A 133,458-nucleotide genomic window follows, 5' to 3' on the forward strand; every position below is an offset into this window, starting at 1 on the left:
GTCTCGAACTCTCTACCTCAGGTGATCCGCTGGTCTTGGCCTCCCAAAGTGCTGGGATTACAGGCGTGAGCCACCATGCTTGGCCAAGGCTGTGTTACCTCTGAAAGCTTTAGGCGAGAATCAGTTTCCTTGCCTTTTCCAGATTATAGAGGCTGCCTACATTCTTTGTCTTGTGGCCACTTCTGTCTTCTGAGTGAGCAGATCAGCTCATTCAAACTTCTTTCTCATTCTGACTCCATTCTGCCTCCCTCTTCCATTTGTGACTGCACTGGGTGATTGCCCTGGGTCCATCAAGATAATCCAAGATAATCTTATTTTAAGGTCAGTTGATAAACAACTTTAATTCCATTTGCAATTTTAATTCCTCTTTGCTGTTTCCCAGCTTATCTTTGGGAGGTGCACAAAATTATCTCATATTAAGATGCTTCTCCATTCTTAAAATATTTTAGTGTAAAAGGAACATTTTGAGGGGGCAGGGGAAGCATAGAGCCTGTCCTGTAGATAAGACACTTATTTCATTTCTTCCATGCATATGCGATGCTAATCCATATCTGCTATGCTAAGGATTTGAATTAAAGAAAAGTATATTAATTAATTAATTAATTAATTAATTCTACTTTTAAAATACCTACTATGTATGAGAAAATATGCTAAACACTAGGATTATGGGGTAAATATATTAAACACAGCCTTGGTGATTGCAATGAGTGAGAAAATAAAATGTACAACTGTAAGTTTAAAGATGTTATCTTTTTTTAAATTTTTATTTTAAGTTCAGGGGTACAAGTGCAGGTTTGTTACATAGGTGAACTTGTAAAAGTAGTTTTTATGTTACTCTAAAAATGTCTTTGCTATCCAAGAGAAAACAACTTTTTTAAGGCCAATACTTTAAAAGAAGATATAAAATTTATCAAAAAATTCTGATGAAAATAATTTTTATTACTCTTATAATTCTAAATACAAAATGATATTTTCAAGCCTTCTGTATACAAGTGTATTATTTTCTATATATAGAAAGTATATTATATACATAATAGATATCAAAATAATGAAATATTATTACAAAGAAATCAATAAATAACACAGAAGCCAACCAATCTGTGATTATTTATTTTATATATCTACTTCCAAAACACCTCAATGAAAGTTAATATATCAATCACTTCTATAAAAATTTTGCCAAAAATTATCCTAATGTTGCTAAGTAACTGTCTGAATGTTTCTAACATACATAAAGTTGTTTTGAATTAGTTTTTGCAGTAATTCCACCAGGCAGTCTATATTTACGGAGTACCTATCTGTGCAGGCACTGTCTAAAAAACAATTGTTCCAAATGAAGAAAGCTGAAGAATGATAAATACAGAAAAACAGAGAAAGAGAACACAACCATATGAGAGAAACACAAATCATACTTTTTTAAAAAAGAGGATTAAGATTGGCATTTGGAAAGAATTAGAAAATAAGAAGTTATGAGATTTAAAAGTGTAAAAGGTGAAAATAATAAAATGTAAATAAATGAAATCCAAATCAGAACCAGCTTTGCAAAAATAAAATGAAATGCCATATAAAGGTTGGAAAGAACATACACAGAACATGTTTATAACAAACTAGAGGCCCAATCACTGGACACCTAAATGTGAAGTCCAGTTGATGTAGCACGTAGTAAACATAATTGTAGTTAAAATTGGAAAAAATAATTAATATTAAATAGGTTAGAATATGAGTTTGAAAAATATCCATCAAATAAAGTAAATAAAAGGTAAGTGGTCTATAACAAGTTGAAATAAACAGTGCTTGAAATATACCACCTTCGAAAGGTCCAATTTGAGATTTGATTATGCTTTCCTTCTAGAGATGAGAGAATAACAATTGACATTTGTTGCTTTCTATCTTAATTATTACATATTTATTTTCTCGGTCTCATGTATAAAGCTTGTGGTTCAGATCTATTTGGAATGGAGTTATGGTACACTATATTTTTTCAGGCTGTGACCTTAAAGAAGTCTTCATTTCCAATTCTAAGGGAATTGAATGGATTTTTTTCTCTCTTGAACTTATAAAAATGAGTAAATCTTCTAGTCAAACAATAAAAACAAGAAAACAAAAAGTGTTCCATTTTGAAAAACCTTTAGTGATATTTGGTTCCCACACACACATACATAAAAATCTCAGCACTTATACGTGCTCTTAAAATTTCCAAGTTATACTGTCTACTTTTGATTTATGAACCTGCTTTAGATTCCATTACCTAAAGTACACAAAATATGTAATAAATGATTTAACTATATTCTTCAACATAATTCTTAGATAAGAAAAATGTTGCAAAGAAAGATGCTAGGGTAAAATCTATTTTTAGTACATCTCATTTACTGAAAGTCCATATCCATTCTGCACTGATGAATAATGCGAATAAAACTTTGTCAAAATTATCATATTTCAAATATTATGATATGCACTCTTTTATAGTTTAACATCTTTTCGATTGGATATATCTTAGAACTGATAACATCTTACAGTCACTTTCTGCCAGAGGGCAGTTGTGACAGGAAATATGCTATGTTATTCTTTATGCTTTGACTTAGTTGTAATTCCTTGTACCATGACAGGATAATCACAAGTTCTCAAACTTTCAGTCATTACATTATCTAAGAATCATTTAAGAAAAGAATATCGGTTCCAGTAGTTACCTGAAAATGTTCAATTGACATCTTCTGGTAAACTCAACAAAGTGCTAGCATTAAAAATTAGAGTGTTTATCAGTGCCTTGTGTGAAAATCCTAGAAATAATGGTGAAGCTCTCTTAAGGAAAAGAGAATCAACAACCCTCTTGAGGACACAGAAGATGATATTGTAAGGAAAACCATGGAAATTGATGACTAATGCAAAAGTGATTAAAAAGATTCAGACTCTAAGTGGGAAAACATTTTAGTGATACCTTAACCAATGTATTTCACTTATATTTTTATTTATATGAACACACAAGATGTGTGTGTGTGTGTGCGTGTGTGTGTGTGTGTGGTAAAATCTTTCAAAGACAAAAACAAAACTTACATTTATTCTAAATGTTTCTCTTCTTCTGTTAGAATATCTGAAATAAATCATCATTATTATTGAAAATTAGAAATCGACTTTGCTTTTAAATTAGTAACTAGAATAACAGTCATTGTTTCATATGCAGTATACATATACTACCCTATGATGTTAAAAAAGGGGGAGTTCTGGGGCCAGACTTTTGAGTTCAAATCCCGTCTTTGAATATTTAGTTACTTAACATTTTTATGCTTCAGTTTTATTATTTGTAATATAGGTATAATATGTTATATCATAGATTTATTATAAAGTTTGCATGTGTAAAGTGCTTACAATAGTGCCTCCTATATCATTACTCTTAGAGTTATATGTATTTACTATGCAATGAAGAGGAACTCAAAATTTAAAACTATGAATGTTACAAACCATTAAGTTTTTACTTATCAGTCTTTTCTTATCTTGTTATCAACAAGTGATCTTTGAAACCAAGAGTGAGGGATGATAAATGTGGAAGAATATCAATCAAAAGAGCATTATTTTTTTCAAAATTCAGCCTTGAATCCACATAAAGCCTACTGATTCAGTTTTCAGGACAGGAGTGAGGTAGAGAATAGAGGTAATATGTGTGGGTCACCTTTTTTTGTTTGTTTGTTTGTTTTGTTTTTTGAGACGGAGTCTGGCTCTGTCACCAGGCTGGAGTGCAGTAGCATGATCTCAGCTCGCTGCAACCTCCACCTCCTGGGTTCAAGCAATTCTCCTGCCTCAGCCTCCCGAGTAGCTGGGACTACAGGTGCGCACCACCGTGGCCTGCTAATTTTTGTATTTTCAGTAGAGACGGGGTTTCTCCATGTTGGCCAGGATGCTCTCGATCTCTTGATCTCGTGATCTGCCCACCTGGGCCTCCCAAAGTTCTGGGATTACAGACATGATCCACTGCACCCGGCCTGAGTCACCTTTTTATCCCAACTATTGAGAGTCATTTTTTTTATATATGATCTAGATTCCAGAATGACTCACAAAAATGAGACTACCCGATGTTTCAACATTGCAGCCTTCTTTTCTGTTTCTTAACAGCCAATTCAGAAGACCAAAATGTGGCAAATTTTTAGTTATTTATTTTTAGTTTATGCTCCTCTAGAGAGTCAAGGAAAAGGGAAAATTAACAGCTTATGCTTTTCTTTGTTTCCTTTGCCTCATGGAAATCTCCCTTTTCTCCTGAACTGTAATGTTACAGAATGCTATGACTCTTCCTCTTTGATAATAACAGCAAACAAATTTTCCTTACAAGATCAAAGAAATGGCAAAGCAAGGCATTTGAGTTGCTTTTAGATTTTAAAAAAATTTTAAAAATTAGCTAATTTTTAATGATTTTCAGTGTGATGTTTTGTGCTTGCTCTAAGAAAGGGTAAACAAAAGTTCTTTAACAACAAAAAGTTGAAAACTCGAACCAAAATCATGATTTAAAGTAAGAAATGTGTTTACCTTTCTGTCCCTGGCTTATTTCACTTAACATAATGTCCTCCAGTTCTATCCATGTTGCCATGAACGAAAGGATTTTGTTTGTTTTTTACTGCTGAATAGTATTCTGTTTGTGTATACACCTCATGTTCTCACTCATGTGTGGAGGCTTTAAAAAATTTCATCTCATAGAAGTAAAAGGTAGAACAGAGGATACTAGAGGCTAAGAAGGGTTGAGGAAGAAGGAATAGGAAGATATTTGTTGAAATTGAAAGGCACAAAATTACAGCCTGATAGGAGGAATAAATTCCAATGTTCTAGATCACTCTAGGATGACTGTAGTTAACAATAATATATGAAATAATTTCAAATAGCTAGGCAGAGGATATTGACTGTTCCCAACATAAAGAAATTATAAATTTTGAGATGATGGATATCCTAATTACACTGATCTGATACCTCTACATTATATGAATCACGAAGTCACGATGTACCCCATAAATATGTTCAATTATTATGTGTCAATGTAAAATTTAAGTAAAAAGAGTAGGTACATATGATTGCCTCTTAAAATGTTACTAATAATAGTCAAATACCACTTTCTGTTTTAAAAATAACTGATGACAAACTTGGATCATCAAATTTTGCCCCAATGAATATGCCTTCTTGTAGATAACTTGTGTAACTAACTATAACCGTGTAACTAACTGTAACTGTACATTGAATTTTATAGCAGACTAGTTTTCTATGAATCTAAAAGTCTTGCTACATATAATCTTTAACCTTAACCAGGGATCCAGAAATTCCATTTAAAGTCCAATCTATGCATGGATAAACATCAATAATAAAATTCCTTGAAATTTAGGTACAATTTATTATTTTTCCAGTCTATAGAAAACACACTGTAACCTGGAACTCACTCTAACTAAGATTGCATTAGGCTCCTCTCTACATATATATATGATTATTTCTGAAATGTTAGCTTTGTTTGGCTCTTTGTTAATTTGGAGGCTGCTCTTCAGTTCCCTCTATTTGTGTGGATCTTTCCACACAAGTGAAGGATTCATGGATCCTTCATTTATTTATTCAACATAATTATTTGTGAGCCTATTATGAACCTGACAAAGCAAGGAACAAAAAAGTGCTGTTCCTGTCTTCTGAGTCACTGGAGGAAAAGTCTACACTTTTGAAAAAATAATGGAAGGGAACTCTCAAGCTAGGTTTACTTGAAGATGGAGTTTTATTAGGAATTGAGAATTTCGGATTAAGATCTGAGATGAAGAGAGGATACTGAGAAGGAAACCCCAGCATTTCAAGGGAATGTTTTCCCCTGGTTTCTAGGTGACTTTAGAAGCAACAGTCATGGGAATCTTAACAGAGTAGAGAGAAGTAATTTCTTTGAAATACACCAAAAAGGTACTCAGAAAGAATCTTGGTGTTAATAAAGGACATTGAGTAAAATCCATACATTTTATTTATCCAGTCATTTAACAAACAATTTTGAGTGTCTGTAATGTAGAACTATGATAAACCTTAGGAAACAGATCCAGTATCTGCCCTCTTGGAATTTGTACTTTAGAAGAGCCAAAGTTCATTTATAAATATACTTATTGTGATATATTGTGTGATAGAGAAAATAAAGCAAAAATATTTATTCAGTATCTATCATGTGTGTTCAGATGTAACGGTAAATAAAGCAGATTGGCTCCCTATAGGTGAGGAAATCATACCAGTCAAATACATACACAGATATGCAAACTGGCACATGTAACAAAGTGAAAGTATGGTGTATCACATGAGAGTACATAAGGGTTGACTGAGAAGATTGGGGACTCAAGGAAGACGTTCCTTAAGTAATGATGACTGAGCTTATAACCAAAGGACTGTCAAGAGTTAACTAATAAAGCGAGATGGAGGATACGAGTGGAAGGATCAGGCCTAGGCCAAGGGACCACCTTTAGCAGTGAAGATAAATTCCAATGGCCTGATTAATACCTTTCATAGCCCGAGTTCTAATCTACCATGGTGGACCCAAAAGTTACAGTCATTCTCCTACACTTTGCAAAATGAGATACTGAAAAAGTCTAGAGAAAACAAATAGTGATTTTTCTGGGAAGAAACCTTCCTTAGCAGAATTCTATAGGAAATTATTTTTCCCCTTTCAAAACGATCAAATTGAGGCAAAAGGCCTTCAGTGGGTTGACATAGAAAATGCAAGTAAGACAGATTATGGAAGTCTTGGAAACCAAAATGGACATTCCATTGTGTGGAAGGACAGCTCTGCCTAAGCCAGAAGGTTAACATGTGAACACTAAGACTTGTGGACCTGATGACAAAAACAAAAGGAAAAGCATGAAGCCAGAGACATTTTAGGAGACCAGATGGCAAAATAAATAAATAAAATACCTCTTTAACAGCAGACCCAGAATACAGTGTGAGGCAACTGCATTCAAGCAAAACCAATGCAATGTTAAAAAGGAGAAGACCAAGAAAGCACATAGCAGTGGCATTAACAAAAGAAGCAATGATGAAGAGCATTTTGTGGTGCAGTTTAGCAAGCCCTTGCACTGTGACGATATGATGCTATATCTGAAAATCACTGAAGGCAACCTAAGAGCTCCAGCATTAACTGAGATGGATTAATGTATTTATTCATCAGTTCACCAAATATTGGTTGAACTCCCACTCTGTTCTAAGCACTGTGCTCGACATTAGGGATACAGCAGTTAACAACAACAAGAAAATCCTAGCCTTTATTCATTTAAAGAAGATCTATAAAAACATATAAACTAATCTTTAGTACAGTAAATATTTTTAAGTACTGCAGGGGGAAATGTCAGATAAGAAACCTAGAAAATTCTGGGAGTGGAAAGTCAACCGTAGCTCAGTGGCAATGCAGCATTAAATAGAGTCCCACAAGAAGAGAAGGAGCAAACAATAGGGATTCCTGGAAAATATTCCAGGCAGAGAAGAGGAAATAGCCAAGACCCTTCCTCCAGAATTTTCCTCCTGAGTTCAGAGATTACATGTCTGTACAACACTAGAGAGTATCTTTAATAGTGGCTTAGACAGCATTCACTAAGTGCTAGGCACTGTTTCTAGTGATTAACAGAAGTACACTCAGGTAACTCATTTCATCCTTACAACAACCCTAGAAGTCATATACTATTATTATCATCATCCCTATTTTACAGATGAGAAATGGAGGAAAAGAGAAGTTGAACAACTAATCCAGAATCGCACAGTTACTATGCGGCATTGCTGGGATTTGAACCCAGATGGTCTGGCTCTGTATTGGTCTTGAGTCCTTCTCACATCACATCACATATCATCTGACCTCTTCCATAGCCACACCTTTCTTTGACTCTGTCTTTTCTGCCTCTCTTTTTTCAATTTGAAAAACTCTTGTGATTATGTTGCATCTATCTGTATAATCTGGAATACACTATTTTACAGTCAGCTGATTAGCAAACTTCATTCTATTGCAAACTTCATTCTATTGCAAACTTCTTTCTCCTTCGCCAGATAACATAACATATTCACAAGCTCTGGGGCAGAATGTTGACACTTTTGTGGTGAGGACAGAGGGTGGGCAGGCATTAATCTGCCTACCATAAGCTCTAAAAATGTACTCTCAACCACTAAATTACTCTACCCTTACAAACATAGCCAGAACACAGGTGGTTTCTGTTTGGGTCAGCCAGACTAAGTCTCATATCCTCTGCATATTCTAGGGCACCAACATGATTAAAGCTAGACAAATTTGGGTTCTGAAATATGTTTTGAGTCTAGTCATAAACTCAACAGGCATTGAGTTGAAATGTAAAGGACAGGCGTGCTACGCATTCAACTGGCATGGGATTTGAGTCATATATGATTACTTGAAACACAATTTTATTATTTCTATGTTATAAAAACATGAAAATATTTTTAATATAAAACATTTTAGTACTCTTGCTTCCCACTTAGTTCAGTTCTATTGTCATTTGTATAACTTGTTTCTAGTAGCTTTTTCTCTTCTTTTTTACTCTGCATTCATTCTTTTGTATTCCACATGAGAAGCTCCAAATGTTATTCCTGTCTGTGATTTGTGTTTTTCAATGAATTTAAAAGCAAAAATAAAGAGTGCTTGCCTACAATATAATTTCTCCCAAGGAGTGAGACAATTTTGCTTTTCCTAAACCCATCCTATACTTAGTCTTATCTCTACAGTCTTCATTCATTATTCCTTCATCCTCTCTCCAGCCTTGCTGGTAAATTCTACTCATCTTTCAAAGCCTGGTTATTTTTCCTGTGTGTTCTTAATGGCATTTGTTTCTTTTTTGAGATGACACATATTGTATATTGTCATAAGTTATTTGTTGTATTCATTTTTATGTATTACTTACTGAATTTATTTTGTGTAGCAGGATATACATGCAAATGATTTTGATAGATAAATGTAACTCTTTAAAATGTTTTTTTTTTTTTTGGCAAATTAATGCTGGTCACATTTTTCAGTTATATAAAAATGTGTTTATAATTTTCTAACATTTATTTACTTTCATGAAATTAAATTCATATATTAAATAATTACCTGCCTATGACTAATTAAAAAATAATCTCTCTAATATGTCTAATGCCAATTTGGGAATTTGGCATTTAATAAATAAAAATAAAATAATTTATAATAAAACTCTGCTTTCTTTTCCTGTCAATGCCCCAGCAGGTCTGCACTACACTATATGAAGTGGCAAAAAGGTTGTGCCTGTATATAAAATTACAATGGATTCACTGCCATGTATGTTTATTCATTCTGTGTATTTTACTGTGGATGTAAATATTATTAATTGGCATTACTATTATTTATTTTATTTCCCACAACGTGAAATACTCTTGGTAAGTTCCCAAACAGAAGAGTATGCAATTTTCTCTTGATATATACAGTACCGGCATTTCTACACAATTCAGTGAAAATCAAAATAGTGCAAAAATCCTTTATGATTACATGTAGAAGAGAAAGAAGAATAGATTACAAATAGAGTACATTTAAAAAATTGTAATAAGAACATGCAACATGAGATATGCCTTTTTAACAAATTTTAAGTGTACAATATAGTATTGCTAGCTATAGCCATGATGTTGTACGGCAAATCTCTAACACTTACTCATCTTCTGTAACTGAAACTTTACATCTGCTGAATAGCTTTTCATTTCCTCTTCCCTCATCCCTGGGCCACCACCATTCTACTTTCTGCTTCCATGAGTTTGGCTATTTCACATACTTTATATAAGTGGAAAAATACAGTATGCGTTCTTTGATGGCTAGCTTATTTTACTTAGCATGATATCCTCCAAATTCATCCATATTGTTGCATATTTCAGGATTTCCTTCCTTTTTAAGGTTAAATAATATTTCATTATATATGTATACCACATTTTCTCTATCTATTAATCCACTGATGGACATTTAGGTTGTTTCCACATCTTGACTATTGTGAATTATGCTTCAATGAACATGGGAGTGCAAATACTAATTCTTTCCTTTCTCTTTTTTTCATTATTTACTCTCCCTTTGCAAAGAAATAGTGCTAGAGAGTGTGATTTTACAGCATTTCCTTTTCATAATGTTCTAAGATTTTTCTAAATCCAAACATCAAATTCATCTTTACACAATATGCAGCTAGTAATTGGTCAGACCAACTAATAATGATATATGTATATCTATGTATATTTGAAGGTGATATATTTTGAGCATAAAATAGGTATCTTAATAAACATTTGTTTAATTGGATTTAAAATCATTATAATCAGTACAACCATGGTCCTTTCTTCTACTTTTTTTTTCACATTTTGATAATTAAGATTGTTGAAGCTTTCTTCTCTAAGTATCCTCCACAACATTGCGTATGTTATAGGTTTCAGTAACTATTTTGAATGAATTTTAAAATGAATGTGTGAATAAAGTGACTACTAATTGTTAGGCAAGAGGCTTAGCAAAATACCTAATATGATTTGCATTCAGCACCTGCCTTGTCAACTCTGAAATGATTACTTTGATTTTCACCATTATCTTAGTTTTAGAAAATAATGCTATTGGATTTTGAAGTTGAAATTGAGGATTATTTTTCTTGCCTATACATACTTGTGTTTGTAGCTAGATCAAGAGGAACAAAAAATGCACAGCTATTTTTGGAACTTCAAGTATGGTCTCCTGTGCTACAAACTATGCAAATAAATCAACACACCTGGGTAACCTAGGTCAGAAAAAAACACATAAACAACAACTTCAAGTCTGTTTAGCAAATCTGGGTATTATTGCCTCATGCAGGCTATGCCACTGTGGACAGCTTCTACAGCTACAGCATGGCTGAAGTGCTGTACCCTGGAAAATGTAGGCCTTGCTGGATCAAAAGTAAACAACTATGCAACAGTGAAGTTTCGATAGACCACAAGTATATCTAAGTAGAAAAACAGCATCCCACCAAGTGATTACTTTAGCCAGCTGTGTGAATTTGCCTTGGGCTGAGGCAGAACCTTCACAGTGCCAATCCGTCATTAGTAGAATTCTGAGTATGTGTCTTTTGGAGCCAAGAAAATGGGATGGAGAGGGAGGGAATATCCAAATACCTAGGTGCATTTTGGCAAGCAAATCAACTGGACACAATTATATTCTAAACTTTTCACAGTGAAAGAATCATAGCATACGTGAGAAAAAATGTCTGATTTCTTTACCCTTGATCACTTGAATAAAAGTGCATTAAGTCAGCCATCAACACAAGACAATGTTTTTCTATACAGAGAAATGTAAGACAGAAATTACTTATCGTGTTATAGAAATGCAGAAAAGATAAAATATCTTAATAACCCCACTTTAACAAAAAGAGTCAACAAATATTTCTTTCTTATATACTCTGTATTAGGAGCTGTTATAATTGCTTACTAGATATCTCTGAGAAAATGCCGTTCTCCTTAAAGATTATATGTTCTAATAATAAACTAAAAAAATTAAGATTATATATGTGTATGTGTATATGGAAAGAGAGTACATAAGGAATATATAATAATATATTATAATATAATAATATAACAAAGAGTGATCAGGACAGGAAAGAAGTTTGAAAGTGGGCTCTTATTTTTACTGAAACTGTCAAAGAAGACCTGTCTGAAATAACAATTGTGTTTGTATGCATTATTTTATTTATGAAACATATACTATAGGAGATGAGGATTTCTAAGAAATTTGCCAATAGTTGTGAATAGACAAATATCCCTACCATCACTACCTTCCAATGATGATGGAGAAGAGCAGTGAAAACCAAAAATATGATCAGTAAACATAATAAATAACTAATATAAGAGAGTGTGATATGTGCCATTTAGAGGTGATAACAGATATTTGGGATCCTAAGAGCTGGTGGAAAGCTGCCATTTAAATAGGGATCAGGTAGTTTTAGGGGAGAGATAATGTTTGAGCAAAGATTTTAAGGAGGTAAGAGATCTAGCCATAGGATATTTGGAATAAGCATATTCCAGGCAGAGGCAACATCTAGTGTAGAATCTTGAGGTAGTTTGCTTGGAGATTATCAGAAACAGCAAAGAGGCCAGTATGTCTGCAGTAGGGTTAGGAAGGGGATATATTGCACAGAGGCAATGGGAATCCAGGTCATGTGGAACCCTATTAGACATTGTAAGGTCTCCAGGTTTGACTCTAAATGATGTGTCTGTAGCTATATGTCAAACTATTTTGCCTCAAAATTCAGCGCTGCTTCACTTGATAGAAAAGAAGCTTTGAAGGGAGGAGGGGCACCTGCTCAGAATGAAAACCCCTTCCTTTTCTCTCTTGATCTTACAAAACACTTCTACCCCAAATCTTCATGCACATATGTCTCCAACATGCACCTATACCTATGTGCACTCTCAGCAGAGAAAATAATTTGTCTAAGTCAGTGGTTCACCACCCTGGCTGGGACTCACGCTCACTGATGGAGCTTATTAACCACACATGTCAGAGGCCCACTTGAGTGAACCTAATTCAGAACTAGGTTTAGACACAGGCTTCTCTTTTGGTGTGAAACCTCCCTCAGGTGACTCTGATGGGCTGGCACATATAGGACTCACTGCTCTAGATGCTAGCTACTCAGTGTGCGGTCTGTGGTCCAGCAATATCAGCATCATCTGGGAGCTTGTTAGAAATGAGAAACTCAGGCTTCATCAGAAAACTATGAAATCAGAACCTATATTTTAACAAACTCCTCAGTTGATTCGTATGCATACTCAAGTTCGAGATGCATTTCTCTAGCTCTTTTTCTCAACTCTCTATTACTTTACACTCAGTCTTTGTACATATGCCCAGGTATTTCAAATCTATTTCTTAGATGAAAGTAATTGCAGATCAAGGAAATAAAATAATCTCCTTCCCAACAGAAACACTTCATCGAACTTCTTATGTAAAGCTGTTTTCTTTCTTACCCATATTTTATAGCCTGGAAACAATTTGTAAAACAGTTTATGTGACCAGAAATCCTTCATGATAATTCTGTGTAATTTGATACCATAATAATACAATTATTTGTTAATTCTTTGTTGAAACTTTTTTTTTAAGTTTCTATGGAGAAGTCTTGAAATTAAACATTTCTCCTGATATAGTTTGGCTATGTCCCTACCCAAAATCTCATCTTGAATTGTAATCCCCATAAACTCCATAATCCCCACATGTTGTGAGCAGGACCAGGTGGAGGTAACTGGATTATGGAGACAGTTTGCCCCATGCTGTTCTCATGAAAATGAATGATTCTCACAATATCTGATGGTTTTATAAGTGTCTGGCATTTCCCCTTCTTGCACTCACTCTGTCCTGCCACCCTGTGAAGAAGGTGCCTGCTTCTCTTTTGCCTTCCACCATGATTTTAAGTTTCCTGAGGCCTCCCCAACAATGTGGAACTGTGAGTCAATTAAACCTCTTTCCTTTATAAATTACCCAGTCTCAGGTATTTCTTCATAGTAGTATACGAATGGACTAATACAGTAAATTGGTACCGAGATAGTGGGGCATTGCTATAAGATACCTGAGAATGTGGAAACAACTTTGGGACTGGGTAATAGGTAGAGATTGAAACCACTGTAGGGGTCAGAAGACAGAAAGATTTGGGAAAATTTGGAACTTCCTAGAGACTTGTTGAATGGCTTTGACCAAAATGCTAATACTGATATGGGCAATGAAGTCCAGGCTGACGTGGTCTCAAATGGAGTTGAGTAACTTGTTGGGAACTCTTGCTATACTTTAGCAAACAGACTGGCGGCATTTAGCACCTGCCCTAGGGATCTGTGTAACTTTGAACTTGAGAGAGATGATTTGGGGTATCTGGTAGAAGAAATTCTAAGCAGAAAAGTGTTCAAAAGGAAGCAGAGCATACAAATTAGGAAAATTTGCAGCATGATGATGTGATAGAAAAAAAATTCTGGGGAGAAATTCAAGCCCACTGCAGAAATGTTAATCACCAAGACAATGAGGAAAACATCTCCAGGGCATGTTAGATGCCTTCATGGCAGTGCCTCCCATCCAGGCCCAGAGGCCTAGGAGGGAAAAATGGTTTTGTGTGCTGGGCCCAGGGCATCCTGCTCTATGCAACCTTGGGACATGGTCCCCTGTGTCCCAGCTGCTTCACCTACAAGCATGGCTAAAAGGGGTCAAGGTACAGCCTGGGCTATTGCTTCAGAAGGTGCAAGTCCCAAGCCTTGGCAATTTCCATGTAGTGTTGAGCCTGCAGATATACAGAAGTCAGGAATTGAGGTTAGGAACCTCCATCTAGATTTAAGGGGATGTATGGAAATGCCTGCATGTCCAGGCAGAAGTTTGCTGCAGGGGCAGAGCTCTCATGAAGAGCCTCTACTAGTGTAGTGCAGAAGGGATATATCAGGTTGTAGCCCCCACACAGAATGCCCACTGGGACACTGCATAGTGGAACTGTGAGAAGAGGGCACTATTCTCCCATCCCCAGAACAGTAGATCCACCAACAGCTTGCACCATGTGGCTGGAAAAGCTGCAGACACTTGGTGCCAGCTTGTGAAAGCATCTAGGAGAGGGGCTGTACCCTGCAAAGCCACAGGACTGGAGTTGTCCAAGGCCATGGGAGCCCACCTCTTGCATCAGCATGACCTGGATGTGAGACCTAGTGTCAAAGGAGATCATTTTGGAACTTTAAGGTTTAATATCTGCCCTATTGGATTTGGGACTTGCATGGCGCCTGTAGCCCATTTGTTTTGGCCAGTTTCTTCTATTTGGAACAGGTTTATTTACCCAATGCCTGTACTCCCATTGTATCTTGAAAGTAACTAACTTGCTTTTGATTTTACAGGGTCAAAGGCAGACAGGACTTGCCTTGTCTCAGGTGAGACTTTGGAATTAGACTTTTGGGTTAATGCTGGAATGAGTTAAGACTCTGGAGGACTGTTGGAAAGCCATGACTGTGTTTTAAAATGTGAGGACACAAGATTTGGGAGAGGCCAGGGATGGAATGACATGGTTTGACTATGTTCCTACCCAAAATCTCATCCTGAATTGTAATCCCCATAATCCCCACGTGTCAAGGGTGGGACCAGGTGGAGGTAATTGGATCCTGGGGTCAGTTTGCCCCATGCTGTTCTCCTGATAATGAGTAAGTCTCATGAGATCTGATGGTTTTGTATGCATTTGGCATTTCCCCTGCTTGCACTCACTCTGTTCTGCCACCCTGTGAAGAAGGTGCCTGCTTCTCTTTGCCTTCCACCATAAGTATATGTTTCCTGAGGCCTTCCCAACAATGTAGAACTGTGAGGCAATTAAAGCTCTTTTCTTTACAAATTACACAGTCTTGGGAATTTCTTCATTGCAGTGTGAGAGCGGACTAATATATCCCCTCTCCTAGCTTGTAAATACACGTGGGATCTTCTACATGTTCAAAATTAGAAAATGTTCAAATTAATATAGGGAAAATTTGGGAGAGGAGCGTATTTTTTAGGGTCTGGCAAACTGTGTAATTTTTTTCTCATTTTGTTTTCTTTCTCTCTCCGCTTCTAATGAGTAGACATGAGGAATACACTTATGGCTCAAAATTTCTTTCTCCACATATGCATTTTAAATAATAAATAACAGTCTATAATTGAAACAAAATATTTTAATTAAAAAAATCGAAAGGAAATTATTTAGGGTTTCACATATATAAATAAACTCTAAAAGCCTGATTTAACATGGTACACTAGAGATTATCACTTTTTGGTAAGGTCAACTTTAATGATAAAAGATTATTAGCTGAATAAAAAATAGCAAAATGAGTAATTAGTTCAGGAGATAAAAATAAGTAAAATAATTTGGGGGAAGCATCACAATGCTGTCACGAACTTTAAAGAAAAAAAAAAAAAAAAGGCTGGCCTGCACCTTTTAAATCCAAAAGCTTAAAGCTGTCAGATAAAATATATTGCATGTAAAAAGTGTTATTTAAAGACAATTCATATATTTTTCTACTTTTTAAGATAACTTTTATTTGAAATATATTTCAACCTCACTATAATTTTGTTAGTTCAGAAGGTCAAAATCTTTAGGACAGCTCCTCAGAAATCCAAACCCTTTAGGATTACTCATCAAAAGGTCAAAATCTTTAGGATTGTTCTTCATATTCTTTAAACATTAACTAAGCTATCTTCCATCTAGGTATGTGCTTTCCAGAAATAATTATCTTCTCTAGCCCTTTGTACATTTTCTAAAGATCCAGTGGTTTGAGGAGCATAGAAGAATGGATGAAGAGAATACACAATATCAGTAATTGGATTTATTGACATACCAAGTATCCAAGACGGAATGTCTTTGTGCCTCCATTTTTAAGACCAAAGAAATTGTTCTTTATAGTTAAATTAAATTGCCCTAATTTTAACTAGAACCATCAGATTCTAATACACAGTCATTATAGCAGAAGTTAAAATAAACTCAAGGTTTTTAATAGTGTATGAAATTAGTTTGAATAATATATGCCAAAAAACTTTCACTGAATTATCTCAGAAAAAGAGAAATCCGGATTATGCCTATTTTCTTGAGTACTGTGGGAGTTGTAGAGATAAGAAATTCACTGATTTATTTTTAGCAACTCTCGATGATATCAAATGTTTCTTCAGAATGGAGCTATTGCAAGACCAAAATATATACATTTGAATCACTGACAATTTAGAGACTATTGTCTGGGGAAAAATTGTGAAAGAAGTTCAAATATTGTGAAAACTGTTTCTAAAGGAAAACAACTTTTTGATAACACTCACATCTTTTCATCCTATTTCACTAGTTCCCAAAATTGACCACACACTAGAATTTCTCATACTATTTAATGAAAACTACAGAATTCAAATGTTAATCCCTGAAGATTCTGAGTTGATAGAGCTCTAGAAGTGGAGTTTTTTTTTTAAAGATCCCAACAGACTTGGATGACCCCCTAATCTAGATATGAGGATTTATAATCTATGTCAAAAGATGCAAATATATAAGATTATGTTAAAGAGATAATAAAATAAAACATAAAAATAAAAAATAACTGGTTATATGTAACAATTCCATAAAAATCTATAAATATTATATTTGAGTGTGGAACTACTTGTATATTCAAATAAATTAGATTTTTTTTCTATAAATGAATCAGTCTAACTTGCTTAAGGCTATGTATTATCTCAGAGATCAACCATATTGACTACAAAGTGTAACTGGGCACTCATGCCAGTGTCAGCAGTAAACAGAATTTTTTTTAGACAAGAATAAAATCCCAAGTAAATATTTCTGCAATTACTATTTTCCACACTCCATTATGTCATGTTTATTCTTACCAATCTTTCCTGTGACATTGCTTTATCTATGACTATTTTGGGAATCTACTTGAGAAATACAGGAATAAAGTGTTTGGTGAAGAGATTTTAGGCCCATTTAGAGTAAGCCTCTTTAAAAGTGTTCCCAATTAAATTCTGATTGGTGGATTTCTGTGTTACTTTATTTACTTTTGTAACTTTTCAGTATTTTGTAAATTTACATAATGTTTCTGAATTACTTTCACAATTAGAAAGAAATTTCAAAAATAGACCAAATGCAAATCGTAAATGGTATGAATATTGTCATAATAATCAAGGATATTTACACCAATTGCCTTATTCATGTGGTAAGATAATTCATTAAGTTAATAATTTATGTGCTTTCATTCTTGTTAATATTTTTCCTTCCCTTTTTATCAAACCATGTCCTTGGGCACCCCTTCCTCAGAAGCAAAGCAAAATACTTTCCTTTTCTCTCACATAAAAATTTGAGTTCATTGAATGTAAACGGACTGTGAGTAGGTGAAAGGAAGTATCCATGATGATATGATAAATGTTAATTATTGAAAGGTCATTAATAAACATGAATTTATGTTTTACAGTAGCTTTCAAACTATTGGGGTAAAAGGAAGCAAGGAAAGTGCCCATACAGGGGAAAGAATTAGCCAAAGACTCTGTGTTGGGTCTAAGGAAGTCGGATTATTTAGATCCAGGTGTTTCACAGTAGGACAGAGTTAAGGGCATCTGGTAGAGTAAAATAGTTTGTGCACCTAAGTTAGTACAGTATGGAATATACTCACTACTTTTTTTTTTCTTCTTCTCAATTACTAAAGTTTATTTAATATACTCTATGAAATAATATTTCTTATAGTAAGTGACAAAAATCATTTGCATCAAGATCCCCAAAGTTATTTGTTTAAAAAAAAATGCTGGTCGCTGAACCCCTTCCAGATATATTAAATTAGAATTTCTGAGAGCTCAGAAGCTATTATTCAAATGAGCAATGTAAGTTGTTTGAATCACAGTAAAGTTTGAAAACTATTGTTGTAAATGAATAAATTCATGTTTATTGAATAACTTTATATTCCATAATTAACATTTATCATATCATCATTTTAAATATTGGGGCAAATCTTGTATCCTTTCCTCAGACTGAGAGGAAGTCTTCTCTGATCCACAATAACATGAGAAAATAAGGATAATGCAGTGAGTGTATAACTAGTTCTCAGCCTCCTGGAGAACTGATTGCTGTGGACAGGAGGATAATGAATCTTTATCACCCTTTTCACTTCCATCTATTTGCTTCTGTCTAATCTAAGGTAAGTAAATATGGTATTTAGTTTTATGAAAGAACTTTTACTAGAAGAAGGTATCTGCAAGGGACAGATGCTTGGAAAATGCACAGCAATTACCACAGTTTCTCACTGGCTCATAACCCTTTGGGTATGGTTTTGGAATTAGGGAGAGGAACACAAGGGTGAGTTGTAACACTTTGGTGTTACATGGAAGGCAAGGTACCCTATAGATACATAGTGTATTTAATATGAATATGGGCCATATTGACAAATTATTATTTGAAACTTGGAGTACCAAAATCTGATTCCAGACCTGTGAGCTACACCTGAAGTCCCAGGTCTCATACAGACAGTTCTGTTTAAGCCTCCTCTACCTTTCTTAGGCAGTTTATTATAAACAGAATGACTTAGACCTATGATATTTACTCAGGTCCATTTATTATGTCCCCAGATTGTATTAATGGAAGGAAAGAACTGATTATAAAATAAGGCTGGACTCTTCAGTTTTCAGTGGAGTTTTCCAAGAGGGAAAAATGAAACTGTGATAGCTTACGGGAAAGTATTGTCAGGAGATAGAGAACAGAGAAGGCCTTCATAGGGTAGCAGGGCTAGGTTCTGGGGAGTCTTCTCATGGGGGCCTGGATTAGTCTGAAAATCCTTTGGTTTAATGGTTTTTAATAGCATGGGAATTTCCCTAACACGCATCATAAAAGGAAAGACATTTTTTCCCTTATTCTCTAGGGGTATAGGTGGGATTAGGAACTTTTGATTGTCAACAACGGACCTTAAAATCTGCATGAACTTTTCCTCAAAGAAGATAAAATTAACCATAATGGAAGTAACATGTAAGATTCATTGCTATTTTAGTGTTGTTTTTAGAAAATAGGAAGGGACCGCCTGTTCATTGAACCCATCTCAAATGAGGTGATAGAATTGTAATTGCCTGTTCCCATGACCCATTGTTTCTGCCCAAGTGGAAGTCATAAAAGTGGCCAAATTCCTCTTTACTTTGCAACAGTCACCTGGTTGTAAGCAATATCAGAACTTCCCCCTCTGGGAAGCCCAGAACTTCTCAGAGATTTAGAAAAGGAGGAAGAAGAAAAGGAGTCATTCTAATTAGAACTAAGCGATGAAACCTGTGGGGATAGAAACTGAATGTGTTTAATGCTGGTTTGGGGTAAATAATTAAAACGCATAGTAGATTGGTCTCTGCCTCTGTGTCATTTTTGTTTCTTACAGAAGAATCAAACTAAAATTACATGATGTCTGATATTTGCTTTAAAATATTCTAGAAAAAAGTTACAGAATATACTAAACAAGATTGGTAAATCGTTTATAATTATTCCAGTTGGATGAATAAGGGTGCAGGGGGGTTTGTTTATTGTTACCTTCTCTCTTCCTTATGTATTTCTGAAAATTACAGAAAAAACATTGAGTTTTAGCCCAGAAAATAGTGTCATCTCTGATTTTAGCTAGATCTAAAACAGTGACCCTTTTAAATGCCCCCCGCCCCTGCCTCGAGTCCCCAAGTGAAGTCTGGCCTTTTGTATAGCAACACCTCAGTTGAAAACATTGTCACATATACTGGGGAGGGCAATGGTCCTGAAGCTTTAGACCATAATCAGCAAAGAAGTTGCCGTGAGTTCCATTTTAGAAGTGAGAGAATTGGGAAAGAACACTTTAAATATCTGCTTCCAAACAATCTAGTTGAAGATATAACTACCTTCTCTCCCAAATATAGTAGCAGAGAATGATCCTCGAGGAATATCTGTGTATATCCACATGTGTCTGTGTCCGCTAATACGTTGCCAACTGCCTCTTCTTTGAAAGAGTTGGCTTCAATTCTGACAGTATATTCTTCCTCCATTTTGTATTCCAATGTCTTTTCTTTATGAAGTGGTGAGGCTAACATATGGTAGTATGGCAAATATTTTTTAAATCTCATTTTATGTTGTTCTACAAAACTGTTTTGAAATTATTTTAAAAATCCAGGGATATTGTCTTTGTTTAATCTCCTTTTTTGTCTATTCCATCCCTTCATCTCCTTCCCTTAATTATCTGTTTCTCCAATTTGTTTACTTCTATAATTTTTCTCCTCTATTCCATCAAGTCTCATTATGTTGAGATTTGTACAATCACAGATTTTTTTAATTTTTAAAAAATCACTATTCACTCTGGTCACCATCCAAGATTCCTGTGAACACACAACAAACATAAAACAGAAAGATGCATATTATGTAGAAGTAATACCTTGATTTTCCATTTTGCAACAGTGAAGGAATGATGAAGTAAAAATTAACAAAGAGACTTTCACCTTTGTATGTCCGACATTTTTTCAGAGCTGTGTTGGTTGATGATGATTACATTAATAAAGTCTATTTTAAAGAACAGAAACCATACTAGTTATTTTAATAGATATAATTTAATATAGGTAATTTGTTAAAGAGGTATTGGTGGGCCTAGAATATTTAAAAATAAAAGGTATCACAGGCCGGGCACAGTGGCTCACGCCTGTAATCTCAGCACTTTGGGATCACGAAGTCAGGAGTTCGAGACCAGCCTGACCAACATGGTGAAACCTCGTCTCTACTAGAAATACAAAAGTTAGCTGGGCGTGGTGGCACGTGCCTGTAATCTCAGCTACTCAGAAGGCTGAGGCAGGAGAATCACTTGAACCCGGGAGGCAGAGGTTGCAGTGAGCCAAAATTGTGCCACCCACGCCAGCCTGGGCAACAGAGCAAGACTCCGTCTCTGAATAAATAAATAGGTATCACAAAGAGAGTAAAGGAAAGAAGCAGCCACCACCCTTTCAGATGGAGGAAAAGGGAAGAAGTTGAAGGTATTAGAACTTAGAAGTTTGAAAGAGGAACCCTGTAGAGTTAAGGCTTAGTCTCCTTAGAAAGGAGGAAGACCAAGTAGTGCTAGTATTTTAGGAGCCAGGGAAAGGAACTCAGCTGAGCTAGGACCTAGGCGTTGGAATGAAGATGCTGCTTGGCTGGTGCTGGTACCTCAGGAGCTCAGATCCATGCTTTGCAAAGATGCAACTCAGATCTCTAAAGAGAGGGCTCTACCCTTCAGGAACTAGTCCCTCTAAGGAGACGTAATAAGTCTGTTTGGTGAAGAAAGTTATTACTGGGACAGCACTGTCAGGAATAACACTAGCATCACAGAGCAGATAACAAGTGTAGGTTTGGAGATAAGAGAAAAATGACCAACATGATAAATCCCTTCTGCTACTAATCACTTGTACACACCTTTCTGCATGTATTAAACTGTCCATATAACAATAAAAGGAATTTTATGCTTATGCCTCAAAGTATTCAAATATCTTTTATACACATGAAGATGTTCTCATCTACTCCCTAAAAAAGTCAGATAAAATCTAAACAGTCATAGAATCCATCTCTGGATATTATCCATTAATCCCCACCTGAAAATACTGTAATTTAAAGACTAAATTATAAAATTGACCACCCATGACAATCCTTAATATGGTAAGGATAAGAGTGGGATACAAAGTAACTGGTACACACACACACACACACACACACACACACACACTACATCACAACATGCTAGGAGAAACAGGCTTAGCTGCTCTAGTACTTGTTTTTGTAACCAGCCATAAAGTCATAGTTGATATTATGTTCTGATTTGTAGCATTGGCTGAATTCTGTGGGGGTAAATATTCCCACAAATGCCAATTTCAAGATGCCAAGGTGATGTCACTAAAAACAGAGTTGGGAAATGATGCACATCAGTGATTCTGAGGAGTCCATATGAACCTGTTGCAGTGTGCCAGCTCTTTCACAGCATTGGAAGTTAAACTGCACCTACCCATCTTGCACTTGGCCATTTTGCACTCCTCACGCTGTTGAAACAAGATGCAAAGAAGATAGTATACTGGCCAGGGTGATAGATCCTAACTAATATAAGATGAGGTTGCTATTCCACAGGGGAGCAAGAAAGGCTCTAAAACCTACGGAATTCTCTAGGGGCTATTCTCATTCTTCCATTCCAATTGGTAAAGGTTAATCTGAAAAAAACAAAAAACAAAAAAAAAAACAAAAAAAAAAAACCCAAAAACACCTTCAATGAAAAGTTGGAGCAAAGTGCAAAACAAATGAAAAAACCAACAAGCAACCATACAACAGATGAGGCAGGTCCACTCATGATTCAGACCTTTCAGAAATGAAGGTTGAGATCACTACCAGGTAAAGAACTTCAACCAGCTGAGACTTTTGACACAAAACTAGAGGCATATAGAATATGTAATCAAAAAAGAATACTGACTAGTCATATTTTTGTTCCCAAAATCTAAGAGTGTTTTGGCACATTTAAATGCTCAAAAAAGTATTTGCCAACTGAATAAAAGTTGTCTACCAGACTAATTAAATTGTCATTAAACCAAGTGATGTTTTCTGAACTAAATGATCAAATACACTGATGTCTTTGGGTTTGAAATTCCCATTTCCTGATACATGTGTGCCAAAATATAACCAAAAAGTGACTCAATTAATTTTGCCAACCTGATAAAAATCTTCTGAGTAATCCTGTACAGAGGTACCCAAATTTCTCACTTTGCTTTTTATTATATTGATATGAGGATTTTTGAAGAACTAAAGATAAAACATTTATCTTCACCTGACTAGAATGACAGTTGCTGAATAATAGCCATTAATTTGGATACTGAGCTTAAAGAAGAAATAACACCAATCCACCTGTATTAGACATTGTTTGCTAATTCTCAGTATCATCCCTATCCTTCAAATCTCTCCCCAAAACTGCAGGGGAAGAAAGCTAAAGGCCCCATTTCCCTAATCCCCTGTCAGTAGGGCCGTGAGAAACACTCGCATAAGTTTGGGAGGTAGGAGATGAGAAGGAGTATCCTGCGACAGCTGTGGGCAAGTGTGAGGGCATCTGCAGGCAAGCAGCAGATGAAGGGTATTTTGGACAGGAATTCCACCTGAGGATTCCCACATTAGTATTCTACGACTTGAGATCATTAGTAGAGGCTCCCTGAGGCTTTCTGGGATCCTTCAGAAAATGACCCACCCTCGTACTGCAGGCAGCTGAGGTCACTGGCAACTACTTTTCTGCTCTATTTCCATTTCTCAATTTCCTAAAAGTGCTTTTCTCAGCCCTTATAATGGTTTTGGGAAGCTACTTGTTATTCATTTAAATCTTTTCCCTGTATTACATTAATCTGTGGTCACCTATGCACGATACACCATTCAATCCCATACTTTTCCTTCATAAATGGCATAATGAAGATAGATGAAGCAGAAGGAATAAGCAGAAAAGGCAAATAGATCAATATTTGTTTATTTTTCTTCAAAATTAATACAAAGATTTCCTAGTCCCAGGGATAGTTAGAGATGGATCAGATGAACATTTGTCAGAAAATGCTGAAAATCAGTATCGTTTAAGGAATCTAATAATTATGTCTAAAATTAGCTTTAATGCTACAATGTTGTATTTATATGAACCATCATTGAATGGTAGGCATTTAGAACCATTGTGGAACTGTTATTAAGTTATCTAAAATGTGATAGAATAATAGCAGTAATAGGATTGATAGCTTATATTAGCACTTAAAACTGTTTTTCGGTACAGGATTGCATGATTTCATCCTAAAACTTTCCCTATGGAAGCATTATTCTATAATTCTTTTCACTCTTCTAATTATTTTTTAAATGATATAAAAATCTCCAGTTAATTAATATATAACACACACAAAATATTTCATACAGGCAAGACCCTATGCTATGCATGTACTTTGGGACATAGCAAAGAGTATAATTTACATGCTCCCTGATTTTACAGAGAACCTCAGAGTCATCCATAATCGCCATGGGCCTGCCTCCTCACCCTTGCTTCTATACATTTTTCTCCCCATCCCACCACCACCACCAAGCCAATTTAAACTCAGCATGGACAGGACAGTTTTTTTAAAAATCAGGATCATACCGATCACCTGATTTTAAACTTTCAGGGCTTCCACTTTTTTAAATGACAACATCCATATGCCTTTGGCCACTCAAGTCCTGCAAGACAGGGCTCCTGCATATCTCTCAAGCCTTATCTCATAATACTGCACCCTTTCCCTTCCTATGCTGCAACCACTCTGCCCTTCTGTATCAACCTCCTTCCTTTGTGTTAGCATCTTGGCATTTTCAATTCTCTCCCTGGTAAAATCACTGGTGTTTCCTTTGTTTTGTTTTGTTTTGTTTTGTTTTTTGAGACAGAGTTTCGCTCTTGTTGCCCAGGCTGGAGTGCAATGGTGCAATCTCGGCTCACTGCAATCTCCGCCTCCAGGGTTCAAGTGATTCTCCTGCCTCAGCCTCCTGAGTAGCTAGGACTATAGGCACCCACCACCACGCCAGTCGTGGGGTAGGGGAAGGGTGAGGGATAGCATTAAGAGAAATACCTAATGTAAATGATGAGTTAATGGGTGTAGCACACCAACATGGCACATGTATACATATGTAACAAACCTGCAAGTTATGCACATGTACCCTAGAACTTAAGGTATAATAAAATAAATAAATAAATAAAAATAATTTACATATTTTTAGTAGAGACGGGGTTTCACCATGTTGGCCAGGCTGGTTTGAACTCCTGACCTCAGGTGATCCACCCGCCTTGGCCTCCCAATGTGCTGGGATTACAGGCGTGAGCCACCACGACTGGCCCACTGGTGTTTTTTTTTAATAAAAATAAATGTATTTTGAAATAATTTTTGAATTCACATAAATGTTGTCAGCTAGTATTAAGAACTCCCAGAAACACTTTTTCTAGATTAGGACACTTGCATCAATAACCACAGCAAAATAATCACAATCATGAAATTATCATTGATCAAATATTGATTAAATATCATTATCGTATCCACAAACCGTATTCAAATCTCCTTGATTGTCCTTGTAATATGCTTCTAAGGACAAGAATCCAATCCAATATTGTATAATACATTTAACTATCATGTTTCATTAGCCTTTTAAGACTGGAACAGTTGCTCAGGCTCTCCTTGTATTTCATGGTTTTGAGAGATATGAAGAATGCAGGCTAGTTGCTTTGCATAGTGTTTTATATTGATTTGTATTCTCGTTACATTGTATCAGAAAGTACACAACAGCTAACTGTCATTTTACTGATGATGTTAACTTTTATCATTTTGTTAAGATAGTGCCAGGTTTCTCCACTGTAGAATTAACTAATATATGCTTTAATTAATACATAAGTTTAAGCATTTTGTAGAAATATACTCTGACACTTTGTAACTGTCCTGTTCCTCATCAAAATTTCACCCACCAATTTGCATCCATTTATGATTCATGCATGAATTATTGCTATGATGATTGCCAAATGCTGATTATCCAATTCCAGCATTTCTTTTGCACTTATTAGTCAGCAGTCTACTTAAGTAGAACTTGCCCTCTCTTCCATTTAATAATTATTCAGTTATCATTTATTTATTTATGGATTTTGGATTTCTGTCCTACTCAAAATGTTGACATTGTTACTACAGTTATTTTGACACTCAAATTATCTTATATTTGTTAAGTAGAAGCCTGTTCAATGTTGTTGCTGTATCTTTTTGACACACCTACATTATTCTTTGAGCACATTCTTACTCCAAGCCCAAGTGGTTCCCAGCTCATCCTGTATTTCCTTGCCCAAGCCTTGGAGTGAGCCACTTCTTCAAAGAATCTTGGTTCATTTTAGTGAATAATTATATTTATGAACCAAGACCAATGTGCTAATGTGCTCATTTCAAATGAAGCATCACTATATATTGGCTGGTCGGTGGAGAGATTTGGGAAATATATATGTGTATATATATATATATATATGTACACACACACATGCACACATACACATATATGTGTGTGTATATATATGCACACACACGTACAAACTCATACATGTGTATCTATTTTAATATCAACTTACATATAATTTATTCTTGAAAATCATGATTTCACACTGCTACTTCAAATTCTAGCCATTCCATTTCCATGTCTGTAACTCCATTTTTTAACAGTGTGAAACTTAGCTTCCTTCTTCCTCAATTTGTTTGCTTATTTTCTTCATCCTCTTATATCGTATGTAGCAATCTTACAGCAGTCTTGGTAATATCTCAACACCTATGGAGGGGGAAAAAAAGAAAAGAATAACGAAGAAAGAGATAATCTCACCATGTCTTTCAACTAGTTCAATTTCACCCTTGAGGTCTTAGCTCAAATGCAACTACCCTTTACAACTGGCCTTTTCACACAGGGCCACAGAGGGCCACACAAGTCCCACATAAAAATATAAGAAAATTGACTACCTAGTTTTTATAATGTTTTATTTTTTCAATGTGTCAAATTTTTGATGCTTTATTCCAGTAAACTGGTTAAGATCTTAGACTTTTTGAGATTTGATTCTGCCATTTATTAGCATTATGAACTTGGGTGATGGATTTTAATTCTCAAATATAAAATGGAGTTCATATTACAAAGACAGCTAACTCATACAGATGTTGTAAAGAACAAATGAGATCAGAACTTAAAGTTCTTGGCATGAGTTTTATCTGGCATGTAGTAATCACTTAAACAAGAAACGTTAGTTGTTGCTGAAATATATTTGGGGTAGTATTGTTGTTGCTATCAGGTTCAATTGATGTTAATATTAGCATTAGCACTCTTAAGATTTTTTCCTACAATAATTTGTGTATCTTCCAAATCAGAATCATATGCTATACAGTTACCATTAAAGTATCTGAAGATTTTTTCTTAAGAAACATAAATTTACAACAATAAAAATCTTGCATAATTTTAGCATAGTATTCATAATGATGTGAATATATTGATTATGTTAGCCTGCCTATTACAAAGAGATTCTATTATTTTCAAAGTTGATTCATGGCATTATACACACACTAATACACACACACATATATAGACACATAATATATGCCTAAGCAATGACGAAAAAACTGGCAAATTCATCTTTTAACTGTTTATATTTTAATAAAAGTGTTTTTAAAATATATTACTAATGTCCAGAATTGTTACTAGAAAATCAATACATTAGATCAATTTTCTTGATGCCTGCTTTTATTTAGAAAAACAAATGTTTAATGATTGTCTGTATTTTGTTTTTAGGAATCAATAATGTTGGTCTCTCATGTTTTTTGAGTAAAGATTTTATTTCTAAATGGAAATAAAATACATTTTATTTTAAAAATGCATGATAATAGAGTACACAAAATAAAACTAAAACAACAACAACAACCAAAAACAAGAGGATTTTACATAAACATACACCTTCCAAGCAACCAATTATTAGCATCAATTTACTTGGACATAATATGAATGAAAATAGCTGAAAACCTATTGGTATGGAAATGTGCCACTGCCCTCTTATGGAAGATACTTGAATGACACTCAGTGGTTTCACAGATCACTTTTGGAGTGGAGATATAATTAAGATTATAGTGAACAATATGGTTCAATTCATTATACTTTATTCTGTTCACCTATTGTTTAGATTTTTGTAAGTTAATTTCCTAACTACAAAATATTTTAAAGTTATATTTGTATAATATTAAAATTCCCCTTAAACTAATCAACTAATCAGTATAGAATTTTGACAAATTTCCTTTTTATATAGCGTCCTTCAAACTTGTATCAGAATTATAATAGTATGTTTAGTGAAAAATTAAAATACAGTAGTTGAGCATTTATGTTTGAAGGTGGGTGACATAACTCATTTTAATGTTTAAATCATGGCTGGTTAACACAGATGGAAAAGCTGGATAGAGGTCGAAAATAATAGTTCACATTATGTAACATGTATTATTTGACATGCATTGTTCTAGGTTTAAAGCATTCCACATTATTAATCCACTATATCCTTACATCAACCTTATGAATTAAGTACTGTTATCATTTCTAATTCAGATGGAGACATGGAAAAGTTACATTAATTATTCAAAGTCATTTGGATTCAAAGTAGAAGAGCTGGTATTTCAGCCAAGGCAATCTGGTTTCAAATAATTTATATGAAGATATTACACAGGCCTACCTTGTTTTATTACACTTTGCTTTACAGAGCTTTGCACATACTGTGGTTTTTCTTTTACAAATTGATGGTTTCTTCCTTTAATCCAGCTAGTCTATCAGAACCATTTTTCCAACACCATGCTCACTTCATGTCTCTATGTCACATTTAGGTAATTATTGAAATATGTTAAGCTTTTATATTATGATTACAACTTCTGTGGTGATCTCTTATGTTAGATTATTGCGGTTTTGGGGTACCATTAACCTCATCCTTATAAGACAGCAAAGTTAATAAATGTTGCCAGTATTCTGTTTCACCAACTGGCTTTTCCCCAGTGTCTCTTACTCCTAGGGCTTCCCTATTCTCTGAGACTCAAGAATATAAAAACTAGGCCAATTAATAGCATTACAATTCTAAGTGTTCAAGTGAAAGGAAGTGTTGTTCATCTCTCACTTTAAATCAAAAGCTGGAAATGATTAAGCTTATTGAGGAAGGCATGTCAAAAGCTGATATAGGCCGAAAGCTGATATAGGCTGAAAGCTAGGCCTGTTGCACCAAACAGCCAAGTTGAGGGTGCAAAGAAAAATTTCTGAAGGAAATTAAAAGTGCTACTTCAGTTATCACACCAATGATAAGAAAGCAAAACAGCTTTATTACTGAAATACAGGACGTTTTAGTGATCTAGATAGAAGATCAAACCAGCCACAACACTCTCTTAAGCTAAGCCTAATCCAGAGCAAAGCACTAACTCTCTTCTATTCTGTGAAATCTGAAAGTAGTGAGAAAAAAAGAAAAAACTGAAGCTAAAGAAGTTGATTCATGAGTTTAAGGAAAGAAGCCATCTCCATAACATAAAAGTACAAGGTGAAGCAGAAAGTGCTGATGGAGAAGCTGCAGGAAGTTATCTAGAAGATCCAGCAAAGATAATTAATGGGATGACTACACTAAACAACAGATTTTCAGTGTAGATGAAACAGCCCTGTATTTTAAGGATATGCAACCTAGAACTTTCATGGCTAGGGAAAAGTCAGTATCTAGCTTTAAATCTTCAAAAGACAGGCTGACTCTCTTGTTACAGGCTAATGCAGCTAATGACTTTAAGTTGAAGCCATTGCTCACTTACCATTACACCAATCCTAGGACCCTTTAGAATTACGCTAAATCTACTCTGCCTGTGCTCTGCAAATGTAACAACATAGTCTGGATGACAGCATATATGTTTATAGCATGGCTTACTGAGTATTTTAAGTGTGCCATTGAGAACTACTCCTCAGGGAAAAAAAATCCTTTTAAAATCTTATTGCCCATTGCCAATGCACATGTTCATCCAAGAGCTCTGATGGAGATGTACAAGGTTGGTGTTCTTTTCATGTCTGCTAATACATTCTTCAGCCCAAAGAACAAGGAGTAACTTTGGCTTTCAAGTCTTATTATTTAATGAATACATTTTGTAAAGCTGTATTCGCCAAAGATAATTATTCTTTTGATGGATCTAGGCCAAGTATATTGAAAACGTCTGGAAAAGTATCACCGTCTAGATGCCATTAAGAACATTAGTGATTCATGGGAGGAGCTCAAAGTATCAACATTAACAGCAGTTTGGAAGAAGGTGATTCCAGCCCTCATGGATGATTTTGAGGGGTTCAGAGTCTTAAATGGAGAAAGGAAGTATAGATGTGATGGAAATAGTAAATGAACTGGAATCAGTAAGTGGAGCCCGAAGTTGTGACTGAATTGCTGCAATCTCATGATTCAAATTCAATAGATAAGAAGTTGCTTCTAGTGGATAGCAAAAAAAAAAAAGTGGTTTCTTGAGATGAAATATACTCCTAGTGAAAATGATATGGACATTGTGGAAATGACGAGAAAGGATTTAGAATACTGCACAAACTAACTTGATAAAGCAGCAACAGGGTTTGAATGGATTGAATCCAATTTTGAAAGAAGTTCTGTGGGTAAAATGCTGTCAAACAACATCACATCCTACACAGAAATCTTTCATGAAAGGAAGTCAACCTATGGGACAAGCTTTATTGTCTCACTTTTAGAAACTGCCACAGCCACCCTAACCTTCAGCAACCACCACCCTGCTCAGTCAACAGCCCAACCATCAACATTAAGGTAAGATCCTCCACTAGCAAAAAGATTAAGACTTGCTGAAGACTCAAATGAATATTAGCATTTTTTAGCAACAAAGTATTTTTAATTAAAATATGTACCCTATTTTTTATGCATAATACTATTGCACAGATAGTAGACTACAGTATTGTGCAAACATAACTTTCTATGCACTGGGAAATTTAAAAATCCATGTGACTTGCTTATTGTGATATTTGCTTGATTCAGGTGGTCTGGAACTGAACTTGCAAAATCTCTAAGGTATGCTGTGTATTTATCCATGATCCCTGAAGAGAACTTAGCAATGGTCAGCTCATCTCTACTTATATCATTATAATGAGTTTCCACAATTTAAGTAGGCAAACTAATTTGATCCTATAATAAGAGTGTAATTGTTCATATGGGGCTCTGTTTATTCTCCTCTAATATTTCTTCCTCTTTCAATACCTGCTTCTCTTCTACCCCACCTACTTAAAAAAAAATAAAAATGAAAAGCTTGTGTCTTCTATGTCAAGTGCTATGTAAGTTCTGGGAACATGATTCTGAACAAAACAAAACACCTCACTTTTGGGAGTTTATAGACTAATGTAAGAAACAGATAATTTCAATATAGTGTGATGAATGCTGTGCTAAGGGTGAGCAGAGCACACAATCAGGACAAACAGCCCCACAAAAGAAAATACCATCTGAACTAAGAACTGAAAGATGTGTTGATTCTAGTCAAAGTTTAAGGGAAGAATGGAGAGGGATGTGGATATAGGTAATAGCATGTACAAGGAAATGAAGTAGAAGAAATTTAGAATACAATAGTTAAAGAACTATGAATATAGCAATTGCTAGGGGACAGAGGCATAAACTTATTGCAGAGAAGGAGGGTTACCATCTTAAACACTTTGTACTGTAGGAAATAAAAAGACTTAAAATGATTTTTGTACTTTAGAAGGTGTATGTTTATGTAAAATCTTGTTTCTTTTGTTTTCTTTGCTTAATGCTTTATTTTACACACCTCTATTAATGTGTAATTTTAAAAGAAAATGTACTTTTATTTCTCCATAGAAATAAAACTTAGTAAAATAATATTAAAAGGTCAACATTATTGATTCCTAAAAACAAAATACAATCATTAAGTGTGTTTTCCTAAATGAAAGCAAGCATCAAGAAAACTGATATAATATATTGATATTCCAATAACAATTCTGGACATTAGTAAAATATTTTGAAAACACTTTCATTAAAATGTAAATAGTGAAAAGATTAATTAGTTAGGTTTTTTCATCATTGCTTTGGTATTATTGTGTGTGTGTGTGTATGTGTATTACTGTTTGTTAAATGCCATAAATCATCTTTGATAATAATAAAACCTCTTTGTATTAAGTAAGCTAGCACAATAAATTTATTTATATCATTTTGAATAATATGCAATATAAATCTAATACTGCTAAAAGTAATAATAAAGTATAGATTTCACTATTTTCCTTCATATTTCTAGAGAAAAATACAAATAACTGAAATATTTAAAAGTATAATTCTAGTCTGATCATTCTCTTAAAAACCTAAGTCAGCCTTGTTAGTTATTCAATGAGCCAGACAAGGTTGCCATGTCTGGCTGATCAGTGAAGGGCATCAAAGAATGGAAAACAAAAGTAGGAGCTCACAGTCCATTACTCTGTCTAGTGCACACTTTTCTTTAATGATGTTACAAGATAATACAATTTTATATTAAAAGATAAAATCTCATCCACATATAATTAGTCCTTCCTCTCTGATAATCAAAACTATCATGTGAACACAGAAATTTATAATTCTATTCTGTCTATTATCAAGTAATTATAATTTTTATTAAGACAAAGCATAATTTAATGCCAAAAATATTTTTTCCCTATTCCAAAAACTTTTTTATGGCCTTAACATTACCTGAAATTGTATGACTATAATTTTTAAAAGTTATTATACTTTAATAATATACAACTATTGAATTTTCTGAAACAAACTACTTGTGAAATTTCAGATATTTTCATGTGGTAATCAAAAATTGATGAAATAGAAAATTAGCTGGCAGAATCAAGACAAAATCTCAGAATTAATGTTTATCAGCATTATATGCATCATGAAGTGCACGCTAATGATGAGAATATAAAAAAAAGTGAATGTTTCCACCCATCATCCCCATCACAGAGGTATTTGCTTACTCTGCCTAAGTGAATCAGTTCTAACAGCTTAATTTAAATAAATTGGAAATTTGAAAATTTGGAACCTCTGGAAAATTGAAGTTTAGTATTGAACTATTGTATTTTCTAAAAACACACAGATAAATATACAACAAAGTCATGACAAAAATAACTGTTGTTTTTGCTATTGAAATGAGTGAATAGCAAAACCAGAAGATAGATTTATTTACTTATTTTGGTTGAAATTTGTTTGAATATAAATATTTTATTAACAGTTGAGAAAAAATAAAAGTGAAACAGTCCTGGATAAGAAAACGCTCCCTCTGCTTTATGGATAAGTTATTATTAAAAGAGTTATAAAGTAAAAACACAATAGAAAATCAGTTCCATATCATGATATTAAAGTGTATATGATGTAAATAGTCAAATTTATTTTACTGAAACTAATTACTAGAACCAGTTTGCCAGTGGCTTCAATTGGCAAAAGAAATGGAGAGTAGGGCTGGGCATGATGTCAAGTGCCTATATAGTCCCAACTACTCAGGAAGCAAGGCAGGAAGATGGCTTGAGCCTAGGAGTGTGAAGCTGTAGTGTGCAATGATCACATTTGTGAATAGTTACTGCACTCTAGCCTGGGCACCATAGAGAGACCTTTTCTCTAAAAAGAAAAAAAAAGAAAGAAGAAAAGAAAGGGAAGGAAGAGGAGGAGAAGAAGAGGGAAAGAATGGAGGAAGAAGGGAGGGAGAGAAGGAAGGAAGGAGAGATGAAGAAAGGAAGAAAGAAAGGAAGGAGGGAAAGAGGAAGGAAGGAAGGAAGGTGGGAGGGAAGGAGTGGAAGGGAGAGAGAAATGGAGGGAGGAAGAAAAGAAAGTGAAAGAAGAAAAAGAAAGAAGGAAGGAAAGAAAAAGAGAGAAAGAGAGAGAAGGAAAGAGAAGGAAAGAAAGAAAAAGAAAGAAAAAGAAAGAAAGAAAGAGGGATGGATGGAGGGAGGGAAAGAAAGAAAGAAAGAAAGAAAGAGAGAGAGAGAGAAAGAAAGAAAGATGGAGGGAGGGAGGGAAAGAGAGAGAGAAAGGAAGAAAGAAAGAGGAAGGAAGAAAGAAAGGGGAAAATAGAGAAAGAGAAAGAAATAGGGTAGATACTAATATTTAGAATAGCTGGTTGTTTGGTTGGTTGTCTATTTCAACATTGCATTACTTGATACAAGAACTCAGAAAAAAGGAATTTGAAAAGATTAAATATCTTGTAGGAATGCTTACAGAAAGAAAGAATTCAAATTATTATTTCCAAAAGTGGATTTAGAAAGTATAGAGTGAAGAGTTAAACTTTGATTTGATTTGTTCAGCAGAGATTCGGACATCCAGGTCCCTTCTGCTCAGACAGGCAATCTTCATTGTTCAGTTCTATAAGATATTAATTTCACTATTGTAATGCTCATATGTTCCAGTATTAATCCTTTTAATATTTGCTCAAATTAAAATCTTTAAAATGGAGGTTTAAAAAGGCATATCCCCGATGAGACAGAGAGTGCTCTGGAGGGAATAAATACAAGCCAGGTGTCTGCATTATGAATTCTATTGACCTTGCACTAATGTGTGTAAATGCTAGTGATGAGCAGATAGAATGGCTGCCACATTGTTATTGTGCTTGAAATTTTTTAAATTTACTCTATATTATCAGGTCAAGGTGTGCTGGGGTTTCATGTTCTACTTTTTTTTGCTTTTTATAATGAAACATTCCTTAAAAAACACTGAAACAACCCATTTTTGGAACTAGTATATTAGACTGTTCCTGAAAAAATTCTATTCTCAGAAAAACAAATGTCAATCTCTACTAATTAGTTTTTTTAATCTTTACTATGCAACTGAATATACCCTGAAAAGGCAATTGATGAAAAATAATAGCAGCTGGGATATCACCACTCATCTACAGGAGATGGTTTCTTTTATTTACGCAGCACCACATATGGTATTGCAGAGGCACCACATGGCACGTTTTTGCTGTTCAAACAATTCAGGTGTTTTTGGTTTTGGTGGTGACAGTGTGTGTACATATGTTTTGATGGTGGTACTAAAAAAGATCTTGGTGTGTTAAAGCAATAACCAAATCCAAAGGGCATTTAATTTAGGACAAGATAATGTTTAGTCCCTTTTTTCTTTTCACCTCCACATGAGAGGTATTCTTAAGACAAACTTTTAGGTAGAATTTCATGTCATAATAGCTAGAGGATGAGTCAATTTTGGAGTTAAGCATTTGAGGCAAAATAACATATGAAGCATTTTATTTCAGTTCCAAATTTTGAAGGTGAAAATATGCTATAGTTAGTAATAGATAGCTTATGGAATGTTTTGTTTTAATATTTCCAATAGTTTTCTAGAGTTTTAAGGTTTTCTCTTTTTGTCAAAACTTTATGGCTCAAAAATTTACAACTAAGCACTTTCATTTTCATTCTGTTTGAGAAAAGGCAAAAATAATTTGTCTTATTTCATTTTGTGTTGCTATAACAGAATACCAAAGTCCGGGTAATTTATGAAGAGTTTAATTAGCTCATGGTTCTGCAGGCTGGGAAGTTCAAGAAGCATGGTGCCAGGGTCTGCTTGGCTTCTGGTGAGGGCTTTTGTGCTGGTCACAACATGGTAGAAAGTCAAAAGGGAAGAAGACGTGTGAAAAGGGACCAACCAGGAGGAACTTCCCTTTATAACAACCCAATATCATGGGCACTATTCCATTCTTATAAGAACTAATCCAGTCTCATGAGAGAGAGAACTCACTTCTGCAAGAAAGCCACCAAGCAATCCATGAGTGGTCCACTCCCATGACCCAAACGTCTCCCATCAGGCCCCATATTCCAATACTGCCACATTGCGGATAAAATTTCTACATGCATTTTAGTCAAGGAGAAACCACATCCAAAGGATATCAAAATCAGTATTTTACTTGTCATTTTTAAATTTTCTTTGCACCCATAATTCCTAACCAAGAATATATATTAGAATAACTGTGAAGTTTTAAAACTATACTCTTGTCCTGCTTCCAACCCCAAAAGAATTTTTATTTAGTAGGTTGGAAATTGATATGGTTTGGCTCTTTGTCTCCATCCAAATCTTATCTTGAATTCTAATCCAAATTGTATTGCACATGTGTTGGGGGAGGGAACTCATGAGAGATAATTAGATCACGGGGGTGGTTCCCTCATGCTGTTCTTGTGATAGTGAGTGAGTTCTCATGAGATATGATGGTTTTATAAGGGATTTTCCCCCTTCACTCAGCATTTCTCTTTCCTGCTGCCATGTGAAGAAGGATGTGTTTGCTTCCCCTTCTGCCATGATTGTAAGTTTCCTGAGGCCTTCCCAGCCCTGTGAAACTATGAGGTAATTATACCTCTTTCCTTTATAAATTATCAGTCTCAGATATTTCTACATAGCAGTGTGAGAATAGACTAACACAGAAATATAGCTTTAACAAGGGTACAGGTGATTGAAAACATAATTATAGTTAAGGAGCACTATGTATTGATCTTGAATTTACTGGAAACACATACTTATTTGATGATTTGTTAAAAAGAAGTAACTTCTGCATAAAAATACACATAAACACAAACACATGAAAATGCAAATATATTTTCATGAAATTATGTCCTAAGGTCTGACTGTATCAATATACTAGACTATCTCATTATGACTCTAATACCTTACTCAGTACCTTTTCTCCTTCATTCTTTTATGTTTTAATTTTTATTTTTAATTATTGTGGGTATATTGTAGGTGTACATATTTGTGGCTGATATGGTTTTTCTGTGTCCCTACCCAAATCTTATCTTGAATTGTAACTCCAACAATTCCCACATGTCATGGGAGGAACCCAGTGAGAGGTGATTGAATTACGGGGGCAGGTCTTTCCTGCGCTATTCTTGCAATAGTGAATGAGTCTCACAAGATCTATGATTTTAAAAACGGGAGTGTCCCCGTACGAGTTCTCCTTTTTGCCTGCCACCATCCACATAAGATGTGATTTTCTCTTCCTTTCTTTCCACCATGATTGTGAGGCTTCTCCAGCCACGTGAAAGTGTAAGTCCGTTAAACCTCTTTCTTCCGTAAATTGCCCAGTCTTGGGTATGTCTTTATCAGCAGCATGAAAATGGATTAATACAGTGGCATACATGAGACATTTTTATACAAGCCTGCAATGCATTATAATAAAATCATGGAAATGAGGTATCCATCCCCTCAAGCATTTATCCTTGTGTCACAAACAATCCAATTATACTCTTAGTTATTTTAAAATGTACAATTAAATTATTATTGACTATAGTCACCCTGCTGTGCTATCAATAGTAGGTCTTAACTCATTCTTTATAACTATTTCTTTTGACTCATCAAGCATCCCCACCTCCCCCACACTCCCCAACTCTCCTTCTACCCTGCCTAACCTATGGTAACCATCCTTCTACTCTCTATCTTAATGATTTCCATTACTTTGATTTTTAGATCTCACAAATAAGTGAAAACATTCAATGTTTGTCTTTATGTTTCTGGTTTATTTCACCTTACAAGATGACCTCCAGTTCTATCCATGTTGTTGCAAATGACAGGATCTCTTATGCATTTTTATGACAGGATATACTCAATTGTGTAAAAGTATCACATTTTCTTTAACCATTTATCCGTTAATGAGCACTTAGGTTGCTTCCAAATCTTGACCATTGCTGTGACAAACATTGGCATCTAGATATATCTTTGATATACTGGTTTCCTTTCTTTTAGGCATATACTCAGAAGTAGGATTGCTGGATCATATGGTAGCTCTATTTTTAGGTTTTCAAGAAAACTCCTAAAGGTTCTCCATAGTCGTTGTACTATTTTACACCCCCACCAAGAGTGTACAAGAGTTCCCTTTTCACCACATCCTTGCTTACATTTGCTATTGACTGTCTTTTGTTTCTGCATTCTCTATTCTGTTCCACTGGTCCATGTCTCTATTTTTATGACAGTATCATGGAGTTTTGGCTATCATAGCTTTGAACTATAATTTGAAGTTTGGTAATATCATTCCTCTGATTTTATTCTTTTTGCTCAGGATAGCGTTGGCTACTCTGGGTCTTTTGTGGAACTGATTTTGTATGTTGATTTTGTATCTTGCAACTTTACTGAATTCGTTTATCAGTCCTAACAGTTTTTTTGGTGGAGTCTCTAGGTTATTCCAAATATAAGATCATATCATCTACAACAAGAATAACTTGACTTTTTTCTTTTCAGTTTGGATACCCTTTATTTTTTTTCTCATGTCTGATTGCTCTAGCTAGGACTTCGAGTACAATTGAGATGTTGAATAATAGTAGTGACAGTGGGCATCCTTGTCGTGTTCCAGATCTTAGAGGAAATGCTTTTAGATTTTCCCCATGCAGTATGATACTAGCTATGGAGCTGTCTTATATGGGTTTTATCATGTTGAGGTATGTTCCTTCTATATCCAGTTTTTGAGGGATTTTATCATGAAGCAACGTTGAATTTTACCAAATGCTTTTTCAGCATCAATTGAAATATCATATGGTTTTTATCCTTCATTCTGTTGATACAATATATCACATTGATTGACTTGCAAATGTTGAGCCATCCTTGCATCCCAGGAATAAATCCCACGTGGACATAACGAATGATCTTTTAAATGTATTGTTGAGTCCTGTTTGCTAATATTTTGTTGGGGATTTTTGCATGAGTATTAATCAGAGATATTGGTCTGGCATTTTATTTTTTTGATATGTCTTTGTCTGGTTTTGGTATCAGAGTAATACTCGTCTCATAGAATTAGTTTTTAAGTATCCCCTCTCCTATTCTTTGAAATAGTTTGAGTAGGATTGGTATTATTTCTTTTTTAAATGTTTGGTAGAATTTAGCAGAGAAGCCATTGGGGCCCAGGTTTCTCCTTGCTGGGTGAGTTTCATTGCAGCTTCAATATCATCATTTGTTATTGGTCTGTTTGGGTTATGTATTTTCTCATGGTTCAGTCTTGGTGGATTGTATTGTCTGGGAATTTATCTGCTTCTACTAGATTTTCAAATTTATTGGCATATAATTACTCATAGTAGCCACTAACAATCCTTTCAATTTCTGCAGTATCAATTGTAATGGTTAAGTTTTTCAACTCTGATTTTATTTATTTGGGTCTTCTCCCTTTTTTCTTTGTTAGTCTGGCTAAAGGTTTGTCAATTTTGTTCAACTTTTCAAAAAGCCAACTTTTTGTTTTGTTGCTATTTTACATTTTTGTCATTTCAAATGCATTTACTTCTGCTCTTATCTTTATTATTATGTTTTTCTACCACTTATTTTAGTTTTGGCTTGCTCTTCCTTTTCTAATTACTTAAGATGCATCATTAGATTGTTTATTTGAAGTTATTCTCCTTTTTTGATGTAGGCACTTATAGCTATACATGTTCCTCTTAGCACTGTTTTCACTGTATCCCATGAGTTTTGGTATGTTGTGTTTCAATTATCATTTGTTTCCAGAAATCTTAAATTTTCTTCTGAATTTCTTCATCGACTCACTGGTCATTCAGGACCATATAATTTAATTTCAATGTGTTTGTATAGTTTCCAAAATTTCTTTTGTTATTGATCTCTAGTATTATTCCCTTGTAGCCAGATACGATGCTTGATATTATTTCATTTTCTTGAATGTTTTAAGACTTGTTTTGTGACCTAATGTATGATCTATCTTTTAGAATGATTCATGTGCTGAAGAGAAGAATGTGTATTCTGAAGCTGATGTATGAAATTTTCTGTAAATATCTATAAGGTTTATATTTGGTCTGTAGTGCAGATTAATTCTGATTTTTTTTTGTTGATTTTCTGTCTGGGAGATCTGTTCAATGCTAAAAATGGGGTCTTGAAGTCTCTGGCTATTATTTTATTGGAGTTTCTATCTCTCTTTAGATCCAATAATATTTGCTTTATATATCTTGGTTCTTCAATGTTGGTCGCATATGTATTTATAATTGTTATATTTTCTGACTGAATTTACCCCTTTATCATTAAATAATGACCTTCTTTGTATTTTCTTATAGTTTTTGTATTGAAATCTATTTTGTCTGACAAAAGTATAGCTACTCTTGCTCTTTTTTTTGTTTGTTTCCAATGATTTGGAATATCTTTTTCCACCTTTTATTTTCAGTCTACATGTATTTTTATAAGTGAAGTGTGTTTCTTGTAGGTGACAGAGTATTTGTTCTTGTTTTTTCATCCATTCAACCACTCTATGTCTTTTGATTGGAATATTTAGTTCATTTATAATCAATGTTATCATTGGCAAGCAAGGACTTCCTCTTGCCATTTTGCTAAATTTTTTCCAGTTGTTTCATTGTCTTCTCTTTTTTCTTTTCTTCCTGTCTTCCTCTTAGTGAATATTGTTTTCTCTGGTGGTATGATTTAATTTTTTTGCTTTTTGTATATCCATTGTATGTTTTTCAATTTGAGGTTACCATGAAGCTTGCAAATATTATCTTATAATACATTATTTTAAAATGATGACAACTTAACACTAATTGTATAAATGAACAAATATCCCAGAAGAAACCTTATAAAAACTCTATACTGTAACTTAATCCCCTACTTTAAAAACTGTTTTTATTTCTCTTCATATCTTATTGTACTATGTCTGAAAAGCTGTTGTACTCATTTTTAATATTTCATCATTTAGTCTTTCTACTTAAGATGAGTATTTTACACACCCCAATTACAATGTTATAATATTCTATGCTTTTCTATGAGCTTACTATTACCCATGAGTTTTGTATCTTCTTGCTTATTAACACTATTTTCTTCCAAATTGAAGAACTCCCTGTAGCAGTTTTTGTAGAAGAGGTCTGGTATAAATGAAATCTCTCAGCTTTTGTTTGCTTGGGAAAGCCTTTATTTTTCCTTCAGGCTTGAAGAATATATTTGCCAGATATACCATACTAGGGTAAAGGTTTTTTTTTTTTTTTTCTAATTTTATTTTTGGCTCCAGCACTTTAAATATGGTTTGTCACTCTATGTTGGCCTGTAATCTTTCCATTGAAAAGCCTGCTGCCAGACATACTGGCATTCCATTATATGTTATTTATTTCCTTTCTCCTGCTGCTTTTAGGAACCTTTCTTTATCCTTGATCTTTGGGAGTTTGATTATTACATGCATCAAAATAGTTTTCTTTGGCTTAAATCTGCTTGGTGTCCTATAACCTTGTTGCATTTGAAAACTGATATTTCTAGGTTTAGGAAGTTCTCTATTATTATCCCTTTGAATGAATTTCTATCCCTGTCTCTTTCTCTATCTCCTCTTTAAGGGCAATAACTCTTATATTTGCCCTTTTAGGCTATTTTCTATATCTTACTGACATGCTTGATTCTTCTTATTTTCTTATGTCTCCTCTGACTGTATATCAAATAGCCTGTCTTCAAGTTCACTAATTCTTTCTTCTGCTTGATCAGTTCTGCTATTAAGAGATTGATGCATTTTCTGTATGTCAATTGCACTTTTCACCTCCAGAATTTCTGCTTCTTTTTAATTATTTCAATCTCTTTGTTAAATTTATCTGATAGAATTCAGAACTTTTTCTTTGTGTTATCTTCAATTTCTTTGAGTTTCCTCAAAACAACAATTTAAAATTATCTGTACGAATGATCACATATCTCTTTTTCTCCAGGACTGGTCCCTGGTGCCTTTTAGTTCATTTAGCGAGCTCATGTGTTTCTGAATCATCTTGATGCTTGTGGATGGTCAATGCTTCCGGGCATTGATGAGTCGGGTATTTATTGTACTCTTTGCAGTCTGGGCTTGTTTGTGCCTGTCCTTCTTGAGAACGCTTTCCAGATATTCAAAAGGACTTGTGCCTGAAGCCCAATAATGCTGTCTTTTGTTTGTTTGTGTGTTTGTTTGTTTTGTTTGTTTTTTTCAGATTCGTAGAGATATTCCCTTGGTGACTTGAATAAGATCTGGGAGCATTTTCTGGATTACCAGGGAGAGACACTTGTTCTCTTCCCTTAATTTCCCTCAAATAAATGGAGTCTCTCTTTGTACTGAGCCACCTGGAACTGGGAATGTGGCATTGCAAGTACCCCTGTGGTCACCACCACTGGAACTATGCTGGGCTTGACCTGAAGCCAGCACAACACTATGTCTCACCCGTTGCCTTCTGTAACCACCACCTGGCTACCAACTGTGTTCACTCAAGGCCCTACAGCTCCATAATAGGTAGGTAGCCAAGCCAACCAGGTTTATGTCTTTCCTTTCAGGTGTTGGGTTCTCCCAGGTCCCAGACAGGTCCAGAGATGCTGTCTGGGAGGCAGGGATTGGAGTCAAAAATCTTAAAAATTTACCCGGTGTTCTACTCTTCTGCAGCAAAGCTGGCACTCAAACCACAAGACAAAATTCTCTCCACTTTTCCCTCCTCTTTCCTCAGTCAGAGGAGCCTCTCTCTGTGGCCACTACCACCAGCCCATAAGGTGCTCTGCCAGACCACCACTGATGTTCACTTAAAGACCAAGGACTCTTCAGTCAGCTTGTGGTGGATGCTGCCAGGACTGAGACTCACCCTTCAGAAAAGTGGGCTCCCGTCTGGCCAAGAGCTGGTCCAGAAATGCTGTCCAAGAGCCTAGTCCTTGGCTCAGAGACCCCAAGACCCTGCTTGTTGCCCTAGCCCATTGTGGCGAAGCTGGTACCTAAGGTGCAAGACAAAGTCATCTTTATTTTCTCCCTGATTTCCTTAAACAGAAGGAGTGTTTTACTATTGTCACTAGAGCTGGGAGTGTGCTGGGTCACATATGAAGCCAGTACATCTCAGAGCCCAAGGCCCATGGCATACTACCTGGGTATCACTACTGGTTATTCAAGGCACAAGGGCTCTTTAGTCAGCATGTGGTAAGTCCTGCCAGAACTGGGTCTTTTCCTTCAGGGCAGAAGGCTCCCTTTTGGCCCAGGATGTGTCTAGAAATGTCACCCAGGAGCTAGGGTCTGGAATGGGGACCTTGTCACAGCTCTACTCTGTGCCCTATCCTACTGTGGCTGAGCTGGTATCCAAGATGCAAGATACAGTCCTTCTTACTGTTTGATCTCTCCTCAAGAAAAAGGAAGGAGTCATTTTTGTTACTGCAAGTCACACTGCCTGGGGTTGGGGGAGTGGTGGCACAAGCACTACTCCCTTAACCACCCAGGCTGGTGTTTCCCTAGGTCATGTGCCACCCTAGTCCACCCTAGTCCCAGCCCAGCAGTAGGAATTGCCTAAGAATTGCAGTCCTTGTGTCCTAGACTGCCTTTCAAGTTTACCTAGAACCCCAGAGCACTTTGGCCCATGTTGGTGATGCTTGCTGGGACACCCAAGTTTTGACTGCTGGGATGGGCGATTTCTTTCCAGATATGTTTGGTCTAAATGCTCTCTCTGTGCACAGGTGCTGACTCAGCCTAGCACAGCTTTTCTCTCCTCTGTGGCAGGGCAGCACTGAGTTATATGTAAAAGTCCCTTAGTCACTGTGCTTTCCCTTCCCCAAGTGCACAGGCTGCACAGCAGGCCCTCTGTTAGGAAATGGGAAAGGGGTGGCTTCAGCAATTCAAGAATGTCCCCTACCCTCTTCAATGCCTCTTTCAGCAATATGAAGTTAAAACCAGTATTGTGAATGTTCACCTGATTTTTTTGTTCTTGTGATTGTGCTTTTCTGTGTATATGCAGTTGTTAAAATTTGGTGTTCCTGCAAGGAAGATAAAAGGTGTAGGCTTCTATTCCACCATCTTGCTCCACCCCCTCATCCTTTTATTCCACTTTATTATCCCTCCCGTCACAGTCCCTAGTCTCCTTTCTGTTTGAAGACAGACAAATCTTGGCTACATCACTTGGAGGTGCAACTTTAGGCCAGGGTTTATAGAAGTAGTGGAAAGTAATACAAATTTGAAAGCCTCAAATTTTACAGTATAGAGAAGGCTATTTCAAACCACCATTTGTTGATTAACTCTTACATTGCCTGGGGAAAGGCAGGTAGCAGGTCTCACTGGCAAAGAAGAGAAAATGGAAAAAAAAATCAATAGCATTTATACTCTAATTATAATGATGTCTTGTATAAAGTACTTAGAATAAGTTAGAATTTTAGTTAATAGAACCTGAGTGAATAAATCAATAAATAAGTGTACAGCTGAAGAACTGACTGCATGAAGGAAGCAAAAAGAAGAGAACTTTGTTCATTTTTCTTTAACTTCTTTGGCCAGATTTCCTTATCTGCCAAGTGAAACCATAATAAGGGTTTTAAATTCTATTTCAATTCAAAAATAAGATTCCTGCATTGTTCATATTACTCAGTGAATAGAAGGATGGAGAAATAATTCCTAGTGCAAGGCAGGTACCCAAACTGTAGATTATATCAAAAGGAAATGAAATCAGCACTTCATAGAAAGATCTGTGCTCCCACGTGCATTGCAGCATTATTCATAATAGCCAAGATATGGAAACAATTTAAGTGTCGATCAATGGAAGAATGAATAAAGAAATTGTGACATATATACACAATGGAATATTATACCATTTGTGAAAGCATGGATAAACTTGGAGGACATTATGCTAAGTGAAGTAAGCCAGACAGAGAAAGAAATATAGCATGACCTCACTTATATGTAGAAATGTAAAAAAAAAAAAAAAATCAAGTGTATGGAAACAGAGAGTAGAACAGTTGATTATCAGGAGCGGGAAGAAGGTGAAAATGGGGAGAAGTAGGTCAAAAGATTCAAAGTTACATAGAATGAATAACTCTAGAGGTCTCATGTAAAACATGAAAATAATAGTTAATAATATTGCATTGAATATTGAAAAAATTGCTAAAAGAATACATTTTAGGTGCACTTGCCACCAGAAAATGTAACTATGGGAGATGATGGACAAGTTAATCACTGCAACTATGTTTATGTATATCAAAACAGCATATTGTACACCTTAGATATATACTTTATTTGCTTTCACTATATTTATATACATCAAAACAGCATGTTGTACACCTTAGATGTATACTTTTTTTTTTAAGAGCCCCCATGGCAAGAGAGTGAGAGAAGAAGAATGGTGCTATTTGGCAATACATTATTGTGTTACGGTTAAAGTCTGGCAGGTTAAGTATTAAAGATTAGGGTACCATATAAAAATATTGCCTCAACACAAAAATAAACAAAATTTTTATTACTTCAGCCTCTGAAATAAGGAAGCACATTTGTGAATATTCATACATAAAATGCTGTTCAAAATAAATTATTCACAGAAATAGGTAAGATATAGAAGAGAGAATATAGAATGCTGTCATTTATGTAACATATTGTATTTCCAGAAGGATACAGAAGAAACTGGCAATGATGATTGCCTTTAAAGATGGAGAATGGATGGCCAGGAGAAATGTTGGATGAGAACTTACTTCACACTGAATTGTCATAATTTTTTAGTTTTGTATAATGTGCATATACTGCCTATTTATAAAATATTAAACATTTTAAAGGGATACAAACACAATATTCATGAATATATTTTAAAAGACTAAAAATTTATGCACCAGTGGATTTAATACTTTAAATGCTGTGATACCGTTTATTAACATCTATCTATAGCAGAGCGAGAATACTGGCTGAAATAAATCAATTGATATGGCATGTGTATTACCTCACCTATTTTGCTGCTATATCCATCATTGTTTTAAAAATGTAACTGATCTGGTGGTAGGATAAATGAAAGATTTTTAACTAGAGGGCATTCAGTGAGGTTCCTCTGCTCTATCCAATTTCATATGTACGACAGTTTTATTTAAAAATCATAGTCTTTTTTACTTTGCAGACAATATTGAATCAGCAAGCAGTCAATTGTACACATGGTTTCTTGGGAGGCTGTAAGTACTTTTTCAAGAATCATAAGACTACATAAGAACACCATTGAACCATAATACTCTATTTTTCCTTAGACTCTGAAGCGGTGGTAACTCTATTCAATTAATGTAATTAATCCCACTTGGAATGCGATGTTTAGTTATTATGAAATGCCTAAGTGCTGACTGAAATGAAAGACAATCCAGTTCAGGTGATAACAAAGAAAATCAATGTGAAAAACAAACATCATTTTTAAACTTTGTTTATTTGTAGATTAAAATGTAATGCATTAAAATTTTAACAATCACTTAAAAATGATTTATATTTGCATAAAGCAGAAGCAAAACAGAAATATATTAATTAAAATGCCATCTTGCTTCAAGTTTTCAAATTAGTACTTTAAGTACTTAAATGCATTGCAAGTATATTGTATAAATATACTATGAATAATCTTGAAACCACAATAAATATCAAGTAGGTTTTTAGGCACACGGCATAAGAAAAATGCAGAATCTGCATAATTCTTGAGAGTGCTGAGTAACTCACTCTTAGTTCATTTTCACACATATATTTTACACAAAATATACAGCCATCACTCACATGATTCTCAGTCACCTCTGAATCTCATCTTTCATCCCAGCGTTAGTGCCTTCTCATGCTTTGATTGCTATTGCTCTATACAGCTATTACATAAGAAAATATTTTGCAGTTTTCTTCAACTAATTGCCTAAGAAGGTATCAATGCTACCAAAATCAATACAGCCTATCTACATAATATATTCATGGAAATGTGCTGAGAGGCACCCACTTACAGAACTGCTCATTGTGACACTGGAAGTTACCCTGAAGGCAAACTTATAAATTTTAAGGTATACCATTTTTAATTGTCAACACTACTAAACCCAGAAATTATTAGAAACTGAGGTAATACCATTTTTTTTAAGAGATAGAAATATTTGAAAATACACCAAAGGTACTTAAAAAAAAATCCTGGCAAACATGTACCTCAGCCCTCCTAAGATTTGTCTGCAATCCTTTCTGCACAAATGTAAACCAAAGAATCCAAAAGAATGCTCAAGTTGAACTGACATATACTGTTAGGATTAAAGATCACAGCCACAGAACACCTGAGATTGCCCTCTGATAAGTGAAGCCTAATGCTTCTCTTACTAGGGCCAATGTTCATTGGTAAAAATGAACCAAATAAAACCCACTGACTTTTTCCCCAGCTACAAATCAGATTCTGGCATATCTGGCATAATATCTGCCATCAAGTACCCTATTCCATACCGTCCATTGGGAGCAGTATCCAGAGTTGGGGATCCACTCTGTTTTCGATAAATATTTTTACCAAAATTTGGAGATGGCATCTCGCTCGGTATTTTTCCGTGAATGAGGCTTGTATCATCGCCCTCTAAGTTCACAGGCTCTTTCAGGACCCTTCCTCTCTTATAGGTCACAGATGCTAAATTACCAGAACTATCATCTATAAGGTTGAAGCGACGAACAATGAAAACTACAGGGACTGGGAGTATTGCAAAGACAACCAGAGAGACACAAACAACCAGTCCCCACGTTGGATAGCTCAGAAATTCTTCAGATGCCTGTTAAAGAAGAAAATAATAATTATTAGTAATCTATCTTTCTTTGCACATACATAAAATATTGTACTTGCTTCAAGTTTGTAAGCAAAGAATCTGGGCTGGCTTTGTGACTTGCTTTGACCAATAGAAAGCAGTAGAAGTGACACTCAGCAACTTCCAAGACTAGGCCTCAAAGGCCTTCCAATTTCTGCTTCTTTCTTAGAATATTGCCCTGAATATGATGCTTGGAAACGTTATAAGTGAAAGACCACCTAAAGAGAGAGCCCAGCTCTCCTCCAAGCTGAATGCAACTGCTTGAGTTAGCCCAGGCAAGAAAAGAAGAAGAACTGCTCAGCTCAGCCACAGAACTGTAAGAAATAATAAATCAATGTCGCTCTTAGCCATTAAATTTCAGGGTAGTTTGTTACTAAGCAATAGATACCTCTTAAATGTGTCATATATCTTTCTAAAATCTGGAAACCAAACTTTTGAAGCACATCTGGCCCCAAGGGTTTTGGTGAGAGAACGGATTTGTTTATGCCTCAGTCTAGAATTATTAACCATAGGATAGTTAAAGGTCAGAGGTATCTCTGAAAATAAGCACTTTGATTTTATAACAGCTGACATATACCTAATGATTACATTATTATTCAGCTTGAGAATAGAAATTGAAATAGTTATTGCTAATATAAAAATTAGAACTTTACTTCAAAATTTACTTATTTTAAATTGTGTACTTTGCTAATATATATTTTTCATCATTATATAGAATCTGGGATACAATTTTTATTTATTTGTTTGTTTATTGATTGATTGATTGATAGTGACTTGCTTTGTCACACAGGCTGGAGTGCAGTGGTAATCATAACTCACTTTAACCTTCAACTCCTAGGCTCAAGCTATCCTTCAGCCTCAGCCTGACTAGTAGCTAGGACTATAGGCGTGTGCTACCATGCCCAGCTAATTTTTTCATCTTTTGTAGAGACAGGGATTCTCTATGTTGCACAGGCTGCTCTCAAGCTGCTGGCTTCAAGTGATGCTTTTGCCTTGGCCTCCAAAAGTGTTGGGATTATAGGTATGAGTCACTGCACCTGGCCTGGGATACAACTTCATAAATTCATATATTAAAATATTTCTGGAGTTTTGATTAATATGTTTTCTAGAGTCAAAGGCCCAATAATTATTTGTTCATCAGTGTTAAGATGGATATATCTGCTTTAATAAGGACAAGGTCAGTGTTTCACATGTGTTGAAAACATTCACAATGTATTTAAAAAATCACATATGCTCGGGGCAGAGCACAAACGTAAATCTCATATCCTTGCATAAAAGCTATGCCATTCATTAAACAGCAAAAAATACTGTGATGGAGACAAAAGAAAAAGCCCTCTAAAAAAGCTTTTTATGTATCTTTTAAAAATGTAATTCCCTTATTTTGTATTTACCTTATCTTCAATCCATGCGTTATAGCCAGGAGGACTTAATCCCATATTCACAACACTAGCTATTAGCAATGATAATAGCATTAGAGGAGAAATATATTTCCACATATAGTAGTAATATCTGCTGGGAGCAAAGCCCAGCATATCTTTTAGGTCTTCCATAAACCTGAATAAAAAGAAAGTATTTAATTATTCCTTAATTTAATATTGCTAAACCTTAAAAAATGTGCATTATATTAATGGTCTGACAAACATTTACCATTGATACCCTATGACATTTTATACTGTATCAAAGTTCCTCTTGGAAGATGACTATAAAGTAAAATGAAGCCAGGTAAGTACTATAATTTTTATTTAGGGAAAGCTCTCTTAAGCCAATTATTGATTTCTCCTTCTACTGATAACTTTCTATTCTATAAACAAAATATTTTCAGTATATTAAAAATTTCTTGTCTCTTTTTTAGTAATACAAGTAATAATTACAAAAAGGAATTATTTAGAAATTATTTCTTTTAGTAATTACTGCTTAAATATTATTAAGAAATATTAAGTAATTATCTATTAAGGAATTATTACTATGCTATTAATACTATTCTATCAAGGAATTATTACTTTTAGTAATAATTACTTATTAGTAAATAATTTTACTAATTACTACTTTTCCTAATAATTTTACTATTACTTTAGTAATAATTAGTAAAAGTAATAATTCCTTAATATCACAGCAATAAAAGCATAATAATTCCTTAATATCATCAAATATACCTAATCAATGTTATATTTTCTGAACTCTTCTTTTTACATTCCAAATTTCTAAAAAGGTCTACATATAATAACTAATTGTTATGAATTGTTATGTCTCTTGAGTCCATTCTTTCTTTTTTTTTTTTTTTTTTTTTTTTTGAGACAGAGTCTCACCTGTTGCCCAGGCTGGAGTACAGTGGCACAATCTCGACTCACTGCAACCTCATCTTCCCAGGTTAAAGCAATTTTCCTGCCTCAGCCTCCCGAGTAGCTGGGATTACAGGCGACCACCATCACGCCCGGCTGATTTTTGTATTTTTAGTAGAGATGGCGTTTCACCATGTTGGTCAGACTGGTCTCGATCTCCTGACCTCAAGAGATCTGCCCACCTTGACCTCCCAAAGTGTTGGGATTACAGGCGTGAGCCACCACACCTGGCCCAGTCTTAATCTCTATGTTTCTCCTCCCTTTTTCATTTCTTCCAAGTTGCTCCAGAATCTTAAAGGACATCTTCAATGTAAGAATTCTATACCTGCCCTTTAGAAAAAATATGAACTTTGAAGACCAAGAGACCTCATTTCAGATCACAGTTCTGTGTTCTTTTGATGTATATCTTAATCTCTCTAAGCTTCATTTTTGGTGTTTTCCAAAAAGATAATATAATACCCACCTTTGAGGGTTATTACTAGAACCATAAACAATGGATGCTTAGCATACTACCTCACATATGGTACAAAATCGACAGATGCATCTATTAGTAGTAGTATTTTTTCTTCTGTTGTTATAAATAGTGTTATTCAGGAACACTAGCATTAAAAAGAGAGATTCTTTAGTAAGTCTATCATGAATAACGAACTGTCTAAATGGAAATCTAAATTACAAATGTATTTTTTTACAGATCAGTCCAAAAACAATATCAAATTCCATCATGGTACAGGTTATGAGTTTTGAGTAGCCTAGTAAAGCTTAGAGAAACCTGGCCTTGAAATGAAGGTCAAGGTTACAGTACTGGCTCTACAGCTAACATATTGTATCCTCCTGTAAAAGAAGGGGCAGTTTCCCATCTGTAAGATATGGATCATGTTAGTTAACAAGGAGTATTTTTTGATTACACACTTTATTTTTTAAGAGCAATTTTAGGTTCACAGCAAAATTGAGCTGAAAGAAGAGAGATTTCCCATATAGCTCCTACCAATATATGTGCATAACCTCCTCCATTATCAGCATCCCCCACGAGAGTGGAATATTGGTTACAATTGATAAACCTACATAAGTTAACACATCATTATTACCTAGAGCCCACAGTTTACACTGGAATTCACTGTTTGTGTAGTACATTCTCTGGGTTTGGACAAATGTATAATGACGTGTGTCCACCATTACAGTGTCATACAGAGTAGTTTCACTGCCCTAAACATTCTGTGCTCAGCCTATACATCCCTGGATCTGGCCCAACCCCTGTTAACTGCTGATGTTTTTACTGTTTCCATAGTTTTACCTTTTCCATATTATAATATAGGGGAATCTTACAATATGTAACCTTTTCATATGTGACTTTTTTCACTAAGTAATGTGCATTAAAATTTCCTCTGTGTCTTTTCATGGATTGAATATTTCATTGTCTGGATGTATGACAATTTATCCATTTACCTACTAAAGGATATCTTGTTTGCCTCCAAGTTTGGGCAATTATGAATATAGTTGCTATAAACACCCACGTGCAGAATTTTAAGTGGGCATAAGTTTTCAACTCCTTTGGGTAAATACCAAGTAGCATGATTGCTGGATTATACACTAAGAGCTATTACTACTATTATTATGCAGTACATGATTATTAAATGTAAGTTCTCCTAAGCTTCCTGACCTGGAGCTTTTGGCAACCACAAAAAACATTCTCTAAGCTTTGTTATAAAGCTCATTCAATACCCACAATATTCTTTATGCTGCTTAAAAGGACTCTGGCCTTCACTTAAGGTGCATGCATTACTACTTTACATAGGGCTGTAATGAACTTGGTGATCTTACTACCTCTCAGCCCATATATGTGATTAGAGACAGTGACTATAAAAAGTATTGGACAAATCCTCCAAAGGTCTTTTTCCCTTGAGAGAACTCTGGTGCTTCACATCATTTCAAATACATACACTTTTCACATCAGTGTACCTGAATGGTGTGAAAAGTATGTGTATTTGATATGAATTTATGAATAAATAGTGAATTTATTTATTATTTATGCATATAGTGAATTTAAGTAATGACTCTATATAAAAATAATGTTTCTGTGCAGCAAATGACATATACATCTCAGACCTGGGAAAATATCATTTCCCAATATTGTCCTGCTATATAAGGCATTATGACACATGCACTCCTCTTATAAATCAATTTAGCAATATAATTAGGAGATAAGCTTTAGAGTTAAACAGAAATGGACATGAGACCCAGGTCTGCTGCTGTCCAGGTGGGTGACAGGCAAGTCACAGGGTGTCTCTCTAAGCTTGATTTTCCTTATCTGTGAAATGTAGATAACAATAAACAACTCAAAAGAAACTAAGGTTCTTGGAACTCTGCCAATACTTACTAAATCCTGAAAGTTAGCTATTTGATAACCAGGACCAAATCAAAGACCTAAAATTCTACATACTATTACATCCTATATAATTCTATTTGCCCAACAGGGAAATGTACTTTACCAAAACTGTTGAATCAGTGAGAGCCTGCAAAAGGTTTGATTTTTTAAAGAATTGTTCCCTCTATTCATTTATTTCCTCTTCTAAATGAAATGAACATTGATAATTGATGTTTTCAAACTAGAGATTAAAAGTGAATACATAAAAGCAAATATACTTACTTATCTATGCCATAAACAAAGCATACAGCAATATTCTCCAAAATGACTACAATTAGCAGAGGCAGTGTAGCAGAATAATCATCAAACATTGTAACAAAGTAATTTCCAGAGCGTTGCACAAATATCAGGCCAATACAAAATGCCAGAAGACAACAGATAACTAGACAAAAGAAATAAATGAAAAAATGAGACTCTATTCAGAGACAAGTCCTTTAAACTTTATTATAAATTATTATATTCAAACTTTTAAAACTTTTATAACATGTCCATCATATAAACAGGCAATACCTTTCCTGATACATGGCATATAACCTATTAGGAATTAGGTTACCTGGGTGTAGCCTCAACATTCATACAAATTTATTCTAAGACAGTAATTCATCTCCCTGAGCCCGTGGAAACTCATTTACCAAGTACAATAATAAATGAGTCAAAGTTTAGAGAAAAATTTAAAAGTATAAATTTCCATACTCTATTCGTATAATTAATAGCAAAGTGACTTCTTCAGGCACCAAATATTTATAGGTCGTTTATTCATTTAATAATGTTCTACAGTGTTGAAATATAGATGAGATTTTTGAATTGATAATGAGACTAATATTGCTTATATTATTATGAAATATACATATTATATATTTGATTGAAATATGGTTACTTTTCAAGCATAAGTGGAAAAATCTGACCAGACTTAACCTCAGCAACAATCCACATTTATATCTTTATCTTGCCTGAACAGATTAGTTTGGAAACAAATTATAATGGCGTTGAGCAATCTGATCATCCACATAACATCTAAGAAAAATCATCTAAAAAGAGTTTCCCCAGTAATAGCTAAGAAACAGATGCATAAATTTCTGACCAGCTACTACTTAGAAAAGTTTTTGAAATTCATATAATATTCCCATATTTTTGTTAGACTCTGTTCTTTTGTGCTCATTAGCAGAGAAGCCTCCAAAGGTAAAAGATGACTGCATTCCATTTCTCAACCACATTTCGGCAGAGGTGAGTAAACTTGAAAGAAGTAGAGTAGTAATGGCAGCTAAGGAAAAAAGACACCCACGGAGTCAATCATATGAACACTCCCTAACAATTTCAGCAAGTATGTGTGACATGAAGAAATTACCTCCATCTCTTAAGTACTATACTAGTGCTGTGAGTTACATCTTACAGAAATGAATGTCGTATGTAAACATATAATGTAGAATAAGAAAAGTAACATTTACTTGGATTCTACTGCATATTAAATTTAAATGCTTATCACAGTATAAAATAATATTGCATTCTCTTACTTAATTTTTATAACATCCCATTTGAACAATGTATTGCTTTGTTTACAGATGAGAGAAATGATCCTGAAGAACGTTAAGTAATGTGCTTAAATTCTCAAGCTGGAAGTAGCAGAGTTTGGATCTGCACCCAAATCTGTCTGCCTCAACAGCCTGTGTCACTTTCACTATCTCCTAATTACACCCCAGTATGAGGCAAATATAAAAAAGTGCATTATAAGTGGTACAGACAGTAAGAGTTTTGCTGGAGATGTGAGGGAAAAAGATAATGAGTAATTCATTTGCCTAAATCTTACTGCATAAAGAAGTAAACACACCTACCAAAGAAAATAAGGTAATATTTCATTGAGGTCAAATACAACTACGATTTGAAGTATCAGTATGATCCCAAAAAACAAGAAGTGGGAAAGAGGGTACATTCCCCTTTGCTCTTTCCAAATAAGTCTTCCAGAAGGTCTTAGAAAATACTACTTTGTGTGATTTTCCCTTTACACTGTTACTTTTTCCTTAACCTGCAAGCCTTTTACTACAGGAGGGGACAGTTTGGATATGGTGAGCAAGGATAAGAACACAAAAATGACTTTAGCCTGCATGTCAGGCAGGATATGGATTTTCATATTAAGTAGAAATCACTTTCTTGAATAATATAAAGCAGTTTCTCATTTCTGTTCAGCTGAATTGTGGATATATAGCTATCAATATTAACAAACTGCTGAAATTAAATTGTTTTATACACGCACACACATGCACATGCACAAACACATACAGACATAATTATCAGAGCAGCAAATGATAAAGGTATATATTTGAGACTTATTTAGACATATATTATTAGTAAATTTTTTATGGCTAAGAAAGAGCTGGGCACGGTGGCTCACGCCTGTAATCCTAGCACTTTGGGAGGCCGAGGCGGGCGGATCACGAGGTCAGGAGATTGAGACCATCCTAGCTAACACGGTGAAACCCCGTCTCTATTAAAAAAAATACAAAAAATTAGCCAAGCGTGGTGGCACGCGCCTGTAGTCCCAGCTACTCGGGAGGCTGAGGCAGGAGAATGGCGTGAACCCGGGAGGCGGAGCTTGCAGTGAGCTGAGATCTCACCACTGCCGCACTCCAGCCTGGGCGACAGAGCAAGACTACGTCTCAAAAAAAAAAAAAAAAAAAAAAAAAAAAAAAGCCTTGGGGAATTGCACACCACTGCCCAGCATTCATGGTCATCTCTATAAAATTTGTATCCAATCTTATTTTACATCACTTACCAGTATTGTTTCTGTACTCTCGTATGGTTGGCTTTCTTATTGTTGCCTTTATCTTCATTTATGTATGTTTACTAGTTATCCTCTGACCCTTGAGAAGATCCTTCCTCTTTCCAATTCAACTTCCATCTCTTTCTCTGACAGTTCCATCATATATTTAGATGACCTAGACTCTTTTGAATTCTTATATGTAAAATCCATTATGCTATCAGTATTTTACATGCTGTAAGTCTTATCTATGCAATCTGATTTTAATTTTAGTGTTATTGTTTTTGGAGAAGAGTTTTTTATATATTTGTATATCTCTTATAATTTATTTTATATCCTTTATAGCCCTTAAATGGGAGTATGATGCATTAAACTGGTACTTTAATAATCACTTGTAAATTGGACCTATTAACTACCATCCATATTGATAAATTGTTTTATTTTCTTCTCTACTTGGAGACATTAACTACTAGTAAATTACTACTGCTGCTGTATATGAGAACGGGATTTAGGTTTATCATTTTCAGCTATGCACTTTTTGGATAGGAATATCACATCTGAACTGCTCTAATTATGATTATTTGACTTGTATAAAAATTATACACAAACACTCCATGACTTTATTCTAGTGTCAGTCATTCTTGATAATGCATTACTATTAATGAATAACAATAAATATTTTTTATAAATGATAAAATATAATTTATGTTAAAACATCCATATTATATTATATATACAATAAAATTTATACAATTAAAATAAAATAAAATAAATTATACAATGTATACAATAATAAATAGTGATAATAGACATTAATAAAACTCAAAATATAAGACTTTCCACTTTTCATCTCTAATCTTTCACCAAGAATAAAATGGCCTGGATTTGTTCAATGAAAAGTCAAATACAAAAAAACTCACCAGTAAGAATTTCTTTCCTCACTTTGAAAGTGTCCACAATAGGCGTGACAATCCCTTCAATGGTTCCAAACATACTGCCAAGGCCTAGATTGACCAGCATGAGGAAAAACATCACTGACCAGAAGGGAGATGCAGGAAAATGTGTCATCGCTTCTGTAAAGGCAATAAAAGCTAAGCCGGTCCCCTGAACAGCCTGCAAAATACACAAAATAGCAACATTAGTACAGAGTAATTATTAAACAATGGCTCTATATGTCAGTTACAATGAGGAGGAAAGATCTCTGAATAATGTCCAGGACTGCTGGAAATAGACATGCTTACATCAGCTCTTAACCTGATAAATCATGTTGTCATTCTCAGAACCTGGATTTAATTAGATCAAGCGGATCCAAATAATGAAATTTTCTTTATAATTAATAAACAGAGTACACGATTGTGTTGTATATACTAACTATTTCACAAGGCTCCTAGAATGAAAAACTATATTAAAGAATACATAATATTTTTGGTTTTGTTAAAGCTTATGAATATGAATAGTGACATATTATCATAGATATATAAATACAAATATATATATACAACTATTTCTGGCTCATATATAAAGATTTTAAAAATTTGGTTTTACCTTACCTCAAAGTGGCTCAATCAATTGTTGTTATATATATATATACATATACACTATGAATAATAAACTTGTTTTGATTTAAGAGAAAACTGCAAATGCAAAATAAAAGGATGTGAACAGAATAAGTAGATTATAAAAAGCCAATTTTTAATTTAAAAAACCGACATCTTTACCTTTTTTTACTTCTGATATTTCTACCTCCCTGATTAAAAAAAAAAAAAAGTTGGGCTGATATACTGGTTTGCATAATTCAGAAGAGACAATGAATTTCCAGTCAAAACTAATAACAAAATGAATAAAAAGACAGATACTCCAATTGGGCAGAAAGAAATTGAATTACTTGCAAATATTAATGTGAGTTTATTTTATAAATATCACAAATATTGAGTTGTAAAATAACAACTTACTTTGTCTAACTAACTGTACCTATAACCAAACTTCAAGTTGATTGTGTTGTCTCATAAAGACAGATGAGAATTTAAAAAAAAAAACTTTGAACGGTACATTAGTAATTAATTAAATATTTCCTTAAGGAATTCAAGGTTTTTATATTAATGATGGCTTTACTTTTTAATGAATAATATCCACACATGATTCTTTATGTTAGTCTCAAGTACAGTTAACTATCTTAAAGCAAATAATTAGTGACTAATTTCTCCATTATATTTTCCTTTTCGACATACAGGAGACAGTGGCAGCCAATATAAGGACATTTATTAATGGTGACCTATTTCTTATTTAATACAACATAGCTAAGAAAAAGAACTTCATCGGTTGGGCACGGTGGCTGAGGCCTGTAATCGCAGCACTTTGGGAGGCCAAGGCGGGCGGATCATGAGGTCAAGTGTTCGAGACCAGCCTGGCCAAAATGGTGAACCGCCTTCTCCCGTCTCTACTAAAATTACAAAAATTAGCCAGGTGTGGTGGTATGTGCCTGTAATCCCAGCTACTTGGGAGGCTGACCAGGAGAATTGCTTGAACCTGGGAAGCAGAGGATGCAGTGAGCCGAGATCGCACCACTGCACCCCGGCCTGGGCGACAGAGAGAGACTACGGCTCAAAAAAAAAAAAAAAAAGAACTTGATCATGACTTGTGGAACACAACTATTAAAATTTCTATTTTAAATATTATTCATGCATCAAAGCAATCATGTATATGTAAATGAGATCCATAATTCTAATTCTGTATTGAAAATTATAGCAAGAAAGATTTCAGACTAATCATCATTCTATGATGAAAATCACTTTATATTCATATTTTAAATTATTGTGGCTCAATCAATGAAATAACTTTTTAAAATAAAGCAAATCTTTACCATTTAAGAAAACATATTCTCTAAAATTAAGAATGTAAATTCTGAAGGACTTATAATACCCAGGAGCTTCTCCGGGCATTTTAAGAGCTTCTTCGGGCATTTTAAGGCCCTTTTCCTGAAGGGAGTCTGCTGGATAATGCATATTTCAAGTGAATGATAATTATTTTATTGCTCAAACATGGCTTACTAACTTTATTTAGCTCTTCTTCAATTTTACAGGAATTGAGATGAAGAGCAGGAAACTCTTCTTCTTTCACTTTTTGAATGATGTCATAAACTAAATGATAATCTTCTGCAGTAACAGTTGAAAGGTTGATATGATGGGGAATAATATCCTGACTAATGTTCCCCATTTTCAAAAATTTCATGATCGTCTCTGAATTTCTGAAAAATAAAACAACATACAAATGAGCACATAAGAGTTCTTTGGTGTATAGTTTGTGAATGACTATGCCATTATAAGCTAATGAATGAGCAATGTTCCCAACACAAAGAAATGATTAACGTTTGAGGTGATGACTATCCCAATTACCCAGATTTGACCATTATACATTGTATGTTTGTGTCGAACTATCACATGTATCTCATAAATATGTATAGCTATCATGTATCAATAAAAGTATAAATAACAAAATAAAAACTAAGAAAAAAGGCAAATGGAAATTAGTATTCATACTGTGTAATGCATTTCTCATTTATGACATTTGCTTTGAAGCCCAGAACTGCAAACACCACCAATGTTGCCAGGACAGAAGTGAAAAAATTGATGAAGGACACCAGGACAGCATCAAAGTGGCAGTTGTTGTCTCTCTTGTTGTAGCTTGAAAAGGCAATGACACCACCAAATCCCAGACCTAAGGCAAAGAACACTTGAGTAGCAGCTTCTCTCCAGACCTTGGGCTCCAGCATTATTTCAAGCTGTTTAAAAATAAACATAATAGAATCAGCTACAAAATAATGTTTCAGAATAATTAATTTTTTATGGAATTTACTGTTTATGGAGTATACAATGATATTTATGCATCCAAAGTTTATTTAAATCGGGAAATAATATGTTCTTAAGCATAAACATCTATTTTTTAGGAAACAAATAATTATGAGTAAGAAAGTTGATCAGTCCTTTACATGGAGATTTTAAGTACATGGGGATTTTCTACTTACATGGTGGTTTTTAAATATTTTAAGAATATCAAAGGAAATATGAAATGAGAATATGAAGAAAAATTAATTATCCTCAATCATTTCCCATTATGTCTTTTATTCTTTCCATAGCAAAACAGGTCAATTACCAATAAAAGTTAATAGTTGCTTCACTAACACTCCATGTTTTGTGTTTTCTGCTGTTAATCTAATGGTTGAAGCAGAAAACAATTATAAACTTCGCAGAGTTGAACTATTTGTACTTTGCATATTCACATATGTATTCTTCATTCATTCAAAAGTCTGCTAAAAGATTTTTCTTTGAAAATTGAAGAAATTCACCTATATTGTCTATAAGATACTCTTTCAGATCCAAAGTTCTGACATTGAACAGATATTAAATATTGAACAGATATTTCATGTAGTTGTGCTTTATGTCTTAGATAATTATCACTGTATATAATCAAAACTTAAATGAAACAATTCAGATCAGCCATGTGTGGCCCAGACCTTAATAAACAGTTCCGTTTGATTTCAGTAATAATAGCGTTTAAATTGGCATTTTATCTCTTTTTGCCATTACAATCAAATTGCCTTTATTGAGAGCCATGTCAAACATGACTAAGAACACGAATTCTACAGAGAGTTTCAGATTCTGATTCTGCCATTTAGTAATTTTAAAATAGTTCAAACAATGGCAAATGGCGTGTCCTCTTTGAGTTTCAGCTTCTTCAGAAAGATCAGAATAATAAGAAGTGTACCACTTACCACGGTGCCTACCACACTCTAAAAATGCTCAGTAACCGATAACATAGATGAGCTATAGCGGCAAACACACCGGTAAGCATTTTACATGGTTTCACTCATTTAGTACTCACAACAACCCACGAAGCTGTTGCTACTATTAACTGATTCTTAGGAAGGTTATGTAACTTGCCTAAGTTTACACAGCAGCTCTGAGGTAGAGATGAAATAAGAACATAGGTAGATTCCAAAATCCATATTCTCTCAAACAATAGGATGTATTGCTTCAATTAATTTTGGTTATTAAAATCTATGAAATATGCTTATTAAACATAATCATGATTATCTTTATAATTTATGAACAATTAACATATGCACATTGTTTACTGATCATTGCTACATCATATTCTATTAAAATACACTCAACTGTCTATCTCTGCTTTAGCCACTAGGTGGCAGAAAAGACCTGTTAACTAAAGACATTACCAGCAGCCCAATTTCTGAACTAAATCTCCACTCACTGTTTCACAAGTATTTGATGTGCTTATGTACTTTCTCCCCTACATAAACAATGTAAAATTTTAAAAAATTACAATTACTTCTCATATTGAGTATCACATCCTACAGAAATGTAATAGAGTCTTATCAACACTCAATGAAAAGTTAGCTGAAGGAAAACTAACATTTTAATAGTGATCCCTAGTCTAGGTCAGAAATGTTAATTCATGCTGCAGTTTTCAGTACTGGGGCTATATAGAATTATTACATATAAGCATTTAAATTCTAAAATATCTAGCTAAATCAAATGTTTAGAATTTTGTCACAAGCAATTGTCAGTTTAGAAAGAATACATTCTAGAAATTCACACAGAATTTTGGTTGTCTTGAACTCAGAAAACATTTTCTTCAATATTATACATATAAGTATTTTTGGTCATTAAGTGTGGCCCATTTGTAGCAGATTTAAATTATAGTGTGGCTGAAACTCGTAAATCTTAACTAGTTGTTCACAGAGAAGTTCCAAGAACTCTAAATGTTAAACAGGAATTTTGAAGTAGCTGAGAAAACCAGACACCAGTGTCAGCATTTTTGCTACTACAGAATGAATACCAACTCAGAACTAAACACACAAAGAACACAGCTTCTTTTACGCGGTATCAAGGCAGCTGCCAGGAGTGACAAAGAATTCCAGAGAAGCTAATCCCTTATGCCCAAATCTCACAGCACAATGCTGCCTGCACATTCATCCTTCAGATAACTTTTAATTTCTAAACTAATTTTGAAATCATATCTTTAGACAGTTTCATCTTAATGTCTGCCTATGATAGTATTAGCAAACTAATAGTGGGGTGCAATATATATATATATATATATATATATATATATATAAAATCAAAAACTTGTTTCCTGTTAAATCAGTATAAGAAGTTATGATTAAGTCCACACTTATGATTAACCAGGTTAAGTGTGCCCAGTGTTGAGTTTAGCTCTACAAAGTTGCATGATGGATTATAAGTTCTGAGCCCCTGATGGAGTCTAATGAGAATTTTCCTAAAATATATATGCATCTATAGAAGTTACAGAATTTCACAAGCTGATTACTATAAATATTCTTCCAAAAACTACAAAACTACAAAGCCTCAAAAAAATTAACTAAGAAAAGAAAACACTGATTTTCTCTGAGAGAGTATTTTAGGGTTCTTAATCTTATTTTAGGGTCCATGGATTCCAGATGATCAGTCAACTTCCGGATACACTAAGCAAATTAATATGTTCATTTTTTTTTTTTCGGTAAGAAAATCCTCATCACTTTTTCAAATGGATCCATGACACAAAAAGGTTAAAAACCACTAGAATAAAGGGGAAAGAGTAAATGAAGACTGAAAAATTCTGAAGTCTAATCAGTATAAAACTTAGAAATAAATTTATTATAAAAGAGAGATTTTTGAAGTTGAAATAGTGGTAGCCTTACTCTAAAATCAAAATGGGATATAAAAAATGGAGATAAATGGCTATAATTATACATAAAAAATGCTGCTTTTTCCTAGACTGGTTAACAACTATAATTTAAAAGTTTAATGTACATATATTAGAACAATTATTCCTTAAATATAACTTAGAATATTTTAACAATAAACATAATACTTTCATGATCATAAGCCTTAAATAGAAATATGGTACATACCTTAGGGGTAAACATGTGGCGAATGCCATCAATTGAACCATTTAAAAGGAATGCTCTGATGAGGAAGCATATAAGTACCACATATGGAAACAGAGAACTAAAATATATGATCTGCAAAGAAATAAAAATAAAAATAAGTGAGATGCAATGACCATTTTTTTATAGTTAAGATTTTATATGTTAGTTTCTGTACTTTGACAGTCACTGTTTCATGACAGGATTAATAAAACTATTAATAACTTCTAAAGCCATTTTTAAGAATGGTTTATGAGTCGTGATTCAGCCTTAAGATTTTATTTGAGATATAATTTAAATTTAAAATACTCTATCTCCTTTGAAAAAATCCATCAGCTATGGTGTAGCTTCAATAGTGTTGATTCCTTATAGTTCATAAAACAAGAAATATTTAAGACAGAAATGAACAGGCACTAACTACCTAATGAATTCCTACTTTTTTGTTGTTGTTCTAAGTAGCAAAATAAAGTCCTATTTCTTTTTATTTTAACCAAATTTTCATTGTGATTCTGTAAAGCTTTCAATGCAGCATTGTTCCTATGCTGTATCTTCCAGAACCCAAACAATCAAACGTGTAAAGATTTTACTTTCCGCTTCAGCAATTTTCACTGTTAAACAGTTCAGCAAATATTTATAATAGAAAAGGAAGTGTGCTACTCAGACATTCACTGCCTCCTTGACATCTTCCTCTGGAGGCCTAATAGGTCTCTAAAATGTTTCAGGTCCAGAGGGAAACTTCTGAATTTCCCTCAAAGCTATTCCCACCCATCTCTATTTCAGAAAATGGCCCCACCCTCCATCCCATTAGTAAAGCCAAACATCTAGAAATGGTTCTGGACTATTCATAATATTCTCCTAACTGAATTGCTGGCTGCCCCTTGGTTTATGTCATACCCTGCTTAAAACACTCCAGGAATTTCTAATGTCGTTGGAGTGAAGTGCTGATTCCACCCTCTGGCCTGCAAAGTCTTACCTTAGAGTGCCTGCTTGCCTGGCCACCACTCTTCCCATGGAGCTCTGGCCACTCAGGCCCTTGCTATCCTGTGAGTCTACCAAGCTCAGCCAGCCTTAAGATGCAGGGCGGCACCTTCCTTCAGAAGCACTTCTTCCTTATTTGCAGATGACTTGCTCCTCCTTACTATTTTAGTCTCATCTTCATCTTCTCCCTGAGGTCTTCCCTGACCACCCAAAATAAGGTGATGCCTTTTTCCATCCTTTCTCTCCCATCTGCACCCTGCCAACCCTCAGTGATACTACCCTAGGTTTGTTGTTGTTGTTGTTTAGAGCGCTTAGCACTTTTCGAATTTTATTTATGTGTTTCTGTGTTTATTTTTTGTATCCTCTACCAGGGTATAAGCTAGTGAGGGTAAAGATATTTTCTGTTTACTACCATATCTCACACACCTAACACAGTTGCTGACATAGTAACTCTATCATATGTATCTGTGGAAGGAAGGAATGGAAGGAGAATTGGAACAATGGAGGAGAAAGTGCCATAGCAGATGATGCTTCCGGGCAGGTAAAAGATACTGAATTCAATAATAACTACAAACAACATTAATATAAGGCAACACAATAAGGGGCACTTTCTCTAGTTTTACCCACTTAAGAATCATATATAAACACATGGCACACCTTAAGGAAAAAATATGGATAAAATGTCAGCATACTTTAGAACACAATATTTTAAAAATAAATTATATTTTAACTTAATTAGTTGTAATGAACATAATTTTTTAATAATTTCAAATTGGTTTAATCCTTTGATTAATCCTTCACTCAAATTTTTTGACTTTTTAAAAAATCAGAATGCTTTCAGATGGATTTTTTCATTCTCCCTGCGTACTTTTGGCATTCATTAAATTTGGCAGTTGCCTTGATCTCACTTGAATTAAAGTTATCCCCTTTATGATTCTTCTTCACAAATGTTGTGGCTAGCCAGAAGCATGGATTCACTTTTGAACAATAGCTTCTTTTTATGTTTTTAAACAAAACTCAAATGTACTGCTTTATAAATCATATAATTGACTTCCATTAATTCTGCTTATATAAAAGTGAAAATGAAGATTATACATTATAAAGTCTAGATAGACTGATTATGATTTTATCCAATAAAATATGCTTTTTAATTTTGTTTTAATTTTATATTTTATCTTTATATTTTTAATATAATTTCTAATTAGGTACTAAGAAAAGATTCTTCCTGTACTCATATTATTCGAGGCTAAAATACTCTAATCTGCCCTTAGTATGTCCCACTTCCTCAAATCCCATAAACCAACTGATCACCACACCCAGCTAATTCTACCACAGAAATCTCACATCTGTCCCTTTGCTTCACCTCTCAATAGCACAACACCTTTCAGTATGAAAACAGTTTCCTGCTCATCTTGCCTCCAGATTCTGTTAGCTTTCCTCTGCATCCCAGAAATCCATTTTTCACAGTTGCCAGAGCGATCTTTCTAAAAATCTGGTGCTATCACTGAACTATTAAAAATCCTCAAATGTTCCACACTGTTTGCTAGCTAACAGCCCATCATTTTACAAGAGTCCACAGATCCTCCAATATCATCAGTCAATTTGCATATCATCCTTCGTCTTCCACAAGCTGCACAAGTTGTATGCAAAAGTCACACAAATACTCAGCAGTCATTGAGCTTTGTACATGCTGTTGTCTGTGTCTACACACAGTTCTCTGTGAACTTGCTAGTGAACTTCTCTTCAACCATTGAACCCTACTCCAAAATTTACATCCCCTGTGAAGCCTTCTTGCAAATCCAGTTTAATTGCAATTGCTGACTCTACACTATCACACACTTTCTTGTTTTTGGAGACCGAGTCTCACTCTGTCGCCCAGGGTGGAGTGCCGTGGTGCAATCTCGGCTCACTGCAACCACTGCTTCCCGGGTTCAAGTGATTATTTTGCCTCAGCCTCCCGAGTAGCTGGGATTACAGGCACCTGCCACCATGCCTGGCTAATTTTTGTATTTTAGTAGAGACAGAGTTTCACCGTTTTGCCCAGGCTGGTCTCAAACTCGTGAGCTCAGGCAATCCACCCGCCTCGGCCTCCAAAAGTGCTGGGATTACAGGCGTGAGCCACCGCCTGGCCACTATCACACACTTTGTATGTGCTTCTGTTACTCCACTTAGTATGTTCTAATCATCATTACAATATGTTGCAATATGGTTGTACAATAATATAATACTAAAACATATTGCACATTAAGATAAAACTTATAGGAATTTAAGTTTTTCTTCTTGTACACAATTCATTCATTGAATTGTGGGTTCCATGAGGACAGACTGTGGCCTATTAATCTTTGCATATCCATCAGTGCCTGACAAATAGCAGATATTCAAATATATTGTTCATTGAGAGAGGATTTACAGGAATTTGAGTTTTTCTTCCTGCACACAATTCCTAAAATTGCAAGCTTATGGTTATTCTGCAGTATTTTGAAAATTATATTCTAATTATATGTCCAGACATTTCAATTTTCATTTATTAATTCAACAAACATTTAAATTCTTAAGGACACTGATCTGGATTCAGTAAGACTCTAACACAGTTTCCTAATAAGTTACAAGAACATTTCAAGCCTGCAAGATGGAGAAAAATAAGTCAATATTTCAAACATTTAAGTGATATTAAGAAGGCAACACATCAATTTTATTCCTCTGTGAGCAGGTAAGAGGACAAAATATTTCACTTTTAAATTCCATGATTTAAAAAGATGTGTCTTAGGAGTCAGCAGGTTACTTAAATATCTGTGTCATTTATAAACACAAATTATTTGCATTCAGTCATATGGCTCTAATCTTAATAGACCAAAACAGCCACTTGCATAATATTATTAAAATGAGTTAAATTCAACCTATTCACTGTATTTATACCAACCACTTTCTTCTCTCTATGTGTTACGCCTTATAACTTGAAGTTATTTTATAAATTTGTTTATTGTTTGCTGCCTCTGCCACTAAATGGAAACTCCATGAGGACAGGCACATTGTTTACCTTGTTAGTTGTATTTCCAAAACTAGATCAGTGTCTAGAACATAGTAAGTGCTTAATAAATATTTGCTCAAAATAATAATGAATGGGTGAATGATTATTACACATTGTCCAAGAAGTATACATTTTTAAAACTGGGAAATGATACAAAGAAACATGTTCCTTTGACTGATTTTTAAGACCCCTCCCCCGGGCCTTGACAACTATTATGCCTGTCAAAGCAAGTACGTTAGTAAGAGAGACTATTTTATCTTTCAAAAGATTGTATAAAACATTTTCATTTTACTAAAGTGTTTAAAAAATCAAAAACAAAAACCATTGTTTTACATATGAAAATGTTTATTATAAACATACCTTCAGAATGTATCATTCTTTTTGAAAATTCTGTAGCCCAGTTTTAGCCCTGTCTATCATGTATTGGTTGCTTAATTCTGGCCAACTATTTATTTTTCCTGAGCTTGTCAACTTTGCAGTAAAATGGGGATAAAATATGCAAATTATCTAGCTGATAGAAAGAATAAACAAGATAATGTATGCATAGTATTTAGCATAGTAGTAGTAACAACAGGAAAGTAGTCAGAGTAGAAAATACTACCTTAGAGTTAAAAGCAAGCTTGGGGCTTCTCATTTCTGTCCTACATATTTGAGGCAGTCATCCCCTTAATAGATTCTGTAACTAGGGCACATGCTACCTCTGTGTGACCACCTCCAGTGATGCTGAGCTCTCTACCATTGAGGCAACTGATTTCATTATTATCAAGTTTGATTCTTGAAAGGCCTTTCTTTCTTTGAAGGCTTACCACCATCACAACCTCCTCCATAATACCCAATATTTGATCATAGTTTTGCTCTCTATGGCCACACAAAGCAGCCCTATTCTTCTTTTGGTTTAACTATTTGAAGACTTTGATCACTGAGCTGAAATTTCTCATAATAAAAAGGAAAATACAAGATTTCAGTAAAATCCAGTATTGCAGATGTGGTCCAACTGATATGTGCCTACCTAGCCCAAAGGACAATGTCCCTACATACCCCTCTTTTAATTCATGCAGTTTCCACTTAGCATTTTGGGGTATATGTATATGCATGTATGACTGTGTGTTTTGACCAAGCACATCACCAGCTGACTCATTCTTCTTTTAGCTGCTAAATCCTCTAAGTTGTTTTTCCATGTGCTAGCCTTAAACAATATTTCTCTCTTCTGTACTTGTGACACTGTTTATTTGGAGGCATTTTCTGTTTAGTAGGTAAACACAAAGCTTAACCTTTAATTCCTCATAAAGTCATTCTTGTTATATTTAACTCATTGTTTCAGATTGAGGAATTGTGACAATTTTGGCTTCCACATCTTTGCTCACATTACCTACAGCTAGCTTTCTCCCCATCAGTGCCTGTTAAATTCTTTCAAATATTGCCCAAATACTAGTCTTTTCCTGAGGCATTCTCATTAAAATAATAAATGTATGTACTAAATAAATTGTATGACATTTTCTATATAAATTTACACTACATGACATGAGAAAAACAACCCCAAGATTCTGTGATAAGAAAAGGATGAATAGTTCTTTAAGTAATGCTAAGACACAGACTAAGAAGAAACAGAAACAAAACGTGGTAGTAAGAGAACCTGAGTACAAGAGTTTTTGAGCTTCTCTGGATGACCACAGTTGGTTTTCTTTCTACCAAATGATATTATGTTAGGAATCATATAAATATGGTTAGGTCTTATTTAAGAATCCACTCCTTCATTTATAATGTGACGGGAATGTGGCTCTGACATAGTGGAAGACACACACAATTGAACAATTCGAAGTTATTTAGTCATATAATACAATAACATTGCCAAAGACTTAAAGATATTTAGATGTGTTAACAAGTATATTCACAAATTCAAAAGACAAAATGATACAGAGTTTCCTTCAGGAAGATAAATGTAAAATCAGCTACAATTTACAAGTTAAAAAGTCACTGAAATTTTTAATTAAATATAAAGCAACAGGAAGCAAAGATGAATTAGACAGACTTCTGCCCTAAAAGAGTTCACTAATTGGTGGGACTAGGACATGGTGAGACATTATAGTGTTGCAGTTAAAGAACATGGGCTCTAGATTTAGACAGACTTGCATTTGACTCCAAATACTGGAACTTAATAGCCATGAAACTTTGGATAAGTTAACCTAATTCCTCAAACCTGTTTATTTTAAATCTGTAAAATGGTTCTGAAAATAAAAATTACTTCTCAAGAGTGGTTTTTATAATTAAATGGGATAAAGTATAAAAAGTAGTTATCACAGTACCCAAAGCAAAATAAATTTGTAATAAATAATTGGCTTCAATTACTGTTCTTACCCTAATTCTTGTCAGAAACATCTTTATCATCATTTATTATTATTGTTATTATGACTACTTCTACTATTGCTGCTGCTACTACTACTACTATTGCCATTCCTGCTAGTATATGATGATGAGTGGTAATAAGTTAGCCTGAAATCAGAGTTATACTTTGAAAAGGAAAATAGCACAGCTGGACAGTTAAACGGCAGAGAGAAGAGCCAACAGTAAATTCTTGCTATGATCCAGCCAAGAGATGAGGAGAGCTTTAGAACAATGGCTGTGATAATGAAAAAAAAAAAAAGTAATACGAAAGCAAAATAGTGAATAGCAATTACTTTCCTAGCGCGTCCTTTAAAAATAATAACAAACAAGCTACCTAGAATTCACTTAATGTCTTTTTAAACCACAACCATTCTAATTTTCAATTTGCCTTAGAAGGAATGATATTTAGTCTTTTACATTACTCTGAATTCCTTGTTGGAATTATTATTAACTACTTAATGATGTTCAGAGCATTAAGAAACACTCCACATTACATTATTTCAAAATGTCTTATGCAACTATTCCTTAGAACACCTACAGCAGAGAGAAACAAATGATATCAAACAAACAAAATGAATGAATTACTCATTTTACCACTTTCCCCAATTTCCATAATTTAACTAATTGGTAATTAGAGAACTGAAACATTAGGGCTGATTGAATAAAGGGCAAAAAGAAAGGACTTTTAAGTATTCACAAAAATTTTAAAGACCTTGTTGAAATAAGGAAAGATTATAATTAACCTTAGATTTCACTATAAAACACTGTTTTTATTTGTCTTTTTAAAAATGTAAGCACACTTTTAAAGTGTCACTTTTCACTAATATTTAACTACCTAGAATGAAGTGTTATGTGTGATTTGCCCACAGAAATCTGTAACAGAATTTGAGAGAGGGATGAATCCAGAAATGGTGATTAGCAGAATGGGGAAGGGCTCTAACATACTAACTTTTCCAGAAGACTGAATGCCTTTGATCATAGCCAAGCAAACCATGACCCAGGCAGCCAACAAGCAGATGGTCATCTTCCAGTTTAAGCCCCCACTTTCAGAAATGGAACTTGAAATATTCAGTGCTTCCCTGTACCAGTAATAGGTGGTGGCAGAACTTTGTTCACATTCTGGTTCTACAACTGTAGAAAGAAAAGTAACACACAATTATTTCAGAATATAAAGAGCAATGAGACAATTTCTTTTCCAATAAACCTGTAAGTGAATTCTTAATGCTTCCTAGAAAAGTACTACCATTGTATAGCAGCATGTAAATTCACAATGAACAATAAAAATTCAACTGTGCAACCAACAGAAATGTATCCTGTTAAATATTTCTTATGCAGTCCTGCAGTAAGAATATGTGAACCTCTTATCAAAGTAATTTTTATTTATTTATTTTTATTTTATTTTATTCTTATTTTTGAGACTGAGTTTTGCTCTGTCGCCCAGGCTGGAGTGCAATGGTGCGATCTCGGCTCACTGCAACCTCTGCCTCCCGGATTCAAGTGATTCTCCTGCCTCAGCCTCCCAAGTAGCTGGGATTACAGGCACCCGCCACCAAACCCAGCTAATTTTTGTATTTTTAGTAGAGATGTTGTTTCACCACATTGGCCAGACTGTTCTCAAACTCCTGACCTCAGGGGCTCTACCTGCCTCGACCTCCCAAAGTGCTGGGATTACAGGTGTGAGCCACCCCACCCAACCCCTTATCAAAGTAATTTAAGCAAATCAGGTTTATCACCCCTACTACCCTTGGAATTATGGGATTGACTCCCTGGGTAAGCACTGTCAAATATGCTAGCTGCTGGCCACATGTTGCTTTTGAAATGGGGCCAATCTAAAGTGACATGGGTTACAAATGTGAAATTTGAACTAGATTTCAGATTCAGTATAAGAAAATTATTGTGAATTATATTAATAATGTTTAGAGTAATTATATATTGAAATAGTATTTTTATATAATAGATTAAGTAAAATATTTCATCTATTTCTTTTTACTTTCTTTAAACATGTTTACTTGAAAAATATAAACTATATCTTTGCATTACAATCTATGTTTACTAGACATCACTACTATAGGTGACTGCTCTTTAAAATATTTATATTATATTATGGGATTTAAAAAAATGATGGGAAAAGCATGAAACAACAGAACCAAAGACATAAAAGCAACTATTTTCATTCAAATTCTTGTTTCTGTCCCCTTTCTCTTAGTTTTAATGAAAATGTAAGGCATCAATCAGGGCATACAAAATAAAGATTATCAAAGTTAATAAGTGAAGGCTTATAATACTTTACCCTAATATCATAGGGCATAGTAAAGTAACTTGGAAAGAGCTAGAAAAATTAGATGGTCCCAAAAGTCTATCTCTAAGAGTATGTCAATCCTGAATGTGAGCAAAGTCTGTTATAATGATAATTTTGAATGATGTTTCTACATTATTTTAAAAAGAAAAAAATCTTGAAAGCTTGTACCTTTGCCACTCTTATAATGCTTAAATACCAAAACACTATATTATACATATCTTACAAGTGTGTGAAGCATTTTTCACCAAAGGACACTGATCCCAAGGCAGGGGTTGCTGAAAAGACTGAGAAAAATAAAACAAACTCCAGCCAATGATGACGTTGTAGTAGAGAGCTACAAAATAGCACACCTGCAAAATAAAATGATATCCCATTAAACCTCTCATACCTCTTCCATTAAAAGAATGAGATCAAATGCATAAAATTTTATTTAACATTTTAAAATCCTCTTCATTTTATTATTTATTTGGGACACATTATCTTTTCTAAAAAGTTAATGTCTTTCTCAGGACTTAGAACAGGCATTAACAACATTGAGCTATATTAATATTTATAGTTAATCCATATGCCAGTAACGTTTTCTAAAACATAGTAAAAGAGTTGTTTATTAACACACACTCCAAAGTTTCATTTAAATGTTAATTATATAATTTGAAACCCTATAAAGATTAGAGCATACACCAACACCAGGAAACTTACTACACAACTTGCAAATCCAATCCCGCCCAGTTTAGGGCTTATGTAATTCCATACACCAATGCTGCCTCGCCGAATTCTTTGACCCACAGAGAGTTCCAAGAAAAAAAGGGGAATACCTATTACCATAAGTAGTATTAAATATGGTAAAAGATATGCACCTAAAGAAACAAGAACAAAAAATAGATTATATTTTCAATACAGTAGAAAATACACTAATTCAGTTTATCCCATTAAAGATAATATTTGAATTACTATATAGTGCAATTATGGAGAACTCTGAAGAAGACACAATTTCATTACTTTGCACTTTCTAGATTCTGAAACTTGAACTTGATTTCTACAAAGAGTTTCTGATAATAAAATAATTAGGGTAAAATTAAGAATATTAATGAATAGCTTTAGTTTAAATTTATTTAAAGAGTAAAACAGTTTCATTTTCCATAAAAATAATTGATTATTTAAAATTCATTCTTTTCTGGGGCAGGTTTCACAAACTCCTAGAAATCTTATTCACACAATGTTTATGAACTCATTTATTAAAATTTATACGAACTCATTGAAATAATGCATTCTAAATCAGAAAAATTAGAGTGAATGAGATTTTATGGCATTAATGTTGACTTTTTTTTCCAAATAAAATAACATCATGGAAGAAGAAATGTCTGCTTAGACTGAAAAAGAAAAAAAAAAACAGCAACATAACTTCTACCAGAGACAAATGTCATTTTTCCCATAAATACTACATAAAAGAAGTACACAAATAGTTTTTTTGTTTTCCAAAATTATCAGAAAAGGTAGTGAGTCATTAAGAAATTGAAACATTTAATATCTATTGTAAAAATGTATATGTTATTATCCTTGTAATAAAATTTCCATATTTTAAAAAGTACTTTTTAGTTAAATCACAAATTAAGACATATGACTATGACTAGTGATTTCAAAAAGTACCTAGTTTGACAATGTTAATACAAGATTCTATTAACTGAATTATAAAAAGATGAATGTGAAATCTTTACTCATTTCTTTGTGTCTTTCTTTCCTTTTCTTTCCTTTTGGAGACAGGCTCTCACTCTGTCACCCAGGCTGAAGTACAGTGGTGTGATCACTGTTCACTGCATTCTCAAACTACCCAGCTCAAGGGATCTTCCCACCTCAGCCTGCGGAGGTCATTCCTACATGAGGCTACATGTGCAAATTATTATTAAATGACCTCTTAGCTAAACTTCTTACATTCAATTTTTTAATCTGCAGTTTTGTCCAACTAGATACTGTTAAATGTAATGGTCTTACAATCAATGGTAACTAATTCCTGTTTTCTATAAAGAGCCTTTTATTATACATTTGCTACATATTTATCATATGTTTAATGGCACTGAATAGATTTTTGAAGCTATTCGAATCGTCTTAATGGAATATTTAGTGGAACACAAATATTTAGTGAGTAACTGTATTCAGCTGAAGCAGTGAAATAATGGATTTTTTCAAATTATTTATCTCAGCATCTGTATATCTCTGTAATAATGATTATATCCAGGCACTTCCCTACATAGTGGTTGCTACATAATCTGAACCTTTCTATGACTGATTTTCAGTCTTTCATTCTTAGTTGATTCTAACAAAACTACATATACAATGTAAAAATTGGATGCATGAGCTTAGAAAACAAAATTCTAATTCTAAAATGATTAGTAACATTCAGGAACTGCTGACCTTAATGTTTTTCCCAAAGACTGAAAGTGAATTTTAACATCTGCATCAAATCTTAGATTATGAATGGGTTTTTTATATGCATGTGAATGAGTAAGAAAAAAGAGAGAGAGAAAGAATTATGACTGAACTCATTGGGGATTTTTTTCCAGTTATGTGTGCGTGACATGCTGTTGGATACTTAGACTTTTCTTCTATCTCAAATTCTTCTATAGAAAACAGTATGAAGAACCCTTAAAGAACTGAAAGTAGATCTACATTCAATCCAGCAAGCCCACTCCTAGATATCTACCCAAAGGAAGAAAAGTTATTATATGAAAAAGATACTTGAGGCTGGGCACGGTGGCTCATGCCTGTAATCTCAGCACTTTGGGAGGCCGAGGCTGGCAGATCGCTTGAGTTCAGGAGTTCGAGACCAGCTTGGGCAACATGGTGAGACCCCCCCGTCTCTACTAAAAAAAAAATAAAATACAAAAAAAAAAAAGAAAAAAAAAACAGCTGAGCGTGGGCTGCGCACCTGTGGTCCCAGCTACTCGGAAGGCTGAGGTGGGAAGACTGACTCTTGAGTCCAAAGATGGGGAGAGGTTGCAGTGAGCTGAGATCGCACCACTGCACTCCAGTCTGGGTGACAGAGTGAGACCTTGTCGAAAAAAAAAAAAAAAAAGCCAAAAACAAAAACAAAAAAAAGACACTTACATGCATATGTTTACAGCAGTACAATTCACAATTGCAAAGATGTGGAACCAGCCTAAGTGCCCATCGACTAATGAGTGGATAAAGAAAAGGTGATATTATGCACCACAGAATACTACTCAGCCATAAAAAGGAACAAAATAATGCCCTTCATATTAAATTGAATGGAGCTGGAGGCCATTATTCTAAGTGAAATAACTTAGGAGTAGAAAACCAAAAACTTTATGTTCTCATTTATAAGTAGGAGTTAGGCTATAAGTATGCAAAGGCATACAGTATGATGTAATGCACTTTAGAGATTCAGAAGGGGAAAATTGGGATAGGGGATAGGGTTAAAAAACTACATATTATGTACAATGTATGCTACTTGGGTGAGGGGTACATTAAAATCTCTGAATTCACCACTATATAATTCATTTATGTAACAAAAATCCACTTCTACTCCAAAAGCTATTGAAATAATTTTTCTTTTAAGCGTGGCACGTTGGCATGCTGGATACCTTGAACTAAAGGAAATTGGAAGGACCTCGGAAGCCAAGGCTTCCTGGCCTTTTTCTTTACTCCTGTCTCCCACTCTTTTTTTGTCCCTGAAGCAAGTCACAGACACAAGATTTCTTTCCCTCAAGGTGGGTCATAGAAACTAGAATGCCTCTTCCCCAAAGCAAGCCACAAAACCTAGAAAGGTCATTTTCTCCCTTCTCCCTTGAAGATCCTCATTCCGGAGACGTCCTGTTTCATATCCAGGAGGAAGGAATGCTACTCAGAGAGGTCAAGAAAAATCTGAACAGACAGGACTTGCTGGGTTTGCTTCCTTTAGTCTGTTCTCATTAGATCTACCCTTTTGTCCAATCACATTTCTACATGGCTGCCTATTCTTCAGGTAATCTAAGCATAAAAACAGTTGCCTGGGCACGGTGGCCATGCCTGTAGTCCCAGCACTTTGGGAGGCCGAGGCAGACGGATCATGAGGTCAGGAGATCAAGACCATCCTGGCTAACACGGTGAAACCCTGTCTCTACCAAAAATACAAAAAATTAGCCGGGCGTGGTGGCGGGCGCCCGTAGTCCCAGCTACTCGGGAGGCTGAGGCAGGAGAATGGTGTGAACCCGGGAGGCGGAGCTTGTAGTGAGCAGACAGAGATTGCGCCACTGAACTCCAGGCTGGGCAAAAGAGCAAGGCTGGGTCTCAGAAAAAAAAGAAAAAAAAGAAAAAAAAAAACAGTTTTCCCTGAGTCTTTGGGTCTTCATTTCTGAAAGTTCCCATGTTATGAAAGACTACGATTTAATAAATGTGTTACGCTTTAAATACATATATTTGAACATGTACTATTTGCCAGCCACATTTCTAAGCACATTACCTGTAGCTATTAATGTATCCCTTACAAGAATCCTTGGAGATAGATAAAATTATTAACCCTATTTTACAGGGTGGAAACAAAGCCTGAACAAATGAGGTAGCCTGTGAAAGGTCACATGGGTAGTGTGTAAAAGAACCAGGCTTCAAACAGTGAAATTGACTTCAAAACCTGATCTGGAAGTCTCTATACTATACCACCTACTTCGCTTAACCATTGTGTTTTAAAAGGATAATATCATTAGGCAAATAAACTTATATTGACTCTATTACCTTTTTTTTCTATTACTCAAAAAGTGCTCAAGTGATTCATGAATAAGATTTTGATAGCCTGAGGCAGAGGACTATCTTCTGGTTGTTTAGCCAGAAGATATTCCTCCAACAATTAGAAGACTCAATGCCATACTGAATGGTGAGTACAATCTTTGGTACTGTAACAACCATTCTAAAGTGAAAAATCGGTTTGTATTTTATAATATGTACACTACTGCTTTCTAGTATTTCCATTTAGTAGAAAAGAAATAATACTAGAAAGGATATTTTGACTTTTTTAATGTATGGAAATAAGAAGGAGGAGCCATTTGTGCTAAGAACCAATTACTACATATAAAATCTTTTAGCACTCTCCAGCAAGACAGAAATTGTACTAAATGGAAGTCAACCTGACTTTTCAGCCAAATCAGCTATCCTCCTTAATAGTGTGGTCAATACGATTTACAAGGCAAAAAAGTCTTAAAACCAGAATTGATATTCTGCTAGTCTTGGCAAATGGAATGATTTGTGAGAAACAAAAAGCAGGATAGTACATAGTTGCTTACAGCTGATTTAATAAATAATTCATGTGTGAGGTTACCAGCTAGCTAAGGAGCTTTTCAGTATAGGGATGCACAGTGCGTCACTGACTCTAGGTATTGATCTTTACCTCTAAGGCAGATTTGCCAAATGGGCTACTTTTTCCAAACCTTTTGTTTTGTGCCTGTTTGAATTAACTAAAAGATATCTTAAACATATTTTGTCACCATAGCATCTTAAGAGTTTCATGTTTCAGTGGCCAGGAAAAAATTTACATACGCATGGGTTTTATTATTTTATTTGATGTAGGGTTTGTAGATTACAACCACATTAAAAATAAACCATATTTTTGTCCAGTCAATAAAATTATCACAAACTAGAATCAAATACCAAAATATTCTTTATATACTTTGTGTCCTGAAATGCATGACTTATGGAATATTTTGTTTTCAGCCACACTTATTTTAACAGCATGTACATGTACATAAATAATAATATTTCATATACATAGATAATAACATTTCAATCCAATGTTAGTTAAATTAAATTCAGTTTGGTTTTGGTGTACTATAGAACTAGCATCATATGTAAACAATTTTCCCCTTTGTAAAGTTTTTTCCCTAGACTTCTAAGATAATTTTGCTAAGTAAGCCTTTATAAGTACAAATGCAAATATTAATAGCAAGAATAGCAATGATGTTGCAGATAATTTTGTTTAAAATTAAGGTTGCTAATTTCTTTAAAGTTGTCTTTGAAATGGAACATTGTTCCAAAATACCCCCATAGAACTGGAAAGGAAATGCATAAAATGCCTAAGAATGAAGAATGTCTAGCATTGTATTATCTGTTTACATTCCTTCTACTGGGATCTAAATGTTCTCATCAGCATTTGAAGATTATGATTATTCTAAGTTACATATCATTTTGTATTTTTTGAAGAATGAGGCAACTTAAAATTAAGAATTAATAAATCACGGAGAGAAAATTCTGTTTTCCTTCACCAGTATTGTCATATATCAGAAGCTTTAGGTTATTCTTCAAAGGGAATAATTTACAGGCACAAATGATGCAAGAAAAGTTTCACTCAGTTATTCAGAGTTGTTTAATAAGCTTCCAGAGAAAGAAGTTGAGAATGTGTTACCCTTAAGCAATCCCTGAGCATTCACAGCAAGCCCATCTGCTCCTGTGGAAACGTAATCTGAAAACATATCTGGGCTCACTTCCCACAAAGAAGTGGGTTTCTCTAGCTTTACAATGAAATCGAAAGTTTCAAAAATAATGAGAAACAGCAATAATAGGAGCTATTTGAGAAACCCAATTGCAATTTACTACAGTAATTTATCACTTAAAAAGATTACTTACCACCCCCATTCTTCTGACATAGGTATGGAAATCGCCACACATTTCCTAAACCTACAGAAAATCCAACTTGGGCCAGGATGTATTGTAGTTTACTGTTCCAAGCTGGTCTTTCATCTTCGACTTCAGATCCTTCTTCAACATCTGTATCTTTCTCTTCCTGGCCATCAACAATTAGTTCACTTGTCTTAAAAGCATCATCAGCTGCGTCTTCATTGGAAAGAAGGTCTTTGACAGACTCAGTAACATCATCATCTAATTCTCTTTTTACCACCTTGCTATTTTTGGGCATTGGAGAGTATGCGAAGTATTTAAAAAAAAAAAAACTCCCTTATGGCAAATGTGTTAATTCTGTTTTTCAAAACAATGTTACTTGATAGGAAGTAAAGATCGAGGATGATATCAAATAAATCCTTGATTCAAGGTGATAAAGCCTTATGGATTCTGAATCCGTATGTCCAGTATTCCGTAGGTACCTGTAAAATTATAAGTTGAAATGTGATCATATTTAATGATGAAAAAATTTAAATACAGAATTATTCTTTTTTGTTTATTTTTATGATAGAAACCCTTTCTACAGAGTATAAAACATATAACTGTCTTTAGCATTTCAGAGCTTAATATTCCCATAAGTATAAGAATTTTAAAGCACATATGAGCTTCAAATACAACTTTCTTAGCTAACATCCTCCTTCTTGCAAAAATCTCAGATACACTCCAATGCATAATGAATATTCTGTTCATTAGTAACTAAACTTTTAGGACTCTTTTTCTTAATTCTTTATTTTTTCCTCCCTGACTAAAGCAGATATTTTCTTATATATCCCTGATTTTGTTCCTTGTGGAATTATAAACACAATTGCAAACCAACTCTGTAAATTTGTCTCATATATAATCTCTTCTGTTCAAACATTCGTCATTCACTCATTTGATATTAATTGTTCTCAAAAATTTAACCTAGTTTATTTTATTTTTATTTTTGGAGACAGGGTCCCACTCTGTCACCCAGGCTGGAGTGCTGTGGCAAAATCAGGACTCACTGCAGCCTGTACCTCTCCCAGAGATCTTCTTGCCTCAGTCCCAGAAGTAGCTGGGACTACAGGTGTGTACCACCACACCCAGCTAATTTTATTTTTCTTTTCTTTGTAGAGATGAAGTCTCACTATGTTGCCTAGGCAGATCTCGAACTTCTGGGTTCAAGGGATCCCGCCTTGGCCTCCCAAAGTGCTGGGATTATATTGCATAAGTGATCTCACCCAACCCATTTGATATTTATTGTGATGAGGCTTTATGGGATACAATAATCAATGAAACGTACAAAGCATGTTTTTAAGGATCTTATATTTAATAGAGAGAAAGGTACATCAAATAACAATTCTATAGTGCAGAATTTAAATGACCCAACATTATTACAACAGGAAAGATCAGGAATGTTGGATAAAATTAGAGTTGAGCATAAATGGAGAGAGGTCATACCCAAACATAAGGAAAAGTATAAATGAGACAAGAAATGATCAAAATGTACATTATATATGTGATCAGTCTCTTAACAGCTCAGGAAAAACACTGTAATCACTTTGGGATTTTTTTTCCTTTCTTTATTTGTATGTTACGTCTCCTATCCTTTTCCCCACTCAGATACAGACCAAGTAAGTATATAAGACATGTCTACAGACCAGTGACACTATGTTAAAATGTGACTGAAAAATATGAGTGCTTCTCTTCAAATCTGAATCAGGAAGTTTATGAAATGGTAGCCCAAGAATTCCGCCCTTCATTTCTGGAATAAAATAGAATTTCTTAAGAGAACTGCTATTAGATTGACATTAAAAGTCAAATAAAACAGCTATCATATTTCAATCTATAATCTTAATGAGCAAGACAAAGTGTTGGGTAACCCAGTGGAAAAAAAATTACTTAACTTACTATGTAACTAATTTGTTGCCTTTAGGTTGGGATGATGTTTAGTTGTTTTAAAATTAAAATATATACCCTAAGAGCAAACACTCCTCGTTTAGGATTTGGTGAAGATTAAGAGAAAACTGTTTAGAAAATTGTGAAAGAGATGCATTCCCAAAATATTTTGAGTGATAGACACATCTCCAGAATAGGTGTAAAACTTCCCACAGTGATTATTTTAAACTGATAAGAACAGATACTACACTTGATCTTAGCAAAAAGGCCGAGAAGTGATCACAGTGACTATTTCACAGAGGCCAATAAAGTTTTGATATGGAAATAATTCATGAGGTTTGACATTTTGTCTGTTTAATTTATATTATTTCCCCTACAGCTCAGTAAATATTAGTTGAATACATTAATAAATATAGCCATTGAAAAACTGAAATAAACAAATTTCTAGATGGTATTTGCTGGAAGAAAACAACCTGACATATAAAAAATTGTGATTTGTAAGACATGAATTATCCAGAAAAAATTTTACATTTATTAAATTATCTGAAGATAAAATGTGTTGGCATAGTAGCAAGTGATATATGGATAAGAGCATGGATTTTAGTCTGACAAATTTGGAGTTGTGTCCTAGCACTATAACTTATTAATTGTGTAAATGCTGATAGTTATGCCTCTCTTAACCTCAGTTCCCACAATAAACTTTGGTTTCTTATTCCTTTTGCTTTTTCCATACAGACAGAAAACTAAGGAGTGTATCCAAGCTTAGAGATACTATTATAGTAAAAACACTCAACATTTTACAAAGAAAAAAAATTTTAAATAGTGTGAACCATGAATCTCCCCCAAATTTTTACGGAAAATACTATATCTCTTCTATACATTTCTATTCTTTGGACAAAAAATACACACACAAAAATCAAAATAAAAAGTAATACCTTTGGCTACTACTGCATGTTTTTTACACACCAAGTGAATAATCCTCACCAATTTGCGTAAGATATCCTTTGGCAAAGTTTACACTTAAAAATTCTGATCAAACTACCTGAAGGTCATATTTTCTATTTTAAAAAGTCAGTATCTAATGTAAATAAATTTTAAATGTAATATTATATCATAAACACTTTGAATATACATAAATATATACTATAGATATTGTATAACAACTCTAGCCAAACTTTATAAAATAAAATACTTATTAAAAAGGGAGTTGAAGTGGGTATTTGCATGCATTAAGAGCTCCTTTTCTCATATGAGCAAAAAACTATAATGAATCCTTAATGATATTATAAATAAAATTATCAAAGCTCTCTTTTCTTACTATTTTTCTTACCCTGTCCCACTTCTTGGTCTGTCTGGGGTGGTTGTAGGAAGATAGGGGAAGAATTGTAATTAACATTAAAATATTCACAATAACATGTAAGTCTGGGAGAAAATAAGTCATTGCCTTGAGAATGACATTGTTTATCTTACTCACCCCCATATTACCAATGTTTAAACTTGTCTGTTGAATGAATGAACCGAAAGGTTTAAAGAATAAGATCATATAACTAAACAAGTATTTTGCACTTAGATGTTTTCATTTTTGTTTGTTTTTGTTTTTGTTTTGTTTTGTTTTGTTTTTTTTGAGATGGAGTCTCACTCTGTCACCCAGCCTGGAGTGCAGTGGCGTGATCTCGGCTCACCACAACCTCTGCCTCCCGAGTTCAAGCAATTCTCTGCCTCAGCCTCTTGGGTAGCTGGGATTACAGGCACCCGTCCCCATGCCCGGCTAATTTTTGTATTTTTAGTAGAGACGAGGTTTCACCTTCTTGGTCAGGCTGGTCTTGAACTCCTGACCTCGTGATCCACCCACCTCGGCCTCCCAAAGTGCTAGGATTACAAGCGTGAGCCACCATGCCCAGCTTGTTTGTATTTTTACTTTAAGACCATGCACCCACTGAACATAAGAATTCACTTCTTGTGCACAGGTTTCATATAGCCAAAAGTAAATAAATAAATTTAGTTTCTGAAGAGATTTATTAAAACTACGTATAGCAACAATAATTTAGAAGCCAGATCAATTTCAAATTTTTAAGAGTAACTTTCTTGAAGGATAACCATTTTTATAAATTCTAAAAGCCCGCCTAAAAACTAAGTCCATAAATGTAGTCCATAAACATAGACGAAAAAGAAAATCAAAAGAGAGGTTGGCAATTGCCAAAAATGTATTACAATTGTTACATCTGAGAACAGAAGAAGAAATGAAGAGAAATGTCCAGGAAGAGAGATAGAGTGATAAAGTATCAGTGCTCGATAGGTCATATGGACAGTAGTGGAATCAGTATCAAGTAACAGCACAATCTCTGCCAACTTAGCAGCATCCATTCTTGTGACAGAGAATCAACTAAGGAACAAACTATCACTCACTGCACTTCATCTGCACCGAAGAGTTGTAATACTTGTCCTCATCATTATTGGGTAAGAGCCTCCTGTCTACAACTGTACAATAGAGCAGGAGTCAACACAATATTGCTCATGGGCCAAATACAACCCACCATCTGTATTTTGTAAAAAAGATTGCATTGGCATGTATCCATGCCCATAAAATATTGCTCATGGGCCAAATACAACCCACCATCTGTATTTTGTAAAAAAAAAAAAAAAAAAAGATTGTGTTGGCACGTATCCATGCCCATAGATTTACATTTTGTTATGGCTGATTTTGTGCTACAACAACAGAGTTATTGTTATGGACCGTAAAGCCTAAAATGTTTACTAACTCTTCACTGAAAACATTTGCCAACCTCTCTTTCAGAGAATAAATCTAAATTGAAAATGTGGAGTTCCCCAGCTCACTCAATTTATATGGCACTACTTCCCATGTCAAAAAATATTCCAATATAGAAATTTTCCTATTGAAAATGAGTGGTTCCAAATAATGAAAAATATGTGTATGGAAATGGAAAGATAGAGGTGATAGTGGACAGAGGAAGAAACATAAGCAAAAGACATATACAGAATATAAATATACACCAGGAAACAATGTGCTTCAGAGTTACAAAGAAAACATTTATTTAAAACAAATTTCATGGAAGTGAACTAAAAGATTAACTGAAAGAAAAAGGTAAGTGGATGAACACAAGAAATGGGAGAATTCATCAGAGGACTGAAAGTCACATTAGAAGCAACTGAAGGCCAGGTGTGGTGGTTCATGCCTGTAAACCCAGCACTTTGGGAGCACTAGGCGGGTGGATCACTTGAGGCCAGGAGTTCGAGGCCATACTGGCCAATATGGTGAAACTCCCTCTCCCCTAAAAAAATACAAAAATTAGCTGGGTGTGGTGGCAGGCGCCTGTAATCCCAGATACTCAGGAGGCTGGGGCAGGAGAATCATTTGAACTGGGGAGGCAGAGGTTGCAGGCAGCGGTTGCACAAATCATACCACTGCATTCCAGCCTGAGTGACGGAGCAAGACCGTGTCTCAAATAAAATAAATAAAATAAAATAAAATAAAGAAAAAGAAACAACAGAAACTAGAATAAACACTACTGAAACTATATCTGAGACATGGAGGACAGATGTAAAGAAAGTTCACAAAAAAGAAATGAAAAGTTACAAATATCTTAAAGTAATTTAGAAGAAAGCTAATGAAAACTGAAGTCAGCTAAAGGTAATCCAACAAACTTCTAATTGGTATAGCCAAACACAATAATACAATTAATAAAATACAAAATACTAAAAGAAAAGCAGAGGTTTTGCTTGAAGACTTGTATTTGCAAATAATAATAACAATACAGAAGAGTAAACACTGATAAATTACCAAGATAAGAATTCCTAGGGATTTCAAGCAGAAGTAGAAAGATCAAATTAAAACACTTCTCATAATATCCATTAATAGATGAAATTAAAACGCTTCTCATAATATTCATTAATTTCAATAAAACTAAGAGAAAAATATGTGATCTCCAATTTTATACCCAATTAATTTGTATTCTGATTATAAAAGCCACGGGCAAATATTCCTAAGCATAAGAGAAATGATGAGCCCTATGGCATGAAGGAGTGGGGTATGGAGGGAAAGACTACATAATCATAAAATTTAGCCAAACAGAGAAAACAAAGTAAAAGATCTTAGTAAAGAGGAGCCATGTTGAAGAATAGAAGTGAACATTAATTTAAACAAGGAGATATGGTTTACTTTTTATAGAAATTATGTGCAGGGGACAATTGTGAGTTAAATTACAAAAAAAAACAAAATCGAAAATTGAAATGAGAGGAGAAAAAGAAATAAGAGTGTGAAAATATGCTCATCTTTCGTGTAGGAAGTAATAGATACTGTGTAAATATGACTTGGTTGGGCACAGTGGCTCATGCCTATAATCCCAGCACTGGGAGGCTGAGATGGGCAGATCACTTGATGCCAGGAGTTCAAGACCAGCCTGGCCAACATGGTGAAACCCCATCTCTACCAAAAACTACAAAAATTAGCCAGGCCTGGTGGCATGCACCTTTAGTCCCAGCTACTTGGTTGGCTGAGGCATAAGAATCACTTGAGCCAGGAGGTGGATGTTGCAGTGAGCTGAGATTGCATCACTGCACTCCAGCCTGGGTGACAGAGTGAGATCTGTCTTAAACAAACAAACAAACAAACAAACAAGCAAAAAACAACTTATTATATAAAAGAGGATAATGACCTCAAGCTCTTCATGTTTTCATATAATCTTTCTTATTTAATTGTAATGTGATATTATAAGAATCAATATGTTTTGATGTGAAAAGACATGTATTGGTCCCAAATATTTATACATAGATTTTAGAAAGAGACTATCTGAGTTCAAATTGTAACTCTGTCACTTATGGTTTTATGACCCTGGCCAAGTTACTAAACTGTGCTTCAGTTTCTTCATTTATAAAATGAGAACAATAATATACTTATCTACTGACACAGTACATAAGTCAATGTCAGCACACTGAGAGGACTCAATATATTCTCTCTTTTATTACTATGATTATCACAACACTAAGACTATAATATAACTGATTTGTTGTAGATGCTTCTGTAATATTAAGGACAATGTTAGGTCCAGAGCCAATGCTGCATGTTTAATTTTCTCCTTAACACAACTTTTTGTTTGTTTCAGTTATCCATGGCTGCACATCAAATCTCCTTTATATTTAGTGGCTTTGAAAAACAATTTAATTCATTCATGATTCTCTGAATTAGCAGTGTGAACTAGGCTTACAGGATCAGTTGTTCTTGAATTCGGTCCTGCACTGCAGTGATCTGTCAGTTCCAAGAAGGTGGTCTAATATGGTCTAACTGACATTCTAGCAAAAGTCAGGCTGTCAGCTGGAGCACTTTGGTTTGCTTATAAGTAATCTCTCCAAAATACTACCTGCAACTTGTTCATATTGTAGCTCAGATTTCCAACTGTAGCCAAAAAAAAGGTGAGCCCAATGTACAAGTGCTACTAGAGCCTCTCTCTATTTCACATCGGCTAATGCCTCATTGACCAAAGAAAGTCTCAAACCTAAGTCCATACTGATTCAAGAGTAGAGATAAACCTTACTTTTTGATGGAAGGGACAAAAAAACCCTACTGCAAAAGGCATGCGTAGAAAGGAAAAAAAAAATACTGCCACTATCTTCGAAAAAATTCAGCATTTGCTTAGTTTCCACCTCCCTGGAGTTTTAATCTTGAGGAGAGGCACAAAGTGATAAAAAAGTAGGCATGTCATCCAATTCCATCAAAGGCATTATGCCCAGGCTGTAAATACTACCGTAGTCATGGACATTGGCTCCTAGTTTTCAGAACTATTTTCATTCTTGCCTTTTTCCATTTCATTGCCAAGCATCCCATTGTTTCTTTGAGCTCCTGTGACTGCCAATATTACTTTTCTTTGCCTCTTATCCAGCATCAGTTTCTAAAGCTTGCAAAGAACCCCAAATGGCTTACAAATTATGAATCAAAAACTACTGCTATATTTCCATTCATCTATCTATGTATATGAACATAAATACATAAATATGTTGGGAACTTTACAGTATTTAAATTTGAACTTATATTTACCTCTTTCTCAATCTCTCATTTTTTGTATCGCTTTAGTTATCTTCATATATTTTTCAAAATAAGTCTATTTTGAAGCACTTAAAAGTAGATCCAAAATTTTTAAAATCATGATAATAAATTTCCAACTCAGTGGTTCTTAACCCCAACCATTTTACTTTTTGTGTTCTTTTTCAAGATTGTTTCACCTGTTCTAGGTTCTTTTATTTCCACGTAATTTTTGAAATCAGCTTGACAATTTCTACCACAAAAAACCCAGCCTACTAGGATTTAAAATTGAATTACATTGATTTCATTGATCTATTTGGGGAACACTGATATCTACCAAATTGAGTTTTCCACTCTATAAACTTGGTGTATCTTTTTATTTATTTCATGTCTTTAATTTCTCTCAACAGTGTTTCAGAGATTTCAGTGTATTGGTCTTGCACAACTTTTGTTAAATTTATTTCTGATTAATGTGTGTTTGGGGTATGATTGCAAATTCTTTTCTTAGGTTTCAATTATATTTTGCTAGTATATGCAATATAACTGATTTTTAATATAGGCTTCTGCCCACAAAGATGCTAAATCAAGTTTTGCATCTTTCTAAGATCCCGAGGGACCTCCATTTACATAATCATGTCATCAGTCAATAATGATAATTTAACTTTCATTTTTATAATTATTATTTTTATATCTTTCTCTTGACTTATTTTACTGGCTAAGACATCCACCAAAACATTGACTAGAAATGCTAAAGGCAAACATCTTCATTTATGTCTCAGTGTTATTTGTAGTCAATATTCCCCTACGTTCAATGTTAATTGGACATTGTTTTCATAGATCCCTTTATTAGTTTAGAGAAGTTACTTTATATTCCTAGTTCAGTGAGGTCATTAGTTTGAATTACTGTGTTAAATTTTGACAAATTATTTTTGCCTTTATTAAGATAACCATATCATTTCTTCATCTATTCATATGGAGTATCACGTTCGTTGCTTTTCTATCTTAAAACAATCTTTCATTTATGAAATAAACCTCACTTGGTCAAGATGAATTACTTTTTAATATATCACTAAAATAAATCTGCTATATTTTGTTATAGATTTTCTTTCAACTACATTCATAGGAAAGTGGGTGTATATATGTATGTATATATATACATATCTATACACATATATACATGTATATATGTATATATGTATACGTATATATGTGTGTGTGTATATATATATATAAAATGTATTTTGCTTCTCTGGTTTTGGTGGTGTCTTAGAAAGCTTTGAAATGATTTATCTTTTATTTTCTGAGAGTACGTGTGTAGAATTAGTTTTATTCTTCTTTAAAAGTTTGGCAGCACTCACCAATAAAGCCATCTGGGCTTGGGGTTTTCTTTCTGAAAGGTTTTAAATTAAAAATTCAATTCATTTCATTGATATACAGCTACTAAGATTTTCCTTTTCTTGTTTTACTTTTGGTAAGCCATCTTTTTGAAGGATTTGTCCATTTTATGTAAGGTGCCAAACTCATTGCCATAAAGTGTTCTATAATATTCCACAGTTTTTTAAACACATATAGAATTTGTCATCATATCTTATCTTTATTACTGATATTGGTAATAGGTATTTTTCTTTGTTTTTATCTTGACCAGTCTTGCTATAATATGTTCACTAAAAAATTAACTCAATACTTTCCCCCATTCTTGTTCCATCTTTCAAAATTTCCTACCTCCCAAGCCATTGTTACAATCTCTTTTGAAATTATATTAAATTTTAATTAACATTTCCAGTGAAAATATGCAAACACTTGAAGTAGCAGGTAGGTGTCTGCATCTGACATATATGATGGATGACTCAAACATATATATCTGCACTGGCTAATTTTTGGCATTTGTCACAAGCTTAGTATTCTATAATAAAGCACTAGAACACTAGTAAATTATCTCCCTGTCTTTGACAACTTAAAATTTCACTGAAAAAAAAAAGTTTTATTTAAATACGAACTAATTTGAATATGAAATGTTTAATTATTTATAGATTCAAATGAAATTCATTTTTCTATTTTCTAATATAGGACAAAAATAAAGACCATCCAAATAAAATCAAAATTTGGACCATACTGTAATGCTCAAGAAAAATTGTCACCATATGCCGATTAGTTTATAGTTACGGTATAATTATAGAGGAAAAATATTTTCATCAAGAGATTTCATGAAATACTGAAATAATAATCTTGATGAATAATGTGAAATATTTTTAACAATATAGAATTCAATAAATTGAAATGTATTTTGCAAATTGTATCCTGGTTTACATAAAATTTTTGCACTGAGCTATCAAATAAAAAATTACAGAGCCAATCAAAAGGAAGGGAACTTTTTTTACAAATAACAATACCAAGTCACAATTTATACTTCATTAAATGTATATGTTTTTTTCCCAAAAGGTGGGCTACAAATAACACACCTATCAGAATGGCTAAACTTTGTTTTTAAAAGTAATAACACCAAATATTGGTGAGGACATGTAAAAACTAAATCAATCACATGTTGCTGGTGGAAATGTAAAATGGTACAGCCACTCTGAAAAACAACTTGGTTACTTTTAACACTAATAAAGACTTCTCATAGTAACCAGCAACTATATTTCAGAGATATATCACAGAAAAATAAAAAAAAAACTTACAAAACTTGTATACAAATGTCCATAGCAGCTTTACTTATAATAGAAAAAAACTGGAAACTATCCAGTATGCGTTTCAATGGGTGAATGGTTAAACTGTGCTACATTTGCACCATGAACCACTACTCAGCAGTAAAAAAGAACTATTGATACATGCAACAACTTGCATGTGCCCAAAGGAAATGATACTCAGTGAAAACAATATAAAAATGCCAATTTCAAAGAAATACATATACAACAATTTTTATATAACATTTGTAAAACAACATAATTATAGAAATAAACAACATATTCATGGTTTGAAGAGTTAGGGATGGAGAGGGTAAGTGGGTGTGCTTATAAAAGAGTAGCAGGAGAGAATCATATGGTAAGGCACACAGGTTACTATCTTCATTGTGGTAAGGGATAGAAGAAGGTATACATTTTATAAAATTTCATAGAGCTATAAACGTGGACATACTATGGATTATACCAACATCCATATGCTGGTTTTGATATAGTACCGTATCTGACATAAGATGTTAGTGGTGGGGAAGTCGAGTAAATGGTGCATACACCTCCATGTGCACCCTTCTGTGAAATCATAATTATTTCAAAATTAATTATAATCATAAAGCAATTTCCATAAATTGGAGTATATTTTTGTTGACTTCTGTGAATCAAAGATAGACAATCTTTCAAAATTCTTTTAGAGATTTCTGAAGTAGACAAAAAGTTTTTAAGACAAAGTTTTATTAACATAAGATATACCTCATGTAAGTGATGACTTAATGGGTGCAGCACACCAACATGGCACATGTATACATATGTAACAAACCTGCACATTGTGCACATGTACCCTAAAACTTAAAGTATAACAAAAAATAAAATAAAATATACTAATATGCCCTAGTATTAAAAAAATAAAAAACATTGAGAATAAAAAAAATTACTTCAAATTTAATGTCTCAAAACAACAGAAATGTATTCTTTCATACTTCTGGAGACCAAAGAATCCAAATTAAGTTACAGTCAACCAAAATCAAGGCGTTACCAGGGTGGTATTTTCTCGGGAGGCTCTAGGGGAGAACATGAACCTTGCCTTCTCCAGTTTCTGGTGGCTGCTGGCATTCCTCAATTTGTGGCCTCATTACTCCATTCTCTGTTTCTGTAGTCAGATTGCCTACTTCCTTCTACTTCAGTCTCTCTCCATCTTTCCTATAAGGATGCTTGTCATGGCATGTAGGGCCCATCTGGATCTTCCGAAATCATATCTTCATCTCAATACTATATCTGCAAAGACTTTTCTTCCAAATTAGGTAACATTTATAGATGTCAGGAAGTAGGAACTGGACACATCTTTAGGAGGCATATACTATTATTTAAACTAATTTATACTATGTTTTCTAAAAATATTAATTTAAAGGCACTGAATATGTTTTATTTGTTCATACACCCTTATAGAATGTTGTTTGATCTTTTATAGTTATTTGTTGTAGTAGGCTGTTTTCCCTTCTTTTAAATCTGGGTTAACTTTGGTTTGCTTTGACCAGAAGGCAGCAGCAGTGAAACTATGCAAGTTCCAAGGCTATAGAAGCTTGGCAGTTTCCGCTTTCCCTCTTTTTGGAAGCTAGGCACCATGTAAAACGTCTGCTTCTCCTGCTAGAAACCCCACATGGAAAGAGGGAGAGAAAGGGAGAGAAAGGGGGGAGGGGCGGAGGGGGAGAGAGAGAGAGAGAGAGAGAGAGAGAGAGAGAAATAGTCTCAAGCAACCATCATCTGAGGTGAAGCTCCAGGCATAAGAACAAAGGTATTGATATTCCAGCCCTAGCTGAACAGCCAGGTAACACACCAATTAGAGCAAATGAACCACCCAAATGAGCCCAACCACCCCACAGAAGAATGATTTTAAAAAGTCATTATTTTAAGACACTATGTTGTAGAATGGTTTGTTGTGTAGCAATAGATACCTGAAACATTTGTCTGTGGATAAGATTAATTATGTATTGGATTTAACTAAAATTATACAAACTGTACTGAAATTTAAAATATAGTCCAATAACCTGTTCACAATGTGGCTAGATATATGTAGAGGATATATGGTTTAGGTTTTTAAATACACACAGTGATTTTATTTTAACCACGAAATAGGTATTAACTTTCAAAGCCACATTTAGTCAATCATATGTAAAGCTGCATAAAGTCAATTTCATGCTTAAGGCATCTTGGATATCATAAGTGAAACAGGAATTATCATTGCAAAATCTGCAGACATCAAAATCACCATGAGAGAATACTAACAAAAACTCTACACACATAAATTTAGTAACTGAGGTGTAACCAATCAGTTCCTTAAAAAACACAAACTACCACAACTTAGCCAATAAGAAATAGATCATTTAGTAGCTATATAACTAATAAATAAGTTGAATGCATAATTTTAAAACTGTCACAAAAGAAATCTCACTGGAAAATTCTACCAAACATTTAAAGAAGAATTAACATCAATTCTACACAATCTCTTCAGGCAATAGAAGATGATAGAATAATTTGTATTTCATTTTATGAAAGCAGTATTACTCAGATACCAAAACCAGGCAAAGATCATAGTAAAAAATAAAAAACTACAGATCAATATTCCTAATGAATATAGACACAAAATTCCTTTACACAGTGTTAGAAAACAGAATTCAGTGATGTATAAAAAGAATTATATTCCATGATCAAGTAGGGTTTATTCTAAGTATTCAAGGTTGGTTCAATATTCAAAAATCAATATGTAATATACAATAATGACAGGCTAAAGGAAAAATCACATGACTATATCTACTGATGCAGGAAAGACAAAATTCAATGTCCATTTATGATCAAAAATGTCAAAAATTAGGAACAGAAGGAAACTTTCTCAACTTGATCAACAGCATCTACAAAAAATTTACAGTTGGCATTATATTTACTGGTGAAAGACTAAATGCTTTTCCTTCAGGATAAGAAACAAGATAAAAACGTCTACTCTCACACTTATTCAACATAGTATTGGAAGTTCTAAGCAGTGGCATAAGGCAAGAAAAAGAAAATACAGTCAGCCCTTAGTGTCCAAGGGACATTGTTGAAGGACCTCCCACAAATACCAAAATCCTCAGATGCTCAAGTCCCACATTCATCTGTGGGTCCTGCATCCCACAAGTACTATATTCACATCTGCATTTGGTTGAATCTGTGGATGCAGAACCTAAGGATACAGAAGCCTAACTGTATAAGTCACATAAATCAAGAAACAAGAAAAGTCAAGTTACAAATTTATGTATAAGTCACATAAATCAAGAAAGAAGAACAGCCAAGTTACAAAAGAGTTCCATCACATAAGGATTCCCTGTGTTGGCCTTTTTTAACTACAACCACTGTGCTCCAGTCCCCAGGCTCCCCTTAACTCCTGGCAACCTCTAATCTGTTCTCCATACTTATTTTTTGGTCATTTCAAGAATGTCATATGAATGTAATAATACAGTATTCAATTTTTTTGCAGATATTTTGATTGTCTATATTATAAATTCTAATGAATCTACAAAAATACCTTCTAGAGTAATAGTCCAAAAAAGTCACAGAATACACGGTAAACATACACAAATCATTTACAGTTCCATATGTTACCAATAAACAAGTGAACACAGAAATTAAAAATGCAATAGCATTTACAATCATTAAACTGACATAATTACACGAAAATGTAACAAAACCTGGATGGTACATTTTTGCTGACAACTACAAAGTGCTGATAAAGTAAATGAAAGAAGATCTAAATGTATGGGAAGACATGCCATGTTCATGGATTAGAAAACTCAACATAAGAAAGATGTCAAATTTCCCTAAATTGATATATGGTTAAATGAATTCCTATCAAAATATCAGTGACATTTTTCTACAAAGAAGATTATTTCAAAATTTATATGAACAGGCAAAAAATTAGAGGAGCTACAACAATTTTAAACAGAAGAATGAAGTGGGAGGAATGATTCTACCGAATTTTGTGACTTATTATATAGCTACAGTAATGAAGTCTATGTGAGGTTGGTGAAAGGATAGACAAAAATGAATGTAACAGAAGAGGCTACCCAGAAAGAAGTGCACACAATATGCCTAACTAATTTTTGATAGAAGTACCAAAGCAATTTCAATGGAGAAAAAAATAGCTCTTTCAACAAATTGTTCTGGAAATAATTGGACATCCCTAGGCAAAAGTATAACCCTGAACCTAAATCTCATATCTTACACAAAAATTAATTCAAAATGAATTACAAACTTCAGTGGAAAACATAAAACTTTAAGAAACAAGTCATCAGATTAAATCTTTGAGATCTAGGGTTAACCAAAGTGCTCTTAGACATGACAAAAGCAGGATTCAGAAACACAAAAATTGATAAACTGGGTCCCAAAATTTGAAACTTTTGCTATGAGAAAGAATCTATTAAGAGGATGGAAAAAAAAAGCTTAAAAGTGGGAGAATATATTTGAAGGTCACAAATGACTGGTGTTTAGGATATATAAAGAACTCTTAAAACTCGACCGTTGCCAGGCGCGGTGGCTCACGCCTGTAATCCCAGCACTTTGGGAGGCCCAGACAGGTGGATCATGAGGTCAGGAGATTGAGACCATCCTGGCTAACACGGTGAAACCCTGTCTATACTAAAAATACAAAAATTAGCCGGGTGTGGTGGCGGGTACCTGTAGTCCCAGCTACTTGGGAGGTTGAGGCAGGAGAATGGTGTGAACCAGGGAGGCGGAGCTTGCAGTGAGCTGAGATCGCGCCACTGAACTCCAGCCTGGGCCACAGAGACTCTGTCTCGAAAAAAAACAAAAAACAAAAAAAACTCGACCATTATAAATAAAATAAGAAAACAGGTAGAGATATTTCAATGAATATTATATATGAATGACAAATAAGCACAAGAACTGAGGCTCGATATTATTAGCCATTAGGTAAATGCAAATATAAAATACTATGAGATGTTGCTATATATCTATCAGAATGGCCAAAATATAGTGACAACCAAATTCTGGCAAGGATGCAGAGAAAATGGATCATTTATTCATTACTGGTGAGAATGTAAAATTGTACAAACACTCTGGAAAATTTCGACTGTTCATTTAAAAACTAAACACACTGCTACCATATAACCGAGCAAGTGTTCTCATTTATCCCAGATAAATGAAAATTTATGTTCCAGAAAAGCCTATGCAGGAATGTCCATAGCAGTTTTATTTACATTAACCCTAAACTAGAAATAATCCAGATGTCATTCAATGGGTAAATAGCTATAAATTCTGGCACATCCATACCATTAACTACTATTTAGCAAAAACTACCAATATACATGACTTAGATAAATCTACAGAAAATTATGCCGAGTGAAAAAACATCAATTCAAATACATTGAATACTGTATGATTACATTTATATAATATTCTTGCAATGACCAAAAAATAAATATGGAGAACAGAGTAGAGGTTGCCAGCAGTTAAGGAGAGCCTGGGGACTGGAGTGAAGTGGTTGTGGTTATAAAAGGCCAACACAGTTAATCCTTATGTAATGGAACTCTTTTGTAACTTAACTGTATCAATGTCAATATTCTGATTAGGAAGGTTTAATATAGTTATTACAAAATGTTATATTTGCAGGAAATTTGTCAAGAGCTCACAAGAACTCTCTGTGTTATTTCTTACCAACTACATGGGACTCAACACCCATCTCAAAATTAAGACTTTTTTTATACCCTAAAATTATGCCTTTTTTGCTAGTATAATTGGTTAACTTTATTGAATCAAGTACTAAATATGCTTCTCCAATATAATTTTATTACTAAAACTCTTGAAAGAGGAAACTTTCTTGTAAATTCAGAAACAACAACAAAAATCAGGGGGTCGTCAAAATACTCATTGACTTTTGTACCTTACTAATTCCATGGCATGTGATGAATGAATAAAACTCTACCAAAGGTGTTTATTTGCCTCTGTCTTTACTTTAAAATATTTTATATATTTATATTTTGAATACAAAATACTGTAATATGATATTAAAGGGCAAAGAGTAAAGAAACATATATATATATATACATATATATCTTCCTACCCTTTCTCCCTAGAATATACTGTACCATCTGTACCTCCCAATAAGTAACCAAAATCTTCAATAAATATTTTCTGTATATTCAAGCATATATATATGTGTGTATACACACTTAAACACTCTATATATATATTCAAGCTAATATGTGTTTTCTCCCCACCAGCCCCCAATCTGCTTCTTTTTATACAACTATTACTATGTGCATAATTCTACCTCTTAGTTTTTCACTCAAATAAATTCTTCAAAACTCTTGATCTCAATGTAATAGCTTCATTTAAAAAACTTCTGTATGATGTTCCTTGGTATAGGTATACCATATATTTAGATCATCACTGATAATTTGCTACTACAATGTTCCAACAAATTATTTTGTATATCTTGCATCTCCATATCTGTAGAATAAATTCCTAGAACTGGAACAGCTTGATCAAAAGGTACAAGCTTTTATAATTTTGATAAATATTACCAAATAGCCCTTGATAAAAATTGTGTCCATTTGCACTATCACCAGCAATGCATGAGAGTGCCCACTTTCTTCTACCGTCTTCTGTATAACAAATAATCTCTTTGATCTTTGCCAATCTGATAGGTGAAAAAGTTCCCAAAGTATGCATTCTATTTAAAAATAAAAGTCAATTAATCTTATATGAAAAGATACCTTAGCACATTAATGACAAGGAAATAAAGTGACCTTCAAGGCTGAACACAACTTACAGCTCTGCCCTGTGTCAAGTGATACTATGCATTTGAAATTGCCCTATATCCCAGTTTATTTTTAGGGCTTGTTGTTCACAGAAAAAGAGATGATCATTACTGGTCAAAGTTAATATTTAAGCAGATAAATACATCAAAAATTGTTTAGTAAAGACAGCCAGAAGAGTGGTATGATAAGCAAAGTGGAAATAAATCTAATGATTCCTGCTATGTAACCTTGAGTGTTGTTCATGCATCCAACTATGCCTGTAGATTTTTATTAATACTATCTGCTGAGAAAACCATTTCAAAATCTACTCTGCACAGCTGCATAAGAATATACTAATATATTCTATCATGCATATGTATGTAGTAATAAAGAATTAACATACTCTTCCACAAGGTGAGAGGTCCATTGAGAAGTGAAAGAAAAGTTTTTAGGAGCTTTTGATAGCCACCAAGCTCTCTTTTGGGTCTGCTATTCTAAGTCAATGATTCAATTGCCTAGATGATATAATCCCAGAGTTAAAAAGAATGCAAATATCTTACCTATTCATATACAAATTATATTTTATGACAAGAGAAGCATATTTACAATTTCAACTATGATCACTGGGTAAGGTAATAACTATGAATATGGACTTTAGAGTTTAGTAACTATTCTGACTTATTTTAAATGTTTCAGTAGGTGAAAAGGAAGGCATCTCATCTGATTATTGGCATCTCTCATAACTGTTATCCAGTTTTAAGATTCTGCATTATTTCATATTTATTCAGTGATAGAGTACTGATCTCCTAGAAACATATAAAAATACCTTTCTTAATTCGATTAAAATACTACATCTCGAGTTAACTACATTAGAATTATAAAATAAGTTTTCAATCAACTATATAATGTGCAATCAGAAAAAAGAAAAGCTTATCAACAGTAAAAGATTGTCTTTCTTTAAAAATCCTATTAATTCCTGTCATCCTAAAAAAAAACACAAACTGAAAGCTTTATTTAGAGAAAAATGGTTAATAAATTCCATTTTAAATTTGTTGGGATATGTTTTATTACAACAAATACACATGGATCATTGATGATTCCATAGAAAAGGCAACAACACATAAAAATAAAATCGCCTGATTTGATGGTCAAATATCTTGAATTTAATATGAGAGAAAAAAATACATACTGTTTGTTAGTCCAAACTGCACCATGTTGTAAGCTCCCTGCTGTTTTGCAGACCTTGGTGAAAGCGAAACATTTCACAGGGGTTCGAGCTGTGAGAAACATCCCGTCTAACCAACTGACCACGAGTTGGACAAAGGCCCAACTAAAGAGACATCCCTATCATATCTTGCTGGACAAAGGTCCAAGGAACACCCTGAACACCAGAACGACATCGCGCCGTAACAAGAGCCAGAACCGCCTCTTCATGGAAGCATCTTATTAATATCCCGCGGAGCAGCAAGCCATACTGCTCAGACCCCTTCTGCCCATACCTATAAATTGCTCCAGCCTGTAAGCGGCTCCGGGCTCCCGCATTAGGCTGGTCCTCCACTTCTGTAGGTTTTATGCTGGACAGAGCCGCCCTCTGTGTGTGTGTGTGTGTGTGTGTGTGTGTGTGTGTGTGTGTGTGTGTGTGTGTGTGTGTGTGTGTGTGTGTTTCTTTAACCCTTCCCTTCAAAACCTAACACTGTTCAAAGAAGATTTAGTCCATCATTAAGTGTTTATTAAGAACGTACAAGTCAAGCCCGGTACTGGGCACCTAAGACATAAATAGGTCTGTGTTTCAGCAATGATATTGCAGAAATGAGACTGGGTGGGTGAGGGGCTTGTTGGGGTTGTGTCTGCAGATAATAACTCCTCAAAACAAACACTTTGTTGCTGGCATCGCGGAAAAGCAATCAGGCATTGACAGGTAGAAAATAGCTTTTACAGCATGGGCGATGAGGAGCCCCAGAGCAGCATATAAAGCAAATCCTTCATTTCTCCCATACATCTTAAGTAGTGAACCGCAAGGATGGTGCAGACTAAGATTGGGTCTACCTATAAGATCTGAAGGGGAAAACGGCAAGACCAGAAGAAACCGTCGCAGACTCATTTGCATAAGCACCCAAACACTGCTTACGTCACTGCGCCGGCGTCCGGACCCCGCCCCGTCTTACTCCAGCCTTTCCCAGCTAGGGAGGAGGATGGAAAGGGAAAGCGGGACGCTGGAGAGCGCGAGCCTGGGGGCTTTGCTTCCTAAAACGTACATCAAAAGCTGCTTCTCAGCTCAGGAAAAATAATTCCCGTTCCCGCAGCCTGTGCCACTGGGTGGGTCATGCCTGTTCCCGAACGCCTCGGGAGTCTTGATTCATTCTTATGTATCCGATTGGTGCGCTACGTTAGAGTGCAAGGTTTTCCCTGTACTCAATACCATCTTCTTCCCAGTCACACACAGACCAGCCTAGTGAAAGAAAGGTAGAAACGATCTGGGTTTCTAACTGCTTCCCATCTTCTTACAGTCCCAGCAGCACCACCCTCACCGCCACACTCTCAAATTCCAGGATGCGCAGAAACACAGGAGCCGTGATTTCTCCAGCAGCCACGTGCCTTTCGTACGGCGAAAGGCCCCCTTTCGGGCCATTTATCACAGGATACCTCAAGCAAAAGGGAACTGTGGTCACGTGAAAACACTCTGTCCTCGGTAGTCGCCTTCTGCCTTTGCTAAAGCGAACGGAAGCGAATGAGGAATAAAGCTCTCTGCTCTCCCCGCCCCATCGCCCACCTGCACGAGGTTTAGCTTCCAATTCACCTCGCGTCTCTCTCTGCCCCAACCCTCCCAACTTCCCTCTTGGACTTTCCCGTGTTGGACCCCACCCTTCAACCAACCCCGACTTGGCTTGGAAACGAGTAGGTCTCTGGGGATGCTGTGGGCAATTTCCACGACGGGAAGAAAGGATGGCGGCACGTTTCAACCCATGTGCTTCCCCTTACATGTGCAGCCTGTCGCCCCCCACCCTGATTGTACAGAGATGCAGAGTTAGAAGGTTGCCCGCCCAGCCCAGCTTCTCCCTCCCAGGGCTTTTGAGCTGCCCTCCCTCCTCCCACCACAGGACGCAGCGAGTCCTTCCCGGCATCCATCCATCAATTCGTTCCCGGTGCTGGTGCCCAGGCTCCGGGGTGGCTAATGGCGAGCCCCACCTCACCCCCAGTTGTGCCCTTAGCGTAGGCGCTTGCCATTACCGTCAGTGTGTCTTGACCAAGCGCCTCTTGCTGCTTCCACGTCCGGGCAGCAGCAGCAGCAGTCGCGAAAGGGTAGGGTCCAGGTGGCTGTGACGGAGGCCGAAGAGGAGCTGTTGGCAGAGAAGCAGCTTCTTGCCTAGGTTGGGACCCGGAGCTGGGTTTTGGGGGTCGCCGCCCTGCAGGCTGGCAAGGAGAGACTCGTGAGCGCCTGTGTGTCTGCCAGGGAAACAGCACGGGATACAGGCGCGCGGGTGCGGGTGCGCGTGTACATGCGTATGTGTGTGTGCGCGCGCGCGTGTGTGTATGTGTGAGGGTGTGACGGAGGCGCCCACGTGCTCGGCCCGCCCGTGTTACGGCCGCCTACCGGCTGCAGAGGAGAAGGGTAGGCTGTGGGCGGCGGCGGGGCGCGGAGGGGTAGCCAGGAGCGCAGGCTGGGCTCCGCACCTCCCTGCCCCAAAACCCATTGATGCAGCGGCCACTGCGGCTGCCGAGCGGCGTCTTCCCAGAGCCCGGGGCTGTGCCCGCCCGAGGCAGGATGCAACTGAGGAAGCCCGCTCCAAAGCAAAACAAAACAACTTCCTCCAGCCATCCCGTCTTTCTCCAACCCATTCAAGCGAAAGAATGGACACCAGTTACCCGCCGCTGACTTTTGTCTCAGTGAGAATAATAATAGGCATGGTGCTACCTGGCGCCATCTGAATATTCTCCAAGAGTCAGTAATGGGACTAGAAAAAATGTGTGACCCAAAGAACCCTTTTCCCTACCTATCCCCCCAAGCCGGCCATTTACATCTCTTGCGAAAGAAAAAGCCTCTGGGCCTTGGCTTCTCCGTCAGGCGGTGGCCTCATAGCGCTCAGTGATTCTCGCCAGGTTATGAAAGGCCGTTTTAGAAAGCTGGCCCTCACCCACCCTGTGTTGGTGCCTCAGCAGCAGACTTTTTTCCAAGGGGTCTCATTACAAGATGAAGCCTGACTTACCTCTGCTAACAATCGAGGCATGCTCGTAATTAAGCCACGTGGAGAATTCCTAAAATATACACCTCTGAACACAAAGCTTAGCCTCCTTTTGAAAATGGCTGAACCGTCCCCTAAACAGTGCATATGCTCTAAGGATGAAATTTTCCGTCCTTGAAACGTTCAAAATTTGAAAGAAATACAAAATGAACCTAGAACCTAGGTAGAAAGGTTCAGTAACTTAGCAAAGTACATTTTTCACTTCCAGATTATTAATATTACTCTTAAAAAATACTTCTGTGCACTTTTAGGCCTTTTAACAATCCCTTAGATTTTTACGGTTCGTATCCAATTAAGATTGAATTAAATTTAAAAGGCCATTGCAAACAGGTTTTTCATGCAGTGAAAAATCTCTTGGAAAGAAATCACAAGACCTAAATTTCAGGTCAGAACATTGCTACTAATCCTTAGCTTTTAAAACAGCCAAGAGAGCTTTTTCTCAGCCTCTCTTCCAATCCCAACTTTGAAAAATTAAAAGTTAAGAAATTAAATTAGATTTGATTCCCTGATACCCCTCCCCTGCCATGAGTAAATAAATGCTCTTTGATAGATGCACCACGTGAAAAAATAAAAACAGTCAAAATAAACCTTTTATAGGACTTTTTTTGCTTTTTACTTCACATTTTGGTGACAGGCAAATATTTAATGTTGATATATAAAGAAACTGAAATACAGTACCAACATTATCAGTAACAACTGAGAAAATTTTAGGAAAATATGGAGAGCTGTGTCCACCATGATCAGGATTAGGATTATCTGTGGGAAACAAAGTTATCCATATGCTGGCAGAAATGGTTTACGGTAGTACCAAGAAGTATGAAAATTATTTCTCTCCCATGCTTTTTCACTAGTGTCTGATACCTAATTCCAATACATATGCATAGGTCACAAAATATTTGTAGAACGATGCCCTCCATAATGACTGATACTAATTTATGTCTCAATGCCAATGAAGAGAAGTAGGAGAAAGCAACTATTGTTTTAAGCTTCCCACTAAGTACCTGGGGCTTAATAATATCTTATTTAATCCTCTCAACTAATTAATGAGGTGATTTTTCCTAATTTAGAGATTAGAGAGAGGTGATACTCAAAAAAAAATTGCAAAAAGTCAGAAAACTTGTTCAATGACAGAATGGAGAAATAAATTCAGATCTGCTGGCCTCAAACTTCATGTGCTTTTATACTATCCTGTAACCCTTTAACAAATTATATATTTTTAACAGGAGGAAAGGGTGGAATCTCAACACAAGTGGTAGGCAACTTTGAAAACAATAAATAGATGAAGAATGGAGAGACCTCAAAAGGAGAGTCTGGGAACCCTAGCCAAAGGTAAAATGTATTCATTTTTAAAATTTAACAACAATGAGTCTTCAAAGATTTAAAATTCAATTGCTAATATCTTTTAGGCTAATGATTACAGAGTTCTTTCTCTGTCACCATAGGGCAAAATGGCCAACATGGGATTGGTGTGGGAGGAAGAGGCAGCACACAGAAAGGAAAAAAACAGAACTTGGAAGAATTAACTACAAGTTAAGGGAGACTAGTGCTTCCAGCCACACTGTATTTAATAATATTAACAAGGATTGATTAATGTTAACTATGTGTCTTTGCAATGTACAGAATAATTTCTATATTTTATGAATATATACTTCTTAATTCTTACACCAAGCCTGTGATGTAGGTCTAGTTTTTACAAAACATTGCCAGAAAAGAAACTGAAGCTTCGATTGTCCAAGGTCATACCGTCAAAAGGCATCTGTTAGATATTGTAAAAATAAAAACCTGCCCTATCTAAATCACTTTCTGAAATTGATACCTACTTTTAATCAATTAATATTACACTTATTATTTTTAAAATTTGATAAAAGATCACATGAAGGAAAAGAGTATTCTCTTTGACTAGAGGAGAGAAGGAATCTGACTCACCAAGCCTTTCTACCTTATTTCTTAAACCAAATCCTTTAGAATAACAATATTATGTAAAAACTTCCAAAGATGTAGCACTAGAGTTCAGAAAAATAATTCAAACATTTACTAAAAGATGATTTTAAAACTACAATACTAAAGAAAAACATTGAAGTCAATTCACATCCTAAGATTACATTAATTCATTTGCTTATATTGCTATATGGGCAGTAGAGTATATTGTGAGGATTTTTTTTTTTGCGTTTTAATAAAACTTTTTATTCTAATGTCCTCCATGCCAAATGTCATTTGATATATGGTCTCCAAATTTTTATGAAAACAAAGTCTGCACAAGCCCAAAATATCCACTGAATATTCTGTTCTGTTCATACTACTGATGAAGAACTGAGAGGTAGATGCAAGGAAAGTAGGTTCTCTGATTTCTCAATGGGTAGAGGATGGGTTAACTGAATTGGCAAATGTCAAAGTAATCAAATCAATTTTTTAAGTAATTGACTAAGATAGTAAAGCAATCAAGACAATGTAGGAAATGATTGAATTTTACTGTTTCTGCACTTTGAAGATAAAGCCTAAATGGCCCTGGCGAGTAAAAATACCAACACAAGCTGTCATTTTTTTGACAGAGAAATGCACCCCCTACCTCTGTAAACTGATTATAACCACTAAGTTTTTAAGTTGCCCTTTTATTATAATGTTTAATATAATAGCAAACTATGTCTCTAAAACATTTTATGTGTGTCAGGTACTATGCTCAGCATTAGTCTATATAGCTACTTAAATGTCCGAAACCAAAATATTTAGTGGTATTTGTTTTATATAAAGTATATGAGGTGCCTTTTATTTGCTGCACAATCTCATTGATATATACAGATTCTATAGGCTCCATGATTTTTATACGTACTTCTAAAATATAATTTGAATACAAAAGTGATACTTGCTCATTGAATACATTTCAATCTATGAACTTGTACATGGTGAAAAGTTAAGACCCCTGTGTTTATGTTCCCCTGACTTTGAGGAGGGTCCCAGGAAAGAGGGTAGAGTTAGATTTTAAATAGAGTGGTCAGGGTAGGTCTCATTGAGATTTTACTGGTGCAAGGACATGAAGGATTTGCAGGAGTTAGCCTTGTAGATATAAGGTGATAGGAGTAAGTTCCAGGAAGAGGTCAGTGAAAAGGGTCTTTTCAGTCAGTTTAAAAAGATTGTAGGATCAGTGAATAGACCCTAAAAAAAGAATTTAACTGGTATGTTTGAGGAAGAGAAAGAAGACCCAGATGTTGCAAATATGTCTTACTCCGTAGAGACAAGCTTATAGTTTTTACAATTTAATTTATTTTATAAAATTCATATTCATAGATTTTCTGTTATTGAACCATGCTTGCATCCCTGGAATAAATCCTGCTTGATTATGAGATACTATTCTTCTTTATATAAATTGATGGACCCAATTTTTTCATATTTTTATAGAGTTTTTCATCTATACACATAAATGTATTTGATAAGTGATTTATATTCTCCTTATAAGGTTATTCTAGCACTGTAAAATGAGATCCAAAGCTTACACTTCTAGTCTCTCAAATACCCTTTTATGATATAGACATTGTTTCTTACTCACCTGAGAAACCAAGGAAAAGTAGGAAAGTGGTAAGATAAAGGTATTTTATTTATGCTTTTTTTTTTTCTTTTGAGACAGGGCCTGGCTCTGTCATCCAGACTGGAATGCAGTGTTGGAGTCACAGCTCACTGCAGCCTCAACCTCTCAGGCTCAAGTGAACCTCCCACCCCAGCTTCCCAGGTAGCCGAGACTACAGGTGCATGCCACCATGCCCAGTTAATTTTTTAATATTTATTTATTTTTTATTATTATTTTTTGAGACAGAGTCTCGTTCTGTCACCCAGGCTAGAGTGCAGTGACGCGATCTCGGCTCACTGTAACCTTCGCCTCCCGGGTTCATGCAGTTCTCCTGCCTCAGCCTCCCGAGTAGCTGGGATTACACATCACCATGCCCGACTAATTTTTTGTGTTTTCAGTAGAGACGGGGTTTCACTATATTGCCCAGACTGGTCTCGAACTTCTGACCTCATGATCTGCCTGCCTCGGCCTCCCAAAGTGCTGGGATTACAGGTGTGAGCCACCGCACCCGGCCTAATATTTATTTTTCTAGAGACAGGGTCTCACCATGTTGCCCAGGTTGGTCTTCAACTCCTGTGCTCAAGCAATCCTTCCATCTTGGCCTCTAAATATACCAAGATTACAGTTGTGAACCACAGTACCCAGCAATATGTTTTATTATTTATTGAGTTTTTCTATTGGTCTATTCAAGTTAACTAGTTCTTCTCGAGTAAATGAGTAAATGTTGGCAGTTCATTTCTTTTAAAGTGCTCATTTCACCTAATTTTTAAAAGTGCTTCAATAATTTTTGTACTATTTTCTTTTGAATTTTAAATCCTAGATTACATTTATAGATATATGAACTTCTCCACAGGTTTTGTTTCAACCTTTTCTTCATATCTCTTTTAATCTGTTAAATGCTAAACATTATCTATGAGTCTTTTCAAAGAAACAACTATTGATATTATTGGTGTTATAATTTTTTATTTTCTGTAAATTTCTTTTCTTGTGTTATTTAAATATTTCTCCTACTTTCTTTGAGTTCAGTCTTTTCCTAGGTTTTGAATTTGAACAAATATAGTACCTTTTAATTTCTACATTGCTTCAAGGTTATAATTTATTTTATAAGTATAGCTTTAGCTGCAACCTAAACATTTTGGTTATATAATACTTTAAGTGTTGATTTAAAATAATTTCAGGAGCCTCTCTGAACCTATTCTGGCTTGAAGAGGCCGCCCTAAAAATAATAATCATAATTTCAATTCTTATTTGCTTAATTTATGAGCATACTTTAAACTTTTTTACTGTTTATTACTTATAGTTACATTTAAGTCATAAAACTTAATATTTGTGATATCAATTCTGTTGGATTTGTTGAGACATTCTTTGTGGCCTAGTACTTGTTCACTTTCATTTACATTATCTATGTTGTCTTCCAGAGTATGTATGTTTTATTTGTTAAATCCAGCTTATTAATTGTGGATTTTAAATCTTCAAATATGCAGCATAGACTTTTAAGACACATATGATTGCATAATCCTATTCCAACTAGATTTAGTTTTTTATTTGTTTGTTTGTTTTGAAAAGGATTTTTGCTCTTGTTGCCCAGGCTGGAGTGCAATGGCGCGATTTCAGCTCACTGCAATCTTCGCCCCCCGGTTTCAAGCAATTCTCCTGTCTCAGCCTCCTGAGTAGCTGGGATTATGGGCATATGCCACCACACCCGGCTAATTTTGTATTTTTAGTAGAGAAAGGGTTTCACCATGTGGGTCAGGCTGGTTTCGAACTCCTGATCTCAGGTGATCCTCCCGCCTCAGGCTCCCAAAGTGCTGGGATTACAGGCATGAGCCACCATGCCCGGCCTAGATTTAGTTTTTTAAAAAAATTTTAGATTGAAAAAAAATGTGGGATGTTGGTTTGTTTCTTTCTTTTTCTTTTTCCTCCTCCTCCTCCTCTTCCTCCTTCTTTGTCTTCCCCTTCCCTTCCTTCTCCTTCTTATTCTCCTTCTTCTCCTTCTTTGACTTCTATACCTCCCAGGGAAGACTTTGGCTATGTTGGGTCACTTTCCTACACCTGAGCCAACCAAGGTGGCTTCAGAAATGAAGTTCATTTTTCCATATGATCAGAGTGGCATAAACTTCTCCCAGTGAAAGAAAGCACTATTAACAGAAAAAGGGCAAAAGGGAAAAAAAATTTAAACACTCAAAAACATGAACAAATAAAATATCTCCTACACTTCATGTATGAAAATACATTCTACAGGGAGTATAGCTACCTTGGATACTAGGAACTGAAGAGTTTGAGTCATTGAGAAAAAGTTTGACGGTCTAGCATATAATTAAATGGTGATGTTTGGGCCTGGCTTTCTCAGCTGATGGTGGAATCATGAGTCATGAGAACTCAAATGAATGAAGAGCATTGTCCCTGAGTAATGAATGGTGAACTCTGGCCACCCCCCAGTGTTATTTCTGTATCTCATCCTTGCCCCCCCCTCAACCACAAGCAATATAATAGGGGTGGACTAGTCTAATAATTTGGTCACTAGTCTAATAATTTGGAAGTTGGCTTTAGACCTAGAGAATTTGGAATTCTCTAGGTGTACAGGGATTTGGCATGCATAATTTTATGCGGGTAGTAAATATTTACTCCCCCACCTCCCAAATCCGAATTTGACATATGCTAGAACCTCAGTAGGTAAATGCCCTTGGATTATCAGACCACATTCAGCAGTACAGTAGTCTCCCTTTATCCTGGGAGAATATGTTCTAAGACTTTCCATGGATGCTTGAAATCACGAACAGTACCAAACTGGATTGCCAACAGTTGGAACATGTTTCTTTTAAGGTCTTTTATCAACAAATTTGATGCCTTTTCCATCTTATCTAAGCACTTATTATGCACTGTGGCTGTAACTTTTGCAGTCTGAAGTGCTATAGCAAAACCAGCACAAGTCTATTTTTTTCACAATAACACAGATAGAAGAATTATTCTTAATGTAAATCTTAGCAACCTCAGCATACGATTGTTTCTTCTTTTCGTATTGAGCGCTTTCATCTTTTTATTTTTATTTTTTAATTACTGAGACAGAATCTCATTCTGTTGCCCAGGCTGGAGTGCCTTGGTTCAATTATAGCTCACTGTAGCCTCAAACTCCTGGGCTCAAGCAATTATTCTGCCTCCGTCTCCTGAATAGCTGGGACTACAGGCCTACATCACTACTCACAGCCTCACATTTTACTTAAAGAAAGCACTTTACTCCTTTCCTCTGGCATATCCAAATTGCTAGCATCACTACTCTTGCCCTTTGGGGCCATTATGAAGTCAAATAAGGGTGAATTGAACACAAGCATTGCCATCTCATGATATTCTATCCGATAACCAAGGCTGATACTAAGTGACTACTGGGCAGGTAGTGTCTACAGCATGAAGAATCTGGACAAAGGAATGATTCATGTCCTAGGCAGGATGGTGTGGTACAGAACAAGATTTCATCACACTACTCAGAAGGGAGTGCAATTTAAAACTGATAAAACTGTGGGTAAGGGGAGCCACTGTAGCTGCAACTCTTATTTCTATAAATTAATTTAATTTCTAACTCTGAACTCACATACAATTTATCTGCAAAGAAAAAAAAAGTATACCTCATTCATTCTTAGGGACTCCTTGCAATATCCAAGCATCCTCTGTGCCCCCACCTCACTCCTATATTTTTATATCAAGGATTTTGGGACTTCATATAGGTCCCAGGCAAAAGAGTTGGTATCATCTGATTATTGGGTTATGTATCTGCAGAGATAATCACTAAGATGTCCACTGTCTTTGCTCATATTATTCCTTCAGGTTCTATGGGGTACCACTCTTCCCATTCCAAGTTTGGGACACAAGACTCTGCTAAGGCAGAGTCTAAGTCTATGCTTAGAATTCCCCCCAACCTACAGTTAAACCTTGCTGATTCCCTGTTGCCTCTTTAGCTTAACAGATGCTAATACTAAGCCAGAAGCTATTAGGGTTTATTAATTGCAAGGCAGTTTGCTTGCTATCAAATAAATACCCATGTATACTTCTTCACAGACCCACATATGCTACCATGTGGCCCTCCCTACTCAACCTCAGTATATCTTTACTGAAAAACACATGCCAAAGAACAACACCCAGAGAGCTGGAAACACTGGAAAAGATTTCGTGATGCCCCCAACTTTACTTTATAGGGAAGGTACGTAAGTAAAATCTCATTATAACATCCTCCACAGGGAATTGTCCAATAATTACAATGACAACATTGTAAATTAATAAAATGGTTATGTTAGTCTCTGTTGCATGAGGAACACAAAAATAAACAAAGGCAAAGTTACTCACTGTTAGAGAATAAGAAATAAAGGAGGGAAGCCTGTCATAGTGAAAAAGGGGCTATGTCATTCATGGGCATCAAAGTAAGGGGCAGAAGCGGTTTAAATCAAGATCAAATATCTACATTTGGGTTTCAAATATTCCATTTGTAGCTCCTATAGCTTGAGTTTAGTCCCCCAACTAATACTTCGGTGACATTTCTTAGACTCAGTTTTACCACTGTTATGTAGTCTCTTTCCTAACACTAGAGAGATTGTCAGAATCTCATTTACTACTGGCAGGAAAGACTTTTAATGTAAGCAGATTCTGGAACCACTTTCGGACTCCTTTCCTTAAAGTCATTTCCCGTAGAACCATTCTTGTATGAACATTTTTATTAGTCCTGATTTGGTCAGCAAAGCAGAGCCACCATAAATGTTACAGGAATAAGATATTTAATATAGGAAATAGGACTTCAAAAATTTGGCAGGAATTAATGTAGGAGAGTAAAATTCTAGAATGCTGCAGCCAGAGAATCAAATATTTACCAACAACTTTAGTTTCAAGCAATGTAGCAAGCTGGTTGTATGACCTCCTGAAAATTGTGGCTTCTATTTCTGTCTTCCAAAATACATGCCAATTTATCTTATTGTCAAGCCCTAAAAACCTACAGGGAAGATGATTCTTTGAAATGTACTGCCCACTACACTAGAAGAAAGTAACGGTAGCAAGAAATTGACAACAGCCAATCCAGTAAAGTATTTCCATCTATAACAGAAATTTTTTTCTCATGAGTGTGTGTTTGTGTGTGTGTGTGTGTGTGTGTGTTATTTTTGTTAGATGTTGTTATTATGGCAATGCTGATTTTTACAAAATGAATTGGAGATATTTTTTGTTTTACCAAATTGTCGAATAGCATGGATGTATCTTCCTGGAAGTATCTCTTCTTTGCAAGATTGAAATAAACTAGCTTGTAAAGCCATCTGGCCTGGTAGTCTTTGGGAGGTAATTCTTTCACATTTTCTCCAAGATCTTCTAAAAAAAATCTGCCTATTTAGTTTTTTCTTCTTTCTCTATAGCCATTTTGGAAATTTTTTTCAGAAATCATTACTTCAAGAATATTATTTTATATTGAAAAAATCAATTTTTCCTGTAAGCTTGTGTTTATGTTAGTTCAGGTTGCTGTAACAAATTACCATAGACTAGGTGGCTTAAATAACAAACATTTATTTTCTCACAGTTCTGGAGGTTGGGAGTTCAAAAGCAAGATGCTGGCAGGTCTACTGTCTGGTGAGGGACTGCTTCCTGGTTTGCAGATAGCTGACTTTTTGCTGTGTCCTCATATGGCAGAGAGCAAAGACAAGAAAAACGAACTCAAGAATCCCTTTTATAAGGACACTAATCCCATTCACGAGGTATCCACCCTTATGATCTAATTACCTAACTATGGATCAGTCCATGGCAGCTTGTCTCAGACAGCCTTACTGCACCACTATTTACCAAAAAATCTGAGTTCCTTACAACACAACACACATTTATTACTCACTCACATTACATTCCTGCAACTGTAGTTTGCTCGACTCTACTCAGCTCTGCTCCACTTTGCTCCATGTGTCTTCTCATTCTGGAACTTTGCCTGAAGGAGCAAACTTTCTACAGGACACACTTATTCTCTTAGGGAATAAGCGGGAAGGGAGGAACAAGAGGAGAAATCAAACCACACAATTACAAATAGAGCTTCTGTTTAGATGTAGTATGTTTCACATTTTTCAGTTTTCATTGTCCAAAGCAAGTAAAGTACATTTGTGGCTGCTTTTAATCTAGAGACATAGTATGGGGGGAAAGCCAAGTTGTCCAGCCTTCTACTCTTGCCACCAAACCCCACAATACAAATCCAATACTTAATGGCAGAATGGGGACAAGATTAGCTATGATAAGCACTACCATTTAGAGTATTCATTGGTTCATAGCAATTCTTAAGTCTCACTGAGCTAACTTTGTTGAGTGTTCCTACCCTGATCAAGGAAATGTTACTTAGAAGTTATGGTTCTCCTCCCCGGAAGTAGCACACTTGTCTTTTGTTCTCCATGGCTCCTGGGTTCCCACTTTTTTTCCATTATTATCTTTGGCCACATCTGAAATGGAGAGTTTTGTGCCTAAAGTATCTCAGTCTCTCTAACTAGACTGATGGTGTTAGGGCAACAGGAGCCTGCGAGAGCCAGAGTAACACCATTTTAAAATCAACTCCATTTTGAGACTAGCAAAGCACATTCCTTGCCAATCACAACCCATATTCACAGATGCTTACAGCAAAAGAAACAACCTAAGGATACCTGCAAGGACACACTCCTACAACAGCAAAGTCCAGATCTCTCAAAACCAATAACAATATATATTCTTCAGATAATAACAGTTATGATTTCATGTAGTCACAAACTAGACTGTCAAGGCTAGTTCTCTTTAAATAAATAGAGTAATAAATTTGTCATAATGCCGGCTCACCCACATGTGGACACAGCTTAGCTTAGTCTTTACATAGACAAGATCCCTATATGAGAAAAACTTAAAGCCAGGGCATTCCTCCTCTTGTTTGCTTGCTTAACCTACTGTGCACCCAGGCTGGAGTCCAGTGGCCGATCTTGGCTCACTGCAACCTTCACCTCTCGGGTTCAAGCGATTCTTGTGCCTCAAGCCTCCTGAGTGGCTGGGGTTATAGGTATGCACCACCATGCCTGGCTATTTTTATTTTTATTTTTATTTTTAGTAGAGACGGGGTTTCACCATGTTGGCCAGGCTGGTCTCAAACTCCTGGCCTCCAGTGATCCATTCAACTTGACCTCCCAAAGTACTGGGATTACATTTTTACTTTTACCAGTCAGAGAAGAGAACAACTTATATTTCCAAATCCTGCAAGTGTTGAAATTTCTAAACTGCTTTTCTCTTTCATCTCATTTTGAAAATGAGCTGATTCTTCCCTGAACTTAACTTTTTCTTGGAAGATATCTTATCAAGTGCAGCTAATACCAAAAAGCTCATTTAATAACATTCTGTTTAAAAACTCCTTTTCCCAGAGCCACAGGTTCATTAGATACAATTATGTGTTTTTTAAATTATTGCAAGTGACATGTTTACCAAATATTTTACCATTGCATTATGTCTGTTGCCATTTTTCTCATCTCTAGTAACTGTTTACTATCTAGCTACAATCTGATCACGAGCCAATATTACATGTTTCAGTTTCTTGTTGATATTTGCTTATTTGTTATGTGTTATGTCAGGACCAACTTCTTGTATCAATTTCTGTGCTAATCCTCTTTATTGAATAACAAACATGCTTAATGTGGCTTATTCTGGAGCTCATGTAGCAGATGCCTATGTGTCCAGGCAAAGAGCAGAGGCAAGAATATAAGCAAAACCACGTGGTCATATTCATAACTGCTAAGACATTCAGAATATTTTATTTTTGTGAAAGACCCAACTCTTAAACTTATTTATATATTTTATCAATTTTCCTACTTTCAAATTTACTAAATTTGGCTTTAACTCTGTTATGTTCTTCTGCTTTTATTGATTTGTTTTTCGATTTCAGACTCCTTAAATTAATGCTCAATTCATTTTCCTTTCTTCCTTCCCTTCTTTCTTACCTTTTTTTTTCTTTGTTAATAAGGAAGTGATCTTGCCAGTCACAAAGTGATGATGTATTCAGCCTGTTTCCTAGAGTTGCTGACTCAGTGTCAGGAACTTTCCCCAGATGCCCTTTTATTTCAGCTTTCTCTGAAAGTTACTGTATGTTGTCTGTTGGCTTGTTGGCTTATTGGCTTATGGTTTGAAGTCCAGCTGCTTTCAAATTTATAGAGTTCCACTGCAGGAAAAAGAAAAGAGATAAATGGTATCTCTGCCTCATAGTTGATTAAAGATTTTACCCCTTGCTCTACAAATCAGAGTGCACTTAAGATGTTCTAAAAAGGCATATCTTTATTATTTAGAAGTGACACAACATTTTCAAGGAGAAAAAGAATCCTCTTTATGTCTTCATTTGCTATATCTAGTTAAAATTCTTCACAGTTGTTTTTTAACATCTTTCTTTAGTTTTGACTTTATATTCAGAAATTTCTCCTTTAAAATTCCCTTTGATCATTGCAGTGAGGAGCCAAGGAGGACTTAATTGCCTGTGTTCGTCTTACTCAAAACTTTTCTTTTGAATCATAAACATATAATGCAATACAGATTTGAATAATATCTAAATACGCTGAAGTTGTAAGGAGGCAGAGTTTTTACTGGTGGAGAAGAGTGATATAAATAAGCAATGCTAGAAGTCAAAGAAGGCAAAAAATGTAAAGAAGAACCCCCTATTCTCGCAGCAAAATTGCAGGTATCAGAATAAGTTCATTACTTAAAGGTATAATTTAAGCTTTAAATGATTAAAAAGAGATGGGAACATTCAAAAGGATACAGGAAATAGCTTGAAAGACTTCCAACCTGATATATATATATATGTATGTGTGTGTGTATATATATATATACATTTAAATTGTATATTTGAATGGAAATTCAGTAGAATTTTATAAATTTTATACTTGTATATATAACATATACATTTAAAAATAAAATATATTTATAAATAATAATATATATCAATTTTAAAATAAAATTCATGAAATTTTACTGAAAGTGTCTAAAGTCAAAGACACACCTAGCAATGAGTATATCTAGCAGCCTGGTCTTGGCTTCCAGATGTTATTCTCAATTCACAAGAATCAAAGTTTCTGAAGGGAATGGCTGCGTGAAGTTCTGGGACAGAGACAATACAAAATGAGCTTGCAAATATCTTGTGTCAAAAGTGATTAAAACGGGATAGGGACATATCTAAAGGAAACAGAAGTAGCTTGGAAATTAATAATAACAGTGATGTAGTATAATTGAGTAAATAGAGTAAGCACAGACCATGCTCACAATAAATAAATCAATAATTATGGGGGGATAAAAAAGCTCCTTCTTACAGTAAAATGCCAACTAATAAATGTTGATGGAATGAAAGACTTAGAGGAACAATCATTTTGCATCCAGGAGAGTAATCATAGATTAGAGTAACAATATGATTTCGAAAGCTAGTGGTTAACATTTTTTTCCAATATTTATTATGAAAAATCTCAAACGTACAGAAAAGTTTAAGGAATTGTCTAGCAAACACTGATAACCCACCACTTTGATTCTACCATTAACATTTTACTACATGTGGTTTATCACACATTGTGACATGATGAGGATGTATATTTGGTCTCTGCCCCCACGAGCTCCTAAACTGCTTGTCATTTCCTGGTTGACAGAAGGATTTTTTGTTCTAATGAGGGAACTCTTGTTGGGCTCCTGATAGCTTCATAGTTGAGGCTGGTTACCAGAAAGACCAAGCCATAATTAGAGTCTTGGAACTTTCAGCCTCACCCTTTATTTTCTGGGAAAGGGAGAGGGGCTAGAGGTTGAGTTAATAATTGATCAAGCCTATATGAAGAAACCCCTATAAAATCTCCTAAACTATAGAGTTCAGGAGCCTCCAGGTTGGGGATGCATCCATGTACCTGGCATGGGGCACACCCCCACTCCATCAGGACAGAAGCTTCTGTGCTGGGAACTCTTCTAGATCTTGCCTGATATGGACCTCTTCACCTGGCTGTTCATTTGTAACTTTTATAGTATCCTTTACAATGAGCCTGTAAACATTAATAAAATGTTTCCCTGAGTTTTTTTGGCTATTATAGCAAATTCTCAAACATGAGAAGAAGGTGGTAGGAAGCCCAATTTGTAGCCAAGCCAGATAGAAGTGAGTACCCTGGGCACTAAATACTTGTGACTGGTGTCTGAAGAGGGAGCAAGTCTTGTGGGACTTAGCCTTTAAACTGTGGGGTCTGCACTAACTTTGGGTAGTTAGTGTGAGAATTGAATGAATTGTAGGATACCCAACTGGAGTCCACAGAAAACTGGAGAATTGGTTGGTGTGGAAAACTTACATCTTTGGTGGGAACTGAGTGTAAAGAAACAGTTTCCTATACACATTAGACCATCTTTTCATCATTCTACCTAACCATCAATCCATCATATTTTGTTGAAGCATTTCCAAATAAATTTTAAACATCAATGAATTTTCTCCCTAAACACTTCAGCATATATTCACTGGAATTCAATATGTTTATAGTTCTTTTTTTCCTTTGGAGATGAAATTTACATAAGACAAAGTTAACAAGTCTTAAGTATATCATTTAGAATCTTGACACAACTCTGTAACCCAACTACTTGTCAAGATATAAAACATGTCATCACTGGAGAAAATTTGTTCTTTCCTCTTCCCAGTCAACACCTACACCATTCCCCAGAGGCAACTACTTTTCAGATTTTGTTTTTCCAACATACATACATTTTACATCTCTACAACTTTATATAAATAAAATAATAGAGTAGTGTCTTTTATTAATGCTAGTTTCACTGAGCATAATGCTTTTTGATTCATCCATGTTGTTTGCGTTTCTTTTTATGGCTGAGTAGAATTCTTTCAGATGAATACAAATATACAATGATTATTCATACTCTTAATGATGGATATCTGTGATATTTTCAATGTGGAATGTTTAGAATACTTTTGCTACAAATATTCTTGCATATTTCTTTTTGTGTACTTTTTTTTGTTCATTTCTTTTAAGTAAATTCCTTTGGTAGAATTCTTGTGCCATACCATAATTGTATATTTAGCTTTAAAGGAAACTGGTGGAACTTCTAAAAAATGGGTCTATCTTCCAAATTTGTGCTCTTAATGACTATGTATAGAGTTGAGAGGGACTTTACAGGAAGAATAGGATTTTTTTTTTCAAGGAGAAAATTTGGAGAAAGATATTTCAGATCAAGGGAATAATACCAAAAAAGTACACACCTGTCAGAATACATTTCGCCCATGAGAAGAAATTAGATATGTGTTTGGATATAGTGAGAGATGAGATTGCAAAGGTAATTAAATCGTGTCCTGGAGATTTGCTTGATCACAGTGCTAAAGATTTGGGACTTATTGCCACAAAAAGTGGGCAATCATAGCAGTTTTGGGGAGAAGGAGTAACCATTTATTCATTCATTCTTAATAGAAAACATTTCCAAACTGCTAAGCATACATAAGCACTATAGTGGTCTCTCTAGTAGTTTAAGAGGAGATGCAAGGGGTCTGAGATGGTATAATCTCAGGAAAGGAAAGAACATCTCTTGAGAATCACTGAAAAGGTGAAATCTAAGAGATCTTGTGGTTAATCAGATTTAGCTTTCTGAAAGAAAATAAGGGTCTGTTGTTAGCCCGAATCTGAAGAGTTGGGAAGCTAACATTGCCTTAACCAGAAGAGGAAACCTAAAAGATAGTCAAGTTAAAACCAGAAAGCTGGAAGCAGAAAGTGTTTTTGAAGACACACGTCTTATGAAACACAGCAGTTCTGCTAGGATACCAAGTACCTCATAAAAGAGCTTCTAATTGTGAGAGTTTGTGTTCCAGGTTTTACATAAGAAAATAAAACTTGTTTAAACTGTTCTGCAATAAACACAGGGCTATTTTAATTCTAAGTTGATATGCCATAGTCCAGTTACAGTTATAAGGATCTGTCAGATAATTTCTTAGAATAGTTTTGTTTGTTGTAGGAAAGAAATACAGCCAAGAAGATCATATTTCCTTTGAAAATAACAATATTCAATGATTTAAAATTGGATTTCAAGCCAAGTGCAGTGGCTCACCCCTGTAGTCCCAGCACTTTGGGAGGCCAGGATAGGCAGATCTCATGAGCCCAGGAGTTTGAGACCAGTCTGAGAAATGAGGCAAAACACCAACTCTACTAAATATAAAAATTAGCCAGTCCTGGTGATGTGTGCCTGTAGTCTCAGCTATTTGGGGGCTTGAGGCAGGAGGATCACGTGAGCCCAGGAGGTGAAGGCTACAGTGAAGTGAGATCATGCCACTGTACTTCAGCCTGGGCAACAGAGCAAGATTCTCTCTCTAAATAAATAAATAATTTAAAAATAGATATATATATATAATAGATTTCAGAGCTTTTAAAATGTATTAATGTATTAGTATTAGTGCATTTTTGGACTTAGGCTAAACCAATATGCAGAACTAAGAGATAGAGGGAGATATAATAACTTTATATTTCAAGGAAAAGCAGTGTACAATTGTATTTAATATGTTACTTTAATTTTCTGCCTAGAAAGCATTTGGGGATTTGCGTAAAACCTGAGAATTCAGAGTGAGTCAGAAATGAATCTATAGTCTCATAAAAGCTCTACTAACAATTTTTCTCTTTCATTATTTTAAGATGTCCTACCTTGAGTCTAATTGTCATATTATAATCTGTTGGTTATTTGCACATGCTTCTCTTGTGAGTAATACTTGAACATTGTGTTTTCCACCCAGTTAAGTGGATTTTTATATTAAATTAAGTTAAATTCTGCTTTTTTCATTGTCTAGAGTCTTCCTCTATTTCAGAATGCTGGGACCACCATTTAATGAACCCTTTTACCATGTACTCAGCTCTGTCAATTTCTGATTGTAAGGAAATTTATAATAAAAGTCACAGTTTAAAATAATATAGCATGGAGGAGGATATAGGAGGGACTTGGGACATTCAATTGAAAAATAGTGCTAATTCGAGAAAAAAAGTGAGGAACACTGAGTAAATCAGCTGTTGCCACAATAATGCTGCAAAACAAATCATTCCCAAGGCCAAAGTCTTAAAACTACAATTATTATATTTGTCACATATCTATGTGGTTGATGGAAAGTACATTTTCTAGACTGGCCTGAATCTATTGCTTCTAAACTTTATTTAGGACTGCTTCACAAGTTCCTCATCCATCTTAAATCGGTAGTGTCAAGGCATGCTCTTCTCATGGAAAAAGGCAGGAATGTAAAAAGGGTCAACAAAAACATGGTAACTCTTAAGGCCAGGGTTAATTCTGGGACAATGTTAGAACTGCTGATATTCTACTGGCCAAAGCAAGTCACTTGGCCAAGCCCCACATGAGGAGGTAGGGAAGTAAATTTATTCCGTAATGTTAGGGGAAAGAACTGAATATTTGTGAAGAGTAATCTAATACAACACAACCACTTAGGTAATCTAAACTATTTTCTGCAACCTAGAAGTATCTCTCTTGAATTTCATACCTATACATATCCCTGCCTGATCTTGCCCAGTAGCATCTTTTAAGGAAATTTTATTTGTAGGCACAGCCTCACCTGAGTCATCAATAAGAAAATAAAGCAATTTTTTAGTCATCCCATTTCTGTTAAGTCTTGCTGTAGAAACTAAACATCATAATGCCATAGGTCCTATAGGCTTGCTAGGCATCAGCCCCTGTGTTTCTAAAAAACTTTTGCAAAGAGGTGGGAAGTTTTAAAACTAGGATTCTGAATCACTTTTCCAAAGTGCATGCTAGAATCCAACCTCAGTATATCCTGTTAGAAAGGTCTAATCTATCTTTCTAGAGCTTGATCTGTTTCTTATGCCCATAGTGATTGAACTGAATTCTTTTCCAACCTCAAAAGTGGATCCACATGCCTCAAATATTGCTCATGGCAAGGATTTCCTGCTTGAAAACCTACTTGGCCAAAATATCACCTCTGAAAAGAGTTTTGGTTTTTTTGTGTGTATACTACATGCCAGATAAGCCCTTGGATGTTGACTTTATTCTGATTAAGGAAAGGTCCTTAGAGGTCTCAATCAAGTATCAAGAAAAACATTAAAGTTCATGGAGCTACCATCTTTTCATCTTTTTCTATGTACAATCACATACCACATAACAACATTTCAGTCAAGGATGTATTAAATATATGATGGTCTTCCCATAAGATTATAATGAATCAGAAAATTTCTACCACCTGATGACATTATAGCCATCATAGGGTCATAATGTGATGCATTATTCATGTTTTCAGTGATGCTGTCTTAAACAAATCTATGCTGCCAGTTGTATAAAAGTGTGCTATAAGGTCATAGGCCTTCATATTCATTTACCACTCACTCACTAATGCATCCCAGAGCAACTTCCCATACTGCAAACTCCATTCATGGTAACTGTCCTATAAAAGCATATATTTTCTTTAAAAAATCATTTATACTCTATTTTTACAGCACCTTTCCTATGTTTAGATATGTTCAGGTATACAAACTTACCATTATGTACAATTACCTGGAATATTCAGTACAGTAACATGCTGTACAGTTTTGTAGCCTAGGAGCAATAGGCTATACCACAGAGATTATATGTGTAGTATGGTACATCTAGGTTGGTGTAAGTACACTCTTTGAGGTTCACAGAATGACAAAATCACCTAATGATAAGTTTTTCGTAATGTATCCCCATTGTTAAGCAACACATGATTATATAGTATATTAGCAAATTCTATCAGCTATTTCATAAAACATTTCTCATATTGATCCATTTCAAATTATTCTTTCTGTTTCTACCATTGTCTCAACAAACATTTTACTTGCAAAACAGCTCTTGTCGCTGAGCTGTAATCTCTGTGAGCTATCATTTCTAACTTTGAACATCCCAAACACAGCTAGACATTTTATTTGAACATTTGGCTGCTCTCTTCAGTATGTTAGTCTTGCTAACCTTGAATCTACACAGTCTTGACAGGCAGACAACACTGCTGAAGACCATGGACTCAGAAGCCTCTTTTATTGGGTTCGAAGCCCAACTCTGCCATGTGCTATCTGTATAGCTTTGGAAGCTCACTTAACATTTTTGTGTTTCAGCTTTCTTCTCTGTAAAATAGAGATAATAGCACCTACCTTACAAGATAGCTATAAGTGTTAAAAGTTATGTAAAGCATTTATAAAAGTGGCTAACATCTAAAGAGGTTCTTAAAAAGTTCATGGAAAATGTGCGTTATGAAAAAACTATGCATGAATTTCAATTTTTTTGCACCAAAATAAACTTTTACTATCTTGTTATAATATGTCTGAACAATACATAGTGTTGGGCACTAATTAGGATAAAACATAAGTTTGAAAAGAACCGCAGGCCGGGCACGGTGGCTCACACCTGTAATCCCAGCAATTTGGGAAGCCAAGGCAGGAGGATCACCTGAGCCCAGGAGTTTGAGGCCAGTCTGGACAACATGGCAAGACCCAGTCTCTACAAAAATTTTTAAAGATATCTGAGTCTGGTAGTGTGTGTCTGTGGTTTCAGACACTTGGGAGGCTGAGGCAGGTGAATCATTTGAGCCCAAGAGGTTGAGGCTGCAGTGAGCCATGTTTGGGCTACTGCACTCCAGCCTGGGCAACAGAGCGAGACCTTGTCTTGGGGAAAAAAAAAAATAAGAAAAAAGAGAAGAAAAGAACACCTATCAGAGCAATGTGAACTCTACTAAAGTTGAAGCAAGAACAAACATCAAATTCATGGTGGAATTTGGGTGGGAGAATGATGAAGTCATTGATACTTTATGAAAAGTTTATGCAGACAATGTCCTAAAGAAATGAGCACTTTACAAATGGAAAACTCATTTTATGAAAAGACAAGAAGATGTTGAAAATGAATTCTATGGTGGCAGACCATCAACAATAATTTTGAAGGAAAATAAATTGTTCACTTTTTCATGCTCTAATTGAAGAAGATTGAGGATTAACAGCAGAAACAATAGCCAGCACTGCAGACATCTCCATTGGTTTAGCTTACACAACTCTGATTTGAAAATTTAAGTTCAACAAGTTTTCCACTTGATGAGTACCAAAACCATTATACCCACATCAGCTGCAAATAAGACCACAGTTTTCCATGAAAATTTTAAACAAATGAAACCAAAATCCTGAAGCATTTCTTCAAAGCATTGTAGCAGAAGATAAAACATGGCTTTACCAGTAGAATCCTAAAGACAAAGCACAGTCAAAGCAATGGCTACCATGCCAGTCAGGAGCAAAAGTCATGACAATAGCTTTTTGGGATGTTCAAGGCATTTTTCTTGTTGACTTTCTGATGAGCCAGAGAAAAAATAACATCTGCTTTTTATGAAGGTTTTGAGAAAGTTAATCAAAGTGTTAGCAGAAAAACACCTGAGAAAGCTTCACCAGAGAGTCCTTTTCCACCGTGACAATGCTCCTGCTCATTCCTCTCATCAAACAAGGGCAATTTTGCAAGAGTTTTGATGGAAAAATCATTAGGCATCCATCTTTATGTTTGGATTTGGCTCCTTCTGACTTATTTTTGTTTCTAATCTTAAAAAAATCTATAAAGGCCACCCATTTTTCTTCAGTTAATAATGTGAAAAAAACTACATTGACATTGTTAGATTCCCAGAATTTTCAATTCTTTAGGAATGGACTAAATGGCTGGTATTATTGCTTACAAAAGCGTCTTGAATGTGATGAAATTTATGCTGAAAAAATTGTTTTTATTTTTATCTTTTAATTTAATTTTCCTCATGAACATAATATATACAACTCCCTTGTGTATATATTATGAATTTGTTTCACTTTCCTTGTTCAATGCTAGAATTTCACACCTTGTTGGGGAGACCTAAAGAATCCATAATGGAAAAAAGTGAAGTTTCCACTACATAAGAACAAATAAAAATAAATATATAAAGCCAAAGAGACCAAATGTAATGTCGAATTCAAAAAAATTAAATGTGAGAAAATATTTACTATGTGCCTTGCTTTCCTTGCCTTTGTATAAGCTATTGCACTTTCTTTCCATCTCCAACTGACAAAAAGCTATTTGTTTTTTAAAACGCAATTTATTTTTTACTGGCATAACAGAAAAGTGGGGTAAAAGGTAAAGGAAAAGTTATAAAAATTCAAAATATTCAAGGTGAATAGTAAAATAATGGGACATCAATTATAGAAATAAAATTATCAGATGGGGAACCATTTTTGAAGAAAGACATTATAGAGATCCAACTGAAAGTTTTCAGGAAGCTTAGCAATTATGTAGAAGAAATTCTACATTGTGTTAGAAAATAACTCTGTGGCCAGGGAGGTCAAATAATTTGTTTATTGTCACATGGCTAGTTAAAGAAGAATTAGAAGAAAAACACCTTAAATACTTTTTCACGTACACTATGCTACCTTCTAACAAGTAACATACTTGAAGTCAAAATTAGACCTCCAGTTAGACAGTCCATGAGAGCACTAGATCAAGTGTCACTAGATATGATACTAGATCAAGTGTCAGGCCTGGATATTTAGAGGAACAAAGATTTATATTAAGGGCGAGAGAACATAAGTACACAGCAGTATGCATGCTTTGATATCTTAAGAAATAAGTCATGAAGGGAAGAAAGAAAGGAAACTATAAAAAAGGAAAGAAAAATTCTGAGAGGAAGTAAGCACAGAAAGAGAACAACAAAGGTAATATGAAAGAACTTTGAATAACTTCATCCTGTTTTTGTTTTGTTTTGTTTTGTTTTGTTTTGTTTTGTTTGACAGAGTCTTGCTCTGTTGCCCAGGCTGTAGTGCAGTGGCACGATCTCGGCTCACTGCAACCCCCGCCCCCCAGCTTCAAGCGATTCTCCTGCCTCAGCACCCCATGTAGCTGGGAATACAGGCACCCGCCACCATGAGTGGATAATTTTTGTATTTTTAGTAGAGGTGGGGTTTCACCATATTGGCAAGGCAGGTCTTGAACTCCTGACCACAGGTGATCCGCCTGCCTCGACCTCCCAAAGTGCTGGGATTACAGGTATGAGCCATCGTGCCCGGCCTGAATAACTTCATTCTGATGGTCATTTGCCTCTATTAGGGGTTCTACTTAGTTTCTGTAGTATTAGGAGAAAAAAACAGAGAAAAATAATCAGTAACAGGAAAACATAGTGCCCTACAAATTTAAGGAGTAATCAGGCAACAGGAAGTTGCCATAATTTATCTTAAATAATGCATTGTTAGTACAAGAATAATAAGGAAAGAAATCATTGTCATTCTTATTAATTTATTCAATAAATATGTTTAGGAAAATCTAATTTGTGCTAGGCACTTGCCTAGATGTAGGTTTTAGAAATCTGAGAAAGAAACATTTGGACAGGAAGTTGACCTTGAATTTGGGAACAAAAGGAAAAACAAATGATAGGGTCAATAATAAAATAATTATTTGATTTTGTTTTCAAGTTTAACACATTCTGCTCTGCAGCAAGCTATGTATTACTAGCACATTCCAGTCTACAAAGTGTACATACAGATTTTTAAAAATCAGCCAAATTAATGCTGTTTTTTAAAAACTTCATCTTTCAATATTAAGGATTTCTTTCATTGTTTAAATTGATGACCATACAATGTTAATATGCATAATTGAAGTGTCCATTGATATTGAATCTTAGGTAGGTCTTCTTGATCTTTGAATTTTTAAATTTGAAAATTATTCCTGATTACTGTAAAAATAACTGAATTCAAAGATATGGCCAATTGTGACTTAGAAAAAAATCTATTCTTTTTTTTTTTTTTTTTTTGATGGAATCTCACTCTGTTGCCTAGACTGGAATGCAGCAGTGTGATCTCAGCTCACTGCAACCTCTGACTCCCAGGTTCAAGCAATTCTGCCTCAACCTCCCGAGTAGCTGGGATTACAGGTGTGTGCCCCCATGCTTGGCTAATTTTTGTATTTTTAGTAGAGATGGAGTTTCACCATGTTGGCCAGGCTGGTCTCGAACTCCTGACCTCAGGTAATCCGTCCACCTTGGCCTCCCAAGGTGCTGGGACTACAGGCATTAACCATAGTGCCCAGCCGAGAAAAATATATACCTGTAAGATAAGAAATAAATATAAGAATAAACTTTATTATTTGTTTTGCGATAAATGTTGAGGCATTTTTGTGTGTATTCTCGTGGATATTACTATATTCCAGGACATAAAATTGGGAAAGTAGGTCTATATACACATAATTACAGTCACAGGACAAAAAAAAAATCAGTAATACGTATTATACTCTACCCTCAATGGTCATTACATGGAATATAATCAAGTAATTTGTACTCTGTAAATAACTGGATATATTTAACAGTGCTAAGTTTTTGATTTGAAAAAAAGTTGGCCCAATTTAAAGAAATAGTTCACGTCAACATCAAAAATGGCATTTTTATTTTGTCGTACTTTTTCTTTATAAAGAAATGATTGATGTGAACATATTGCATTTAAAGTGGTAGTGCAGAACTATGCCAACCTCATTATATTTGAATTACTAAAAATGTATCGTTTTGTAAGAACATTAGCTAAAAGAAAAAGGAAAATGAACCTTCCAATAAAAAGTTAACACCTTTAAAGTTACAGTTCTATCAGAAAACTTTCTTCTGCTTCATAGAAATAGTTCTTAAAATCAGAGACAATATAATGGGTATCAAGCTAGCTAAATAGATTTGATAATGCCTATTATCTTTTCGTAAAAAAAATTCTTTACTCAAAAATTTTTATAGTTTAAATTTTGTGGTTAAAAATTGATTAGAAAGATTACTAATTTACATAAAAACTGGCTTATTATCATACCAGCTGCTGAAAAATTTGTGAAACAAGTTTCAGGTTGGCAAGCAGAACTACAGGCTGTCATAGATGTAAAAATATCTGCAAGCATGAAAGATGTTTTATGCAATTAGAGAAGAAGTACAAATCCAAGTTTTGAATTTCTCAGAGTTTCTCTTGTAGACAATTTTCATTCTCAGTGAAGATAGGAAGTAACAAGAGAAGTTTACCTGGCAAAGGTGGATACCCTGCAACTAAATTGACCTCTTCTCAGGTAAAAATATTATTATAGACAGGATCATGTAAGCTTAATGAATCAGCACGCTACAAGATATAGATGTGCATTACACATTTTCTTAATAAAATTAAATCAACGGGTAGTTCAGATTTTATTTTAAAGTCTTTCTATCCTTACTCCTGAGAGAGTTCAGAGTTTTAAAATATGTCCCTGTGGTTTCACCTATTTTCCACTCAATAGTAAAATAGTCAAAGATTAAAATATCTTTCTCTAAAAAACATTTCTCATTCTTTTTGCATTCGAATTGTTGACAGACCAAAATAAAACAAAAAACAAAAAAAAAATTCACAAGAATGTTCTGAAATAGTTTCGTGATTTGCATAATATTATTCATTCTGTGGAATCTACTAGAGGTGATTTTTAGAAGAAAAATTATAAAATTATCCAATGAACTCAGCTTTTCAAAGAGCAGATGCTTCCAAAGTATTTTTAAACTGAACTCCTTGTGTTACATGAAGTTTTATAAAAACTTATCTCTAATCATTTTATTCAGTGACCTAAATATCTTCAGTCTATCATTTATATTTACTAGTTAAAAAAAAAACTAGAAAAACCCTGGTTTCAATTACATTGAAATATAAATATCAATTTAAAGGTACATATAAACATAGTCAATATAGACAATGCATGGTTATTACAATAATGCAAACAAGATCCTCTGCTTCTCTATCGCCTGGACTTGTTCTCCAATTTATTGGATTAGTTACTTTCACTACTGTTATGGGCTTTAGATAAAAATAATTTAAAAATAAAATTAAGCTAAAATAATTAAATTTCCACTTTATATATTCATGTGTCCATTTTTTTTTACTTTAGGACCCTATATATTTTCTCAGATCAAAAATAAAATCCATATTGCCACTTATAGAAGGTAAAAACAGGGTTCATTTCCAATTTGTTGTCAGATTTGGGAGCTATATTACTTGTTTTTTTCTTACTACATAACTTAAACTTATAGAGGTTATTGGAAATTTCTGTTCATTTTGTGCTAAGTTTAACATAAATTTTACAAACTGTAAGGTCAAATGTAATTATATTTGATGCACTACTTTTTGTATCTTTATGAGAAGAACAGTACCCAAGAATACTGTATTAATTGTTCTCAAGAATATCTTATTGGCTTACTTTCACATTGCCTTCCAAAAAAGATTTGTATTTAAAATAATTTTTCACTCCTTTCTTTTTTCATCCATTCTCTTTCACTGGTAGTGTCTCTTTCTTGATTGCATATTTTTGTTAGGAACACAACAACTATTACATTCTCTCACCATAGTAATAATATAATTGATGAAAGGATTGAGTGAATTAACCTTTGTAATTATTTTATTAAAATAAACATGAGTATCTGATATTCTGAAACATATCATTAGATGTCACATAAAATTTTTCATTACAGAACACATAATAAACAAAATAGCCAAACATAATTGAAAAATTTTTAAAAGCTTTCTCAAATTATTTAATTTAAGAAACTTTACAGCAGTGGCAAGATGGCAGAATAGAAACCTGTGTGGTTTGTCCCCAACACTGAAACATCAAATTTTAGCAACTATCTGCACACAGTAAAGTGCCATCACAAGAACCAAAAATCAGGTGAGCAATCAACTACCCCATTTTAACACCATATTTCTGAAAAAGGCATCGAGGAGGGCAGGAGAGACAGCCTTGATGTACCAACAACACCCCACTCCCATCCTCCACGCAACGGCTTTCTGTTGTGGAGAGAAAATCCATGCACTTTGGGGAGGGAGAGCACAGCGACTGGGAGACCTTGCATTGAACTCAGTACTGCCCTGTCACAGGAGAAAGAAAAACCATGCTGAGCCCAGTCAGCCCCTGCACACAGAGGGAGCCTTTAGACCAGACATAGCAAGAGGGGAATTGCCCATCCCAGCAGTCAGAACTTGAGTTTCTTGGCAAGGCTTGCCAACACAAGCCAAAGTGCTCTGGGGTCCTAGGAAACATGCAAGGCAATCTAAGACACAAGGACTGCAATTTCTAGGCAACTCCTAGTGCTGGGTTGGGCTCAGAGCTAGTGGTCTAGGATGGCATGTGATCTAGGGATACACCAGCCTGGGTGGTTAACCCCCAACCCCAGGCAGTGCAGCTCGCAGCAACAAAGTGACTTCTTCCTTCTGCTTAGGAAAAGGAGATCAAAGAGTAAAGAGGCCTAAATCTTGCATCTTGGATACCAGCTCAGCCACAGTAGGATAGGGCACCAGGTAGGGTTGTGAGGTCTCCATTCTCCATTGCAGACCCTAGCTCTGGATGACATTTCTAGACACATCCTGGGCCAAAAGGGAGTCTGCTGCCTTGAAGAAAAGGACCCATTCCTGGCAGGATTTATCACCTGCTGACTAAAGAGCCCTTGTGCCCTGAATAGCCAGTAGTGGATACTCAGGTAGTAAGTTATGCGTCTTGGGCTCTGAGATCTACTGGTTTCAGGTGTAACCCAGCATACTCCTAGCTGTGGAGGCTGTGATGAAAGACTCCTTCTGTTTAAGAGAATGAAAGTTAAAGGGACTTTGTCTTGTACTTTAGGTACCAGCTCAGCCACAATGGGCCAGAGCAACAAGCAGGGTGTTGGAGTTCCTGAGCCCAGGCCTAGGCTCTTGGACATCATTTCTGGACCAGCTCTGGGCCAGAAGGGAGCCCACTGACCTGAAGGGTGAGTCCCAGTCCTGTCGGTACACAACACAAGCTGACTGAAGAGCTCTTGGCCTTTAAGTGAATACCAGTGGTTGCCTGGAAGAACATCCATGGACTGGTGGTGGTGGTTGCCACAGGAGAGGCTTCTCTGCTTGTGTAAAGGGGAGGGAATAGCAAGAAGGTCTTTGTATTGTGGTTTGAGTCTTAGCTTATCCACAATACAATAGAAATCAGGGAAACTGCTAAAGTTTTTAACTCCAATTCCTGGCTCCCAGCCAGCATCTCTAAACAAGCCCAGAGACTGGGATAACTTACTGTCCTGGGCAAGACTCAGTGGTGTGCTGGCTTCAGGTCTGACCCAGCACAGTCCCAGTGATGGTGGCCACAGGGCTGCTTGCATCATATACTCCCAGTTCCAAGTGGCTTATTACAGAGAGAAGGAGACTGTTTGTCCGGGAGAAAGTAAGGGAATAGAATAAGAATCTCTATTTGGTTATGTAGAGAATTCTTCCAGATCTTACCTAAGACAACCAAGGTGGCCCATCTATGAGTCTGCAACAACCACAGTGTTATTAGGCTTGGGACCTATGCCCCTTCAAATACAAGGAAAGCCTTCCCAAGAAGGACAGACACAAACAAGCCCGGATTGTAAAGATTACAATAAATACCTAACTCTTCAACACCCAGAGAATGACGAACATCTACAAGCATCAGTATCACCCAGGAAAACGTGACATCACCAAATGAAATAAATAAGGCACCAGGAATGAATCCCGGAGGAACGAGATATACGATCTTTCAGACAGATAATTCAAAAGAGCTGTTTTGAGAAAATTCAAAGAAATTCAGGATAACACAGAGAAATAATTCAGAATTCTATCAGATAAATTTAATGAAAAGATTCAATAATCAAAATCAAGCAGAAATTCTAGAGATGAAAAATACAAGTCACATGCTGAAGAATACATCAGTATCTTTTTTTTTTTTTTAATGCAGTGCTTTATTATTCTCAACACCAATGACAGTGGCCTCCATAGGACAGGGGAGTGAGTTCCGTCGACGGAGGGGTGGCCCCTTCTTGCTGGCGATGAGCGAGTTCCTCAGAACCACGATGTCTCAGTCCTCACGCAGGAACGTCTTGGAGATGTAGTGGTCTTTCTTGACTGGCTTGGACTTCTTCTTGCCCTTGCCACTCTTGGGTACCTCAGTCCACATCTCCTTCAAGTATCTTAATAGCAGACTTGATCAAGTAGAAGAAAGAATTAGTGAGCTTGAAGAAAGGCTATCTAAAAATACACAGTCAAAGGAGACAAATTAAAAAAGGATAAAAAACAATGGAGCACTTCTATAATATCTAGAACATTGCCTCACAAGGGCAAATCTAAGAGTTATTACCCTTAAAGTAGAGACAGAGAAAGAGATAAGGGTAGACAGTGTATTCAAATGGATATCAGAGAATTTCCCAAACCTAGAGAAAGATATCAACATTCAAGTATACGAAAGTTATAGAAAACTAAGTAGATTTAACCCAAAGAAGACTTCCTCAGGGCATTTAATAATCCAACTCCCAAAGATTAAAGATGAAGAAAGGATCCTAAAAGCAGCAAGATACAAAAATCAGACAAAGATGTAACAAAAAAGGAAAATGGCAGGCTAATATCATTGATTAATATTGATGCAAAAATCCTCAACCAAATATTAGAAAATGTAATTAACAATACATTAAAAATATCATTTATCATGACCAGTGGATTTACCCAAAAGATATAAGGATAGTTCAACATACAGAAAACAACCATTGTTATACATCATATCAATAGAATAAAAGACAAAAAGCTTATGATCATTTTAATTGATTCTGTTGAAGCATTTGATAAATTTCAACATCCCTTCATGGTAAAAACCATCAAAAATTGTGTACAGAAGGAACATACCTCAACATAATAAAATCCATATATGAAAGACCTGCAGCTAGTATCATATTGAATGGGAGGAAACTGAAAGCCTATCCCCTAATATCTGGAACATGATAGGGATGCCCACTGTCATCACTGTTATGCAACTTATTACTGGAAGTCCTAGCTACAACAATCAGACAAGAAAAAGAAATAAAAGGCATCTGATTTGGAAAAGAAGAAGTCAAATTATCTTGTTTGCAGATGCTATGATCTTATATTTAGAAAAACCTAAGGTCTCTGCAAGAAAACCAGTAGGACTGATAAACGCAGTAAATTTGCAGGATACAAAATCAACATACAAAAATTAGTTTCATTTCCATATATCAACAGTGAACAATCTGGAAATGAATCAAAAAAGTAATCTCATTTACAATAGCTACATATAAGATAAAATACCTAGGAATTAACATAGCCCAAGAAGTGAAAGATTTCTTTAATAAAAAGTATAAAACACTGATGAAAGAAATTGAAGTGGCACAAAAAAATAGAAAAATATTCCACATTCATAGATTGGAATAATTGACACTGTTAAAATGTCCATACCACCCAAAGCAATCTACAGATTCAATGCCATCTCTGTCAAAATAGCAATGACATTCTTCACAGAAATAGAAATGACAATCCCAAAATTTATATGGAACCACAAAAGACGCAGAATGGGCAAAGCTATCCTGAGCAAAATGAACAAAACTGGAGGAATCTCATTACCTGACTTCATATTATAGTACAGAGTTATAGTAACCAAAACAGCATTGTATTGGCATAAAAATAGACACGTGGAGCAATGGGACAGAATGGAGAACAGTTTGGAGATTACTCAAAAAAACTAAAAAATGAGCTACCATACAATCCAGCAATTCTACTGCTGGGTATGTACCCAAAAGAAAGAAAATCGGTATATTGAAGAGATATCTACACTCCCATAGATCTTACAGCACTGTTCACAACAGCCAAGATTTGGAAGCAACATAAGTGTCCATCAATAGACAAATGGATAAAGAAAATGTGGTGCTTCACTTGAACCCAGGAGGTGGAGGTTGCAGTGAACTGAGATTGCGCCACTGCACTCCAGTCTGGGCAACAGAGGGAGACTCTGTCTCAAAAAAAAAAGAAGGAAAAGGAAAAGGAAAAGGAGAAGGGGAAAGGAAAGGAAAGGAAAGGAAAGGAAAGGAAAGGAAAGGAAAAGAAGAGGGAGGGAAAGAAAAGAAGGAAGGAAAGAGGGAGGGAGGGAAGGAAGGAAGGAAGGAAGCAAGGAAGGAAGCAAGGAGGGAAAGAAGGAAGGAAATGTGGTCCTTATACAAATGGAGTACTATTCAGCCATAAAAGAAATGAGATTCTGTCACTGCAACAACATGGATGCAACTAACCTCATTATATTCAGCGAAATAAGTCAGGCACAGAAAGACCATCATTGCATGTTCTCACTTATCATTAGGATCTAAAAATCAAAACAATTGAACTAATGGAGATAGAGATTTGAAGGGTGGTTACCAGAGGCTTAGAAGGATAGCGGGAGGCTGAGGGGTAGGTAGGGATGCTTAATGGGTACCAAAAAAAATAGTCAGAAAGAATGAGTTAAGACCTAATATTCGAGAGCACAACAGAGTGACTATAGTCAATAATAATTTAATTGTACATTTTAAAATAACTAAAAGAGTATAATTGGATTGCTTGTACCACAAAGGATAAGTGCTTGAGGAGATGGATACCCAATTTTCCATGATGTGATTATTACACATTTCATACCTGTACCAAAATATCTCATGTATCCCATAAATATATACTCCTACCATGTACCCACAAAAATTTAAAAAAGAATATTTAATGCTAATATATTTACTGAGTACCTTGTAAAGTTAAGGCAAAGTGATATATATAATATGCACCCTGTCCTCAAGCAATTCACTCACCATTCATATGAGAGACAATACAAATATACTTAAAAGGAAGAATGAGTGCAACAATTTGAGTAAGTTATTTAGCATTATACGGCCATTTTAAGAACATAATATCTAGCTAAATTAATACAAGAACACATCAAACATTTTAAATGAAACTTAAAAATTGGTAAACTTCAAAATGCATTCAGATACGAATTACCTCTCATTCCTTCTCCATCTGTCATCCCTATATGAACCACCATCTTATCTTTTATCTACATTATTCTCATAGCCTCCTTACTGTTTAACCTGATTCTGCCATGTCTCTCTATACTTCATTTGCAGTAGCACATGTAATGAAACTATACTTTAAAAAATGGAAGGTATATTCTGTCTCTTCCATGCTTAAAAAGCTGCAATGACTCCCCATCTCATTCAGAGTAAAGTCAAATTTATCAAATGACCTATCAGATCTTCTATGATCCCCCCTCCTTTCCTTATCACACCATCCAAGCTTATTATGTGCGATTCTCCCTTGCTCATCTTCTTTGCTCAGTTAGCTGCTGCCACATTGGCTTTCTTTCTATTCTTGAACACTCCATGCATGCTCTACCCTTAGTAGGGCCTTTGCAGTGGCTATTTCCTCTACCTGCAATATTCTTGCTCCACAGTCAAATGTTATCACCTTTAACTTTGCTCAAGTATCCTTGACCATGTTTTTTTGTTTGTTTGTTTGTTTTTTGTTTGTTTGTTCTCTCCCCAAGATGGAGTCTCCCTCTCTTGCCCAGGCTGGAGTGCAGTGGCCCGATCTTGAGTCACTGCAAACTCCGCCTCCCTGGGTTCAAGTGATTCTCCTGCCTCAACCTCCTGAGTAGCTGGGATTACAGGTGCACGCCACGGGCTGGCTAATTTTTTTTTTTTTCTTTGAGAGGGAGTCTCACTCTGTCGCCCAGTCTGGAGTGCAGTGGCACAATCTCGGCTTACTGCAACCTCCGCCTCCCCAGTTTAAGTGATTCTTCTGCCTCAGCCTCCCGAGTAGCTGAGACTACAGGTGTGTGCCACCACGCCTGGATAATTGTTGTATTTTTAGCAGAGACGGTGTTTCACCATATTGGCCAGGCTGGTCTCAAACTCCTAACCTTGAGATCTGCCTGCCTCGACCTTCCAAAGTGCTGGGATTACAGGCGTGAGCCACTGCGCCCAGCCTAATTTTTGTATTTTTAATAGAGACAGGGTTTTACCATGTTGGTCAGGCTGGACTCGAACTCCTGACCTCCAGTGATCTACCCACCTCGGCCTCCCAAAGTGTTGGGATTATAAGCCTGAGCCACCGCGCCCAACTAACCATCTTATTTTAAATCGCATACTACTCCTTAGCCTGGCATTCTCAATTCTCCTTAACCTTCTTTATTTACTGTTTTTCCACGGCACTTTTTACATTCTAATGAACCGTAATTATTTAGTTATTTGTTATGCTCAGTGTTTACTTTTTCTCCTTAACTCCATGAGGCTAAGAGTCTTTGGATTGCTTGCTGATATATTTCAAATCAGTAGAGTAATGCGGGACTCACAGAGGGAACTTAATAAAAATGTGTTAGGTAAATGAACAAATGATTATATGAATGTATAGGAAATTCTAGTTTGATTTTTATAAAAGGTCAACTTTTACGATAATGAAAGTTACCAATATTGTATTTGGATTTTAATTTAGTTTTCTTCTTTATTTCTAGTTATGAACTTTTGCTAGAAAAAAACTAAAATAACACCACTATGTATGTAGGAGAAACAAGAAATAATAAAAGAAAAATTATCATTCCACCTCTGTTATTATTGATTAAATATAAAATTTCAAAGTTAAAGTCTAATTATTTTCTTATTTGCTATTCAAAAGGGAATATCTCTTGTGATGCTACATTAGATAAATTATTAGTCAGATCTTCCAACAGGCAGATCAAAGCCTGGGCTTTGGACCACTGTCTGAAACAGGCACCTTATGTAGGTTTGTGGAAGGATGAGAATGAATAGCTTTTCCCCCTTGATGAGAACAGACCTCTGCACACCTGTTTTGTTCCTGTCTTCATTGGTGCTGGCACTCTTTTTTTTCCCTTCCAGGACATAGGCCATGGATACATACTTAAGGATATAAACAGAACTATGTGAAATTAATTACTATTTTAACTATGGCTCTTCCTCTTTCTCTTCTGCAATAGTAATAATTATAAGTGTATCAGAATGCTAGTAACATTAGTAATTTTATACATAATCCAAGTGATTTCATGAAAATATTTTAAAATTTATAAAAGTTAGCTTTTATTGCCTGCAAATATAAGGTAGGAATATAAATGACAAAGCAACAAAGGGTTTTGACACTGAGTGAAGAAACACTAGCTCATCAATTTCTGAGCACGCATTTGAGGGAAAAACAGGAAGTGAGAGGTTCCACTGATACATATTGACAGCTGACTATAGAACATTTATTGATTCATTGATTCATTAATTATTCAATAGACATTGAACCTTACGTCTCAGAAAATATATTATTATAACAGGGTGCAAATATAAGACATTGTCTTTTTAAAAAAGAAAGTATAAACTAGTAGGAGAAGGAGAGATAAAAAGATAATTAGAGTGAAATATGCGAATTTTGCTAGGCAGCAAAATATAAGCAAAAATTCCGTAGAAGAAATAAAATAAAACTTTATCCTCTCTGAAACTAAATAGCCAATATTCACTAAAATTTAGCTCAAGCAGTTCCCTATTTTGAGCATCCTATGATTTCGACTGTAGAATAAATTCTTTGACTTAAGTTACACAAAAATATGCATGTATAAACTAAATCTCTCATGGTGATATAAACATGGAATGGACATCTAATTATTTCTTTCTGTGCTCAAAGTATTCCAATGTGCTCTTTTTTTGTCAGTGACTACATGACTTTTTCTAACTTGAGCCTCAAACTTTACCTCTCATGTTCTGCCTCCACATCTTGCTTTTCTAAAGTCAAACTTCTCCCCTTTCCAAAAACTGTGCTTCTTTTGATTTAACAAGGCAGAACCACATATAGCTTCCTCAAAACAAACTATGCTTTTTCATGCTTCTGAATTGTTGTTTGTGCTGTTTGCTATTTTCTATGCCTATAATACCATTCCAACTTTCCCCTAAGAAAATTCTGCCTATTCTTTAAAACTTTTTATATCCAAATTATGTGAATTTTTCCCTGAGGTCAGAGTCACCCACTCCTACTTAGTACTCTTGAAATTGCATTTAAAAGTTTTTATTTTGCATTTATATATCACATTTTAAATGTTCTCCTATTTCTTTCCGTTTCTCATTAGCTAAAACATTCTGAGAATAAGAGATACAACATTCATTTATGCTTCCATTATCTCTCATAGTATTGGTATATAGTGGCTGATCAGTAAATATCAATTAAAATGTGCTTAATTTGAACATTATATGTTTTTGTTATTTTTTGTTTATGTCATGGGAAACTTTTAAAGCATCACATTTGCCATTTACTTCTCAATAAATATTTACTTTGCCTTAGTCTCCTAACCTACATGAATTCATCACTTTGTGTTAAACTCATAGACAGCTAATATTTTTTCATTATATCTTTGCCCAGAGCCACATTTTAAAACTACCAACATTTATATAACTTCTATTCACAACTCCAAATCAGGAAACTATGTATCTTTGTTTCTAGTTGAAGTACCTTCTAGCTACTTCATGAAACACATATATTTTTCAAATGATAGATTGCTCAATCTGGCAAAGACAATCTGTTACTGTAGAAGATACGTATTCATTTTTCAATTCGTAAGAAAATCATATTGATATTAACCTAAATTACTCAGATTCTTATTGTTTCAGGCAAGAAGGAAAATATGAAGAACCCAGCCATGTTATAATAAGAGCTGATCCTAGTGCTTTCTGTGTATTGGCTTATTTCAGTGTGTCACATTTCTGTTATTTCACTGACTCAGCACGTTGGTGCAGGTTTACGAATCCTGACCTCTCGAGAAATGGTCCTATATTGACTAGCTGACAATATTTGAAACATTTGTGAAAAACAGAAGAATTTGTCTGCCACTGAGAAATATTTTTATATTTATCAGGTCATATGAGTGAAATCACAGAATTAAATTAGAATATTTATTTCTAGGCCAGAAGATTTCCTTAGTCATTATAGTGATTTTTCTGGGATGGGAGTGGGGAGGACAAGTTTTAAAGAAGAATTCTTTAATGCACCCATATTTTAAAATTTGAAAAAAAAAATGTAATCTTCCTAAATATTAGGCTAATTTTAATACAAATAATCAAGTTAGTTTAGAATATGAGGTAAATAATATACGAAGTCAATAGCTAGATAATAATATCAACCAGCACCAAAACATAAAGAATTGGGAGTTCACTCTAGAATAAATTTTGAGTTAGTTTACTCTACCCTGATTTACCCTGGAAATTTTAATAAGATTTGTGGCAATTATGACTTCCAACCTAGCTTTAAAAGGCAAAAGATTTATATAATATGAAGA

The 133,458-nt window shown here is 35.1% G+C and overlaps 1 protein-coding gene and 1 pseudogene across 1 annotated transcript; both read right to left on the reverse strand.

Annotated features, from left to right (window-relative positions):
• Positions 1-40,903: 40,903 nt before the first annotated feature.
• Positions 40,904-98,069, reverse strand: SLC6A15 (solute carrier family 6 member 15). The gene is made up of 12 exons (XM_003811644.7): positions 97,792-98,069; positions 77,159-77,631; positions 71,252-71,409; positions 70,776-70,902; positions 69,203-69,384; positions 61,851-61,961; positions 58,459-58,700; positions 57,974-58,166; positions 55,843-56,035; positions 52,393-52,552; positions 48,801-48,963; positions 40,904-47,376 (listed from the first exon to the last, which is right to left on the reverse strand). Exons 2-12 carry the CDS (start codon positions 77,445-77,447, stop codon positions 47,002-47,004), a joined length of 2,193 nt encoding a protein of 730 aa, XP_003811692.1. The 5' UTR covers positions 77,448-77,631; positions 97,792-98,069; the 3' UTR covers positions 40,904-47,001.
• Positions 79,196-79,349, reverse strand: LOC112436848 (U2 spliceosomal RNA; annotated as a pseudogene).
• Positions 98,070-133,458: the final 35,389 nt, after the last annotated feature.

The sequence above is a fragment of the Pan paniscus genome, chromosome 10 (assembly GCF_029289425.2).
Source record: "Pan paniscus chromosome 10, NHGRI_mPanPan1-v2.0_pri, whole genome shotgun sequence".
NCBI lineage: Eukaryota > Metazoa > Chordata > Mammalia > Primates > Hominidae > Pan > Pan paniscus.

Bases quoted from the DNA above. Each gene is read 5' to 3' on its own strand.
- SLC6A15 (XM_003811644.7), bottom strand. From the start codon at position 77,447: ATGCCCAAAAATAGCAAGGTGGTAAAAAGAGAATTAGATGATGATGTT. The intron at 52,553-55,842 runs GTGAGTTTTTTT...TCTTTTGTCTAG, and splicing joins GAGGAAAGAAATTCTTACTG to TTATCTGTTGTCTTCTGGCA. The intron at 48,964-52,392 runs GTAAGTATATTT...CTTTTTATTCAG, and splicing joins TTTGTTTATGGCATAGATAA to GTTTATGGAAGACCTAAAAG.